Here is a 144,179-nt window from a genome sequence, read left to right as displayed (position 1 = left end):
CCCCTCCCCCACTCACACACTATCTCTTTCTCTCTCTCTCAAAAATGAATAAATGAAAAATTAGCAATCATAGCTATAAAAATACATCATATGAAATCAATGTGGATAACACTTTTTCTCCCCTACACAAATATTGTTCTTTAGAGAACACATGGTGGTATCAAAACAGGTTTCTCGTCAGAGGTGTCATTCTGGTCACATGAGATCATGGACTGACTATCATAAAGCTGTATTTGGATCACAAATATAGTAGTTCTGTGTGTCCTGGAGATCAATATCATTAAATTGAATTTTAAATGCTTTTATTCACATTTTATGTATATAGAGGTAATATCACTCTCTCATACCAAACAGTATCATTTTTGTGGTATCTTTCAGATGGGAGATGCTGACGGACATCATGGGAGCCTCCTAAACCACACTTGTTCCTGACACTCTTCATCACATAGGCACCAAATAGGTAAATTCAAGTTCCTTTATTATCCTTCCAAGAACTATATACATACACACACACACAATTTGGCATACTCTGTCTTTCAGAAGATAGTATCTATTTGTTTCTCAATGATAAGCTTGAGTACAAAATATTTTAGCAACTTGCCAAGTAAAGACAACATCCTATCGTTCTCCCTAGCTATTATATAAAAAAAAACAAATACTCAAAAAACATTAAAATTTATCTTCTCTCCATTTTTATAAGCAATACAGATAATATTCTCATTTAGTCTAAAGTTGACCACTTTTCTTTAAACCTTTGTCCCATACTTAACATTTTGTGTGTGTGTGTGTGTGTGTGTGTGTATTCTACTTTAAATCTTATAATGAATTAAGTTGTGTTTGAAGGTACATATTAGGATCTGAGAACATCACTTTTCTTATTCTGAATGATTGTTATTCAGTGTGTGAAATTAGTTTTAAATAATTTAGTTTTTATATGGTTGAAGCTGACACAAGAGGTACTAGAGAAAGAAGAGTTTAAGTTTGAAACGATAACCACTGAATAGTAGCAAAATTAAATAAAAATCTAAATAACTCATGTGTGATTTACTACTGGTTGTTAATATAACACTGAAAATTCATTTCAGAATCAGGACTAGGCGACATATTACCATACAGATATACTTTTGTATCTTTGGTGACTGCCATAAAGTTGTATCACACACATTTGCTAGTAGTGTTTTTATAAATCATTGTTCACCTTAAAAATTAGGGAAAAATCATGCAATTGGAAAATACATCCTATATTTTGCTTGCTCAAAAAAGGATTCAAACGTAAAGTTGGAAAATTCATTTTACATATGATAATATCCTAAAAATGTTATTAGAATATATAGTCTATTGCTATTGCAGATGTCAGCATAAGTGGGAGCACCTACAGGTTTATACCAATGTATAGTTTACCTGAGGATTTTACACGTTTACTGATTATATGTAAGGAAATATTTCAAAAATATATTTATATATTTAAGTGAGGAATATATATATTCATATATACTATATCTGTATGTAATTCATATATACACATACACATTTAAATAACTAAGAAAAGAAAATAAAGTTAATACTTCATTATTATATAATATATAAATAAGTAAAATATATGTTTTTATTACACATTTTATGTTATGCTATATATCATAATTCATATGGCATATATCATACATTCTCCTCATATATATATTTATTATTACATGGATATCTATATAGATATAGTTAAAGATAATAATATAAATATATACACCAAGCTATTGATATTGATTGATGGGATGGGATTAGGCTTGGGGGAAGAGAATATTGATATTTTTTGTTAGGCAAAAAGAATTCCTGTCCCTTCGAAGGTCTTTGTCGCTGAATTGAGAATCAAATGAACATGAGGCAGAATAAGAGGAGAAAATTAAATCTAGTAGCATATATATCCACATAGACATGGAAATTCCGGAGACTCAGGCAAAATATGCTATATATCTCATTCTGAACAAAGGAGAAGGGGATAGGGGTCAGGAACTTCAAAGGGAAGGAATACAATTCACAGGAGAAAGGAAAAGAGTAACGCTTGGTGAATAGATGGTCGCCTTGCCGCATTAGATGGGTTACTCATATAAAATTGATCTCTGGTAATAACCTTTATTCTGTAAAGACCTTCCAAGTAGAGTTTTCATTTTTTTTTTAATTTTTTAAATGTTTATTCATTTTTGAAAGACAGAGAGAGACACAGCACAAGCAGGGGTGGGGCGGAGAGAAAGGGGGACACAGAATCTGAAGCAGGCTCCAGGCTCTGAGCTGTCAGCACAGAGCCTGACGGGGGGCTCGAACTCATGAACTGCGAGATCATGACCTGAGCCGAAGTCCAATGCTCAACCGACTGAGTCACCCAGGCGCCCCCCAAATACAGTTTTCTTTATAGTTAAGGGAGGGGCAAAAGTTTCTCTTGAGCCCACAGGGTCTTGATTACCTTAAGCTCACAAAAATCTACCTGCCAAAATGGCTCATTTTAGGGCAGCCTGCCTTTGTTCTCTACATCTTCTTTATATACCTTTGTATTGTTTACATTTAATGTAACAATTAGGGTTTTATTTTTTAATTTAAAACTAAAGTATTGATTTAAAAATCATTTTTCCTTTACTGCACTTTTGAAGTGCCATAGTGCTTTTGAAGAATAGAATGTCTTCCTTCCCACCCGTTGCAAACGCTCATTCAATGTCTGTTTCTCCTTTCTGTCTGCTCATAATTCATTCAGCACATTGAGTTTTTTTCTATCTCGGTTTGCCAAATCACTTACATATCAGAGTGTGGGGTCATTTATGAAGTAGCAGCTCCATATTAATTATATTATTTAATAAAACATGAAGTAATAAAAATTTCTGTAATGGCATTTGTGTACTAATAACCCAATGCAACATATGTCAAACACATGCATGTTTGCTCTCAAATTACCACTATGTATGTAGAAGAAAACACATATATAATGTGATATTTTAAATATGTGCATTTAATATAACTATATGCATCATTTGCTACTCTTCTTGTTTTCTGCATTACTTTATTAGAAATTCCTTTCCCCTTAAGAAATTAAAAATAATGTTGATACAGGAAAGGCACAGAGTAAAGGCAGGTTTTGAACTTCCAGGCTTGCCTATGCCTCGAGAGAGAGCAATGGAACACATTTTGATGTTAGCAAGCATCTCAATCTCAGTGAACGGTGCATAAATAAAACCTGACGAGTTTGAATTAACCAAAGAAAGACTAGATAAATAGAAGAGAGGTTGGCTAGACATTAATGTAGATAGACAAATGTAAAAATTGACCACCTAAGCACTGGCCAGGTTAAGGCAGGGTGCGCATCTCAGACAATAGCTGGGTAGTGTCGTCCCTTGGCATCCTTAATTCTATTACCTAGATGAATATAGCATCGTTTAGTTTGATGGAATTCAAGATTCAAATGTTGTAATGGCCCTATGCTCATCAAGCCATATTCTGCTTATTATTCAACTTCGTACAGTTTCTGGCTTTAAAAGAATATGCTAATCATGCTGCTTAGTGTTCCGGTCTGTTGAACAATTATATTTCTCAAGACAAAGAAATAACTTGATGTGAGAATTTTATACCTCAGTATTCCAGCTTGCATAAAGTGAGAACCCTTGTGAGACACAGGGGCTCTCCTGTCCTAAATTATATTGAGCATTAAGGAGGGTATAATAATAGAATCACAGAGATAATTCCCCCGCAAAAAAACTCTTTAGATATGATCAGTTGAACTTTTCACAGTATCAGCTCTCTGCATTACTAACCTTGCCGTGCGCTGTACTTAGGCCTTCAGCATAATATTACTGAAATTAAAAAAAAAAATATCTGTAACTGCCTTTTTAAATTAAAATTATACTACACCAGAATTTTTCAGTGATTCATTCAACAATATTTACTAAATGTCTACTATGTATGAGATGTCTGTGTAAGAGCAGTGAACAAGTTAGACACGGTCTTTGCCTGCAAACAACTCCCAGTCTACTATCTAGAGAAGGACATGATAGTGTAATGTACTGATAGGAGGTATGTGAAAGACACAGAAAGACCATGAGGAAGGACTGCCTAGGTTTGCCTGGAGGAGCCAGAGAGCTGTTTCCTGGCAAAGAGATTAACAAGTGGATAAGCAGGGAAGTACATAAAGAGACATTGAAAGTCAAGGACATTTTAAAGCCAAAACATGTTCCAGGAATTAAAAATGCTTTAGTACACCTTTTAAAAAGTGAAAATAGGAATTAAAAAATCACTCAAGGGGACAGTTAAAGAAAGTCAAATGTATGATAGGCTTTGTATGCCATGCTAAATAGTTTACAGATTATTTTAGACAGTGGCCAGCTTTGTCTTTAGCAGTAAGAAAACAAGAGGGCAGATTGTGAAAGAAAGAATTGGAGTCTCGATTATTAAAAAGATGTGAATAAAAATGGGTTTAATACTAATTCTTGCTAATATTTTCATATGTTTGCTTTTTTCTTCATAGCTAGATTATAATATTGAGAACAGTATTCATATTTTCTAGTTTTATATTTATTTTTCTTCCAAGTGTCTTATATTTTTAGCAGCAGAAGCTCAATATATACTTTTCTTTGATTATGGCTAATTAAGTAACTCACTATATTAAAACCAATGATTTAAGATTTCTAGTTTTATGGAAGTATGGATTGATCACAAAATTAAACCATTTTTCTTCTTACTAAAAAATCACAGACATTTTTATTTTTTTTTTAATTTTTTTTTTCAACATTTTTTATTCATTTTTGGGACAGAGAGAGACAGAGCATGAACGGGGGAGGGGCAGAGAGAGAGGGAGACACAGAATCGGAAACAGGCTCCAGGCTCCGAGCCATCAGCCCAGAGCCTGACGCGGGGCTCGAACTCACGGACCGCGAGATCGTGACCTGGCTGAAGTCGGACGGACGCTTAACCGACTGCGCCACCCAGGCGCCCCAAAAATCACAGACATTTTTAAAGAACTATTTTATCACACCAAGCATATGCTCCAATTAATAACATTCAAATTTCACAAACACATTAAAGAATATAATTCTGCATAGAGTAAAGTATGTTTGTCTCATCATTAAATATATATTATTATTACTGAGAAATAAGGGTTAGGAGTACCGTAAGTGTAAACCAAAATAGTACTGTAGATGTTTTTAATTGAAATATTTGTTGGCAAAATCCCTTACAAATTAAGACATAGAAGAAAGGACATACATTTTAGATGGACAATAGATGATAAACAGGTAAGTAGATAAAAGGATATATAGACAGAACATTGTAATACTTGTAGGGGGTATGTATTAATTACATTCCTTTCCACAAATTCTTGTCTCTTCTCCCATTCTTTTTGGAGAGAGTGGTAGAGCGAGAGAAAGAGAGAATGTGACCTAGAGATCAAGAGGTCTAAATACTGTAGGTCCCTTATGTCAGTTTCAATCTTATTTGCTGCTTAGATGCTTAGGTAACAATTTTGAATGACACTGTCAAATTCAATTCGCCATGACAGTGATGGAGCACTTAATTAGTAAGTATCTTAGGTCATTATTACTATTTAATGATTATGCTAGGACTTTCAACCCGTTATTTTTGAAACATAGGTGAATGCCTTGCACATATCATACAGTTTTCTTTGGAGATTCTAACTTCCTTGCATAATATCTTCCAAAAGGACAAAATGTTTTAGGAAAATATTCAATATTACAATGTCATTTTTCCTATAGATATCAAGAAGACCTTAGAAATATTGACAGTTTCCAAAGATTATAAAGAATACCCAAGTGCTATAGGATACCACCCATTAATTCAAGAAAAGTTATTTGAGGAAATTTAGAACTGCGCCACCGAAAACTGTAGTGTAGAAGATACTCTGCTTCTCAAATTGGTGATAAAATCAAATTGCCATTTCTCAAGACATTTCTAGGCAGCAGCATCTACTTTAATGTGAACCTCTTCCTGGAAACATGTTGCTGGTATGACACAGTTTGCACTCAATACTAATTTGAAAATCCATTTGCTTTTAAGATATAATTTGCTTGTTTAATAGCTTAGTTTTGGGTTTAAAGTATAGATTTAATTCTGATCCTCTAAACAATGCAGAGTCCCCTCTCATAAGTATTCTGCATGAATAAGTGAGCTACTAGGGAAACTATTTCAATCAGGTTGACTTTTTGTTGAAGTAACATTTTCCATTCTGCTAAAGTTCAACCGACATTGACTTCACTGAATGGCTGTTGGGAAATTGCCCTCGGAGCTTTATTTGGAACCGCTACCGTCTTCATAATGAAATGTTGTATTGTGAAAGTCACGCTCAGAGTGTTGATTCTGTTCCTAAGTGACATTGTTGGAGCATAACATACATTTAGTTACCTACCTGACAAGTTGTCTATTTAACAGAGAAAAAATGATCTGACTATGATTGATGGCACAGCTGCCCCTTCTCAGTGATGGGGAAAATAAGCTGAGTCAAAACAGATCTGGCTACACCAGAGCACGTCTGTCTGCAGTGCTGTTCTCTCATTTCTCTTCATTTGGATAAGAAGACTTTCCTTTGAGCGTCTATTCCCACAGTCTCCAATCTACCAACCACTGTGCTTATTGCTTTCTTCTTTTCACTTTGAAATTACTTTAGAGGCATTATTCTGCTCTGGTCGGCATCAGAGCAAAGCTTTTCATACATTCTCAGCTACGTGCTCTGTAGGTCAAGGACAACAGTGTTGAAAATTAAAATCCTTGGTAAGAGTATTTAGTAAATTATTTACTTTTTGACTATAAGCTTCTTCTGCTCTCTGACACTCTGACTTGTTTTTTTCCCCTGTGTCTCTAAAGCATTCCCTTGGATACCTGCCTTATAATTGTCCTGATATACAGTAAACATGGACTCAAGCTGCAAAGTCTGTATTGCTCCCTGTGCTTCTGCATATTTTTTTTTCAAGCGAGGTCGATAGGTCAGTATGTCCTTTAGTGGCAGAGACTAGAAGGAAACAGTAAAATAAAAACCAAAGACAGTCTATGTAGTTTACACTTATTCTTCATGAAGACAATGTTCAGAGAATAAGTGTCACTATGGCAATGGAAACAACTGATTTGTGGGGATTAGAAAAAGTATAATCCAAACAGCCAAACAGGATATAAATACCAAATATTAAAATAGGCACTTGTTAGTAAAAGAGGAAAATTTATACTGAAAAGTTATATACATCTCAGTCATGTTTCTTTTTTACTTCAATTCATTTAAATTCAGGTACAACAATCAAAAGACCTGGGATTTATACCAGACTTCAGGGAAATATACATTGTATTCAAGCACACACACATAAAACTAAACTGTGAGGAGTCTGGAAAAGTAAGTGATAGCAACATGCACAGAATTTAAAAATAATTTTGGAAATAATATCTAGCCATACTTAAGAAAAAAAATCAAAAAAATTAAAAAATGAGTAATGACAAACTAAGACAATGTAATATTCTGTTGCTCATTTGGAATCCATAAGTGAACTGTACCAAAGGAACATCCATCAAGGAATATTAGCAAAAACATCTATATTTACAGAAATCACACACAAAATCGACATGCATGTATTTTTGTGGATCTTATGAAATCAGAATCTGTAAACATATTTCTAAATTATGGATTAACTAAGTTAGTTATTTATAAACGAGAGACAAGTAGAATAAAACTCCTTTTGTTTTTGTTTTGTTTTGTTTGTTTTTCTTTAGCTGATACAGAAAACCTGGCCAGAAGCAGCAGTCTTGGTAAACAAACAAACAAAAAACAAAAGGAAATGGAATACACTCTTGGCTTGTGAATATACCCCAAACAATGTTGTCATAGAGGTAGTGTTAATTTTCATCCAAAATGGAAACCTTCTTTCTGTATACCTTAGAATAAATAAACATGTACTGTCAGGTGATGATGAAAAATATGATATGAATGAAATATGAAAATATGAGTGAAAATATGATAATAGGGAAAAGAGTCTTAAGGCATTTAATCATTGTGCATAAGTATGATACAGCTTATGCAGACTAACTGACAACATATTTTCTGATAAGTTCCACTCTTTTTTTAAGTATTTATTTTGAGAGAGAGAGAGAGCAGGGGAGGGGCAGGGAGAGAGGGAGATAGAGGATGGGAACTGGCTCTGTGCTGACATCATCAAGCCCAATGTGGGGCTCAAACTCACGAACTGAGAGATTATGATCTGAGTCAAAGTTGGACGTTTCACTGACTGTGCCACTCAGACGCCCTTTTCATAAGTCACTTTTAAATAGAAAGTGAAGGAGTGAACCATACTTCTATCTAGGGAATATCATACAAAGCAGGAGAAACAGCAAATTCCAAGGACTTGATGTTGAAGAATCCTTGTCATATTTGAAAAATAGTGACGATGAATGGTGAAGGAATTGCAGAATCTAATTATGACTCGGGAATTAATCTTCCTTCCTAACTGCAAAGGATTGTTTGAAGGACACAGGATATTAGCTGAGCACACCAAGCTACAGTTTTGCCTTTTCTCCAAACTCCAACACAAAGAGAGCATTTCTCATAGATGAATTAAGTGTCTAAATACATGAAGGACATATGGGGCACCTGGGTGGCTTAGTGGGTTAGGTGTCTGACTCTTGATTTTGGCTCCAGTCATGATTTCACGGTTCATGGGATCGAGCCCCACGGCAGGCTCTGCACTGATAGCATAGAGACTGCTTGGGATTCTCTCTCAATCTCTCTCTCTCTCTCTCTCTCTGTGTCTCAAAATAAATAAATGAAATGAAATGAAATGAAATGAAATCACTCCTCTTGTCTTCCTTGTAGGGGCTTCAAATGATGGGCTGTCACACTGCTTAGGAAGTCTTCCCTGATTTGAGAAATCCTAAAAGCCCAGGAACTAGTTGGAACAGAATTAATAGACAGAGTGTGGGCAGCTTTAGTAAATTTTAAATGAAGGCATTTGTTAAAAAGTCATTCTTTAAATTATTCATTCTACATTTAAAAAAATAAAAAAAATAAATTAAAAGAAGCACCTGGGTGGCTCAGTTGGTTATGCATCCAGCTTAGGCTCAGGTCATGATATCACTGTTTGTGGTTTTGAGCCCTGCGTGGGCTCGGTGCTGACAGCTCAGAGCCTGGAGCCTGCTTCGGATTCTGTATCCTTCTCTCTCTGCCCCTCTCCTGCTTGTGCTCTCTCTCTCTCTCTCTCTCTCTCTCTCATTCTCTCAAAAATAAATAAACATTAAAAAAATTTTTTTAATTATACATTTCTGCCATATTTCCTCCTACAAGCTGGGTTAATAAAAAGCAATGTACTGAGTTCGTGATATAGATAGAGGCCTTATTTGAGTTTCGACTTTAAGCAGATGATATTCAACACTGTATGGATTAATACTTTCTAGGCATTGTTTTTTACTGTAAAATAATTTTTATTTGAAATTTGTCATTTAATCATTTATTCACTCAATCAAAATTTTGAGCAACACTTTTGAATAATCATTAGCAGAGATGAGAAGAGAATCATTGAGCTTGAAAATAGGAACTTTCCAAAATGAAATGTAGAGGACAAAAAAACCCACAGAATATCCAAAAACTGTGGGGTGATTACAAAAGATGTAACTAACATATGTGTAATTGGAATGGCAGAAGAAGGAGAGAGGACAAATCATAACCAACATTTGAAGCAAAAATAGCTACACATTTTTCAGAATTAACAAGGGACACACGAAGCCTAGAAAACAAGCAGAATGAATAGAAAACAAAACAAAACTAAACTAAACAAATATTTAGGTTAAGCATACGTATGAGTTTGTTAAAGCTGCTCTAACATTAGTTTGTTAAAGCTGCCATAAAAAGTGCCAAAAACTGGGTGACTTAAACAACAGAAATTTATTTCTCACAGTTCTGAAGGAACTGTGGCAGAGGTTGGCAGGGGCTATTTTGTTCTGAGGGCCGTGAGGGAGGGATGTATTTCAGAGCTCTCTTTGGCTTTTGGATGGCTGTCTTCTCTTTGTGTCTTTAAGTTATCTTCCCTTTCTTGATGTCTGAAACCAAATTCCCTCTTCTTATTAACACGCTTGTCATATTGGATTAAGGGTTATCCTAATGACATCATTTGAACTTGATTAGCTCTAGAAAGAATTTTTTTTCCAAATAAGGTCACATCCTGAGCTACTATAGGTTAAGACTTCAAAATATGAATTGGGGGAGGGGCACAATTTAACCCAATACCACATACTACATTTAAACTGTAGGGAAACAAAGGCAAAGAGAAAATCTTAAAACATCCAGGTGGGGAGGAGGAATACCTTACTATAGAAGAACAAGGATAAGAATTACAGCTGACTTCTTGTCAGAAACCATGAAAATATGAATAGAATAAAGGAAAATATATAATATTTTGGAAAAACATCCTTAGAATTTTATATCCCACATAATTATTCTGCATAAATTAAGTGGAAATAAAGACTTTCTCAGACAAACAAAAACTAAGGGAATTTATCAGCTACAGACCTGCTACATAGAAATGATTTTTTTTTGAGGTGGGGAGGGGCAGAGAGATGGGGAGAGAGAGAATCTTAAGCAGACTCCACACCCAGCGGTGGAAGCCTGATACAGGGCTTGATCTCATGACTGTGAGGTCATGATCATGAGATCAGGACCTGAGCTGAAATCAAGAGTGGGATGCTTAACTGACTGAGTCACCCAGGCACCTCTACACAAGAAATGTTTTAAAAAGTTCTTTAGCCAAAGAAAAATAAATAGGCCAGACACTAGAATCTACATACAGAAATGAATAGAAAAATAAAAGGAAAAAATGAAGGTAAATTTGTTGTTGTCGTTGTTTTAAATCATTGTATGGTAACTGCTTGTTAAAGGCAATACTTGGGCCAAATCACAATATTTGGGTGACTCTAGAAAATGGATATATGCAATGAATGACAATAATTTTTAAGGGATAAGAAGGAGGAATTGGGAAAGACTTTGTTATAGATTTGCCTGTACTACGTGTGAAGTGGCATGGTATTATTTGAAGGTACACTTAGATAACTTTAAATATATATATGTATGTATGTATATATAGACCCTAGTTCAAACACCACTAAATTTTACAAAGAAGTTTATTGGTAATCGAAGAGAAGAGGAAAAACTGGAATTATGTAAAATGCTTAATTAAAATCCATAGAAGTCAGAAGCAGAGAGAGAACATAAAAAACAAAAACCAAAAGCAACTAATAGTAAAAAGTGATAAATGTGGAGGGGAAAAGGTAATAAAAATGGTAATTATAAGTCTAATTAAAAAAACAATCACTTTTTATGTGTATAGTCTAAGTATATCAATTAAAAGATAGGCTGACATTGTGGATTGAAGAAAAAGGGCCCAACTATATGTTGTTCAAAATAAATCAACTCTATGTATAAACATTCAGATAGGTTAAAGTATAGATCAGAAAATAACAATTGTAAAAACATATGTGTCTAATAACAAAACACCAAAATACATAAGGCAAAAACTACTAGAATTGAAAGGAGAGACATACCCACTCTTATAATTAGAGACATTAATCTTTCTCTGTCAGGAATTGATACATCAAATAGGCAGAAATTTAGTAATGATGCTCTACATAAATGAAGTTTGTGAAATAAAATATCTTTGAACCAAGTAATATTCAAGTATCCTAAACTATGACTGTTTCTCATTAAAATTAAAACAAAGATATTAAAACTATATAGCAGGGGCGCCTGGGTGGCGCAGTCGGTTAAGCGTCCGACTTCAGCCAGGTCACGATCTCACGGTCCGTGAGTTCGAGCCCCGCGTCAGGCTCTGGGCTGATGGCTCGGAGCCTGGAGCCTGTTTCCGATTCTGTGTCTCCCTCTCTCTCTGCCCCTCCCCCATTCATGCTCTGTCTCTCTCTGTCCCAAAAATAAATAAAAAAACGTTGGAAAAAAAAAAAAACTATATAGCAAATTATAGATTTGTGTTATGCATCTTTTGGTCATCTATTTAAAAATTACTCTTTTAACATTTACTAAGTATTAGAATGTAAGAACAAAATAAGAATGTAATTCTGTATTATTGGGAAGCTTTAACAAATTAAAAACTAAAAAAAAAAAGAAAGAAAAAGAAAAATAAATAATGCATAATAATGGAGAAATCTTTTATGATATAAATTTATACCTATAAAACCAAGAGACTTTATTAGGAAAAAAATACTACATGTTTAAAGATAATTTGATAGAAAAATAGACAAAAATAAATACTTTTTTCCCTAAGTATCTCAAAACAAAAATGGAAAGCATAGCACGTTAACATTGAATATGAAAATTATCACATATCCAACAATAAATTTAACAAGGAATTTTTAGGGCTTACATAAAAAAATTTGGAGATAAAATAACACATTTTATTTTATTTTATTTTTTTAATTTTTTTAACGTTTATTTATTTTTGAGACAGAGAGAGACAGAGCATGAACGGGGGAGGGTCAGAGAGAGAGGGAGACACAGAATCTGAAACAGGCTCCAGGCTCTGAGCAGTCAGCACAGAGCCCGACGCAGGGCTCGAACTCACGGACCGCAAGATCATGACCTGAGCCGAAGTTGGACGCTCAACCGACTGAGCCACCCAGGCGCCCCAAAATAACACATTTTAAATGAGAAGATATACTATGTTGTGTTTTGTTTTTAAAGATTTTTTTTTAATATTTTAAATTTATTTTTGAGATAGAGAGAGAGCATGAGCAGGGGAGGGGCAGAGAGAGAGGGAGACACAGAATCTGAAGCAGGCTCCAGGCTCTGAGCTGTCAGCACAGAGCCCGACGCAGGGCTCGAACTCACAGACCACCAGATCATGACCTGAGCTGAAGTTGGACGCTTAACCAACTGAGCTACCCAGGCGCCCCTATGTTGTGTTTTTTTAAAGGAAAACTTACTACAGTAAAATTACTATTTCTCTAAAATTAATTTTTAATTTTAATTATTATAATTAGAAACTATTTTTTGATTAAAAGAAATGGCTTAGAACCAACAAAAGGGAACCAATTAGAGTAGAAATAAAACAAAACAAAACTTATTCTCCTATACATAGTAAAATACTCTATAAAATCATTTTATCTGTCATTCAAATATACACATTAATTAAACTAGGAAAAAAGCACCAAAAACAATATTAGTATACATCAGAATTTTTTATATAGCAAAATAGTTATTTAAATTTAGTCCAACCATGTATACATAATGGAACTAGCAAAAGCTAATATAAATCTGCCAGAATGTAAAATTGGATTCTTACTCTATATAAATGCACATAGATAAAAATACTTTTATAATTAAAAGAAGAGAATATGAGTTTGGAGTAGATCTTTTCTTTTCTTTTCTTCTCCTTTTTTTCTTTTCTTTTCTTTTCATTATATATATAGAGAGAGCATGAGTGGAGTGGAGTAGATATTTTCATGATGATGTTACTCCCCACTATAGAGGGAAAATGCATATATTTCATACATAAACATTAAAAATGCTTATAAAAAGTATAACATATGTATAATTTAAATAAAAGAACAATTCTAGGATAGGGAAATATTTGACCCATTTATAAAAATCATAGCACTAATACATATAACAATCTAAACTTTCATTAGCAAGATAGATTATAAGGAAAATAAAAAAGCCAAAGAATATAGATGGTTTAGTGGGGAAAAAAAAGTGTTGCAGCAACTGGATGGCTCAGTCAGTTAAATGTCCAACCTCGGCTCAGATCATGATCTCCAGGTTCTCGGGTTCCAGCCCCTCATGGGGCTCTGTGTGGATAGCTCAGAGCCTGGATCCTTCTTCAGATTCTGTTGTCTTCCTCTCTTTCTTCCCCTCCCCCACTCACACTATGTCTCTCTCTTTCTCTCTGTCTCTCAAAAATAAATAAACATTAAAAAATTTTTTTTAAATGTTAATGGAACCCTGGTTTTAATATGAAGAAACAACCAACATTCTCAAAATTCACAGAAATGCAAATTAAGGTGTCAATGATACACCGATGTATACCTATAAAATTAACAAAAATATTTGTAAAAGATGTATATCTATTGCTGGAAATGTTGTGGAGAAAAGGAGATTCTCATAAAACATTGAAAGAAATATAAAGTTTCAAGTCCTCTTTAGAAAGTAATACTTAAGCAAACCCACAGTTACAATTTTATCTATAAATTTCATTTTTCAAAATCTAACCCACAAAGCAGAAGCAATACTTAATGCAACTGAATAAAGATAATTATTGATGCAATGCCTATAGAGGCAAAAGGGTGGATTCAAAAATAAGTGCCATTTATAGGTGAATGATTGACTAAACTTCATTCTTGTGTATGATTTATACAGGTAGCAGAAGGGTAAGAGCTTTGAGATGTATTGTCATTTAAAAAATGTTTTTAAATGTTTTTAAAAAATATGAAACAGAGAAGTGTACATTAAAAAAATAAGGCAGGAAAATTACATATATCAAACTATGATTTATTTCTAAATGATATAATTTGATTAAAAGTTAAGATGTCCAGATTTTGCAACTTTATATATCTTAACTGAGCATTGATATCAGAAATTTTATTCAATTTAATATCACATTTCAATGATTTTAACAACTTATCAAAATTATATTTCATTTGCTAGACCATTTTTGCATTTATGTGTTAATGACTAAATCAGAAGTGGTTTAGTAATTAATTTTATGAAGAGTGCTAGGTTAATTAATAAACTGTGATATATGATGAAAGAGCATTGAAAGTGAAAGCTGAGAAAATATTACACTCAGGTACCTGTATTCTGTGTCAAAGAACTTATTTTTCTTTGATACTGCTTCAAAAGTCTTTCATCCTCATGCTTCACTGACACTTAAAACAGCGTCATAGTGGGAGTGGAAATATAAGTGACAGGTCTAATAAATTAGCAATATCCTTCTCACTACACTCCCCCTCATTTTTGGCTGTGAAATTTCACTTCTTATAAAAATTTGTATTCTTCAAAGTTGAATGGGAGTGGAAGATTTTTTCTGAGTTTTATCTGCTCTAGAGATGAGCTGTGCCAAAAATTCTAAGGCTGAAAAATGTCACTGGCCTTTCACTTGGAGTAGCAGAGAGCTTTTCAACATTTCAGGAAGGCTGGGCCAAGTTTCTAATGGTTAAATAAATTGCCTTCCAAATGGCACAGTCACAGTGGTCTGGACCACTGTATGGATGACAGTCTCCTTCATATATGGCCATCTTTTTGTACATCTTTCTCTTCTTAAAATGTGAACTACATAGATTAGAAAATAAACTAAAATCTAAAAAAAAATTTAAAAATCACAGTAGAAAAGGTGATGTTGCCATCTCTACACGTCTAGATCAATGGTTCTGGAGATGCATTTTTTTTTTTTTTTCTAAACTGGGTCTTGTAGAATCTATTTAGTGGACTGCAACCAGTATTAGAAAATGAAAAAAAAAAAAAGGATAGATAATATGCAATAGAATAAAATTACAGTGAGAGTTCATCACATGTCTCATACATCTTTTCTTAGTTTATATATGCATACATATCTATAAGGGTATGTACTCTGGATCATAATCTGAAATATATTTCTGACTATGATTTGTAGACAAAAATATTTGAAAGCCATTGCTGTATATCATGTGCTGTGGTTCCAGCGTTTGCCCATTAGACCTAAAAATAAATCAGAAGGGGCATTCTGCATACGACAAGATACATTAAAACAATATATGCAAACCCTACTTCTTAATCAATTTATTTTCTGGAAAATCTTTTGTTAAATATAGCAGGAAAAGTAAGGATGGACTTAAAGAATGATAATACTTACAGTTTTACTATAGTCTAATAAGCATTTTTATGAATAGCATGAGGTAGTACAGATGAAGTTTTCATTCATGTAATGTTCCATGAAAATAAATTTATCTGTTAGAATTTGAATATGTAAAACAGCCTCAGGAATTATTTCTTCTCTTGCTTGCTGCATAAGAAATTCATTAGATATTTAAAATAACAATTATGAATCACACTATATAAAACTTCAAAATACATATCTTTATTGTGTGTATGTATATACATGTACACATATAATTTATTAAGATTAAGCATCATTCTCATCAAGTGATACATCTTTTTGATATACATTTTTGAATAGTTAATTATGCTATCCAGAGAGGCAGCTGATTCCTTTACAAAACCCATACATCTTTCTGTCAAAATAAGCCAAACTCCAAACTATTGATGAGATAAAGTTTGCTGAGAGAAGTGTTAAAACCACTGGGACCAAACTGAGATAATTGTGTGCAATTCTTGAATTAAAATAAATCATTCTAACAGATGAAATATGACGAGGATCTGAGTTTGATTCAAATATTGGAGAAAAAAACCTGCTTGGAATCATTAAAAATCAAAGTTCAAGATACGTGGTTTGAAAACTATGTGCCTAATTTAAAATTTTATACTTTTTGTTAATACATAATGCTATTTTTGCTGAGCTTTAAAACAAGAAGAATTTTAGGAAGAATTTTGAATATTATCATCAATATTAAATATCAATTTTATTATTATTCAGAAATTTGCAATGTTGCCCATTCATTTTGAATTAAATCACATTAAAAAAACAAACAAACAAAAAAACGAAACTCAAACTAAAACAGTAAGTCTTTTCTTGACAGGGCCAATAATAATTTATACCATTGTATATGGAATTTAAAATCTGGTCCCTAGTCAGTTTTACTAGATATATTCTAGTTTGAGAAAGGGGATACATATTCTTAATATTCATAATATTAATAAATTTAGAATAAGAGTTTATCAGATAAAGTAATTAAATTCAAATATGTAAGTATTTGATACATTTTAATTCTTTCAATTTTTCATCGTGTGAAATAGATTAGTGGAGAGGAAGGCAGGCTATTGGATTTGATACATGACTCTCCCAGTGAAATTGTATGACCTTTGTTATTTATATTATCCAAGCCTGAGATTTCTTCTGTGTACAATGGTGGTTTTAATAGTTCTTACATCATAGGATCAGATAAATAAGGAGGGAATATTTGGCACAATGTTAGAAACTAATAAGTATTACACACTGTTGTTATTAATGCTATAGATTTTTTGTAGTTATTCATATTTTTTTAATATTGTATGCTTCTGGTTTGATCAAGTATAATTTGAGATTCATAATTTTGTCTGATTACAGAAAAGACAAAGTGTTCAAGGCATCTTAAAGTAATTTGATATCCTTATCATATATATATCATGTTAATTTTACATGTATTTTTTTATATTACTTTTATTGCTAGTTTAGCATACTGGATTGTCTACTAAGTACTGAGCACCTGGGGGTGCTCCCTTCCATATGGATGGCGATGTGGCCATGGGGGAAAGTTAAGGCCAGACATGTTTCTACCATATGACAACCTTTCCTAAGCATAGTTATTTGCCCTATAGGAGTAAATTTGACTAAATTTGTTTGAACCAGTCATGCTCCCAGGAATTTTGAAATAGGATAAAAAAAAGAATCAATCTATATTTGGTGGCTTGACCAGTAATTAAAAAAAAAAAAAAAAAAAAAGCTTTTGAGAGCTTGTACCTAAGAAGTGCATATATGTGTGAGGTATGGAATAGGTGTGTCCATATGTGTAAAAAATATCTATGCTGACTGAAGTAGTAGAAGAATCTTTTTTTAATGTTTATTTATTTATTTTGAGAGAGAGAGAGAGAGAGAGAAAGAGAGCATGCGGGGGAGGGGCAGAGAGAGAGAGAAAGAGTGCATGCGGGGGAGGGGCAAAGAGAGAGGGAGAGAGAGAATCCCAAGCAGGGTCAGCACTGTTATCGCAGAGCCCAACACAGGGCTGGATGTCACCAACCGTGAGATCATGACCTGAGCCAAAACCAAGAGTTGGACGCTTAACCAACTGAGCCACCAGGTGCCCTAAAGAATCTTTTTTAAATACAGAAAAGGAAATGGAGTAGATGAACAGGGAGTTGAATAAGGTATTAAAATGGCTATTTAAACTGAGATTCCGGTATGTTTTTGAAGTATAGCCTTAATATTTTCCTTCTGCTTAATGAATCATCCGGGTATCTTAAAATAAATACTCTGTTGGGAGTGCCTGGGTGTCTCAGTCAGTTAAGCATCTGACTCTCCATTTTGGCCCAGGTCATGATCTCATGGTTCATGAGTTCCATCCCAGCATGGGGCTCCACGCTGATGGTGCGGAGCCTGCTTGGGATTCTCTCTCTCTCACCCTCTCTCCCTGCCCCATTAGTGCAGGGCACTCTCTCTCTCTCTCTCTCTCTCTCTCTCTCTCTCTTAAAAAAATAATCTTTTTAGCATGGTCAAGTTTGATTCTGTTTTTTACAAACCAAAGGGAACGTACCAGAGGGAAGAGTCCTTCTTATACTTTGATCTAGGTGTTTACAAACTTTTTAATGTAAATGTAGAAGTAGTAAACAATTTAGCCTTTGCAGGATATACATTCTCTATCATAACTACTCAACTTTGCCGTTGTAGGGCAAGCACAGCCATAATCCCTCAAGAATGAGTGTGGCTGTGCTCCAATAAAGGAACACAGTCTTCCAATTTATGAATATTGAAATATGAATTTAGTACAATTTTTACATCACAAAATTTTATTTTTTGATTTTTTAATTATTAAAAATTAAAAAAAATGTGATATGTGAATTAAACAAAAATAGGTGGCAAGCTAAGTAGTGGATCTGGTAAGTAGGGGAACCACCCTGCAATTTATACCAAAAAGGTCTTAAAAGCTTCCCAATCACTTCCGCAAATACTTCTTCTTTCTTTACTCTTCTGATACTCGACTAATAATCACCATTCCTTTTCTACTATAAATACATATTTCTGGTTATGGAAAGGTAACTTATGCATTTTGATTTAAATAACTCTTCTTATTAACTGAATTTTAGTTTATAAATGAGGCCATAAATTGTATTTCTTTCTAACACTTAGAGAAGTATATGATTTGTACTTTAAGAATGTTATTGGAAATGATGACCATAATAAAAACATAAAGCAAATAAATGATCACATTAAAAGAATTTTAAAACAAAAGGTAACTCCTAAAACCAGCAGTTATATGTTGGTAAATAGCTATTAAATATACAAAGATGGAAAATAGCGACTTAATGTGGATTTCTTCCATTGTCAATGTATTCAAAAATCATCCTAGAATGAGAACATAAAAGCCACTGGAGTATTGGTATAAGAAAGAAATAGAAATGATAACAGATATATCAATATATTATTATTTCTAATTAGATCGGTATAAAAATCCTTTCCAACATAGTTATATGGTGTCATAAACATAAAACTGTCAAATATATTTGATGAAATAAATAGCTTATCGGAAACATTATGTCAGGCACTAATGGTGTCAATACAAACCTGTTAGGAATCACAGCAGCATTTGAAGTCAATGTATTTTAAATTTAGTTTAGTCCAGCAGGGCATTTAGGAGGTCTAGAAAGAGATTAGGGCAATTATGTATGCCAAGTACATAAATGTCAACAGCAATTTAGAACAAGAGTAGATTGTAAGAATGTTTCCAGTTCAATATTTTACTCTGAAGGCAAATAATCAGTATGAGATTTCTGCAACAGGGAGCTAACGGAAAATACACTGAGGAGAGGAGCAAATAATGGTACTTAACAGAGAGGTTTCAGCATAATGAGATTCCACTGGTTACTTGATTCACAGACAATTCCCATAGGGCTTTTTATAAATTTTATGTTTTTCTAGAAGGTCACACACTTGATGAGACTTGTATCTGTGCTCTTAACAACAACATTTAGTAATGCAATTCTTTTTAGGTGTTCTGTCACTCTCATAACTATATATGGTGTTTATTTTGAAACTTAAGCAGGATCTTTATTGAACTATAATTGAACACTATTTTCTCAGTGTGGAATCTCCAATCCAAGTGCCACACACGAAAGTTAGAATGTACTATTACTTATAGAAGGTACTGTCATCAACTGTGGTCTCAAAACATATCAGAATGCTTGATAAACTCATAGAGTATCCAGTTAATAACTGCTGAATAAATACAGCTGTACGTGACAACAATACCTACTTGAGTTGTGAAGGTATTTGATAATCAGCCTCTGTCGTTTTCTCTCAATGGTTTTGAGGAAGTGTTTTTCTTATGTGATCACCTGTCCACTGCGCTTGCTGTCTCTCTCTCTCTCCCCCGTCTCTCCATGATCAGGGTTCCTTCCCCTCCACAGCACTCCGGCTTCTTTTCTTCCCCAAATCCGGTCTCCACACCTCCTACCTTCCATGATGTGGCCTCTTTTCTTCCTCTAGTCATGCAATTAGTTCTTTCAGTCCTCAGATCAATTTCTGGGTGTTCAGAATGATTTCATATTTATCTAGCTGTGTTTGAGGGATGAGGCAAGCATAGGGTCCCCCTACAACTCCACCATCTTAACTCCCTGCAAGTTTCAAAGGTCTTTGAAAAGGCAGTTCAAAGACTATGGTAAAAAAAATAATAATTGCTTCTCTGTGAAACTATCATATCAGAATGTATAATCCAAGCAGCTATGAGTGTTTTATGATTAAAACTTACTTTCCCACTTACCAGTTACTCTTTTTCTTTTTCTTTCTTTCTTTCTTTCTTTCTTTCTTTCTTTCTTTCTTTCTTTCATCTATCTTTTATCATCTATCATCTATCTAGTTATCTATCATCTATCAATCAATTATATATCTATTATCCATAATCTATTCTTTAAGTCCCAGTATGCTATATTAGAATTAAAGGAAAATTAAGATTACCATCTGGCATTTGTGTAGGCACATTGCCAAAGTTGGCAATATTTAAATTAAGCAATAATTAAAGACAACTCAATAGCAAATAACAACAAAAAAGACATGCTGGTTATAAAATGGGCAGAGGATCTCACATTTCTTTTTCCCCAAGAAGACATACAGATGGACAACAGTGGTACAATAAAAGATGCTCAACATCACTAATCATCAGGGAAATACAAATTAAAACCACAATGAGATATGGCTACACACCTGTTAGGAAGGCTATTATCAAAAACACAAGGAAGACATAAGTATTGGTGAGGATATGGAGAAAAGAAAACTTTGTGTACTTTTGGGATGTAAATTGGCAGAGCCACTATGGAAAACAGTATAGAGATTCCTCAAAAAAATTAAAAATATAACTACCATATGACCCAGCAATTCTACTTCTGGGTATTCTGCTTTGCTACCTCCAAAGCAAACATAACACAAACTTGAAGATCTTTCTGCACCCCATATTCATTGTAGCATTATTTACAATAGCCAAGGCATAGAAACAGGCTACATGCTCATTGATGGATGAATGGATAAAGACAATGTAGTATATATACATATAATGGGATTGCTTTCAGCCTGAGGAAGAAGGAAATTCTGCTATTTGCAACATGAATGGATCTTGAGGGCATTATGCTAAGTGAAATAAGTCAGACAGAGAAAGACAATTACCATATGATTTTACTTACATATAGAATCATTTTTAAAAAGTTTTCCTTTTTTTGTTAAAAGCAGTAAGTCCCATCAAGGATTCTAGATGATTGTGAGGATCTCAGCAACAACTGACTCATGCAGGCCAAATCTAGGCTCTGGTTTCTGTATGTGTTAAATCTCAACTATTTGTCTTCCATTTCTTTTTTCATTATTATACCTATAAATTTTAATCACTTTATATGATGAGTTCAGCTGTCAAATAAAAACTAATGTTTGCTAGTGCAGTTGAAGATTCCACAAATTAAGGTAAGATGTGAATAACATTCAAAACATGCAAAAAAACCTATTAAAAGGTTAATAAAATATATATTTTAATTAACAATTAAGACGTATTAAATGCTAATAAAATTTATTTTTCTGGCCCAAGGTATATCAAATGTATTTACAGAAACCTTTTAAAGAAACATTTTATCTTCTGTTCCTATAAACCTTGTAACTTTCTTTATTGCTCCCTTAAGGTTATAGCTAAAAATGTTTAGTTTGCATTGTTTTGCAGTGGAATTCAGAGAAAATGGTTTTACATGAGAGTGCCCAGATTGAAACCTGAGCATTCTGGAGAGGATGATTCTTTCCAAATGCTTTGAAGCTTGCCCCTTGCACTTCAGAGATGGTGCCCAGAGTTGAGTTAAGGAGAGTCTGCGTGAGAGTAAGTACCTGGAAGGTAGCTGGATTTTTCACTGCACAGGCATGATTAAATACCAGTTCACTTCTTCATCAATATCTCTCACTTACAGTGATTCTCAATATTTAGCTTAACATTTTAGGTATAGATACTTGGTGAGTATTCAGTTTAATGAAGCTTTATATTTTTATGACAGTGAAAATAACCTTGTAAATCAATGTTGGACTTCTACACTAAAATAAAGCACATACAAACACATACAAAAAAGTAAAATCTTACCATTCATCTTAGAGGTTATTAAATGCACAGTCTAAATCTATTCCCACCGTGGGAAATATTACCTTTTCCAAGTTATTTGTTGCAATAATGCAGAAAAAGCAACACAATTTTCAAGTATTTTATTTATCTGACATGCAAGAATTTCTATATGAATGTAGCCTACACTGTTCATTTAATGTGAATAGACACAGTGTAAACATGTGGTATAAAATGTAAGAAAATTCAAATAGACTTACAGATATTTCTCAGTATCTTAAATTTAAATAAGTAAATTCCTATTTATTTTCTGGTTAACTCTGGCCGACTTATTCTTTCAGTTATTACAAATGAATCAGTCTTCAGTAAATTAAGAGTCTCAAAATAGCTCATTCATACAATATATAGAACACTTTTCCTCAGATAGAACATATATAAATGATTGAAAAACATATCAGGTTTTGGTAAAATAAATCTCATGGATATAACTATACTGGATTATGTGGGAGTATATTCATGTGGCTCTGAGAATCACTAAAAAATCATTTGCAAAAATCTCCAATAATGAAGCGCACCTGGACGTGGCAGATTTTGGAATTGTGTTCTGGTCTACGTATCACTGAGTCATTGGAAGTCTTGATAAGGAGAATTGAATACTAGCTTTATTCAGCTGTTGACATCTTATTGAAGAAAGGACAGCAGCAATATTTTAAGTCAACATAATTCTGTCACAAAGGATAGGAATGTTGACTCTGTTTCATGGTTTCTACACATATAAAACAGAAATAGTGCAATAACTACGCACTCCATTGAAAGAGGTCTTGAATTTGAAACTGGGATTATGTAGATAGTTGTCCTATCCTAGATGAAAAGAAGATGCGGAGAGGCACAAATCTAAGATTACTGTTCTTCCGTAGGTCTGTGTTAAGTCAAAAAGGCATCCTTCAAACTCTTATAGAAAAAAATTCACCTTGTAAAATGTACTCATTCACTTGCTGCATTATTCTTGTCACTAACAAATGTTGTTTTTGAGAAATACATTTTTAGAATATACACTTTAATATAGATATTAAAATGTGAATGAATGTAGATATAATTACTCTCTCTACCAGATGTTCTCTCTAGTTTTAATTTATAAGCTTGGACACATTTTCTATTATTCTTTATAAAATATATATTTATAATACCACACTAAGCACTATACTTTATATGCAAATCAATAGGATTTTCTAATACAATACATGCTGAATCCTTTGCCTAATCCTTAAAAGAACTTTGATTTTTCATCCTTACTCATTAAAATCCATGAATGGAAAATCTTTTCCAGCTTCCACTATTAAAGCATTTGACTCTGGACATAATCTAGACATAAGTTAAGGTATGCAAAAATGAATGTGTGAATACTCCAAGTGTGTACTGTGTCAAAATAATCATCTGATTATCTAAATATGGAAGGTATTACACATTAAAAAGTAAAAGAAAAGTGTAAACTTGGTCATAAAAAAGACACCCGTTTTAATATAAATTTCATTTTTATTGAAATACTCAAGGATGTCTAAGCCTAGTCATGTGAAAGTACTAGGTGCACACAGTGTAAAGAATTATCATAGTTTGCAATTATCAATATAAGAAGATTAAATGGCTCAGTTCTTTTCTTTCTTTTTCATAAGCTGAGTTTATCTTCCTTCACAGAATTACTACAGAACAGTGTGGACAAACTTTAAAGACATATGTAAATGGGTTTTGAATTTTCTCTTTTGAGCATTATTTTATAAAATTATGATGATGTTTGTCCCTGCCAAATATGGTAGGAACATTTAGGAACTAGCGGAATTAGGAGACTTGAATAAAATATGTATGAAAATGCCATTCATTGCTTTGATATTAAAGGTAGATTTTAAGGAAATTACAAAGCTACTCACAATTTGGCAAAATAAATAATTTCATTTGATGTAAGGCACTAAATATTACTGATAATAATGGTCTCTGTCACCTCATGTGTAGGAACAACTGTCTTTGCTTCCTACCTGGTCTCACGAGGGTCTATCTTCCCATCCCAATATACCCATACATATTCAGAGTGATCTTAAATAACTGCACATATGATACAAAATCATATCTCTGGTCAAAGTGATCTCTTCAAATAACTGCAGAGTGACCTACTTAATTAACTGCATTGATTATTTCATATCTCTTATCAAATACTTGAGTGGATTCCCAAGAACCTATAAGAAAATTCATAAATCCATTTTAATGATATTAAATGCTTTCTCCAATGTGGTCTCAACCTCCTCACCTTACCATTCACTTTGTGTCTAAATTGGTCATTTTCTCCAGAGAAGCTGACATATTCACTTTCCCTAAACTCTGTCCCTACTCCTTTAATAACATCCAGTTCCATTCACTAGGACTGCCATTCCTTTTGCTTTCATTTTAAAATTTCCATTAATCAAACAGGAGTAATTTATATCCATTCAGCTAGGAAAATAATGCAAATTTATATTTTATAAAGATTGATGACCCAACTTGCTCTTCTTAAATCACTTGTAATCAAATTAAGAGTTCTGTCTGAATCCTTTACTACATTGGCCCTCTCATATTTCTTTAAAGTTAAATGCATTCACAAAAATAATTGCTTCCCGTAACCCCCATTCAGTACTGGTTACTTGCTTTTATTTTGTTACACAAATTAGGTATTATCTTTACTCCTTTATAATTATTTTTTATGTTTTGTAGTTAGAAGGATTTCCTAAGTTTGATAGTAAACCTAATTCGTATTTAATAGTTTCTTAATATTTTATATTCTTAAAATTTCACAATTTCAATCAGCTCCCTAATAATATATATACCGCTTATTTCAGATTTAGCTATACAAACAATATTGCATTTATCATTCCATTAACTATGTGTGTCCATTTCTTCATATCCTTACAAGTGCCACATGTTATCACATTCTTTGTTTTTCTATGCCATTTTGGTCCTTTGACTATATTTCTTTACTAATAATAGGATTAAGTATTTCTTCATAGATTATTATGTGAATGTTTATAGGTTTCCTTTATATATCTTTTGCACATTTGGTTTTTAAAATCATTATCTTCTCAAATTCAAAAGATATTAGGGAGACTTAATACTAAAATGGACAACCAGTAGACTGTGGTTTGCTCAAGTATGTTCTGGAGTTCAATTCATAGCTCTACCTCTTACTAATTATGATCTTGGGCTTGGTTTCTCAATTATAAATCATGGCAAAAATAGCACCTACCCCATATGTTTCTAATGAAGATGAGATAGGGAATAAATTTTAAAATGTTTAGAATTGTGCTAGACACACAGTAATATTTATACTTGCTACTTACTATTGTTACTGGATCTTCTGTCATATCTTGTAAATATGTTTTCCCAATCTCTCTTATTAAATATATCTGTTTATGTGTATGTATGCCTACAAACACACATTATTTGTTTATAATTACTTTTATCACAGTTTTCATTTTAATTTTCTCTCTATAAATTATTATCCTTTTTCTAGTAAGATCTTTTCAATCCCCAAATATATATATTTATTCTCATTAATATACTTATTACTGCATTTTGAATGTAAAACTTATTAATCTAGAATGTTTATGTGTGTGTGTGTAATATTGCAACTAAAAATACTGATGACTTATTTAATTGTCCCCCTGCTATTTCTTGCTGGTGCCTTTATAAAACTTTGGACAGTTTTTTTTTTGTTTTTTTTTTTTTTGTTTTTGTTTTTTTTTTTTTTCTGTCTCTAATGCTCAGAACAACTCTCTCCAAGACTTAATGTTTTATGAATCCTTCCATAATCTAGCCAGTCTTTTACAGAAAATACTGAGACCATCACTTTGGAAAAATCTGTTGACCTTATTTGACTGCCAACTTTTCCTGTACCGTTGATACATCTTTCCACTGTCTCAGAGAAAGCTCTTTTCCAAAGAAGGTTAATACCTCCACTATACTCCACGTACTATACCATACTATATCTTAAGACTTGTACATCAATGATCCACCTTTCAACTTTATCTTTAACCTCCTTGCCTTATCTCGTATATTTATGTTCAAGTTTCTCCAGTATTAAAAGTAATAGAAAAGATTCCACTTAAAATTTTGATCACCTTCTAACTCTTATTTTATTTTATTCAATCTCCTGATTGAACAATCACCATGAATGAGGAATGTACATTTACTGTCTTTACTAAGTGATTTTATTTTTCACCCATTTATAGATCACTTTATCTCTTTCACTCAAGTGATATATTTTTTGTTGAAATTAAAAATGTCCTTTCTTGGGATGCATGAGTGGTTCAGTCGGTTAAGCGACTGACTCTTGGTTTCGACTCAGGTCACAGTCTCACAGTTGGGAGTTGGGAGTTGGAGCCCCAATCGGGTACTGCACTTACAGCTTGGAGCCTGCTTGGGATTCTGTCTCTCTCCCTCTTTGCCTCTCTCTGCTTGGTCTCCATCTCCCCCCCTTTCTGTCTGTCTCTCTCTTTCTCTCAAAATAAATAAGCAAAAAGGAAAAAAAAAAAAAAAGAAAAATGGCTTTTTCTATTAGTTCATAAATTCCTTTGGATCAAGAGTTATATTTTAGTACCTCCTTACTCCACACATCTGGAACACTGACTTCTACAGACACTTATACACAGTGGTCAATAAATGTATATTGAATGAAAAAAAAATTGTCACATTCAATTGCCACTTTTGTAATCTTTATTTTTCCTTTTATCCCCATACCATTACATACCTGTTTCTTGAGACCTTTCTTTTATTTTTAATTGAAGTATAGTTGACACACAATGTTACATTAGTTTCAGGTGTACATCATAATGGTTCAACAAGTCTATACATTATGTTATATTTATATAGTCACCATCTGTCAACATACAATGCTATTATAATACCATTGACTATACTCTCCAGGCTGTACCTTTTATCGCCATGACTTTTTCATTCTATAACTGGAAGCATGTATCTCCCACTCCCCTCACCTATTTTTCCCATATCCCCACACTCTCCCCTCTACATTTATGGATCTATTTCAGCTTTTTGTTTGTTTATTAATTTGTTTCTTTTCAGATTCCATAAATCATATGGTATTTGTATTTCTCCATCTTACTTATTTCACTTAGCATAATACCCTCTTGGTCTATGTTTTCCCAAATGGCATGCTTTATTATGTTAATATTTTGTTTCATATATATACCACATCTTCTTTATCTATTTATTAATGGATGGACAATTGTCCTGCTTCCATTTCGTGGCTATTGTATACAATGCTGTAATAAACATAGGAGTCCATATGTCTTTCTGAATTAATATTTTTGTTTTTTTGTGTCTAAATAGCCAGGAGTGGAATTACTGGATCATATGGTATTTCTATTTTTAACTTTTTGAGAAACCTCTATACTATTTTTCACAGTGGCCGCACCAATATACATCCCCACCAAGAGTGCATGAGGTTTCCTTTTCTCCATATCCTTGACAACACTTGTTATTTCTTGCCTTTTTGATTTTAGGCATTCTGACAAGGTGATAACTCAATTGTGGTTTTGATTTGCATTTCCCTAATGATTAGTGATGTTGAGGATCTTTTCATGTAACTGTTTGCCATTGTATGCCCGCTCTGGAAAAATGTCTATTCAGGTCCTCTGTCCATTTTTAATAGAATTATTTGGTTTTTGATGTTGAGTTGTTTAAGTTGCTTATAAAATTTGGGTATTAAGTACTTATCAGACATATCATTTGTGAATATCTTTTCCCTTTCAGTAGATTGCTTTTTCATTTTGTTGATGGTTTCCTTTGCTGTGTGAAAACTTTTTATTTTGGTGTAGTCCCAATGGTTTCTTTTTGAAAACTTTGCTTCTTGATTTCTGGTCTTAACTCTGGGTCTTTATTTTCTGGATCTTCTTCCAGCCATTTTGTAGTTTTGGCTTTCCCTACAGTTCTGGACTTGATTCTCCTCTTTAATGTTTTCATTTTTCTTCTTTTTCTTTTTTCTCTTTTTTGGAAGAAAAAAATTACATCATTTTCCTCACATTTTGCAATCAGGTCCAGGTTTAAAGGGAAGGAAAATGACTCCTCTTCTTGATAGAAGTAGTATGCTGAAACAGGCATGTAAGGAAAAATTGGCCATTTTCATATAAATATACCATAATCTTCAATCTTTTTGAATTTGCCATCCTCTGTGCAAAATAAACCATCCCTTTCCCTAAATCCAAGTCTTATCCGATTACAACACTGATTGTATCATTTGAATGGAAACTATATTTAGATGAAGATCCCTGAATTTAATTCCCCAGAGACGCTAGATCCATAATTTTAGTTTTCTAATCCTTCCACTTATTCTGTACTCTAGGTGCTATTATTTTTCTTTATTTAACTCTTAAGCTGTACCTCATTACAGACTCAATATTCTCAATGGAACTTCATTGTGGGCCATTTCACAGTCTTAATTTGGATTTTTTTCTTTCTTTTTTTATTTGGTTAATCTAAGAAAATGGTAGATTCAGATGCCATATTGGTCCATATTGAGTTTGCAGCTGAATTAAATTGCTAGGCTCTTTTACATGAATTCTTCATTAACTTCTTGGGAAGTTATTTACTTTAAAAGAATAGAAAATTGAATAACTTTACTTGCTTTGATGTACGTAGGTAGTAAGTTTAGAAGAATGAACATAAAGGGTATAAGCATAAATGTAGTATGTATCCTGTGGGTGGAAAGTCTGATACTTGGAGAAAGGCATTTAGAATTGGAAGGCACCTAGATTTATTTACTACAATAATCATTAAGGACATCTTGTTTGTTTCCACTAAAACACAATAGTGAAATCTTTTTTTTTTCTTTTTTAATTTTCACCACATTGAATCTTAACTTTAATTCTATGTCTCTTCTTCACAATGTTTACATTATTAAATGTAATAAGTGAAGTTTGTATGGCTTGATAAACATATTGAATAATTTTTGACAAAATCTTAATAAAATATTAACAGAATTTAACACTGAAATAAAGCCCACTGCCACTTGCTTCCTAAATGAATAACGATTACTTATGTATTTATCATAATAAATACCCACTCATTTTCTTGACAATCATGCATCAGGTGAAGCTTTCATTAGAAAAAATGATCAAGTTATTTTGCAAAATTAATTATAGCAATGGTCTGTGCTATCTTCAGGAGGATGGAAGAGAGAATATGAATGGCATGTAGGATAGTGAAAAATGCAGCTAGGTTCCTACATGGACAAAGCATTATTGTTGTAAGGTTCTAAAGAGAATAAGCTGCAAAGTGAGAAGGTAATGACCAGAGTTCCAGATTCATAAATAATGCATATGCTCAAAATAATGCATATAACAGTAAGGAAAAGACGTAGAGTCAGAAGGTTGAAGTGGAATGGTCTGAAAGGCCATTGCAACTGAAAGAGTCAAGGCCTTGTTAGGGATTGTTCTACTTATCTATGCAGATACAAAACTATCCAGAATAGGAATGGCCATGTAAGTAAGAGAGATTGCTGATGTATAAAAATGAAAAAAAATGTATTTTAAGGAATTGATATCCCTGACATAAAAGGAGCAAAAATGAAATGCGTTTTGAGAATGAAGCAGGTAATTTTGAGAAAAGATCAAGTAGAATAAAACTCATGGGATAAAGGGTCAATAAACTAGATGTGAGAGAGATCACCTAACAAATACTGCAAAAGTTATATTCACTTTGGACATAGAAATCAATAAAAAATGTTAAGAAGATAAGGCATATTTCTTCTTCTCTAAGTGTTTATAACCTATGAATTAAAGGATTAACGGAAGGGGAAAAGAGTACAGTTTTAAGGCAGAAGAGTAGAAGAGACATTAATGCCATCATTCATATTTCATTTTTCATTAATAATTCATATAGAAAAAAACATTGTGCTTATATTCTTAAGATAAAGCAATGCATTTCCCTCTGTTATGACTTTGTAATTTTCTTTCTGTTTTGATATATTATAATACGCAGATATGCAGGTGATCTCATTGTGCTGCCTGAATGTATCTTACATATTCTAGGGTTAAGGAAATTGAAAATCTCAACAGCAGAAAAATTCAGGATAACATGCTAGGTGTTATGATGAATGGAGAGGGCAGAGACAAGGCAGGGATACCTGAATCAAATAGCAGAAATGAGAAAAACACAACACAACAAAACACCCAATAAACAGAAGGTTCCACTTTCTGGGACAGATTTTTTAGTGCCTGCAAAATACATAAGATCATGAAAAAATCATCCCTTTTGGTAGCATATGGTATAATTTTCACTTTACCGGAGTAGAAATTTAGGACCAAAGAATTTGAAAGTAAACTAGTTTTATACACCCGGCACAAGGTTCAGTGAGGAACTGAAGCAAAGCTCAAAATCATCAAAAATATCGAGTTATAAATAGTGAGTTTCCATATCCAGAAGAAATTAGTCAAATGAATGCTATTGAGTTATATAAATTGAGAATGGACTAATGTTGAGGCCTTTACATAGATAGTATTCAAAAGATAATATGAAAGTGAGTACAAGAAAAAAGAAATTCAATATATACTAAATAATAGTAATGCAATAATTTCTGATTTAATTTAAATACTATAAGAATTTGGAATAAGGGGACTATTTGATGTTATATCTTTTTCTGTTGTTTGTTTTTGTTTTAAGGAAATGAAGTAGGAAATCAGGGGACAGGTAAAATACCAGTAACAGAAACATAGTATTCGGAGACAGTCTTTTGCAGCTCCTACCATGCCACCTCTCACATTTCCACCATGGCCACCCTTTGAACTGTGGCCTGCACTTGAAAATCTGCTCACTTGTCTCCGCAGTTTCCCCCTTGATTTATCCTGCTTATGCACTACATGTATCATTATATAGTTCGAATGGAAAATAATTTACAATATAATAGCTTTTGATCGATCACTTTTGACTGGCTAGAAAATTCAGTTGAGAAAAATTCTGAGAATAAAGCACAAAAAGTGGATGGAGATGGCAAGATATGTGTCCTTACATAGAGTCCCTGCTGAAGTTTGACCCAACTCGTCAATGTGCCCACCGCTTACCAGTTAACTACATAATGTGCCCACTGCTTACCAGTTACCTACATAGACATTTTATAAACAATCACCAACCTCACTCACCAGTTATTTGTCTTAGAATTTTAAAATATGGATGAGTTAGTATCTGTCAGTCCCTGCCTTCAGGTTTCTATCTCAGACAGTCTCCAGGACAGGCCCAAAGGTAGAAGGGTTAGAGAAAGTGAGTAAACTCATCACAGGGGGTTTCATCACAGAGGAAATATTGGTCTATCTTTCATAAACTTGCTCATGTAAAAAAACAAAAAAATGAAAAACAAACAAAAAAGTAGTTCTATTATTTCCTCTCAAATTAAAAAAAAAAAAAAAAAAATCTAGTAGCCAGCCTGAAAATTTGTCCTTTGAAATGGGCTGATTTGTAAAATATAGTTGGATGAATTTGAATAAGCAAAATATAAATGAAAAATAAAATGATTTATCTCCCAAATCTCCATAGTGCCATAATAAATGATAGATGTGCAAAATAAAATCTAATTAGAAAGTATATTTGAAATAATCAAGTTGAGAGATAGTAGCAGATAGAATGGAGTCGTTTCTGGCTTATCATAAAAAAAAAAAAATAGAGCTTGAAACACAATTTTTCTTTACTATTAAAACAATTAAATCCTTAGACCAGAATGTCTGGATTGAAAATGAGTAACTGGGGTTCTCTCCTGGGAAATTTGGCGATGCATACATTTCCCCCCTCTGAGGAAGAGGGTCTGTAGTTTTAATCAGATTAATCATTTTAATCCAAAAGTGATAAAAATCCCCTCCACTATTTTAGACATCTTGCTTAATATTGGTATTTTATTACATTAATCTCTAAAACTCTAAAGAAAAAAAGAAAAGCTTGCCAATGGTCTCATAGTAATTCTATGATTAATTTTACTAAATTTTACTGAAGCTCCCATCAGTGTTCAAATATTCCTTTTCTACAGACTCTTTTTGTACAAGACTAATTTTAAAATACACTCTATTTTTGTCGCAGGCAATCATTTAATTTTTTTTTCAATTTAATCACACTTATGTAGAACAGGTTTCATTAGATCTATTTTTTTTTTCCGAAATAGAATTTGAATGAGTGCTTTAGTAAGGAAAGTTTTTAAGACTTTTCACTTGGAATAAAATCACACACAAAAAATGAACTCTTCCTGTATTTGGAATAGTGGTCAGGGCTTTAAGGTAGCAAAGGTCATCTTTTTCTGTCTTGAATGAGACCACCTATGCTTAAGGTTAATTACTTACTGACAACAGATAATCTAGCCTTTGCAAAATAGAAGCCATAAAATAGACAAGTGAGAAAGTCTCTCAGTTCTTCAGTTTGAAAAGGCCTCAGTTTTTTGTGTATGTCATCTATTATTGACTTGGCTAATACCTTTGATTTAAGCCTTCCAGAAGTAATAATCACATCTTTGAAAGGATTAATCTGTAAGCCTCTTTGCTTTATATATACCGTGTTAAAAATCACAAATCTCTGACGTTTCTCTCACTTGACCCATCTTCCTAATAGAGTATACATTGTATATTATATTTCTAGTCAATTAAATACAGTAAAAATCTGCCACAAGAATTAGGCATTTTACTGTTATTGGGAAAACAGGAATATGTATGTACACAAAGCCATTGTTAGTATTTTTTACTGTGTTTTGTTATCCAGAGTTTATATATGTACATTAAAATAAATTGGTATGTATGAAGACTGACTATATTTTCTTATAAAATGGACTGACAAGGTATTTGGTTGTCACACCTACAAATGACTCACTTTTTCCCTTAATCTGCTGTATGTAGTTAGCTAAGAAAAAGCAAAGATTCAAACACGGTTTAAATGTACAAACACAAATTACATTGACTCAGTCTCACTGAATTTTTTCAGTAAACAAGATAAAAAAATCTGTCATGTAAGTTTCTCAGTTCAGTTAAAAAGAAAGCTATAGACCATGTAGAGAAAATATGCATTCACTGTTAATTGGAATTTTCTTCTTTAAATAAGTAATAAGTTCATCAAACAATTCTTTTTACTCTGCATAACTTATCTCTATGACATACAACAAAATTTTCTACTCAACTGTCAATACAGAAAGGAAAAAATCAGATGTAACACAGCGTAATACATTTCCCTTGAACACCAGCAAATAATGTTTTATCATGTAGTAGGTTAATTGGTGACATTTATAAATATATACATTTGCTCTAAAATGATTTCTTTATTTCTCTAAAATCATTTCTACTGAAATGTAATTAAAAATTAGCATAGCACTTTCACTCTTTTTACATTCAGATTCTAAACTATGAATATAGATTTCCATATGTAGATGCTTTTATTTAAATAAAATTTTATATTATTAAGAATATAAAATCAACTTAGTCTATCTGAGTCTTTTTACAGAAAAGTTCTCTTTGAGTCTTTTTATAGCAAAGTTCATTATAAAATATTTTATTGGACATCCATGGTTTATATTACGTTTCAGTAGAAAGTTTCTATCAACATGTTGGAAGATGGGTAAAGACTTTTCAAAGGCAATTGTGTCAAGAGAGAAGCTTGTGTTGTTTTACTATAAATACTGTTCTTTTATATTTACACTTTAAAATAAAAAGTGGAGAAGATATGTATTATTTTAATCTATAAATCTGGCTTACATAGGGTTCTTATACTTTTAAATTACAGAAAAACAACTAAAATTAAACTAAAGAAAATAAAAAAAATTGATTGGTTCATGAAACTGCAAAAGCCATGGCTTGCACTCTTTTCTGAAAAGACTATATCATAGTAATGAATCTCATTCTGGATTGGATCCAGTAACCAATACTGAGTCAGTCATTGTGGCCAGGGGCATGCAATGTTCTGATTGGCCAGGACTAAGTAAGAAACAAGTGACTAGGGGTAGCATAGGTTGAAAGTTGGAGAGGAGTAATTTCCAAAAGAAAAGTTGCCAATCATTCTAGAAAAATTGGATGGAGTTAAAAGCAACAGATGCTCTCTATTTTGACTATAATTTAGGAACTCTGGGGTGGGGGGAAGAAAAAGATTAATCCTAATCCTGCCCTTAATGGTTTCACACTGGAGACAAAGCAATGTAAATGCTAACTAAAATATAATAGGTAATTTCATGTCTTCCATGACATAATTCATAGATTCAGTTGAAAACAACAGAGTTGAGGAATTTGGGTGATAGAACAGTAAAATATAACTGAAATAGCATGGCAATATGAAGGAATCCTTTTTAAGTGATTAATTCATCCTCCAAGAGGGAATTATAATTTGTTTCCATATACACAATAAGCAGTAAACAATGATTAGGATCTTAAAGAGCACAAGTAGGAAAGAAAGAGAACTCTAGAGCTAAACATAAAAATAAAAGCTATTTTATTTACATAAAAGCCATCTTATTATTATGTTAAATAGGCTAAACATGTTATTAAATTTGTAGAACAGGATGAAATTTTCCAATAAGGTCACACTTGATGTGAAGTTTGAGCAATTTCAAATACAAAATACTAACTACAATACACTACTTCAACACGTATGCCCCAAAATATGGCAGATGGAGAGAAAAACACAGCAGAGTAACGAGAGGATCAATAAAAACACACAAGAAAGGGCAGAGACTATCTGAACCAGATCAGAAACCATTCCTTCGACAGTCCAAGCAGAGAGAATTACCCCACCCAGTTTAATGGGCACAACACAACTAAAGATTATTTAATTGTATGTACAAGAATGGATAAATTACTATGTATACATCTTATTCCAAAATTCTTCCTTTCTACTTAAATAAATATTTAATATATTCAAGAAGTCAGGAGTCAAGGAACCCTCCAACTTCTGTTGAATATGAGTAAGTTGATATACATTATTTGACTATGTTAGAAATTCTGTGCCAACATTATGCACAATCAGTGCATTAGATAAATTACACCCTTTATAAAAGTGTTTTTAAATTTTGTTTATTTTTTGCTCAAGTGTACTGACAGAAACTTAAAGTCAGGCAGATGGAAATGAGTCATTTAGAAAATGTGAGATCTTGAGTCTCTAGCCAGGAGAGAGTAAAAATGGTGCCTTTCGTAAACTGCTATTTTTCCTTCAAGCACATTCAATTTAATTTTTCTTGTCTTGTGAAATACTAGTACCACCACCCCCACTATGGTTACTCAATAATCTACTTTTGTGTCAATGTTATTGTTGTTGCTGAAAAAGAAAAACTGGAAAAATGAAACAGGATTTTTTTTTGTTGTTGTTAAAATGGATTGGAATAGTGTGAAAATGATAAGGAAGGAAATTATGCTTGTCTGAGTATACATCTCTGTGTCTTTTTAAAAATGAGCTCACCTTTATATAATTTCTATGCAGTAAAATGCATAGCTATTAAGTGACAGGTCAATGATTTTGGCAATTGTATGTAATTATGAAACAATCTTTACATTAAAAAAGATATAAGGGCACCTGGGTGGTTCAGTTGGTTAAGCATCTGACTTTAGCTCAGGTCATGATCTCATGGTTTGTGAGTTCAAGCCCTGCAGCAGGCTCTGTGCTGATTTTGCAAAGCCTGCTGGGATTCGCTCTCTCCCTCTCTCTCTGCCCCTCCCCAACTCGAGTGCACACTTAAGCTCTCTCTCTTTCTCTCTCAATATAAATAAGTAAACTAATTTTTTTAATAAAAAAAGATATAAAACATTGACATGATGCAAAAAACTTCCCTCTCTTTCTACTCCAAGCACTCATTTGACCTGATTCCTATCACCAGAGTTTAATTTTCCTATTCTGAAACTTCACATAGATGAAATAACACATTTTCTCTTGTTTCTGGACTCTCTTGCTCAACATAATGCAATCTGAAATACATCCATGTTGTAGTGTCTATATGTAGTTATACCTTTCTGTAAGTAGTATTCAATTATACGAATATGTGAAAAACTTTTTATCCATGATTCTATTGATTATTGTTTCCTGTTTAATACTATCATGATTAGAGCTACCACAAACATCCTTATAAAAGTTTTTGTTGTTGCTGACACGTGTTTTAATTTCTCTTGATTAAAAACTTGGAATTAGAATTGCTGGTCTAGATTACTGATCTAGTACAAAGAATCAAATGATCAGATAGTCATATCAGACTCAAATAAATCAGAAATCAAGGGATGCCCAGGTGGCTCAGTTGGTTGAGCATCTGACTCTTGATTTGGCTCAGGTAATGATCCCTGGGTCATGGGATTGAGCCCAGCATCAGACTCCACACTGAGTGTGGAGCCTGCTTAGGATTCTCTCTCTCTCTCTCTCTCTCTCTCTCTCTCTCTCTCTCTCTGCCTCTCTCCCTTGCTCTCTCTTTCTCTCTAAAGCTAAAATAAATCTTAAAAAAATCATACCTAGTATCAAGCATTTCTAATAATTTCAAGGATATAAACAAATCTATAGGAAGGTGTCTCTTACATTAGTGACAACTGCCCCAAGCCCTTCTTCTCTGCATGAACATATCTCTCTCTCCTCCTCAAAAATAGTTGAGGATGCTAAGTGAGTTTTTGCAGGTTTGCAGGAGAGATTTTAATCCTAAAAAAAATCTCCATTATGTACCTTAGTTTACATGACCTTTTCAGGAAGCCATGTTTTGAAAGTCCATAGACTCTGGGTATATTTGCATTAGTTATCTTTAAACAGGAATATTCTGTTAAAAATAGTCCTTGGATAAAAATCATCCACTTAGCAAGAAAGACTTCACTTAGAATCCTGTGGGCCAGTCATCATGTTGAAAGGAATTTAGACTGGGTTACTTTCCTTTTCTTCCCCTGGAGGCATCCTCCCAACCCCCAAATGCTTTATCTTCTTCCTCCTTAGGTAGCTGTGTGTTTAAATATATGAGAAACTGCCAAAATATTTACCAAAGTGGTTGAATAATTCTACTTACCCAACTTCAGTGAGTGACGGTTCCATTGTTCCATATCCTCATAAACACCGTGTTGTCAGTCTTTTTAAACTTTAGCTCTTCCAGTGGATGTGAAGAACATCTCACTGTGGTTTTAATTTGCATTTCCCTGCTGACTAATGATATTGAACACATCTCTACATGATTATTCTTAATCTTTTGCTGAAAAATATCTGTCAAGTCTCTTCCCCATTTTATTGGCACTTTTCATTTGTTTTTAGTTGATTTCTAGAAGTTCTTTATATACTCTGGATGCTTGCATTTGCTATATATTTATGCTTTTAATTTTGATTAAGTCCAGTATATCTGCTAGGTAGAAGCTAGATATGAGCAACGGAAAGAATGCTGGAAGCAGAGTCTCAAGTCCTTGAGAGGGAATGATAGAAACATGAGCTGGAGAAAGGACTGTGATAAACAAGGTACACACTAAAAGACCAGAAACAACATCCTGATCTTGTGGCTTACGAGACTTTGAAACTGGCACAGATCAAAAGCCACAGCCACAGGTGGAGAATATATGCTCTACTCTTGCAACATTGGCCCAGGGTAACTCCTAGACTCATTATCATGCATTTACATTGCAGGTACAGAGCCCCTCATGAAGAAAGGCTGCCATGATGGTTCCAGTACAACCTTGTAGGGCCAAAAACTCCCCTTCCAATCTGTGGAAAGAGTTTCCCAAATGACTGAAGGCAGTCTCCATTACAGACCACCCCACTGTACCTCACAGCTCCTTCTAGCCCAGAGAGACCCAGTAATATCCAATCCCAAAACAACCTAGGGCCTGTTCTACCTTCAGAACCTGCCCGTTCTCCCATACTGAAAGTGTACTCACGCTTTAATAAACTTCTTTGTGTTTGCTACTTCCCTTCTGTTTTTACTCAAGCCGGGATCCCCACATAAATCTTCTTGTGAGGAATCCATGGACAGAGACCTGCATTCAAATAACGCAAACTCTCTCACTGCTGACATATATCTAAAATTTTATGATTAGTGGTTTGTGCACTAAGAACATTTTTTTCATCCTCAAGTTCACAAAGACATTATTTGTCACTTTCTAGTAGTTTTATTTCTTAGCTTATTTACATATGCCTCTGTTCCATCTCAATTGCAGTTGTCAGACAGTATGGAGTTAGTATTATGATTGGTGTCCTATCATACATATATCCAGTCTGTCTTATGTCATTGGATGAGTCCCTCCTTTACTCTGCAAAATGCCTTAGCACCTTTGCCAAATTTATTTTGAAAATGCTTATGTGGTTGTATTTCTGGATCTCCTAATTTATTTCACTGATCTGCTCGTCTATCCTGTTTTGTGATATATTTGACTTTTGGAAATACATTAGTGTTCTACATATTTAAAACAATAAAATTAAATCAGCAAAGAGTGGAGGGGGAATCCATAAAGACTGTTTAAATACAAAGAAAAAGTAAATTACTATGCCACATACAATTTACATTGTATTTCCAATTTTTTTAGTCTTCAGAAAAAACACAAAACCACCCCATTGGCTATAAATGAGTTATGGGATCCTAACTCTGACATTTTAAATATTAGAAGGCATTCAATTCACTATTTGCTTTGTTATTGCTCTTGGTTTTCCTTTATCTTGAGGGAATATATGTGAAGAAAAATGTTTGTATATGGAAACAATTATGTGTTTTCCTCAGGCTTTTGCATTGTGGCTTGATCCATGAGAATTACTTTATGCCTGAGAGGCAACTTGGGGTCCTTAACATCATGACTGACACTGGAATAAGTATTACAAGATTCTATGTTTGGAGCAAACATTTAATTCCTACTTGTAGTGTTTCAAATGTAAGTTTTTAAGATCATAATTCCACATACAGTCTTAGTTCTCATTTTCCTATTAAGAATATTGTTTAATGAAGTGAAAATTAACATTTACCTTAATGAAACATTTAAATTATATGATTTTTGTTGAAAAAATATTTTAAAATGTAATGCCACAAAAATATGTTTCCAGATGGGGCGCCTGGGTGGCTCAGTCACTTGAGAGTCCAACTTTGGTTCAGATCATGACCTCGAGGCCTATGGGTCCGAGCTCCGTGTCGGGCTCTGTGGTGACAACTCGGAGACTGGAGCTGCATCAGATTCTGTGTCTCCCTCTCTCTCTGTCCCTCCTTCACTCATGGTCTGTCTGTCTGTCTGTCTCTCAAAAATAAACATAAAAAAAATGTTTCTAAAAAAAAGAAATGTCAGATACATTGGCCCAACAATCCAATGATCCATAAATTGAAGTTTACAATAAATGCTATCATGCACAACAGTCTCTGCACCCAAGAGACAAGAGCTGCTATTGGATGTGTGTGAGATCCAACACGTCCTGGTCACAGAATCAGGCCAAATGTCCATCACCACAGTGTTTAGTGCCATATTGCTGAGGCAGCAATATTTTGCGCAGAAACAAAGGAAGTTCTTTCTCTTCAGGAAATCGTACCCATCTTAAATATCTTTCCGTCCTTTCCTAAAATTGACTATCAAATAACATCTGCCAAAGTCATAGTTTGTATATTATTTCCATTGAAAAATATGTAATGATGTGTGAAAGCCAAAAAATAGTTTTAATTAATTATAGAAATAACTTTAGGGGTGACTGAGTAGCTCAGTCAGTTAAGCGTTTGACTCTTGATTTTGGCTCATGTCATGATCTCGTGGTTTGCAGGATCAAGCCCCACGTTGGACTCTGAGCTGATGGAGCTCGCTTGGGATTCTTTCTCTCCCTTTCTCTCTGTCCTTCCTCCCCTCTTCCCAAAATAAATAAATAAACTTTAAAATATTTTTAAAAATAAATGATTTTAAAGAGCCATTTTTTAATGAGTTTTAAAAATTTTCAGTGATAATATTGTCTCCCCTCCCCCAATGTTTTCGCTTCCTTTTTTAGTCATTTTGAGGTAGTCACAAAGTCTAATTTAGAATTAGTTTTGTTAAAATTCAGGTTTCTTGTTTGCTTTCAAATTATACTGGAAATCAAAACAGAAGTTTTCAAAGAACAGAGTAAGATATCTATGGCTTGAAAAAAATCAGGAGGACAATGGGGGGAAAAAAAGAAGATGATGGTCTTCTGAAAAGACGAGAGGATTTACTGGATTAAAAGGGCAGATAAAAAGAGTTTAAGGTTCTGAGTTTGAAGAATGTCAGATGCTAGAAAATGTTTCCTGATTTGGGGAGATTACCATAAGAAAAGGGAATCAGAGTTTGTATTAGTCTGCTTGGTCTACCTTAACAAAGTACCACAGGTTGAGTGGCTTAAACAACAGAAATTTATTTTCTCACAATTCTGGGGGTTAGATGTCTGAGAACAAGGTGTCAGTAGGGTTGGTTTCTATTAAAATCTGCCTCCTTGACCTATAGATGGCTCTTTCTCCAGTGTCTTCACATGATCTTCCCTCTGTGTGTGTCTGTGGTCTAATTTCTTGGTGTAAAGACTCCAATCATATTGTATTAAGGTCCACTCATATGACCTTAACTCTTAACAGACTCTGCAACTATAGTCACATCCGGAGGCACTGGGAGTTAGAACTTCAAAATATAAAAATTGGAAGGACATGATGCAGCCATACCAGAGTTGAGAGTATAATGTATTTTCTCCCAATAGATCCAAGAAACCAAATGAAAGCAGAGACTCCAACTCAGTAGGCTACCATGCCACCTCACGGCAGCCATGTTGTTGTTGTTGTTATTATTATTATTATTAATGTATCACATTTTGCTGTCCTCTATTCAACCTGTCCTCTCCTTGTTAATAGCCCAAGACTCTAGTATGTAAACTCTTCCAAATATTGGTATGTGTTTTCCCATAATGAGCAGTGGCATTGTGGAAAGGCGGGCTCCATTTCTGGTAATGAGTGTGACAGAACAGTGTAGAAAATGGTCCTTATTAAATTATGGGTAAATAATCCCCACAGTTTGCCTATTGAAGCGGTAGGATTTCTTTAAACTTCACATCTCTGGGTCTTAAACTGTAGCTTAAAAGGTTAAGAACCACTACTTTCAAACAGTATGTCAGAATTTAAAGAGGGTAACACCAGTTGGTGATAATGGACATATGCTTTTGATTTTGATTACACATTGCATCACTTTATTGAAAGAGCTCTCAACACAATTTAATGCATTCTTTTAGGTTCTAAAACTGATGATATAAGAGATTAAATGTCTCCTATCTTGAGGTTGGATGATTGTTATAGTGTCCATCAAAACATTTTCTCTCCATAAGATTTAATGAAGCAGGCCCTATACCTTGGTGCTGTGGCCATTAAACAATTACTAAACGCCACTCCTCTGGGCTCACCCATTTACTTTAACACCAGTCATTTTAGTATCATTGATTGCCCACCTTGCAACTGGTGTCTGAGATATGTTCAATTTTCAATAAATTGTTCTTTACGACTTGTCCTAAGGTACTGAAAGGAGGATTGTTGAATATCAAATCCCTTTCAAATGTCTTTTATATTTAAATTTACCAGACACCAAAAAGACTTACAAAAACATGCCACTTAAATATCAGTTGTATAATTTTAGCTTGTAAAACTACTCTTACTCATGATATTTTCTACTATATTAGAGTTGAGTCTATTCCTCTGACATGCACATGAAGAAAAAGAGAAGAATATGCTACATTTTAGCAACACAGAATTGCAAACTATGTAGCAGTGATTCCTGTCCTAAGGATAATGCTGACATTGATTTCACCTGACACAGAGGGAGAACCCATTTACTTCATAGAATTTTTTTCATAATGAAATACTGTATAAAGACAAACGTTGTTTGACATACCTGATTCTGAGGTATATTAAGGTGGTCACTGGAATCATCACGCTTCCTATTTTTGTGTCGTTTTCCCAACCATCGATATTCTTAATTAAAACCAATGTGAAAATTTGTACACATTTAAAAGAAGCTATGAAGGTGACACCATTTCATCAAAAGTCTATTCATTTTGTCATGTACAGATTCCTTTTTATTTGGTCATTTTCAATTTAAGCCACAGGCAATTTATAGTGTATGTAATAAGTATTAATTATCCCTCATTATTTCTTAGTATCAATATCAACATTAATAATTTGTTTTACATTTATTATTTGAAAGTGTTATTACACTAAGTGCTTTAGATTTGTTACATTAGCTAATCTCAACTCTATGGGATAAGATTCATTATTACTGTTTGAATGCTAGGGAAACTGATTCTGGTTCACACAGCAAGAAAATGGTGAAGTTAATGATCATTTCAAATCTCCTCAGACATCAGAGGCCTAATCATGTCTCTCTGTAACACGGTTCTGTTAATTCTTCCTTCTATTTTTTTTTTGTTTCCAAATTTTATAATCTGGAATATACTAATTATTTTTATAATTCATTAGCAGTTTAAAAGATTATTTGTATAGAGATATATTTGATTATTGGTAAGTTTCAAAAAATGAGTTATAATTATTATAGTTTTATTAGTCAATTTAACCAAATACTTGGCAATAGATGTTTATTTACATAATTCAGTGTTTAAAAACTTTCTGTGGAAAATTAGAACACTACAGATGAAGTGATAGTCCTCCTTGAACTTTGCAATTCCAGTCTTCTCAGACATAGCTATTGTTACATTAATTTAGTTGGGTATATATTTTTGTTTTGTATGTATTCCTGGGCCACTTGCATTGCAATGATACAGGTGGGCTTTTATACATTCATTTTGCCTCAGAGATTTTTGAATAAGCCAACAGCAAAAGTTACTATGATTGTCATCTCTAAAAAGTCATTCTTATTAAAAGAAGCCAGAGTTTATAGAAATAACTTCATATATCAGGTCTAGGGCAGGAAATCTACATAATAAGATACTCCTAGAAAATATTACCATACAAAGAAACTATCAAAGACTCTTGTGTCATGTGAACAGACTCAGGAGCCGAACTGACAAGGCTCTTACCAGCCAAAGATAGAAAAGCACACAATGAAGACAGTAACTGTATTTCATTAAAAGCATCACATTTTAAATCCTTGGTTCAATAATCATGTAGAAAATATTTCATCAGTCACCTTGAGGAATACTAAAAAAAAACAACAAACTAAACCATTATTTTGAAAATGATAAGTAAAGGGAAATAATAAAACATACCTTCTTCTCCCATTATCTGTACTTCATAGCAAACAATATTTAAACATAAACAGAAGTTTGTCCTTATAGGACAATCTATATAATAATAGAAGGGATGTTAATATATTTCCATTTTCCAAACCCTAATAACTTCATTGCCCTAGGCAATGGTCACCAATGGCTAATAACATCACAAAAAAAGTAAACATAAATAGTATATACCACCTTCCTGGTTGTAAGTTTGCAACACAACTTAGGGAGTATTTTTTTTTTAAATAAAGGAAATCAATATGAAGCATATCAAGCCTCTAGATTAGTGTGTCCAATAAAACTTTTTAAATAATGGATATATTCTATAGCTATACTGTCCACTACGGAAGCCACTAACCACATGAGGCTTTTGAGTACTTGAACATAGCTAGAGTAACTAAGAAACTGAAGTTTCTATTGTATTTAATGTTAAATAACCTAAATTTAGAGTATACCTCTGCCTTTAAAGATAGAAGAAACTAAAAAAAGAAGAAACTAAACACAAGAGAACCTCTTCAAATATCTTTAACCTCACAGTAATCTGCTAGAATCTACACTTTCTCCTTTATTGTTTACTTCTATACTTCCTCTAATAATTGTAATAACTATAATAATAATAACTATTATATTTTTATAGTCCTATTCTTAGATCTAAATGATCACATGTAGCCACTGGCAAGCATATTGGACAGGAGACCTCTAGATCAAAGTACCAATTTACAGTAAATACAAATAACAAAGAATGTCTTAAACTATAGGCATGTAATCTGCAATATCCAGACTATGAGAAACTTTATTCCTAGTTTATTCAACAAATAGCTTGCAAGAAAATATTGAAGAAATGAAAATAAAAAGTGTATCTGTAAGGGCTTCCTAAGGAAAGCAGGTGATGACATAATACTTCAGAATGTATTGAAGACCACTGGTCTCTAGAAAAGCTGTGACCTGCAGCCCCATTTGTTTCTAAGGGGAGAAGTAATAGCTTAGAGGAAATGACTTCATGGATTTTCCAGTGAGACTGAAATTTAAGAAGTGGGTTCTCACACTTCTCAAAGATCCTGGAGCTCATGAAACATGCAATGGAAATAAAAGAACTACTGAATTTCAAAAGAGCATGCAATCTTTGACCGTGGGCATCTAAACTGTAACCATATTGGTTAGGTTCCTTTCCACACTGAAGGAAGACCTGAGTGGTCATTCTCTTGTTTGGGTTGAATGAAAGCCAATGTTAAATGGAGTTAGTTCATTTGCTAACCTAACTAATCTGCTTATGAGATTGTCAAAGAGGTCTTTCTATCTTAACAACATTAATAATTATCCAGTGTTATTGAATGGTGCTTAAAAAGTATGTGTTTTACATTCTTTGGGCTTGTAGACTTGTTTCCTAGTAAACTTACTAAATATCTTTCATGTATAATTAAACATAATAATAGTTCTTACTTATAAAGTACTCTACAAAATTTTGGATCACTCTTAACCTTGTAAAGCCTCTCCTAGTTACTGATTTCAATGACTTCTGATCAAATAATTTTAATGAATAAAGTAAAAAACATAATTATCAAATACAGGACATGATTTATAGACTAAACTTAGAATAGAAAAGCTAAATTAAGTGTAATGAAACAAAACCAGATACAATCATATATAGAAACTTAGAATAGAAAACTTTGAAGCAATTATCAGCACTATTCAAAGGTGTTAATATTCATTTGGAGATCTAATTAAATGAATATACTTAAAAACAGGCACCAAACTCCAAAATATTTTTTTCTAACTCAATGATTATAAAAGAACATTCATGATGCAATAAATATAGAGGTGCATATATCTTTTTTTAATTACTGCTATTTGCAAAAACATGGATGGATCTAGAGTCTATTATGCTCTAGTCACACTATAAGTCTGCTCTAGTCAGAAGTAAGTCAGACTGACAAAGACAAACACCATGTGATTTCACTCATATGTAGAATCTAAAAAAACAAATCAAGTGAATAAATAAACAAAAAGCAGAATCAGATCTGTAAACAAAAAGAAGAAACTTACAATGGACAGAGGGTAGAAGGGTGGGGAGGATGGGCAACAAGGATGAAGGGGAGTGGGAGATACAGGCTTCCAGTTATGGAATGAATAAGTCATGAGAATAAAAGGCACAGCATAGAGAATATAGTCAAAAATATTATAATAGTGTTTATGGTGATAGGTGGTAGCTACACTTGGGGTGAACATAGCATAACATATAGAGATTGAATCACTATGATGTACACCTAAAATTAATGTAACATCGTATGTCAACTATACTCAAACACTTAAAACATAAATCAAAGAGCATTTATGAATTAAAACTAAAACAAATATTGGGGGGCCTGGGTGGCTCAGTCATTTGGGCTCAGACTTTGGCTCAGGTCACGATCTCGTGGTCCATGAGTTCGGGCTCTGGGTCGGGCTCTGTGCTGACACTCAGAGCCTGGAGCCTGCTTCAGGTTCTGTGTCTCCCTCTCTCTCTGCCCCTCCCCATCTTGCCCTCGGTCTGTCTGTCTGTCTGTCTCTCTCTCAAAAATGAATAAACTTAAAAAAAATAAACTAAAACAAGTATTATCATCAAGCAATTTTAAAATTGTTTCCCTAACATATACCTAACTTAGACACTTGCGTCTGTATTACCATATTGAATATTATGGAATTTTCTGAAGTAAAACCAATTTAAGTTTATTTAACTTGTCTTTACCCAAAATTAGAACCACGGATGTCCTTTTTAAAGGAAACTAATAGTATTATTACATGAATTAATAGTTTATAAAATGCTGATCTAATCACATTATTTTGTGTGCATCATTAGCTTATTCTTTATGAAAGATTTATGCTTCAACATAATCTATTAAAGGATAGGAACAAATTTTTTTGCAAAGATTTACTATCTTTATATTTTACAATATTTTTTCCCGATTCAACATATAACTGTAATTCCTATGTTTCAAGTAATATTAAAGCATCAGCAATTTTCTAATCCATTTTTTAAAGAAGGAAACAATGTGAGAAAGTGTTTGGCTAATGATCAGGGCAGAAATTAAGGGCAGAAAAAATTCTCTAAAGATTTGCCTTAAAACAAGCATGTATCATAGGACAGGAAGGACCAAGTGGAAATCCCTTAAGTATCCCCAAATCCTTGATCAAGATAGTAAATCGAAAGCAATACTATACGATGGGAGGATTTGTAGAGTTTAGTGCCACATCAAAGGTTCAAAGGATGCAGAAAAAGCCTGATTCTCTTTCAAATGCCTTTTCAGTTTACATCCATGGTTCCTACAAAAATCAGATGGAACAGTCACAGCCAAGAGGAGCCTAAGGAAATATGCCATCTTTTATTTATTTTATTTTATTTTATTTTATATATATTTTATTTTATTTATTTATTTTATTTCATTTATTTTATTTTATTATTTTATTTTATTTTATATTATGTAATTTTATTTTATCTTATTTAATTTATTTAATTTATTTAATTTTATATTTTATTTTATTTATTTTATTTCATTTATTTTAGTTATTTTATTTTAGTTATTTTATTTTATATTTTATTGTATTTATTTATCTTATTTCATTTATTTATTTTATTTTATTTTATTTTATTTTATTTTAAGAAATATGACATATAAATATAATATGGTATCATGGAACCTGGAACAGAAAAAGGACAGTAGGTAAAAACAATGTTTTGTGAAGCAATCCATTCATTCTAGACATTAGGGTTAGGGTAATCTAGTAGAGATAACACCACCCTCTTTTGGAGAAAAATTGTTGGGCTCTCTATGACATCCCAAGGAGATGATATAATTTTAGAAAAGTAAACCTCAGGTATGAAAATCAACTACTGAGCTTTGTTTTGAGTTATCCGATATTTCTTCTGACAATAAACAAACATGATCAATAAGCTTAGATTCAATATTTTAAAGCTTCTAAATTTCAAAAATGGACATACATTTCCCTTTTTAAAAACTAATTTAAATTTAAATAGCCACATGCAGCTAGTAGCTACTACATTGGACACTATAGTTAAAAATATCCATAGAAGAGCCAGAGGGATCCCAGATTACCTGTGTCTAGTCAATATTTGAGATGATTTTAAGGTGGGTTTCTTGGGGTCCCACTCTAAAAACTGTTTTGTCTACCAAAGATTATTCTCCTTTCCAAACCCTGAACTCCAACTTTTGTCCTCCATAGACCGTGAGCCTGTAAAAATTCTGCTCATTTCTAGGGGAGTTAGTCAGTTAAGCATCTGACTTCAGCTCAGGCCATGATCCCATGGTTCATGAGTTCTAGCTCCACGTTGGGCTTTGCACTGATAACTCAGTCTGGAGCATAAGGGAGTTTTCTCTGGAGCATAAGGGAGGCTTTCTGCCTCTTCTAAATATTGGCCCTATAATTTCTCATTGTCTACACAGCACTCAGTATTCAAATACTTTAAAAAATAAATTAAGATTACTGATCTCTAGAAATCTGAAGGAAACATTATAATACTGAGTAAATATACAACAAAAAATAATTGTTTTGAGACTGACCTCTATGATAAGAAAACAATAAATTTATATTGAATATTTACTGCGTGCCAAACAAAATGCAAGATTATTTCAAATATAATATAACTTGTTTGGTATTAAATTAGTTGCCTTTCTTTTTCCTCACTATAACCATCTGTATATTTATCCCTTGGTCCCTTACTCATCAATCTTTGCGCCTTACTCATCAACAAAATGGAAATTCAAATATTTTGAAATAATTTGAAAATTTGAAATTTTTTATTAAATTGTATTATGGCTATCCTAATTTTTTCATGTGATTTTCTAGTCAATTTTAAATCAATATGAGAAACTACAAATTTGGTTTCATAGAAAGTAAATATATTTCTACGCACAGACATAGCACTTGCACTTCAGGAGCTGTCGTATGTTAAAGTTGCAGAATATTTAAACATATTTCAGGGCTGCCTGCCTGGCTCCATCACTGAAGTGTACAAAACTGTTTTTCTAATTTTTAAATTTTTTTAAAAATTATTTTTGAGAGAGAGAGAGAGAGAGACAGAGCAGGAGCAGGGGAGGGGCAGAGAGAGAGGGAGACACAGAATCTGAAGCAGGTTCCAGGCTCTGAACTGTCAATGCAGCGCCTGATGTGGGGCTCGAACCCATGAACTGTGAGATCATGACCTGAGCTGAAGTCGGGCACTTAAGTGACTGAGCCACCCAGGCACCCCAGAAGTGTGGGACTCTTGATGTTGGGATTGTAAATTCGAGCCCCATACCTGGAGTAGAAATTACTTAAAAATAAAATCTTAAGAAAAAAAAAAAGTATATGTTTAATTTAGAATGAATCTAACTTTTTGTATGATGATTTATAATTTTTGGCATTATTTAAAGTAGAAAGTTGTCTCAAACAACAAGTTAAAATTACTAGTTTGGAAAAATATGCAAAAATCCCATATTACACTTAAATATGATGGAATGTATATGGTTTCTTTGTGAAGTTGGAGTACAGTGATGAACTCCGCAGCAATAGATAATTCTGCATTTTATCATTTTTTCTTCCACATAATGAGATAGTATCTTTTCTGCAGAACAAAACATAAAAAATTTACCACATATTTAATGGCTTAAAAGAACATTTATTATTTCAGAGTTTCTTTGTATCAGAAGTCCAACATGGAATGACTGAGTTCTCTGTTCTATATCTGTATCTGTGTCTTCATCCAGAGGTTCAAACTGGCATAAAGATCAGCTTCCAAGCTCCCTGAGATTGTTTAGAGAATTATTTCATTGCACCTGTATGACTGAGGTTCCCTTTTGTTTGGTTGGTTGGTTGTTGCTGGACGGAGACCATTTTCAGTTCCTAGAAGTCACTCTCGAGAGATTTGCAATGTGTTTTCCTCCATATACAGTTTACAGTATGGCTCTTTTCAAGACTAGCAGCAATGTCTCTTGCTATGAATTACTCTCTTTAAGGATCAAGTCACAGGGGCGCCAGGGTGGCTCAGTCCGTTGTTCGAGCCCTGCGTCGGGCCCTGTGCTGACAGCTCAGAGCCTGGAGCCTGCTTCAGATTCTGCGTCTCCCTCTCTCTCTGCCCCGTCCCCACTCATGCCCTGTCTCTTTCTGTCTTAAAAATAAAATATTAAAAAAAAAAAAAAAAAAAAAAAAGAACGATCAAGTCCCTGTTATGGGCTCATTTGATTGGTTCGGACCTCCCTAGAGTAACCTTCCTTTTAAATAATTCAAAGTCAACTGATTTGGGACTTTGGTCCCATCTGAAATATTCCTTTATCTTTCTCATATAAGTACCTTAATCACAGAAGGGATATCTTCCCTCTAAAGGGTTGGGAATCAAACAAGGTATTACTCTACAGAGTGGGGCTTGTGAGGACCACCCTAGAATTCTGCCTTCTATATGTAGGAAAATACCTTAAATGATATTAGAATGTTTTTGGCAATGCTATTTTTTATCTAATATTAATATCTACAACTGAAAAACACTATTTTTTTTTTGCTTTTGACTAAATGTCACGGTTTTTATTTTGTGATAGAAGCAAATAATAATTTCATGTTTTACATGTTATAGTTTTTCTATGGTTGCAAAATATTTCTCAAAACTAAAATGCTAGTAAATTTTAGACACATTTCTTTGATTAACCTTTGTAATATATTTTACCATAAATTAAAATAATTTTAAGAGAATAAGATAAGCAATATCTTATCTATTCCTTCTATTTATAAAATAAAAATAACATCTATAAAATAATTTTACTATAGTATTTACCTTATTTTCACTCTTAGATATACCCTACATTTATAAATGACAAAGTATAAATTTTTATTTTAATTCTAGAAATATCAAATCACCTTAATTATTTGAAAATGAGATTTTTAATAAAATATTTTAAATATTAAAATACTTCAAATATAAGATTTAATTTCTGGGGCACCTGGGTGGCTCAGTCGGTTAAGCGTCCGACTTCAGCTCAGGTCACAATCTCCCGGTCCGTGAGTTCAAGCCCCGCGTCGGGCTCTGGGCTGATGGCTCAGAACCTGGAGCCTGCTTCAGATTCTGTGTCTCCCTCTCTCTCTGACCCTCCCCCGTTCATGCTCTGTTTCTCTCTGTCTCAAAAATAAATAAACGTTAAAAAAAATTAAAAAAAAAAAAAGATTTAATTTCTGAAATTATTTTAATATCTTACTCCATATGTAGGCTTAAGAGAGGCAAAGAAAAACAGCAGCAAACAATAGGAAATAATATCAGGGGAAAAAGAAAGAAAAATATTCAATGATTATTTTTTAATGTTAAAGTGTATAAATGATGCATTAAGTGATAAAAATATTCTAAAATCTAAATTTTAATATTTATACTATAAGCATTCTTCCTAAAGATAACCTAATATTTTGAAGCAGTAATAAATAAATTAACATAATTCTAAATATATATATATATATATATATATATATATATATATAAATTCTAAATATAATTCTAAATGGTAATTAATTACCATGTTGTTGCTAAATACACCTAGATATAAATATAATGGGTGCTTTAACTTAAATAGAATTTGAATAAGTTGTTTTAATTAAACATTAATTAATAATTCTAATTAAAAATTAATTTCTTTGTTAATTCATTAAACACCATTGACTTAGAACATACACAACACTGTTCACTGAACATTAAAGTCAGTGCAAAGGACTTAGTTTTGATAGATGCTGTAGTGATCAAGTAAAGATGAATATGAGAGCATAGAGCAAGGAGATACTCAACTAAGCCTATGGAGCCCTGGCAGATTTTGTTGTGCAAGTGGCAGTCGACATGTACAATGAAATGTGAATAGAAATAAAGTAGGAGATTGATAAAAAGAAACATTGCAAGCACATAGAGCAACATAATTAAACTCAGCAGATGTTGCAGATACTGGGCCAAGATTCAGGAATGCTTCAGGTGAGTGTGTGTTCAAGTGCAAGGTGAGGCAGAACATTTTAGGACATATTATAAACATTGCCCCTTCTCCTAAGAACCAGAGCCAACCGCTGAAGAAATTCAGGCGGGAGGAAAAAAAAATAGTTCATTAAATTTATTCATTTAAATAAGTAGATTATACTCAGGGCACATAAAATTGTATGTCTAATGCAAGGTTGCCATTTTTTTTCCTTTTATACCAGCTAATACTATTTTATGTTCAACATTGTGATGAAAAACTACACAGTGTGAAATTTAGAACTTAATGATAACTTTTATTACCTAGAAATAAGTGTTCGTAGATAATAATAATACAAATAACAGATAATTATAGTATTTACTTGATGTATTTAGGTCTTTTCAATAGTCCATTTACAAATATAGGCCAGGTAAATGTTAAAAATCATCCATTGTTTTGTTAAAACTTTTAAGTTCTCCTTTTATCTTTGTCCTTTTAAAAATTTCCTTAGTCATTTATCATCCAGGCTGTGACTGTTCAGCTATGACAAATTCAGAGTGTTCAATTTATATGGAACATTTACTATATTTAGCTTTGTTTTAAAACCTTAGCAATAGCAAATTTACTCCTGTTAAATGGAAATCAGAACAATCTAGTGTGCCTTTTTAAAAAAAAATCATGTTTCTCTCACTATGCTGCAAGCCACATAACATTATATATATATATATATATATATATATATATATATACACACATTAGAAGAAAAAAATATTTTCAATTGACCTTAAATGCTAAGAAACATAAAAAATTAAAATAAAATCTAACACATGCATGGGCATAGGGCATGGACTGTCGGTTAAGATAAGCACAATTACATATTTTTAAACACGTTTAATTTTGTTATTTGACAATAACAATGAGGCTATGCCACTTTAAATTCTACCAGCAATATGGAAGATCGCCTGTTTTGTTACAGACTAAACACAAAGTGAGTTATCAAGCTTCTGTATATTGGCCAAACTGATAGATGAAAAATGGCATTTTAGTGTAATTTGAAACCGCAGTTTTCTTATTATGAGTGAAGTTAGCATCTTTGAGAACCTTTGACATCCTTTTATGATGTGTCTGTTCATGTCTTCTGCCTCATTTTGATTACATTTTGGCCCTTTTCTTGGTGTTTTTAAAGTTCTGTAGGGGCTGTAGAACTTTTCTATGGTATATATTGCAAATATTTCCTTCTGGTTTGTATTTTGTCTTTTGACTTTGCTTATTTTTTTATTCTTTATACAAAATTTTTGTCTTTTAATATTCTCAAATTTATCAATTCTCTATTACATGTGAATTTCAAGTCATAGTTAGAAAGTTTTCCTCAGACCCTTGTTACTAAGAAATTCAACTCTGATTATTGGGTCTATGGAAAGCTCTTTTTAAATGTTTTCCTCAAAGGAAGTGCCACATTAAGCTGACTCTGTGTCTTAACACTTCCTTTTGCATTGAATATGCTTATAATACTTGAGACTTTAGCAACTACTTCCTATCATGAAAGGAAAGTGAGAGAATCCTAGAAGAGTTGGTTCTCATTTTTATAAAATTAATTAATTAATTTTAAATTTCAAGTATAATTAACATACATTGTTATATTAGTGAAATCCACATATAAGTGAAATCATAGAGTACTTGTCTTTGACTGAGTTATTTCACTTAGCATTATACTCTTTAAATCCATCCTTGTTGTCGCAAATAGCAAGAATTCGTTGTTTTTTTATGACTGAGGAATATATATATATATATATATATATATATATATATATATATATACATGCATATATACCATTTCCTCTCTATCCATTCATCTGTTGATGGATACTTGGGTTGCTTCCATATCTTGGCTATTGTATATAATGTTGCAATAAACATAGGGGTGCATATATGTTTTTGAATTTGTATTTTTTGTTTTCTTTGAGTAAATACCCAGCAGTGGAATTAGTGGATTATATGGTAATTCTATTTTTAATTTTTTGAGGAACGTCCATACTGTTTTCCACAGTGGCTACATCAGCTTGCATTCATTCATATCAATAATGCACAAGTGTTCCTTTTTCTCCACATTTTTGCCTTGTTATTTTGTGTGAAGTTGTAATAAGTTCTTTACATATTTTGGATATGAACCCCTTATCAAATATATCATTCAATATATCTTTTCCCATTCAGTAGGTTGTCTTTTTGTTTTGTTGATGGTTTCCTTCACTGTTCAAAAGCTTTTTATTTTGGTGTAGTCCCAGTAGTTTAATTTTGCTTTTACTTCCCTTGCCAAAGGAGACATATCTAAACAGTATGGTGTTGGCTCCAAATAGACACATAGATCAATAGAACTGAATAGAAGGCCCAATAATAAACCTGTGATTATATGGTCAATAAATCTCCGACAAAGGAGGCAAGAATATAAAATGGGAAAAAGTCTCCTGGGCTAACTGGATAGCTACATGCAAAAGAATGAAACTAGACCACTTTCTCACACCATACACAAAATAAAGGTCAAAATAGATTAAAGAACTAAATGTAAGACCTGAAACCATAAAATTCCTAGAAGAAAACATAGGTAGTGATTTTTTTTATATCAGCTGTAAAAACATTTTCTAGATATGGTTCTTAGAATTTTAAGTCATTGGTAAGATCAGTATATCCCCAGCTTTCTCTTACTCAAAAATAAACAGCACTCCTGTGTATTTCACTGACTATTAAATACTTAGATATGTTACTGATTTTTGCAGATTACAGAATCTCAGGGTGATATACTAAGCAGTATTTATAAGCTTATATGTGTCATTTATTCATTTTCTTGTGTGTTATTAACCATCAATTTCTCACTTCTTATACGAGATTGGCTACTTCTAGTCATCAGAAACTATTTTACTCCCTGTCTCCTTTAGTTATTTATTTTGAATCTTAAAACACGTATTTCATTTGAGTACGTATGTTAGCATATTTACAAATTTATGGTCTATTCCTATACAGAATGAACAAAAATGCATTTGAATTCTAATACTCTAAAAACATAGAAGTATGGCTGTGAAATAGAGCATATCTCCTAGACTAATAAAGACTGGAAAACAAAAGTTATTTTTAGAAAATTTCATAAGCCAAGTAGACAAGGAATTAGTTGTACATACTGTTTTCCATAATGCTATATCATCAGGCTCTCTTAGATATATTTATTTTTTAATTAACCAATTAATTAGTTAATTTTCAATAAAAGCAAAACACAAGGTCTGGGATATATGGGTAATTTAAACATTTATGAAGCAGAAGTTCTAAATGTTGCAGATTTATGGATGTTCGGGATAACTCTCAAACAATAAAGATGTTCTAATTAGCAAAGAAAATAATTTATGTCAGTACAGAAAAAATGGACCTTGAATAAGATGAGCATTATGTAATGTAGCAAAATTTTGCCATCAAATGTCATTTATAGTCTACACTCTCTGGAAATCTACTTATGACAGCTCCCAAAAGAATCTTTAAGTCAAAATAAAAATTATTACACTTATCGTTAATTTGATGGTTTATCATCAATCTATTTTTCTAACCATCTATATATACTATAAAAGTCTTCTGAATGGTAACTAAATCGTTCATCATTAGGAGTCAGTAAAGCTCTTATCTATGTCAAATTAAGAGAAATATGTATATATTTCTGTTGAATTTCTTTGGGCCCTGTCTTTTACTCTTTCTTTCTTGCCCTCTCTCTCTCTCTCTCTCTGTCTCTCTCTTCTCACTTTCATATAGAGGTTATATGTTCTGAATCATTTATGTCTCTTAATTCTTACTTTTTATATCAGATTTGCTGTTCCCTTGGACTTTTTTTATTTTCTTTCAGTCACTCTGCCTCTGTACTGCATGTACTAGTCAGACCCATGTAATGGAGGCATTCGTGAAGTTGAATTTTCCTTCAATGTATTCTGCTAAAGTATTCATTTATTCAACTTATATTTTTGAGAACCTAGCATATGCTCAGGGTTGATGATACAGATACAAATACATAGGTTCTTATTTTAAGAAGCTTACAATAGAGTGGTAAAGACAAAGAAGCGATGGTGTCAATTATTATTGGAAATATTAAGCATATGAAGTAAGCACAGACAGACAATGAAAGCTGCATTTGCTTGTTATCCAAGAAAAGCTGCTATACCCTGTGCTGCAGCATTTTACTTAGAAAGCTGCCTGTCATTTTGCTCAGTGCTGGATCTTGACATGACAGCTCTGAGTCTCTCTAAGCAGCTCTGCTGAATTTTATGAAAGATTTGTTTCCTGATTTTTTATTTTTAAGATAAAAAAGTGACTCTTAAAATTAATCCAACTGGGGGAAAAAAGTTTAATCTCTCAAATTCATGAATTTATAATACCTCTCATTTGATTGCATCAGGTGGGTTTGATCAGAAAAAGAGAATTACTATATGTGATATGCATTAAGGAATTCGTTGTAGGAATTAAACCTTGCACAATTTTATAATCTGATTAAGTGGTGCGTGTTGCTTCTGCATGTAGTATTGTGCGTGAACGGGGGGAGAACGAGAACAAACTGGAAATAACAAGAATAGAATGAAACCCCCAAAGAAAAACTGAACCCTACATCCAACTTCCATGAACAATTTTGATGATAAAGGTAACCTGTGGAATAAAGTAGAACTCTTTAGTACAGAGTTATATTTACATCTGATCCAACATTTGGAAAAGCTGAAAGATGAGATCAGATGAGAGCGGAAAGAATAAGGGATTGATTGTAACCTGACACCAACCAGTTGAACCAGTTATTCAATAACATCATACATGACATTCAAAAGTGTATGTTGCCTACAAACACCTTCACAGTGTAGAAGTGACTGCTAACAGTCACTGCTAACAGCACCTGGGTGGCTCAGTCAGTTAAGCATCTGACTTTTGCTCAGGTCATGATATTGCAGTTCGTGAGTTTGAGCCCCATGTTGGGCTCTGTGTTGACAGCTCAGAGCCTGGAACCTGCCTCAGATTCTGTGTGTGTGTGTGTGTCTCTCTCTGCCCTCCCCCTGCACATTCTCTGTCTCTGTCTCTCTCTCGAAAAATAAATAAATAAATAAATAAATAAATAAATAAAGAACTGACTGCTAACACATTTCCATTTAACAAATATCATGCAAATGTCTCTTGTGACCAATACTAACTTGGTACCATACAGAATTCTAAAAAATAAAGTTCCAGATTATTAAGATGACATATTAAGAAAATACCATGATAATCAATTTTCAACCTACAAAACTCCCATAGTTCAAGCATTTGTAATATATAATCTAAAGCTCATCATTGAATAAGGTAGATGATCTATTTTATCTCATTCCAAAACTCAAAACCAAGAAATCTCTGTCTGGTCACATAATTTAAATAACTTTCAGCCTTAAAAATAAAACTGCTAGTTATTTTACCATCAAATGTAGAGTTATTTGAGAATAACGGATAATGGCAATTCAGGACAAGCATGCTATGGCAAAACCAAGTGAGTCCTGAGAACAAAGGGACACTTTTATAGAGGAAAGGGGGTTATTGGAAGGGCTATTACAAATAAAAAGTCCATTGAAGCAAACTGGGAGTTTGAACTATGGTAGCTTCTCGCTGGCTGAGTTGACAGTCTCTCATTGGCTGTGCTGTTGCCAGGGGAGGGAAAAAAATCTTTCTTCTTCTTGCGGAGGTATTAAAGTAGTATCTAAAGTACTATCAAGTTGCAAGGTACAGCTTTTCCTGTGGAGTCAGCAATTGACAGACAGGTCATAGGGCATGGGAGCTCCACCTGCTGGCATCTCCACTCCAATTTTTTTTTTTTTTTAAGAGAGGGAGAGAAAGAGGATGTGGAAGAGAGGGGTGGCAGAGGGAAAAAGAGAGTGAATCTCAAGCAGGCTTCACATTCTGTGTGGAACCCAACACGTGGCTTGATCCCACAATCTTGGGATCAGGACCTGAGCCAACATCAAGAGTTGGACTTCTACATACTGAACAACCCAGGTGCCCCTCCATTCTAAAATGAGGTTTCCTTTTATTAATGTTCACAACATGAACAAGAAACCAATTGAATGTGTAACTAGTTAGTAATTAAGAATAAAATGGAAAGAGTAATATTGAAAGTCTCCAATTGAAAACAACGACTGAACCTGAAAAAAATAGAACATAGACCATTTATTCACTCATCCATCCTCTACTTCATCATCCTTCTATTCATCTAGCCGTTTGGTAAATATTGTCTATAAATTGTGTAATAATCAAGGCTACAAGAATACAAAGATATATACAAAGGCATGGCTGCCATTGAAAAATTGATATCTTAGTGAAGAATCAATACATAGGACTATATCACAAAGCAGTATGAAGACTATCCTACAAGTGCACATCAAGTACAGTATCATTATGTGAGAAGGAATAAACATAATTCATTCAGTACAGATAAATACCATTATGTACTATTGTTTGTTTCAACTCAGATATGAAGAAGGAATCAAACATTGAAAAGAAATCTATTCAATATTACACTTGTTTCACTGGCTGCTTAGTTGTTTGGTTTTTTTTTTTTAATTTAGTTGTTTTTGTTTGTTTGTTGTTTGCTAACTTGTTCTTTTGCTAGCTTGAATATGCAAACAAAGTAAACCTAAAGATGGAGTGATAAGACGGGTGGAGTCTTACACTGTGGTAGCAGGGTAGATTTGTATCTAACAGACATTCCTATTCTATACTTTAGGAGATCCCAATTTTCTTTTGATAGCAACATGCATTAGGGATGAGTAATGATTGCCCTAAATTAGTTTTAAAAGCTTAAATCTGTTGTCCTTGGCAAATGATTATTCTAGAGTTGGGCATTTGATCCAGCTCTGGCCATTACATGTATGGAAAATTTTGCTAAAGAGTTATGGAAACACTTTACTCTCTTTTGGAAGAATCAACAGAGATATCCTCTCTTTCCTTCTCTCTGAACCTTTTTGCTTTGGGCACTACACGAGAGTGTGGAGCATCTTGCCTCTTTACAGTTGTATTGTGGCCACAAAGACAAACAGAATGCCAAGGAATCATACAGTAGCCCAATGAAGCTAGGATATCATTAAGCTGTTTTCATTCAACCATCGAATCCTTGAGAGCAGATTTTTTCTTAAGTGAAGTATCACCTATTTGAATTTTTAAAAGAAGTTTTAGTGTGGTGTTATGTTATTCAAAGCTGAAACATCCTTAAGAGGACCTGATGAGCCTTGTACGAACTAAGAAATATTTGACTTAATTTAGATATGCTCAAATTTATTTAATTCAGCAGAGATACTCTTGTATAATTAAAAGGTACTTGAAAAGAAATTAAGGATTATATGCCATATGACTAATTATATAAGTGTTTATATTGCTATACTTTCATTCAATAAACATTTATGAAGAAATTTTACATAAAATGTATAGAAGGTATATAAACATGAAATAAAATGCTCACAGTATACATGGTATTTATCTAATGGGAAAGATTATTTGGGGCACATCTACTGGAAAACTAGGGAGAATGTGGCCTATGTCATAAGAGACAGATGGAATAAATTTTCAAGGAGTTCAGGACAAGAGTAAGTCTTGTTTTCTTTTAGCATCAATGAAAACATTATGGAGAGAGAGGCATATTTAGGATATTTTCCTCTGAAAGATGGGAAATATTATTGGAAGACATGATGCAGAAGGCTACTCATTTCAAAGAAAAATAATTAATGAAATATTTTGTATAGGCAGAAGATTTTGATTGGGGTTTGATTCTGGGTGGGGTGGCAATATCAAGAAAATTTTATACCTTGTTTTCTACGGGGATTTGAAATTTAAACAAGCATTTTTAGTGATGTCATACTACAACCAGAGCCCGCACCTATGGAGATAAATGTGTTCTTAATGGGTACGACTGATGGGAAAGAAGAAAAATGGCAGCCATAAAGATTTAATACTAGATAACTTTAGAATAAACACAATGAATGCTGTATGAGAGTAGTATCAGTTATCAGTGTATTAGTGTTTAGTAGCATTAGTTCTGTTAGAAAATTGTAAGTTAGTGGAAAACTTAATATTCTCTTGCCTTTAGCCTTATCAGTAGGAAGCCCTATTGTTGAGTATATAGCTTATGCATCACTACATTTTTAAGATCATATTACCAAATGTCATCATATAACACATGAATAACAAGAACATTAGTTTCTAAAACACTTCAAGCAAGAGTAACTACCACAAGTACTTTCTAAAACATTTTTTTTGGAAATTTGAGTATATCTATTCTTATTTACACATAGAATATTATACAAAATGAATTTAATAAGCTTTTTGAAATAAGCATTCTGTTGGGGAAATTTAATTTTTCAAATGTATGGTTTCAGAAGTGAGTACTCTCATATTATCTCTATACATGATATTGGCTCAAGAATTCTTCTCTTGAAAAAATTACTTCTTATCAGGAAAGCTTGTAAGTTTTTAAGTATATAAGTTCGTAAGTATAAACTATTTGGAAAAACTAAATTCTAATGATTCATTAGAATATTATTGAACTATTACTCCTACACTTTTATAGTGGTGTTGAGCAAAGGACTTGAAGAACAATGATGAGATCCAAGTTTGCTCTGAGTAATAGAGTTGGGCCTTTATCTACATATCTACATAGCAAGTAACACAGTCTATAGACAAAGACACCGTCTATATTTCCCAAAATCTTCAACAGGTGATAAAATCATGCCAGAAAAATTGGACTTTATAATAAGGCCTCAAATAAGAAAAGGTATATAAAATAAGTGGGTTCTGAGACATAATATACAGCATGGTGACTATAGTTAATAATATTGTATTATATATTTGAAAATTGTCAGGAGAATAGAACTCAAAAGTTCTAATCAAAAGGGAAAAAAGGTAACTATGTGTTGTGATAGATGTTAACTACACATATTGTGGTAATAATTTTTCAATAAATATAAATATAGAATCCCTATGTTGTACACCTGAAACTGATATAATGCTATATGTTAATTAAATCTTAACTTTTTTTAAAGGAAAAGAATAAGTAAGCAAATTGACCAGGGCAAGAAACATTTTCACTAAATTCTTTGAATATAGGATTTTGGGGCGAGATGTTTGAAAAATACAATGAAGAAGTTTTGCTCTGGTTCTTTTGTGTCAAGGCCTTCAATTACTATAAAATATTTTGGATGTGGAATTTTTTTTCTTTCATCATAAGAATAAGAAACACATTTTATAAGGTAGTTGAAGATGTAATATGTATTTACACAGGTAAAAAAATATAATGAACAAATGATTAATAAATAACTTTTATCTGTAGTAATAAATAATTTTATAAAATAAGTTGTATTCAGATTGACATGAAAGAAAAGATCAGATTTCTGAAGATAGAGTTGGAAGAAAACAATCTCTAACATAGAAAATACTCAGAGGAAATGTATAAAGCCTAGAAGCTTAGTTTAGAGAGTGGAACTCAGTATAAGCTTTAGTTGAGTTTGAAGTTTTCTTAAAACTAGATATCATAGAAGATATGATATTTATTAGTGCATAGTGAAAAAGTGATTTTTATATTATTTTTGTTGTTTTTGATTTTAATTAAAATAATAGTATGAAGGTTAATGAAAAAATCATTAGAGAAGGAGATATTGAAACTCCACAAAAAGAAACAGAGAGAGCGACAGATAGAAAATAATTGATTCACTTAAGAGAAAAGTAGGGCGCCTGCGTGGCTCAGGTTGGTTAAGCATCTGACTCTAGATCTTTGCTCAGGTCATGATCTCACATGAGTTCGAGTTCTGCTTGGGTCTCTGTTTCTCCTCCTTTCTCTGCTGCTCCACCCAAAATAAATAAATACACTTAAAAAAAATAAATAGATAAAGAAGAGAAAGGTATCTGGGAATCCTAGTAAAAAGGTACAACAGAAATAGGGATCATATAAGTTGTCATTAATTTCTTTATTCATACTTTCAGTCATTCAACAAGAATATTTGCCAAAGGCTGCATTATTTCGTGGGACACAACAGTGAGCACAATTGACAAAATTTACTTTCATGAATCATTGGTAGAAAAAGATGTTAAACCACAAAAATGTAATAGGTGCTATAGAAGTAGACAGGACTAGAAAAGAATAATGGGGCAGGCAAAATTCGAGGGCATTCCTCACTGAAGGAGAACAAAAGTCAACGTGATAAAGGAAGTTCCAGGTGTTGAATTGCTTGAGCACAGACTCAAGAGTTGAGTGGATCTTCAGTATTTAAGGAATTGTAAGAAGGACTGTGCTACTGGGAATACACCAATCCATGAGATCAGGGAGGAAGGAAGAAGAATGATTCATGACTTCCGGAATTACAGATGTGATTTTAAGAGCAATTGGAAGGCATTACAATGCTCAAATAAGATTATCGATTTAAAATGTAAAACAATGATTCAGACTTCTGGGTGCAGATGTATTAGAAAAGGAGCAGGAGGGATATTATTTCATCCGGGAAGAAATAATAACAAAAGCTAAAGTAGTGGCAGTGGAATTCAAAAGAAATTAAGAGATTTGAGATATAATTTAGAGTAGAAACAAGAAGACATTTAATCTTATATGTATATTTGAGTCTGTGTTACTTTAAAAGTTCAAATTTTATTTTTAAGATGTGCATTGCGTAATGGTGAAAATAAAATTAGCAAATAATAGACATAAATAATATTAAATTTATACAGCATACAGTTTCTGCACTAGATTCTAGATGTGTATATAAAGTGAAAATTATGATTTAGATAAATAAAAATCAAAAAACTTTAGCTGATTTGTCATTAAAAAATTAACTTATTTACAATTGTCTTCCTAAACTAAAAGGTAGAAAGTGTTTCACATTATATATTACTCAAGCTGTAAAGAGACACTGTGGGCTTTAAAGTTATTAATTTTTCACCTTTGAAATAGTGTTATAGCCTAAAGAGAATGGGCTGGGATGCTTTTCTCACATTAATTCTATACAACAATAAACTTCTTTGAATATAAATTACCTGGAACTCCTGGGAACCCAGTGGGCATACACTCTATGTTTAAAATAATTAAAAAGAAGAGAGAGAAGAAAATAAAGTGGTTATTGTAGAAAATGGAAAAGGAGAACTAAGAGTTGTTAAAATGACCTCTAATACTAACAAGCCATGTACAACAGCTACCTATAGAGATGACTGTTTCGCCTAATCATGTTAGGTCTTTTAACATGGTAAATTATAAAGCAGAGTTCAAGAATGGCCACTTACTGCATTTTATTGTACTGCATGCTATTATGTATTGATTTCTTCATACTACAATATTTGCTGCAGAAAATGTAATTCTCTAAGCAGTGACCTCTCAAAGTAAACAGAATCTCAGAAAAGGAAATTATTGTTTGCCAGTTAAATGTTATAAAGTAAAATTGAACATGTTTTTAGTTGAATTTCATAAGACATTAAGAATATTCATTTTACTTATCAAGAAAAGGCCCTAAATTTATGTAAGAATTGAACAAATACACATGTATTTTGATGAGAGCTCTCAAGAGAGGAACTAAATTTGTAATCTTGCAGAGAACATTTTTAACAATCATCGCCTATGAAATAGCAGCATACATTTGGACTAGAAACAAAATAATCATTACAATTTACCTGAAATATGGGCATATCATCAACATTGATGGTTAATTTAATATTCATGAAAAATGAAATGTGATGTGTATTAGTTTTGCGTTATCAATATATTTAGTAAAAATAAATTTTATTACTGATTATTATATTTTGATGTAAGTATGAGATGTCTTGTGTTCCTCAGTTTCTACCCATAAATCAGTTAGAAATAGAGCTGAACAAATACCACTGAAGTTCAAATATATGTTTTAATTTGAATATTCCTCTTTTCAAAAATTTTTTTAATGTTTATTTAGTTTTGAGAAAAAGAGAGACAGGCAGACAGACAGACAGACAAACTGCAAAAGGTGGCAGGCCAAAGAGAGGGAGACACAGAATCCAAAACAAGCTCAAGGCTCTGAGCGGTCAGTACAGAGCTCGATGTGAGGCTCAAGCCGAAAAACTGAGATCATGACCTGAGCCAAAGTTGGACACTTAACCGACTGAGCCAGCCAGGCGCCCCCTAATATTCTTCTTTACTGGATATTTTTACAAAACATTATATTCCATTTTCTGGGTAATAATATTGCTTAATAACACTATGGGGAATTAAGTATTTCGTGCATTGTTAAAGCAATTTTCTACTATAAACTGTAGAAAAACATATTGCACTCAATTCTCATCAACATGAAATTCCTGTCAAACTGTACCTTCTATATTCAAAACATTGTTTGACAAATGTTAAATATTGCTAAGTATTAAATATTAAACTATGGTTTAATTAAAGATCTTATTCACTTACTAATTTATTCACAAAACTTCATGAACCATTATTATATGACACTTTTCTAGCAAATAGGATATAACACTGGGTTAAAAGCTAACTGTCCTCAATAACTTTATAATTGAATTCTCTGTATGGCAAGTAAAGAAAACTTTTTTATGAATTCATATTGTGGACATGCTATGGATGAAACAAACAGGTTTATAGACAGTGGACTGGAGAGACATTTTGAGACTATAAAATAATTGTAAGGTTGGCAGACTATACAAAGACAATGGGGTGAAAATTTTATATAGCTAAATAATCAAGTATAAATAGATACAATATTTCTGTAACTTATTTATCTTATTCTGTAACTTATTTATTTATCGATAAAGTAAACTAAAAGCAGGGGGAAGTAAATACTCTTGCTCTATCCACACCCAATATATATACACTCACTATAGCCTTGGATTTTATTACATTATTTTGCACATCCCTTCTAAAGCCTGGAATATATTTGTTTGGTACTTTACCTTTTAAAAAATCATGCCATGGGAATGCAAGCTGGTGCAGCCACTCTGAAAAACAGTATGGAGTTTCCTCAAAAAACTAAAACTAGAACTACTCTATGACACAACAATTGCACTACTAGGCATTTATCCAACGGATACAGGTGTGCTGTTTCGAAGGGACACATGGACCCCCATGTTTACAGAAGCACTATCAACAATAGCCAAAGTATGGAAAGAGCCCAAATGTCCATCGATGGATGGATGGATAAAGAAGATGTGGTATATTAATACAATGGAGTATTACTTGGCAATCAAAAAGAATGAAACCTTTCCATTTGCAACTATGTAGATGGAACTGGAGGGTATTATGCTAAGTGAAATTAGTCAGAGAAAGACAAAAATCATATGACTTCACTCATATGAGGACTTTAAGAGACAAAACAGATGAACATAAGGGAAGGGAAACAAAAATAATATAAAAACAGAGAGGGGCCAAAACAGAAGAGACTCATAAATATGGAGAATAAACTGAGGGTTACTGGAGGGGCTGTGGGAGGGGGGATGAACTAAATGGGTAAGAGGCACTAAGGATTCTATTCCTGAAATCATTGTTGCACTATGTGTTAACTAATTTGGATGTAAATTTAAAAAAAAATAAAAAAAACCAAGGTATTAAATGCAAAAAAAAAAAAGAAGATATACAGATGTTGTATAAGCATGTACTCAGCAGTCAAAAAGGGACATAGTGTTGATATACACATCAACCTGGGTAAATCTTCAGAGATTATGCTGAGTGACAAAAGCCAATCCCAAAAGGTTACATACTGTATGACTCTAGTGATATAATATTCTTAAATTGACAAAATAATAGAAATGGAGAATAGATTAGCAGTCAATTAGTTAGCAGGTCAAGTGGTATGGATAGGAGATGGGGTGGCGGGAAGAAAGTAGGTATGATTATAACCTCACAAGGCCAACATTAGAGGTCTTAGTGGTAATGGAATCATTCTGTATCTTGATTGGGGTGGTCATACAATTGCATACAAACACACACACATGAATGAGTATAGGTAAAACTAGGGAAATCTGAACAATATTGGTAGATTATATCAATGCTGATATTCTGGTTGTGATACTGTACTATAATTTTCTAAGAAATTACCTTGGGGGAAACTGTGTCTGATAAACAGGATCTCTCTGTATTCTTTCTTATGACTGCATGTGAGTCTGCAATTATCTTAAATTAAAAGTTTGATTTAAAAATTGTAGAAAAATCACGCCAATTTTATTTCAATGGAATAAAAGCAAAAATTAACTACTGGGACTAAATCAAAATAAAAAGCTTCTGCACAGCTAAGTTAACAATCAACAAAGCTAAAGGGAAATTTACTTAATGGGGAAAGATATCTGCAAATGACATATCTGATAAAGGGTTATTATCCAAAATCTATAAAGAATTTATACAACTCACCACCCAAAAAACAAATAATCCAATTAAAAATGGGCAGAAGACATGGACATTTCTTCAGAGACATACAGACAGCCAACAGATACATGAAAAGATGTTCAACATCACTGATCATTAGCGAAAGGCAAACCAAATCTACAATAAGATATCACTTCACATGTGTCAGAATGGCTAAAATCAAAATCACAGGAAACAACAAGTGTTGGTGAGGATGTGGAGAAAAGGGGAATCTTGCCATTGTTAGTGGGAATGCAAACTTGTGCAGCCACTGCAGAAAACAGTATGGAGGTGGCTCAAGAAATTAAAAATAGAACTACCCTATGCTGCAGTAATTTCAGTACTGTACTGAATATTTACTCAAAGAATAAACAAACAAGCAAACAAACAAAAACTCTAGGGCCACGTGGATGGCTCAATCGGTTAAGCGTCTGATTTCAGCTCAGGTCATGATCTCACGGTTTGTGAGTTCAAACCCCATATTGAGCTCTGTGCTGACAGCTCAAAGCCTGGAGCTTACTTCGGATTCTGTATCTCCTTCCCTGTCTGCCCCTCCCCCACTAATGCTCTGTTTCTCTGTATCTGTCTCTCTCTCAAAAACAAATAAACATTTAAAAAGTTTTAAAAAGAATACAAAAGACTATGCATCCTATGTTTATTGCAGCATTATTTACAAAAGTCAAATTATGGAAGAATCCACAGTGTACATATGGATAAAAAGTAGGAGGTATATAATGGAATATTATTCAACCATAAAAGAATGAAATATTGCCATTGCAGCAACATGGATGGAGCTAGATAGTATAATGCTAAATGAAATAAATCAGAGAAAGACAAATACCATATGATTTCTTTCATATGTAGAATTTAAGAATCAGACACATGAACAAAGGAAAAAAGAGAGAGAAACAAACCAAGAAACAGACTCTTAACTATAGAGAACAAATAGATGATTACCAGAAGGGAGGTGGAAGGGGAATGGGTGAAAACAGGTGAAGGAGATTAAGAGTACACTTATGATGAATGCTGATAGAATTGTTGATTCATTACATTGTATACCTGAAAGCAATATAACTATACTGGAATTAAAATAAAAAACAAAAAAATCATGCCAATATATATACTTCTCTCACAAAAAAGTAATGTTTTAAATGATCTAGTATCAAATATAGCCAATGTCATATTTTTATCCTATACTTTTGTTTCACTCCTGGAAATCTAGTAAACCACTAGGGGTATATATGCCTAAGTTTGAAGAAAAGAATGTAATATATGAGGTATGTTTTATCTATCTATCTATCTATCTATCTATCATCATCATCATCATCGATCTATGTATCTATTCACAATACAACATAAGGGGCAGAATTTCTGGGATGACGACGTAAAAACCTCTCTGAATTTGTTCTTCAATAAAAGCAACAAAAATACTGATGAATTGTCAATATCACTTCAGAACTATGGAAATTAAACAAATTTGCAATCTGTTTATTGAAGAGAAACTGCAGAACTGCTGAGCAGTGGGATTTTATGGCATTGCACATATACTACTCTCATTTCCTCTCTCCCCAGTTCTATGATATACTTAAATACAAGTAACCTTGCAATCACAGTAACTGTGAAAAACAGCAACATTGATGTCACATTTATAGTTTCACCAAAAGCCTTATTCCCAGAACAACATCACTCAGATTTGTTTTGCACCTCTCTGGAAAAGCAACATTATCTGCAGGAAGTTTTCATCAATTTGACCTTACAAGGAGTTCACTCCATGGGAAAAATCCAATTCCCAGAGAATTAGCTAGAACATATATCAGCTACAATTATTGCACATCACATCTGGCTGGAATAACAACTGGGGAATACAAGGGCTCAGTGAAAAATTTTAAAGGAAGATCTGAGGAACAGGATGTCCACAGGGGAGTTTGAAAACTCTGACATAGTTCTAGGAATCTGAAGGCTAAACACATGTATATACTAGATTCCTATTCCTACTGTAGCAAATTATTATACACAATGATTTACAACACATAAATTTATTATCTTTAAATTCTATAGGTCATAAATCTGATGTATTGTCATTAAGACTGAGTTTATTTCTAGACGATCTACGGAGGAATTCATTTCTTCGCCTCTTCCTGCCTCGTCCTCCGTCCTCTTCCATCTTCAAAGCCCTCAGTGGTTGGTGGAGTCTTTTGTACATTGTATGACTTTCACTTAATCTAGTTCTTCCTACCTCTTATACTTTTAAGGATCCTTGTAATTGCATTGAGCCAACCTGGATACTCCAGAGTGATCTCCTTACTTTAAGGTCAGATGATTAGCAATCTTAATTCTCCATTGACATATAACATAACATATTCATAGGTTTTCGGGATTAGGATGTGGAATTTTATGGGGGCTTACCACAATCGGTGTATAGATATCTTATTTTATTTTATTTTATTTTATTTTATTTTATTTTTATTTTTATTTTATTTTATTTTTTACATTTTATTTATTTTTGATAGAGAGAGACAGAGCAGAAGTGGGGGAGGGGCAGAGAGAGACAGAGACAAAGAATCTGAAGCAGGATCCAGGCTCCTAGCTATCAGCACAGAGCCCAAAGTGGAGCTCGAACTCACAAACCCTGAGATCATGACCTGAGCCGAAGTCGGACGCTTAACCGACTGACCCACCCAGGCGCCTCCGTGTATAGATATTTTTTAAAATAAAGTGTAAACAAAGTCAATTATACTTTCCACAAACTATTTCAAAGAAAACTGTACTCTTGTACAGCTTCTAACAGAGGAAAAAAAAATATTACAAGATACATTCAGCGATGCCCATTGGGAGAGCATACTTTGGATATAATCTTCTGTATTGCTTAATGTAAATATTCAGTACGTCCTTTGAGTTTAACATCATTCATTCACATTACTAATACACTTTTCTTGATTTAACTTCATGCCCCTCACCATTTTGGTGCCCACTGCTTCCCTCAGAAAATTTATCATGACAAAATAATAAATTGGATTTCTGCTATGCTTCACTGTGTTGAGAATTTGGTAATTGTAATTCAGTCATTAAATATAAACTTGACAAATTCTAGATTTATTAATGTAACTGAGTACTTTTTTTTTTTTTTACTGAAGAAATAAGAATATGCAATATCAATGTAAAACCACCACGTGTTTTTCTACTTTAGTAGACATGTGATTCAGCTTTCTCATATGCCTTTTTGTTTTCTCTTTAATTCTAAAGTTATTTTTATTTATTTTTTGTTATTCTTATTGCTTGTCTTATTGTTTCTCAAAATGTTTCCATCATTAGAATGGGTCTTGGTAAAATAATCCTCAGGTACTTAATTTCCCATTTTCAAAATATTTCATTCTTTTGGCTTAAGAGAAATCTCCCCAAAGTAGTAAAACTCTATTTAAACAAAGTCCTCCATTTCCAGCACTTAAGCATAAAGGAAGGAAAAGGTATACAGGGAACATATTTTGTGATTTTAATGACTGTGAGTTCATAGTTGACATCTTTTTCTAAAGCAAAAATTTAAAATGCACAACGTAATTGGCTCACCATTGGTTAGGAAACTAAGATCTATATTTTGTTTCTTTTTTTATAAGAATTTATTATTATTTTATTTTTTTAAATATTTTAACATTTATTTATGTTTGAGAGAGGGAGAGAGAAAGAGAGAATGAGTGGGGGAGGGGCACAGAGCAATGGAGACACAGAATCAGAAGCAGGCTTCATGCTCTGAGCTGTCAGCACAAAGCCCGACGCCAGGCCTGAACTCACGAACCATGAGATCATGAACTGAACCAAAGTTGGAAGCTTAACTGACTGAGCCACCCTGGCACCCCTGGACTTTATTATTATTTTAGATCAGTTTTAAGTTCACAGCAAAATTGAGGGATTTCCCTTTCTTCCACACACATAAAGGCTACATCATTTTCAACATTCGCCACCAAATCAGTACATTTGTTACAATTGATGAACCAACACTGACACATCATAATCACCCAGAGTCCATAGTTTACATTATGGTTCCTTCTTGTACGACATATTATATGGGTTTAGACAAATGTATAATGACATGTATCCATCATTATGGTATCATACAGGGTATTTTCACTACCCTGAAAATACTCTGTGTTCTGTCTATTCATTCCAATCTCCTACGTCTCCAACAAGCATTGATTTTTTTTACTGTCTCCATATTTTACCTTTATCAGAATGTCATATAGTTGGAATCACACAGTATGTAGCTTTTTGTATTGGCTTCTTTCAGTGAAAAATATGCTTTTAAGTTTCCTCCATGTATTCCCATGTTGGTGGCTCATTTCCTTTTAATGCTAAATAACATTCCACTCTGTATGGATCACAGTTTATGAATCCATTTACCTCCTGGAGGACATATGGTTCCTTCCAAGTCCTGGCAGTTATGAATGCTACAAGTATCCATGTACGGGTTTTTCTATGCACATAACTTTTCAACTACTTTTGGTAAATTACAAGGAATGTGGTTATTGGACCATATGTTAAGAGTATGCTTTAGTTTTGTAAAACACTGCCAAACTGTCTTCCAATGTGACTGTACCATTTTGCATTCTTACCAGCAATAAGAGCTTCTGTTCTTCCACATGCATGCCAGAATTTTGTGTTGTCATAATTCCAGATTTTGTTCATTCTAATAAGTATGTAGTGATATCTCATTGTTTTAATTAGCATTATCCTAATGACATATGATGTGGAGCATGTTTTCATATTCCGATTTTCCCTCTTTATATTTTCTTTGGTAAATGTACGTTAAGGTCTTTGGCTCATTTTTTTAATCAGACTGAATTCCTATTGTTGAGTTTTTTAAAGAGTTCTTTGTATATTTTGGATAACAGCCCTTTACCAGATGTGTCTTTTTCAATATTTCTCCCAGTCTGTGAATTGTCTTCTCATTGTCTTTACATTGTCTTTTACAGAGAATATATATATATATATATATATATATATATATATATATATTTTAACAAAGGCCAGCTTATCAATTATTTCTTTCATGAATCATATCTTTAGTATTATGTCTAAAATGTCATTACCACACCCAAGTTCATTTAGGTTTTCTTCTACATATTTGTATTGCATGATATCTGTTTAAATGAAAATAATACGTATTTTATTACATATACTACTGGACAGATAGTGATATTAATAATAGCTAACATTATTAAGTACTTACTATGTGTTAGGAGTTTTGTTAAATTCTTATCATTGGTTATCTCATTAGGTGAACTAATGAACCATATGAAGTAGGTTCTTTTATTATCAAGATTTTATAGAGAAGGAATCTGGAATAGGAGAGGTTAGGGTAATTTAACCAAGGTCACACAGTTATTAAGTGATATAGCTAATGGTTTAACATGGGCAATGTAATTCCAAACTTTGGACTTGCAGTAAGAGTATTATTCTACCTCTATACTATGCTCTATCCTGTTCACATCTATTTGGGGGAGGACTATAATTACTCCAAGTAAAAAACACATTAGTAAGTAAATTCATATTCACATTTCCATCTTTTTAGAAGCTTTCTCCATGAGCAGTAAAGATATAATTAATTAATTTGCATTGGTTTTCTGATATATATGATACTTCATTTTCTCATTCTCTGATGTTGTATCATACATTGGTAAGCTATAAAAACATAACAAATGAAAAAAATCACAAAGTTCTTTTGTGTTCCTATCAAGAGGATAACTTCCTACTTTATTTCTGTGTACATTCTAGCACAATAAAAACTGAATTACTTCCACATTTTCAATGTTCAATATACAAAGAATTGACAAAATACTGGTTGTTTTACTTTTTATGTTGCTTTTGAGATACTTTATCTTTAGTGAAGTGAATACAAGACACAATCGATTGTTACCAACTTCTCAAGTTTGGAACTTCCCCCTCTACATTATATCCCTCAGTAGAATACTGATGAATGTTCATGTCTTTATGTTCATGTATATATATGTTACATATAATAATTTACTGGATTATTTTATTTATTTTGAAATTTCTGTTTCATTAACAGTTAAGCTAAAATATATGACACATTCATGGAATGGTGAATCTAAAGTGTTGATGATTTTTGTACTTCTTGAGTCAATCAACATGAATGGGTACCTAGTACACATCATATGGAGAGTTGTATGGTCAACTACATACAATGCCCATATCACCTGTGCCTTGGGGAAAAATACAGACCTAAATGAACTTATCACTAAAAGTATTAGATTACAATAGAAGTAATTTCTTTCAAGGGAAAATCTGTCATACTACTAGAGCATAAAGAGAGGTGATATTACATAGGGAGTCATAGAAAGCTTCTCTGAGGAACAACATTTAAGTTGTGACCTGTGGATATATTGCAGTTAGGCAATGAAATCAGAGGAAAGCACTCAGGTCACAAGGAAGAAGAACTTGTCATGTTACGGGTAATAAAAGTATTTCTGAAATGAGGAGGGATGAAGAGGGATGATGTGAATATAATAAAATAGCTATGACAAATAATGTGGTCATTGAACTTCCTGTTATGTTTTTAGAAAGCAATAGACATCATTGAAGGATGCTAAATTAAGGAGTGTTATGATCAAAATTTCACTCTTGAAAAGGAGCAGTCTCAATATTGTGTGAATATTGAGTTGAAGAGTGTTCAGAATGGATGCGGGAAAATCAGTCAGTGTCCCTACCCAATTAAACCACCTGTAAACAAAAGAAAGTCATCACTTACAACTGAAGTCTACCATTACCACCTTTTAAAAACCATTCTTTTTTTTTTTTTTTTTTTTTTTTTGGGACAGAGAGAGACAGAGCATGAACGGGGGAGGGGCAGAGAGAGAGGGAGACACAGAATCGGAAACAGGCTCCAGGCTCCGAGCCATCAGCCCAGAGCCCGACGCGGGGCTCGAACTCACGGACCGCGAGATCGTGACCTGGCTGAAGTCGGACGCTTAACCGACTGCGCCACCCAGGCGCCCCTAAAAACCATTCTTGATTGTTCTTCCTCTTGGAAGAATTCATCAACTCTACTATTGTGCATTTATTATACCTTATACAGGTCTCTATCATCAAAACTATTTATTTTGTTATTTTAAAATAACTTACTTTTCTATATAAACTATAAGCTTGCTGGAAACAGGAAGTATACCTTAACTCATCTTTCTATGACTTCTGCCTAACACACTGCTTCATACATACCAGGCACTGAATATATGATGGCTGAAAAAGTTAATACACTAATCAAAGAATACACAAGAGAGCCCTTGGATTAATTTTCACACTGTGGTAGATAAAGTTATAGGAATGCAAGAAAAAAAATTATAAAGGAGATGGTCTGAGAACAGTAGAGAAAGAGCAGCCAGAGGAAGAGAATCCTATGCAAATGAATGAAAGTGAGTAGTTAACAGGATAACTAGAAAAACAAGAAAAAATATAACCAACAAGGTTAAATGAATGGGTAACATAAACATAACGTTGAGAAAGATTGCCATAAAGCCAAGTACTATAGAAAGAGCAACTCATAAAAGCTAAGGAGTGAATACATCCATTGACCTTAACCACCCCAAGGATGCAGCTGCATGCATTTCGTTCTGTCATTCCCAGTGAAGGGCTGAGGGGGTGGTATCTGATTGCATTGAATTGAGGAGTAAGTTGGAAAAGGAATAAGTAAGTAGATAGAGGGATGAAAGAGAAAATGAGTGATATTTTTTTTAAAAAGTCTATATTTTTGTTTGTTTGGATATTAATAAGGAACAATTGTGCATATTTATATTTTGAGAGAAACAGAAGGGTGGTTGTAGAAGAAATTTGTATTTATTTACTTTATTTTTGTGATTGTTAACTTCCTCCAGATCTCATGGGTCTTCATCTATGCCCAGAGGGTGACTGCTAAATAAAAAAACAAACAAACAAACAAAAAAGGATGCCCAGCAGGGTCACATAGATGGTTGTATTTAGGTACAAGATAGCAACAAGCTGGAATTATAGGGATAGCTTATGCATAGCTGAGCTGTGGTACAGTTAAGTGTGCTACCTGGGCTCTCTGTGGATTGGATGATTTGAATAATTTCGCAGGCTCTGGGACAAACAGCTGTCCCTATGTGTCTGCTCCCTAGTCCCCTGGCAATGAGGGCAGTTGCATAGTGGCCCAGAGTATGAGAACCCAATTAAGGATGTGGTTGGAGTGTGAACTTAATCAGCTTCCCAAAGGGGAACTGGCTGGTCTCTTGTATCAGGGCCTCTGACTTGGGTCAAGACAGCATTAAACACACACACACACACACACACACACACACACACACACACCCCATACTACACAGAGTACTTTCTTTGATATAATCCTTAAAATTCAGGCCTGCAAGATATAGAGTAAGGTGAAAAAAAAAAGTGGAAAGGAAAACAAGAAGTGACAGGGTACCAATACATGAAGCTAGAGAAAGAAAGATTTGCTGACAATTTAGAGGATGTGAAATAAAGCAAGAGGTCAATGATGAGCTCAATATTTTTTGCCCCAGAAATTAGAAAAACGAAGCTGCCATTAAAATGAAGGGATATTGTTTGTGTGTAGGAGTGGGGTAAGATATGTTTGATGTGTAAGATCAAAAGTTACCCTGGAAATATGGATTTTGAGATATCTATTAAACTTATAATGTCAATTGTCAACTAGGCAATTCAATACATAGGTCTGGGGTTTGGGTGTAAAATCTGTGCTTAAATTTTAAATTATTGGCACATAAATGATATTTAATCTCATAAACTAGATGGGATTATTTAGGGTAAAGTATAGATTAAAGAGAAAAGACAAAGACTAAGCCCTGAAATTGCCCCCTGGGGTGGGAAAGTATAGAACAGCTCACACTAATAGATCAGGAAAAAGAGGGGAAAAAAGTGTTAGAGTTCAGGAGTGTTAGAAGAAGGAGCACAAAATGCAATATCTTGAAAAAAAAGAGAGAAAATATCAAGGAAGAAGGATTATAAATTCAAATAAAAATTGATAACTGATCATTGGAATTAGCAAAGTGTAAATAATTGTTAAACTTTATAAGAACAATTGTATTAAATGGGGGAGTGTATGAAATTTTGGTTTGGAGAGAGATCAAGTTAGAGGAAGGATATAGGTCATTTCTTTGTGTCATTGTTTGCTTTTGAAAGCAGAATTTAAAAAATGAGGCACTGTCTAGTTGCTTATTAGTTTGTTGGTTGGTTTTAACATAGAAGCAATACTAGCATGTAATTACACTGATTATTACCCATCAAAGACAAACAGGTTAAAGTTTGAAGTTAAAATCTGGGATGGAAGGCTACTATAAGTTTTTGGAGTTTATGTTTTAGTTTTTATATAAGCGTTACCAATAGCTTTTAGAATACACGCATATGTTTTCACCACTATATTTCCTTTGTCACAGAAATAGATACTCTGGCCAGAGCACCTGTGTGGCTCAGTTGGTTAAGTGTCCAAGTTTGGCTCAAATCATGATCTCAGCATTAGTGAGTTCAAGCCCACATCAGGCTCTCTGCTATCAGTTTATTAGCAAAGAGCCCACTTCAGATCCTCTGTCTCCCTCTCTGTGCCCCTCCCCACTTGCACTGTTCCCTAAAATAAATAAATATTAAAATAAAGAAACATACCCTAGCCAAAGTCAATTTTCACTAATCTTTATTAAATATAGGCAGAATGAATTAAATATCTATATATAATGTTTACAGAATCAGCTAAGAAACTCCAATCTTAGTAAAACAGAAACTCCAAGCCCTCTGGTCTCTGCAATGATCTCAATAGGACTATGTATATTGCATAATTTTCATATATTTCCCTACGTAAGACAGTGTGGAATAACTGAAAATGCATACAAAAGGAGCCAATATTTAGTTTTACTCCATTTCCTATTAGTGAACTATGAGTTTGAGCAAATGATTTAATTATTCCAGTCTTAATTTCCTTTCTTGCAGAAAAACTTGAGTAGGTCTATTTTAAACCCAAAATTCTCACAATGCTAAAATTTAGACTACATGCTGTTACATTATTTTAGAGAGACGGAGCCTAAGAGAAAATTACTTTTTTTCTATATGCAATTACTACTAATTGAAACATTGAACAAAACTCAACAAAATATATTGGTTTGTATAATATGTTTTGTAAAGGTCATTCATATTTGCCAAAACACAGCCTTCCTTCCAGGCAATTCCAAAACTTCTTTGTCCTCCAAATTTAATAACATACTGAATTTTTAAAAGTAATTCATTCATTCTATCAGTAAGAAAATGGTATTCACAGAAAAATTTTCACTATTAAGAATCAAAGGAATAATATAAAGCCCAATCACTGATGCACTGTTTTATCTGAGACAAAAGACACAGAAACCACAGTAACAACAATTATAATTTCCATAGAGTTCTAAGTTGTGTGGCATAGACAGCTGCTAGATATTTAATAATGTATATTGATTTATAAATGTGTACACACAGAGAAAGCTGATACATTTAAATGTATCAAGGAATAAAAACCAAAAATAAGTTTGAATCCCTAGATCGGAAATTTACTTGATGAATGCTCTCCTAAGGGCTTCAAAAATTCCTTATTTTTTTTACATATAACACTGTCTTTATTGCCTCTTGCTTCAAGTCCAAAGAATTTCTATAAGAATCCTATTATAAAGTGAAATAGCTATTCATGATTGAGCATATTTTCTTGGTTCACTTTAGATGGCTTATATCACCAAGAGATGTGCAATTTATTTTATTTAAAGAGGGTTTCAAACTTTTATCTGAAGAGTTGAATCATTATTTTTGCTCCTTTGAGTCACTCATCTCTAAAATGGTAAACTAGTAAATACTGTGTATCTGAGGCATCAAGCTGAAAAGCTTGTCAACAGAAACAAGACTTCCAACTCTTAAACCGTTCCAGTTCACTGACTGAATCCATGGACAAAGAACAATTTGAGCATGGGTCAGAGTACTGCTGTCATTTTTATAGCAAGTTCCACCACTGTGCTTACTCAATATCTAGAAGAGATGGCCAGAGCTGACTGGATATAAAGTGCATGTTGAAGAAAATGAGAGGTTTCATGTAGCTGCAAGTAGATTAGGTATGTGTCAATCTATCTGTTGGCACAAATAAAATAATTTCTATGTAGTGGATGATCTGCTAACTATCTCAGAAATGTGAGTTTTCAGAATAGCAGCGGGGTTGTAAGGGCAATATGACCACAGGTACCAAAAAAAGAAATTGAAAAGTAATCTTTTATAGTACATCATAATGCCTTTATAAATAACTCTATAGGAGAGTGGAAAATCTGAAATCATATAAATGCACATATGACTATTAGGAAGGAGACATTTTGCTTTATGTTTTCCTTAGGCTTATTTGACATAATCATATCTTCTCCAAAGTAATAAGTATAAGCACTTTACTGCATACGTTTCAAAAGGGTTTATTGGCTTAAGAGCTTTTTCTTTCTCTACTGTAATTGTCACAGTTTTGAAAGACTTAAATTAGTGGTGATCACATTCGATTTCATATCTTGTAAAGTGACTTAGTCCATACATCCTCAGATCTCAATTCATAAAACCTGAGTTTTTTATTACTCCACTATTTGCAAGCACTGTGAACTTGGGCAAGTCGATTACATTCTCAGGTTTTTTTTTTTTTTTTTTTTTTTTTTTTATCTATAAAATGTGGATACGCATGTCCATTGTGATAGCTTTGTTGTTTTGGATGAAAAATATGAAACAGGGGCGCCTGGGTGGCGCAGTCGGTTAAGCATCCGACTTCAGCCAGGTCACGATCTCGCGGTCCGTGAGTTCGAGCCCCACGTCAGGCTCTGGGCTGATGGCTCAGAGCCTGGAGCCTGTTTCCGCTTCTGTGTCTCCCTCTCTCTCTGCCCCTCCCCCGTTCATGCTCTGTCTGTCTCTCTCTGTCTCAAAAATAAATAAAAAACGTTGAAAAAAATTAAAAAAAAAAATAAAAATAAAATAAAAAAATAAAAAAGAAAAATATGAAACAAAGGAATATTTCTAAATAGTCAAATGCAGCACATAAGAATGTATAGAAATGTAGGCTTTGAGGTTCTAATATCTGCTACCTAATTTAATTCTGGTTGACTGAAGTAATTTAACTGGCCAGATGTCTTTCACTATTCCCTAACCATCCTCCCAGTTCTGACCAGTCAATAGAAACAACCTTAAGATATAGAAAAACTATTCTTCAGTTAAAAATAGGTAAATATTCCTTGCCAGCACCTGTAAATAAACTCTCAGATAAACTGCAGAGAATAAGCATTTGTATTAGCAGCAGCAGTGTCTTCATTGTCAATTTCAATACAAACAACAACAAAAAGTTTGCAATTTGAGATACCTCTGAAATATAATTTTTATTTTGGTCAGCAAGATGTGTATTTATTTTTACAAGATACTCTTCCTTTTTACATTTAAACTGGCTGAATGGGAGACTAAAGAAAGGTTACTATGTTCTACTTTATTTATAAGACAATTTATTATGAGAAAATCATATAGAGAGAATTTTCTGCTCTAAATTATTTTGCAGATATTTGTCATTTTCATTCTTTAAAGGAAAAGTGGGTAAAATATTGGTATAAATAGAATAATTCCTTCTTTAAAATATACTGGTATGTCATATAGACTATAAGGTCCCTAAGGGTATAGGCTATAAACTTTTACTTATTTATGACGTTCCAGAGATGAGAATTTCCTGCCTTGCAGTAGAATTAATGAAAGAAAAAATACTAAATACAATTAAGCACACATGAAAAGCAAAGTGAGCCACTTAATGTATTTACAAAATTTTCTTATGATCTTGCATTATTAAGACATATATTCTTTGATGACTTGGTAGGAACCATGAACTTATTCTCTTATCATGAGTTCTTATCGATCACAATGCCTGCCTCTTATGTTAAAATATTGACTTATTTGCATTTAAAAAACTGAATATAACCATAGGTCTGATACTGCACCCAAATTTCCTACTAATGCTTCTAAAGGCAGCATAAAGTTTTCTGATGAAGTCCCCATGACATCATCATTGGGGTCAATTCCATCAAGTATGTGCTCTCAAGCATTTTATAGTACTTTGATTTCAGTGACTACTTGATCAATACCTATCTCTCCACTAAACTCTATGCTGCATGAGGGTAACACGACTTTTTGCACAATTTTATTCTCAATATCTCTAGAGAACCTGGCAGTATGAGAACATCAATGGATATTTGATCAATGAGTCAATGACTGACTTAAAGAATGAACGAATAAGGTTAGATAATTACAAAGTGCCAAGAGAAATTTCCAATAAAAAGAAAAATCTCTGTGAATATAGCATATTATGACACATTTATGCATCTGGGGCCTCATATAAAAACACAATCGTAAAGATAAAGGAGATAAAAGTGTTCTTTATTATTTTCAATAGGAACAAAACAGTAGATACTTTTCTTTTGGAATAAAGAATGAATGTTGTCTAGCGAACAACAGTGTGGGGGATATTCATTGTTGTACTTGTGTAGTAATCAACACGGTTTGTTGAAGAGACTATTCACTTAATAGTGGCTCAAAGGCAGTTTCGTGATGCTACATTTGCCTTGACAGAAAATATTGAAATGTCTACTTCAGTCTCTGTGATTTTAAGCACTCTTTCCTTGGCCTCCTAAAGGAAGAGTGCTTCCAGAAGGGGGAGAGGACTATCTTATAGTAGCTGTAAGTTAAATTTAACTGTGGAATGTGCCTGCCACTATCATTACCAGTCCTAGCAATAGTGATTACCTTTTTCTTGGCAAATAATATTATTTTTTTTCTTCTTTAGGTTAAAACATGATAGTATTTTTGTGGTTGCAACTGAATGCTTACATAGAGTTGTTGTTGAGTTGTTGTTTTTAAACCGAAATAATGGTGAAATTTTCTGTAATGCATCAATATATGCCATTTTGCCACTATCCATATAAATAAGAAAAGTCACAGCGAGTTATGAATGATGACCACGTGCAAAGAAGTGATAAGACTGCACATTTTCACTCTTTTCTTGGCAGTATCCCCCTTCCTGTTTTCTGACTTATGCCAAATAACTGGAGTCAGTCAAATAGACAACAAGCTAACTTCCCTTTTCTCACTCCTCTCAACTTAATATGCTTGCATTCTTCACAAGGAAATGTAACAACGTATCTGTCTTTTAAAACGAATCACCTCATGGTTTTAAAAAAATAGTATAAGAGAAATGTGGAATACATTTCAAGATGATACAGGTTACTATATCCATCTCAACTTTGTACTTTCCTAAGATAACTTTTGGCTTTCGGTAATTAGGTATAATGGAGAGATGGTAAACAGAATAGTCAACTTTGTTGCCATCATGAAGATTCATTTGAGTGGATAGAGATGAACAAAAAACAAGTGATCAAAGAGTGAACAAGATAATTTCCAACTGGATCACAGCCTATAAAAGAAATACAAATTGTAAGGTGGTAATATTTAACTAAGGCATGGGGAGTTGCTACCTAAAAGGAAGGTTAAAAGGTAGTCAAAGTTTGGCCTGATAGAACAGACGGGAGACTATCACAGCTGAGGCAAATATGAAAAAGGGAGAATTATACCACATGGTGATGAAGAGGTAGGAACTAGGCAAACGGAATCTTGTAGTGTAGCATAAGCAAAACTTTAAAAGCCTGTATGGAGGGAAAAGCTATAATCTGGCTTATGATTTATGATTACTCCGTAGAGAAATAATTTTAGATGACTGATATTGACAGGGGGAGACAAGAGACTATTGCAGATATCAGAAAAGAGATGACAGGCGCAGGAGCTTGGGAAGTAGTCAAAAGGGAATCGGTAGTCAAAAGTTGAGATGTGTTTAGGGGTCCTGGGTGGCTCCAATTGGTTAAGCAGCCGACTTCAACTCAGGTCATGATCTCACAGTTTGTGGGTTCAAGCTCCACATCAGGCTCTGTGCTGATAGCTCAGAGCCCGGAGCGCTTTGGATTGTGTGTCTCCTTCTCTCTCTGCCTTCTCCCCTGCTTGCACTCTTTCTCTGTCTCTTAAAATTAAATACATGTTTAAAAAAAAGTTGAGATATGTTCAAGATGGTATTGATAGGATAAACTGGAGGATGAGGTTTGCAGGAGCCAAGGTACTGGTTTGAGCTCTAGGGTATACAGTATTGCCATTCATTGAGAAGGAGATCACTGTGGAAGGAATGGTTTTTGATTGATTTTTAAGGATGGATAATAAATAGCAGCTTATTATGACTGCTTAGCATGCAAATAAAGCTATGTATTGTACATTTAAACACACTAGGCGGGATGAGGGCAATGCCAAAAATACACATTTTCAAAAATTATAAATATGAATTCTACCATAAAACTCGTTGAAATTACCCTGGGAGAAAGCTTGCATTACGAAGAGGGAAACAAGAATTAAAAACTTGAGATTTTAAAATTTCATTTCAAAATAGCCTCAAACTTACAAAAAGTTGCAAATAAAGTATATCAATAGTCACAAATCCTTCATCCTGTCTCTGAAATTGTTCACATCTTACAGCCACAATACCATTAGCAAAGCCAGGGAATTAACATTGTACAATACTGTTCATTTATTTTTTATTGACTCAATCATTTATTTATATCAGTATAGACTCATGAATATTTGACTCAATAAAAAATGGAGAAAAGACTCTTGTTTTCGGCTCAGGTCATGACCTCACCATTTGTGAGCGTGAGCCCCTGCGTAGTGCTCTGTGCTAACAGTGCAGAGCCTGCTTGGGATTTTCTCTCCCTCTCTCTCTCTCTCTCTGCCCCTTCTCCTCCAAAATAAATAAATAAACTTTTTTTTTTTTTTAAAGAGCAGTATAAACAAACTGGATGTAGTAGATAAGAAGATTAAATTTAAGATTTGGTAAAAAGCCTCTTGAAAGTCTAGCATGGCTAGGATGTAATATGCAAAAAGAAAACAAGAACTGAAGAGGTAAATATGCATCTGATCATTAAGAGCCTTTTTAGTAAACATACAACTAATAACTTATTTTTAAAGTGTGCACTTGGGAAAATACATGAAATTAGCAATGAAATGTCATGTGGGCATACACCATGAAGACAAATATATAACATTGGAGTAGTTTTGATTTATTAGATTTTTCTTTTCTTCTAAGGCATGCTCAAGGGCAAAAGGAGTTTTATTTTAGAAAAGGTGTTCTGACTTCTTTGCATTTCATTACTATGAAAAACTAACATTCTCCAAGAAGAATGTAATTTAAAAACTTCCATTTCATATTCGAGAAAATTTGACTAATTATTTTTATGGAAGTGACATGGAGAATGAAATAAAAGGTGAATTCCAAAAGTAGTGGAAAAAATAAATTGAAGATGATTCAATATAAATATCTGCTCTGCTTTGACCAGTAACAGTAATTGGGGTTCAAATCACAATGAAACTAAGGAGATACAAGTACCTTCACCTAACACCAGTTAGAATACATATAGCAAGACATACATATAGCAATAACCTGGTCAAGTTCTCATGACTATGGGGAATACCACCCAATAATCCCACTTGAAACTTTGGAATTACCTGGATATGGGAGAGGATATTGAAAAACTTCAGCTACTTTATTTTTATATTCCCATGATTGAAGGTTAAAATAAAGAGATAGAGAAATAGATAATAGATAGATAGATAGATAGATGATAGATAGATAGATAGATAGATAGATACATAGATAGATAGATAGAGACAGACAGACAGACAAGTAAACAGATAATAATCAGGTGGTAAGCAGCCTCTAAAATGACTCTCAATTATCTTTGCTTCCTGGCATTTATGCTCTTTTATTATCTCCTTCCCTTGCATGTGGGCTCAACATACTAACTCATTTGCAATAAATAGGTTTTTGAGGAAAATGGTAGCAAAAAAGACTAATTTCTATTTCCTGATTTTGCTCTCTCATTTAATCTAGTGGAATCTACCTTTCATGTCTAGCTGTTGAGAGAGCAAAGGGCTATTTTTTTTTCCAAAAATATGTATTTATTTTGTATTTTGAAAGCAAATTCTCCTTAGTGTATCTTTGAGATACAGACATCAATGGTCAACTTGATTACATCATTGTTAGAGATCTTCAGCCTAAAGACTCAGCTAAGCCTTGCCTGAATTTCTGATCCACAGAAACTGAAATATAAATAAAACTTTCATGGTTTTAGGACATTAAGTTGGGGCATAATTTATTACTTGGCAATAGAAAAATAATTCACAACATAATTTTGATATAAACAGCCAGATCATTGTAACAAATACTGATGGGTGAGGAGTTTGAACATAAAAATATACTTAACTATGATCTTCCATTGATTATCCTTAGCATTGGTATTTATTCTTAGCTTTGGTAGAGTATTATTTTATTGTCTCTGGTATATTTAGCAGTTAAAGAGCATAAAAGTTATTCTGTTCACTTGATTGTATCATTTTATGAGAGATTGTAATTTTTATCTGTTAAAGAATTTATTTTTAATATTACTAGGATATATAAGTAAAATACACATACACATTTAGTTTAAGTCTTCAGGAAAATCCTCACCATTTAAAATTGTATTTATTTCAGTTACTTACTTTATTCACTATAATAATAATTATACGTATATTTTGGTTATTAAAATTATGCTTCATATATATTAACTTCTCTTTCATAAATCCCTTTTATTTTATTTCATTATAGTTTATCTTATTTTCTTCAGACATATGCTTTCATTCACTAATTTTATCTTTAACTTTGTATATCATGTTTTTAACAGCTTTATTGACTTATATTTCACATACCATAAAATTCACACATTTAAACTGTACAATTCAATTGTTTTTAGTAAGTTGTGCAACCATCACCACGACTTAATGCTAAAACACTTACATCAGCATAAAATTGACTTCATGTCCATTAGAGTTTACCATGTATCTCCACAACTAGCTGTAGGCAGCTAAGGTACTGATATTTCTAAATAGTTGCCAATTGTAAATATTTCCTATACATGATATCATATGATATGCAGCCTCTTTTATTTACATAATGTTTATAGGATTGGTCCATGTTGTGTATTCTCTCTCTCTCTCTCTCTCTTTATTTTTTTCCAAATAATATTCCTTTGTAGAGATATAAAATATTTATCTTACCTATTCACCAGTTGAGAAACATGTAGGGTATTGTGCATAATGTTGTTATAAACATTTATGTGCCATGTCTTTGCGTGGACATGTTTTCATTTCTCTTGAGTATTTACCTAGGAAAGGAATTGCTGGGTCGTGTGATTACTCTCTGCGGTTACATTTTGAGGAAGTATTTCCCTAAGTGACTGTACCATTTTACAGACCCATCAGAAATTAATTAGGATTCTAATTTTTCCACATTCACACCAACACTTGTTATTTCTACCTTTTTGATTACAGAAAAATCAAAAAGTGATATGGGTGTGAAATGGTATTTCGTGATTTTTTTTAATATTTATTTTCAGTTGGCGAGAGAGAGATTGAGCATGTGTGCTCATGAGAAGGGAAGGGGCAGAAAGAAAGGGAGAGAGAATCCCTAGCAGACTCCATGCTGTCAGTGCAGAGCCCAATACAGTGCTCAATGCCACGAGATAGTGACCTGAGCTAAAATCAAGAATTACACACTTAATCAACCACCCAAGCCCCCCATGTATTTAATGATGGTTTTGCTTTTCATTTAACTATTAACTAATAATGTTGAGCATACTTTCATGTTTATTGGATATTTATATATTCCCTTTGGATAAATGTCTATTCAAATATTTTGATTGAGTCATCTGTCTTTTTATTATTGATTTGCAAAAGTTCTTTATGGAACTGTGTCTTATGGAAATGTGTCTCTTCTTATGTATAGATTTTCGCATATTTTCTCTCATTCTCTGGGTTGGTATTGTGTGTAGCACAAAAGTTTTCGATCTAATGAAACCCATTTGTTTTCTATGTTCACTTATGCTTTTGGGGTTATATGTAAGAACAATTGCCTAACTTCTGAGCAAAGCTTTACTCCCATGTTTGTACAAGAGTGGTTAGTTTTATACCTCAAGTCTATAATTCATTGTGTGTGTGTGTGTGTGTGTGTGTGTGTGTGCGTGTGTAACTTATGTGTGTCTATCCTGCTGTCCCAGAATCATTTTTGGGGAAGAGTTTTCTCTTCCCATTGAATTGTCTTGGCATTTTTGCCAAAACTCAATGACTGAAAATCTAAGAGCTTATTTCTATACTCCCAATTGTATCCCATTGGTAAATATGTCTATTGTGGCACCTGTCCCACACTAGACCTATGACTATAGCTTTTGCTGCTTGAACTAATTAATGGTACAATAATGCCATTTTCTACATATATTAGATCATTATATATGTCTTGGCTCACCTCCCTGATTCAAGTTCCCTAATGCATGAAATTATGTGAAATTAATTTTGTATGCCTCTTGAGAACTAATGTGGTAATTTGCAAATAATAGTTATTTCATCCAATAGTTGATAATTGAGTGAATATTCTTCCTTTTAGAAATAAATGAATAGGTCTTATATTTAGAATCTAAAGTGGTAGTAGCTATTTTTGCTATAAGGATAAAGCATATTTTCATACCTACATTAAATCACTGATTTTTTTCCTGGCATATTTAATTTTATTTTCCAAGTTTTGATGTCACTATATAGAAATACAATTGATTTTTAAAAATTGTCCATGAATATCAGGCATACCCTGTTTTATTGTTCTTTGTTTAATCATGCATTATAGGTACTGAGTTTTTGTACAAATTTAAGGTTTGTGGCAACCTTTACATTGAGCAAGTCTATTGGCACCATTTTTCCAATAGCGTTTGCTCACTTCATGTCTCTGGGTAACATTCTGGCAATTCTTGCAATATTCCAAAAATTTTAAATTATTGCTATTTTTGTTATGGTGATCTGTGATTAGTGATTGTAACACCTAAGAGCTCAGAAGGTGGCTAGCATTTTTTAGCAATAAAGTATTTTTAATTAAGGTATGTACATTGCTCTTTTAAATAAAATGTTATTGTAGAGTTAATAGACTACAGTATAGTGGAAACATAAATTTTATATGCACTGGGAAACCCAAAAATTAATTTGACTCATTTTATTCTTTTCAAATTTTTTAATGTTTTTTATTTTATTTTTGAGAGAGACAGAGTGCAAGTGGGGGAGGGACAGAGAGAAGGACACACAGAATCTGAAGCAGGCTCCAGGCTCTGAGCTCTCAGCACAAAGCCTGACGTGGGGCAGGAACCCACAGACTGTGAGATCATTACCTGAGCCAAAGTCAGATGCTTAACCCACTGAGCCACCCAGGCACTTCTAACTCCTTTCATTGCTACTTGTCATATTGTGGCAATCCAGAGCCAAACCTTCAATATCTCCAAGGTATGCCTGTAAATAACCTTGCTAAAATTGTTAGTTTTAATAGGTATTTTGTTGACTTCTTAGGATTTCTACAAATGTGTTTGTGAAAAAGTTTACTTCATCTTCAACATGTATGTCTTTTATTTCTTTTTATTGGGTTACTGTATTACCTGGATCTTCTTGAAAAATATTGAATAAAATCAGTGAGAACAGACACCTTTGCCACTCTCCTGCACTTTTTCCCGTGAGGATGAGTTTGGTTGTAAGGCTTTCGCATGTAAACTTTTGTCAGGTTGAAGAATTTGCATTCTATTCCTTTCTTGCCAACAGTTTTTAATATGAAAACTTGTTAAATTTTTAAATGATTTTTCCCATCTTATTAATATGTTCATATGGTTATTTTAATATGTTATATGATGATTATCTTTATGGACTTTAATATGTGAAAATAAGATTTTTTTGGAATAAATTCACTTGGTCACAGGTATTAGTCTACTTATTGCTGAAATCAATATGACAAGATTGTATAAATGATTTTTGTTTCTATGTTAATGAGGCATACGGATTATGCCTCATTTAATTGTAATATCTTTGGTTTTGGAATGTGGGACATACTGGTCTCATAACACGGGTATGGAAACCCTCCTTTCTCTTCTATATCTAAAAAATTTATGTAGCATTGAAAATATATCCTCTTTAAATATTTGACAGAATTCAACAGTGAAGATATCTACACCTATCATTTTATTTTGGGAATGTTTTAAACTTTCAAATTTAATTTTTTAGTATATGCAGAATTCAAATTTCCTAGCAACTGAATTCAGCTGATGGCTTGACTGAGGTTGACTTCTCTATTGTAATCTCACTCACGAACTTGTGGCTATAGTTGGGATGTTTGAAATGGCTGGGTTCTCTCTTTTGTAATGTCTCATCTTGCAACGTCTTATCTTGGGCTTATTCACAGCATGATGTTCTTCTGGTTTCAATAGGATGATAGCAAAAGCTTTAGGTTTGTTTGATGTTTACAATCAAAAGTAACAGGATCTTACATGTGTGCATTCAATTAGGGAAAATCATGTCACAAGAAAATCATGTCCTAAACACATTTAAGGAGTAGAAAAATAGACTCCACCATTTGATGGGAGTTCTGCAAAGGGTGCGTCCATATTATTTACTTAAGTTTATTATTTATTTTTTAATTTTTTTAATGTTTATTTATTTTTTAGACAATGCGAGAGACAGAGTGCAAGCAGTAGAGGGGCAGACAGAGGGAGACACAGAATCTGAAGTGGGCTCGAGCTCTGAGCTGTCAGCCTAAAGCCCGACACGGGGCTTGAACTCACAAACCATGAGATCATGACCTGAGTCGAAATCAAGAGTTGGATGCTTAACTGACTGAGCCACCCAGGCACCCTGGATGTGACCATATTTATTTTTAACACTCTGCTCTCTGATTATAATTTTGATGTATATGTAAACTTAATTCAAATCCTATGAAGATGCCCAAAAGACTCAACTAATTATAGTATATGGTTTGAGGATCTAGTCTTTTGCATTGAGCCTGAATACTGATAATGCCCCCATTATGACTCATCTTGGTGCCTCATCTTGTAAATAAAGAGATAACTTATCTTCTTCTGATTTTACCATAGTCATTTCCATTATGTGAAGAACAGGAAGTACGTGACCCCCACTGAATGACAGCTATGCTGAAATCCAGTCAGTCACATATCACCAGTTATCCAATTCTGGGCCCAGTGACTATTCTTTGATTAGGCACAATTCTGCTCTGTGAGTGTGGTTTCATAACAATTTATTTTTCTCTGCTCTTGATTCTACCTTTGGAAATGCCTTTCCTGTGCAATGAGAAATGGCACTTGTTCACACTCCAGAACTTACTAAGACTCCTTCCTATCTATAGAAAATCAGGCCCTTTTAGATAACTCTGAAACAAATCTCTTAATAAATGTGTGCCTTTCTTAGAGATTTGATTGTAGTTCACTGCAGGACTGTTAAAGCCACCTCATAATTGTTCTAAGCATAGACCATGGCTGCTTTGTGTAGAGTGTCAAATTGCCATGAGACAAACCCCTTACGATTCTTAGAATCACTTGTATCTAGCTGAGTGGGTCCCAGGCATCCTTTTAAATCTTCCTGAAACATTAACGAAAGTCTTACAATCATATCCTTAATTTGATCTCCACCTTAAGGCCATTTTAGCCTTGAATATTTTTCTAGCTTGAAAGCCTGGGCATGAGAACAGTCTTATTTTACAACAGATCACAATGCTGTCCCTCAATATATTCTCCAAATTCTGTCTGTAAACTAAACGGTGTCTTCTTTTGTTCATATCTCTCTTTCCATATCTTATCCTATGCAAACCAATGACAAAGCCAGTAGACATTTCCAACATTCTGCCTGGAAATCGTCTTAATCAGATTCACAACTTCATTAGTATGTCCTCCATCTTTCAAGCTACCAGACAATTTTGTTCTGCCACTACAAAATATTCATTAGCACTTTCAGGCTCTAATTGCAATGTCCTGATTCCTTTTGCATCTTCTATTAAGAGTCTTCTCAACACTCTTTCAAGTTCCTGACACTAGCTGCCGGCAACAGCACATATTTTACGGTTTTGTTATTGCAGTATGCTGTATATTGAATCCCCCTTACCTTATGGCTCAAAACAGGAATGTTTTATTATTTCTTACAATTTTGTGGGTTGGGCCGGCATTTGTCTAGCGTTTCTTTTTGTTGTACTCTATAGGTGTTAATCTAGCTTGCTGAGTCTCTTCAATTTGGAAATGCTCAGACACCGTTATTTCAAATTTGCTTCTGATCTATCCTCTTGTGAGATTAAAATTCCTCGTATGTTAGACATTTTGACCAAGTGCTAAATGTCTCTTACAGTGTATTCTTTTTTGCCCATTCTTTTTCTCTTGCATTATGTCTTCCATCTTCGATGCCTCAAATCCATAGTATGTTATGTTCTGCATGTGATAACACCTATCTGCTGAAATTGTATTTCAGATATAGCGTGTTCATGTCATCTTTCTATAGGTTCAGATTAGGGTTAAAATTCTACCTATTTACCTCTCATTCATATCTTTTTTTCCTTATTTTAACACATTAATTATAATTACTTTAAGTCTTGTTTACTAAGTCCATGATGTCTGCGAATGACTTTATCATTCACTCTTTTCTCTTTAAGGCCATACATACTTACCTTTCACATCATATTTTATTGTATATTGGCTCTTGTAGATGGTTATTATAAGTTTTTTGATTATGTCGCATTGCTCTAAAACATGTTTTTTTTTCTAGCAAGTATTTAAATATTTGCAGATCACCCTGACACTGTCAGGACCCTGTGGTGTTAATCTTTTTTAGGGTAGATGTGTTTTAGTTTTGCCTTTACTCATAGCCTTTGTTTTTAAGATATAGTTCTTGTGGTGGTTAATATGTGTCAACTTGACCGGGCCACTGGGTGACCAGATATTTGGTTAAACATTATTTCTGGGTGTATCCATGAAGGTGATTCTGGATAAGATTAACATTTGATTCAGTACACTCAATAAATCTCTTGGAGCAATGAAATTGTGTGGTTTGTGGTTTCACAAAGGAAATGAGAGAAATAATTATGCAGGTATGGGGGGGATTTCTTTTTGTTGCTACCTTCTGTTTGAAAACTTGCTCTCAGATTCTAGCCATCTATGCAATTCAATGCCATTCAAAAATGATTGCGTTATTCTTCACCCAGTAAGAGAGCTAGCCTCTGCTTTTCCACTATTGCCCTGTGCCATTGTTAGATCATACATGTGAGAAAATGGTATTTCCATGTTGAAATCAATTATTAGTTAGCTATATTAATAGCTGGATACATGAATTATATCTATAATCTATATATTTGTCAATAATCAGATTTAAAAAAAAAAGTTATAATCTTTGTTTTGTAGTAAGGGATTTGGCCTCAACCAAACAAAGGTCTAGCCTTGGCTCCAGGCCCTGGGAAGTGAACTTTAGACCCTTGGATTTGCTCACTGTTAGGTGTGACTGTTATTCAGAGTGGGCCCCCTGGGTCACACCTGATAATTAATGCTCAGGAGGTAGGTAATTCATGGTGAGTTACTCAGCCATACAATGCCTTTTCAACCACCAGAAAGGGAGGGACCTGGAGATTGACTTCAATCACATGGCAAATGAATCAATCAGTCATAAAATTCAACAGAAATTCTGGATCTCAAAGCTTAGATGAGCTTCTGTAATTGACAATACTCTATGCATATCACCACACAGTATGTCTGGAGGAAGGTAATGCTATCCATGACTTCATGGGAGAGGATGACTAGAAGCTTCTGTTTGGTCCCCTCCTAGGCTCTTCCCCATGCTTTCTTTCCTTTGACTGGTTCTAATTTGTATCCTTTCCCTGTGATGAATTTATCCAAGAGAATAATAAGTTCAGTAAATACTTTGAATACCTGAATAGCAAATTATCAAATCTGAATGTTGTTCTGGGAACCCCCTGAATTTTCTTTTGCTTTGAAAAGTTTTGAACAGATTTAGCAGTGTGGCTAATTGCCAGGTAATGGGTCAGAATAATATAGTTGCTTAATATTACCAATTTGCAGGTTTTGAAATATAAATGTAGAGAAATCACCCTTCAAAAGTGAAGAAAAAGTAGAGTTTCTAAGACATACAAAAACTGAGAAATCACCAGTAGACCTACCCTTTAAGAAATGTTAAAAGAAGTTCTTCAGAGTAAAAAAAATAATAATACAGGTCAGGAACTTGGACTTATACAAAAAAAGAAAGAGTATTAAAGAAGGAACAAATAAAGGTAAAATAGAATATTTTATTACCCTTATTCTTAATTAACTGAAAACAAACTGTTTTAAGTGACAATAGTAAGAATACTGAGTAATGGCAACATATGGATAAGTTAAGTAAATGACAGCAATATCAGAAGGGATAGCAAGAAGGTATTGGCAATACTCTGCTACAAAGTATCTGTGCTACACATACGGTGGTATAATATTACTGGAAGGTAGACTTAGATTAGTTACAAATGTATATTTCAATCTCAAAGATAATCACTAGTATTTGTTAAAACAGATATATAATTGATATCCTAAGAGAGGAGAAAAAATAGAAACAAATCTAATACTCATTTAAATCTACAGAAGGAAAAAAAAGAAGAAAATAAAGAACAATTGTGATAAATATGAAATAGTTACAAACAGAGTAGATATTAATCCAAATATATTCATAATCTCTTCAGGTGTTAATGGTCTATATGTCAATTAAAATACAGCAAATGTTTGAAAAGATTTTTAAAAGACACAGAGATATATTGTCTATAATAAACTCATACGATATGAAAACACAGACATAATATAAATAAAAAAATAGAGAAAGATATATCACACTAAGACGAATCAAAATAAATCTGGAATAGCTATATTAAATTCACACAAAGCCAACTTAATAACAAAGAAAATTATCAAGGATAAAGAGGGTATTAAATGATAAAGGAGTCAATTCTCCATAAGACATAAAGTTCTCGCAATATATGCACAAGACAGTATCAAATACTTGAGGCAAATATCGGTAAGACTGAAAAGGGGAATAAACAAAACTAATATTTTAGTTGGAGATTCCTTTTTAGATTACTGATAGATCCTGGAGGCAATGAATCAGTAAGGATTTAGTTGATCTGAATAGCACTGTCAATCAAGTCGATCTAATAGAAATTAATAGACTACTCCATCCAACAAAAACAAAAAACACATTTGTCTCAAGTTTACATGGAATATTCTTCAAGACAGACTGCAATGTGGGCCATAAAATATGCTTGAAGAATTTAAAAGAATAGAAGTTGACGACTTTGAAATTACCCTGTGTCCTATGCTACTAGAATAGTGATGGCTAATAAATCCCCCAACAGCCCTACTCTTCTTTTGTTACAGGAAATGGCTTACTGTAAAACACCCTTCCTCATATGAGCTAGATAAGAGTCATTTATCTATGACAAGGCCAAAAAAAGACCCTCCCCATTTCTACCTTTGCCTCATAAATGATTAATTTTTCTCCACTGAGCAATCAGAACAAAATTTTTGTTCATCAAAATTTGGTTAAGTTTTTCTCTATTCACCAGGCTCCTGAACTTTGATCCACCATCAGCCTGAGCCAGCAAACAACCCATCCTGAATAGTTCCCAAATAGGGACTGACCTGAGGATAAAACATGCCTTGTCTACAGTCTGATCTTCCCACTCTTGCTCATACTATCATTTCCTCACACTAGACTCTTTCTAACCGTGTTTACAAGCTCCCTTTACAGCAAACTTTTATGCTTAACCTATGAAACTCTTGCAGGTCTCGGTCTGAATCTTTTCCCTATTGCCATAATCCCACACCCCTATTGCATTCATCCCATTTCTCTTCTCTTACAATAGTTCTTTCTTTCTTTTTTTTTTTTCCAGAATAATCCTTTCAAATAAAAGATCTTATCTAAATCCAGATTTGTTTTTTATTAATCAGAGAAACTGTGGTGTCAAACCATAATGAAATTAAGCTATAAATCTATAACAAAAAACAGCTGGATATTACACATCGTAATTCTAAATAATACATGTATCAATGAAATAATAGTAAGTTATGCTTTAAAAGTCTATTTTGAACTAAATGAAAACAAAATCACAACATACCAAAACTTGTGGGGTACAGAGAAAGTAATGCTTAGAGGAAAATGTATGGCATTAATAGAAATGAGGAAAGATCTTAGGTCCATAACCTAAGCTTCACTTTAGAAAACTAGAGAGAGGGGGTAGGAAGGAGGGGAAAGTGGGTGATGGGCATTGAGGAGGGCACCTGTTGGGATGAGCACTGGATGTTGTATGGAAACCAATTTGACAATAAATTTCATATTAAAAATAATAAATAAGTAAATGAAAAATAAATAAATAAATAAACAAACAGACAAAAAAGGAAACTAGAGAGGAAGAACAAACAATTAAGCCTAAAGAAAACAGACTAAAAGAAATAATAAAAAATTAGAGCACAAACCAATGGAAACAAAAACAGGGAAATAATAGAGAAGAAAATCAATGAAACTGAAAGATCAATAAAATTGATAAAGTCCTAGCAGACTACCCAAGAGAAAAGACAGAAGACTCAAATTATCAATATTGTGAGTTAAAGAGGGGTAATCACTACTGAACCCATGAATATTACAACAGAATAATAACAGAATACTAGGAACTATGAAAGCAGAGGAAATGGATCAATTATGTGAGACATAAATCTTGCAACACTCACACAGAGAAATGGATATCCAAAATATGCCTAAATCTATGCAAAAAAAATTGAATCAACCAAAAAAATTACCCTCCAAGAAAGTAAAGCTAGAGGCACAGACAGTTTCACTAGTGAGTTCTACCAAGCACCTAATTAAGGAAAAAGTGATAACAGTCTCCCACAATCTCTTCTAGGATATAAAGCAGAAGGTAAACTTACTAACCCATCCTATGAAACCACCATTAATGATTAATGATTAATACTAAAATCAGATAAAGGAAAACCATAGAACAATAGTTCTCATGAACACAGATGCAAAAGTCGACAAAATATTAACACATAGAATCCAAGAATATATATGAAAAATTATACATCCTGACCAAGTCAGATTTATTCCAGGTATTCAAGGCTGATGGAATATTTGAAAATCAAATAATACAATCTACTACATCAACAAGATAAAGAAGAAAAATTATATAATGGTGTCAATGACTCAAGATCTATTCACAATAAAAATATTAACATTTTCAGCTAGGATTAGAGAAATTCCTCAATTTAATAAAGAGCATCTACAACAAAAACTATAGCTAACATCATACTTAATTGTGAAGAACTGGATGCTCTCAGACTAAGATTGGAATTAAGGCAAGGATATTCTTTCACCACTTATTACTTTTTTAATGTTTATTTTTGAGAGAGAGAGAGTCCAAGCAGGGGAGGGGCAGAAAGAGAGGGAGACACAAAATCCAAAGCAGGCTCCAGGCTCCAAGCTGCCAGTACAGAGCCTGACACGGGGCTCAAACCCACAAATCATGAGATGATGACCTGAGACAAAGTTGGATGCTTAACCAACTGAGCCACCCAGGTGCCCATCACCACTTCTAATCAACATCTTACTGAAAATTCCTGCTGGTGCAATGGAACAAGGAAAAAAAATAGAATATGGACTGGAAAGGAAGAACTGTAACTTTTTATTCACAGTTGACATCATTGTCTATGTAAAAATCCCGAAAATCAACACACAAACTCCTTGAAATAATGAGAGAATATAACAAAGTCACAGGATCCAAGGCTAATAAACAAAAGGTGATTGCTTTTGTATATGCCAGCAATAAGCATTTTATATTTGAAAAAATTTTAAATGACATTTATTATAGCACCAAAAATTATATAAGATGGGCCTGGAGCATCTGGTCATCCCAGAAAGTAAAGGAGTGGTAAACAAAAAATGGTGGACATGTGAGGGAGACAGAGTAGCCAACTGAAAAAGCTTCAATACTGGTATAAATACATGCTGAGCAAATAAATATGCTGGGGTGGATGGCAGATAGACAAAATCTCATGCAGAATTTTTCAAATAATCACAATAGATACTCCACTCTTATATAATTTTTCTTCTTTATCTTGTTGATGTGCAAAGTGACTTCTTTCCAAAGCGTACAGTAAGCAAAGAAAGAAAAAAGGGTAAATTTATAATGGAGAAACACAACAAACACTACTTTAACCAAGTGATCAAAAATAACATCAACAGTGTAAGTCCTATTGATATTAATTACCTGTCATATGAAAAGAAATGTATTTGGTCTTCCTGGTTCCTGCTACAGAGTTCCTATAACTCTTAGAATTTTCTAAGTGATAGAGGTATCATTTGTTAATCATAAGGAGTCCATTTTGATAGCAACTGAGTTCATGCTACAGAAGTGACTTAGGGTGAACCCTCCTAGTTACTTCCAGGGTGGAGCCAGTCATCAGAAATACAAAATGGTTAAGAGGTGGGAAATTTCAGCCCCACCCACTGACTTCTGGGAAATGGAGAGGCAGAGTTAGAATTAAGCTCTATAAAGACCTCTGAACTAGGAGATTGCATGAGCTTTCAGGTTGATGAATGAATCTTTGAATGAGGGTAACACACTGCAACTCTAAGAAGATAGATGTCACCACTCTAGGACTGTACTACCCTGCACCCCCATGCACCTCTTTATCTGGCTACCCATTTCTTTGTAATTTCTTTATAATAAATATCCTTTATAATAAGATGGTCAACAAAAGTATTTCCCTGGGTTCTGTGAGATGACTTACCAAATTATCAAAATTTAGGAGTAAGTTGTAAACCTCAATGGGTTGCCCGGTTGGGCAGAAGAGTAAGTAATCTGGGGATCTAGCACTTTCAGTTGGTGTCTGAATGTGTGTGTGTGTGTGTGTGTGTGTGTGTGTGTGTGTGTGTGTAGGTCTTGAGGGACCCCTTAACCTGTGGGGTTTGCACTAACTCTGAGTAGTTAGTATCAGATTAAATTAAATTGTGGGACACCTAGTTGGTGACATTAGTGAATTAGAGAATTGTTCTGTGTGGAAACCCCCAATGCACTTAGTGTCAGATTGTGGGTGTGAGTACAAACAGCACTTCATAGTACCCTTTATATAATGTAATGAAAATGGAACTTTCCTTCTCTGGTCTTTCTACCAAAAAACCCAAACCCCATTCTAATTAGGGAAAAAAATCAGACAAATCCCCGTTGAGTGATATTGTACAAAATACCTGACCAATAACCCTCAAAACTATCAAAGATATAAAAAAATATTAAAGGGGGGTCTAAAGAGACATGATAACTAAATGTAATATGGTATACAAGATAGAATCTTGGAGCAGAAAAAATAAACTAGGTAAAAACTGAGAAAATATCAAAAATTGTGTATGCTAGTTGATAATAATGTATGAATACTGGTTGATTAATTATCACAAATGTGTTGTGCTAATGTAAGACATTAATGATAGGGAAAACTAAGCACAAGGTATATGGGAACTCTCTGTACTATCTTTGCAAATTTAATAAATTTAAAACTTCTAAAATCATTTTTTACACTGCAATTTTTCACCTTACAGCTCCATATCTTTCTTTCTCTTCTGTCTTCAGCCATTCTTATCTGTAAACATTTTAAGGTAATTTTTATATACAATGTGGAAAAGGAAGAAGAAGGATAATCACCAGACATAGTGACTGCCTTGAGTTACTACAGGATAATAAAATATATTCATGTGAAAATTATATCAAGTATTTGATCACTATATTACACTAGCTACAGCTAATCATTTTTGATTGTTAATATTCATTTCTAAATCTTTTATGGACAATTATATATATGTATATATATACATATATATACATACATATATGTGTATATATATGTATGTATGTACACATGCTAGATGATAGATGATGATGATGATAGTTAGATAGGCAGATAGATAGATGATAAATTTAAATGACAGACAGAGATAGAGATATCTTTCCCAGAACCTAGAACAGTGTCTTCCATATAAATAGTTGTGAACAAATAAATGCATCCTATATTCCATAGTAGTTTTTGTAAGATATTATTAATTATGATATTATTACTCTCATTACTTTTGAGATATATATATATATATGTATATATATATATACATATATATATATATATATACACACATATATATCCATTTCTAGAGATTTCATTTCTAGATATAAAGTCTTTTATCATCTTCTAATTTTCTTTTCTTCATATCACAGTGCTTTATTCAATTATCTCATAATAAAACAGATCTCAAGAGGAAACAATAAACTAGAAATACAATTCTTGTAGCAACAAGCTTGCAAATAGAATTATCTCTATGAAAAAAAAAATGCTCTTTAAATTTCTACAAGAATTTCTATGAGGAGTCCAAGGTTATTTTCTCAAGAGGAGGCAAATACTTTTATCCTTTTAGTGACGACTTGATATTTTCACAGAGGGTTATTATAATGATCACAGGTAATGCATCACCAGGCTCTCATATGCTGTAAAATTTATGAGAGAGATGTATTTGTCAAACTCTGTGAAGGTACTCTGTGGTTGCTCATGCAGGATTAGTTTTGCTGGAAGTCCAGCAGACAAAGGCCATTTAATAAACTCTTTGCTACTAGTCAAAATGATATCCTACTGATACCATCTGCATGTCTGTTAGAATCAAGTTTAGTTCTACTGGTAGGAGTCAGAGTTGAGTCAGTAAATAACTTCCTGTACAGATATGCTTAAACAAAGCTGTTTAATCAGTATGCTGGTTGACTTGTTATATTATAATCTTATGATTTGATAGGATAGGGACTTTAAAATACAGACAAAAGATTTTGATATTTTATTTTTTAAAAACTCTTGCAAAGTAAAATAAGTATTTAAACTTTTCAATTTTACCTAATAAATAGCCACTCTAACAATTACCTTTCTTGTTTCACATATATTACAGCCCTATATAATTTCATCAATTTAAATCCACAGGCATAGGGTCATTTGTACAATCATTCAGTCTTTGTTTCCTAGGAAACAGACTAGTCAAGAGATGAAAGATGGCCACCTACTTTCTTTACAACTATTATTTGATCCTGTGCTAATCCATGTAATTCATAAATTCTTTTTTCTTACTGCTCAGATTCTGCTGTGGTTTTAAGGCCATTTTAGAACCTCATTTTCATTTAATATTTCATAAAATCCTAAAATAGAGTTGTTAGTAACATTCAAAATGCTAAAATTCTTCATTGGTATAATTCATGTTGAAATTCTAAATTCCACTCCAACAGAAATGAACAATGCTATCACATAGTTTTTGAAAATTGAACTGTGATAAAAAATTATTATCTGGAGATACAGGTATAGAATATAACATCTTAAAAAAGATATTATGATATTAATTTTCATACAAAATAATATATTTTTAAAAATATGTAATTGAAATTACATTGTGTGCTAAAAAGGATCACAAAAGAATTTTTATACTTATACATATGCATACATACGGTTTACAATCATGATAGTCTGGGAAAATAGCAAAAAAAAATGCTTGACTTCACTATGTCATTTTTCATATTTTCTGGAATTGAGTCATTACAGATACTCTTGACTATCTTGACAGTACAATTTATGCATAAATAGCCTGTATGTTGATAAATATATATGCAATACTAAGTACCCTAAAAGGCTTTTTATCAAAACTTTAACTTATGACTCCACTATTTTCCTTATAGAATACACTGTAGGTCATGTACTTTTTTGAGATTGTTTACCGATTTCAAAATATGGTAGAGATAACTGGTTTCTTACAAAATAATACCTGAAGGCTATATATTGGTATTTTGAAAAGTTATCCTGATCTCTGGATCTGAGGCAAACAATGTTCTGCTCAAGAGGACAAGTTATGATTTTTAACTAAATGATAGATAAGAGAATTTGAGGACAAACTCCTTGCAATTCAGGTATTATCTATTTAATTTGCCTTAAAACTGGTAGGCTTTGAAAAATTGTTAAAATCTTCTTAAGTCTTTAATCAATAAAATACAGTTTATATTATTTAAAATTGTGGGCTATGTTATATGGAATTAACAACTTGCATTATTAGGTTACAGAACAGATGATTCTGTAATTCATCATTTGGAACATAGATTCTGATTGGATTTTTTTCCCTATAACTACACTGATAACTATAAGTACATACTTATAGTTTTTCCTATAACTAACTGATAATTATAAGATACACTATATATAACTAAATAAACTATATATATGCATATATATACAGTATATATATATATTATTATATATAATCATTTTATTTTGTTTCACATTCTCTGCTTTCTTAGCTCAGCCTATCCCTGGGATGTCTCCAACGGCTCTTGGCCTCATCACAAGAACGAATTCAAGGACAGATATAACACAGCAAACAAGTGACATAAGTGGGAGAGTTTATTTATTTATTTATTTATTTATTTATTTACATTTATTAATTTATTTGAGAGAGATATAGAGCATGTGCAAGCAGGGGAAGGGCAGAGAGATAGGTAGAGATTATGACCTGAGCTGAAATCAAGAGTTGGATGCTTAACTGACTGAGACACCCAGGTGTCCCTAAGTGGGAAAGTTTATTAAAGCAAAAGTATACTCTGAAGAAGAGCAGGCCAGGGCAGAGAGAGAATGCACATTGTGCCTTGGGATTTGGATTTCTGTCTTTTATTAACAGCTGCTCACAAGGAGGTGGAATATTCACTAATGGGAGTGGGAATTTCCTTCATGTCTTTCCTTCTTTATTTGGTCAGAGTTTCTTGCCTACTCTGTCAGCCATCTTGGGCCTGTCAGCCATCTTGGGCCTGTTACAGCTTCTTGAAGCTTTGTTTTGGAATGCTGCCAGGACAAGCCTCTGACTTTCCCAATACCTGGCCATGGCTACCTCTTTGCTGGCCTCCAGGCCTCTTGTTAGAACCTAACTAATGGCCTTTAACAGTCCTACCTCCTACCTTTCCCTCTCCCCTCTCCAAAGGCCAGGAAATGATACTGAAAATTCCAGCTGACTAATCACTTCAGTTGGCTTCACTGACAACCAGCTCCCATCCTTAGATACTTATTAAAAGTCATATCATTAACATAATAAAAGACACCTTTATCATTCTCTACACTTAGAAAATTCCAAGGATTTGAGAACCTTGACCAGGAAACAGAGATGAAGGCCAAAAACATATTTATTATAAATCACAGTATCATAGAAGTGTTGTGTATATAACCATGCTAGGACTTGGAACTAAAGTTTGTAATTTTTACATATAAATTAGTATGGAAATACCTATGAGAAATAAGTTTTGGACAGAATTTAAGACAGGCTTTTTTTTTTCTTTTCTGAAGAGGGCAAAAAGATTTTTTTGAATCATCCACATATAATGGCATTGAAAATCTAGTGAATATAATTAGAATTAGAATTAATGATGTGCAGTCTGTTTCTTTGGTTTGTAAGTCCTCTCTGACACTCTAGATTGTTGCTACTGCCTTTCTCAAGGTAATTTCTTTTGCCATCTGATCACTTAAATAAATATAAAGAAAAAAGCTAATGAATATGACTGAAGGAAAAATATTTTTTCTATAGTATTAGAATTTACTGCATACCGTCTCAGTGCATTTTTTTTAACTTGTGGGGAATAGTTTTAGTGATATATTCACTTCAACTAACTTTCTTTTTTTTTTTTTTTATGTTTACTTAGTTTTGAGAGAGAGACAGAGTGGTAGCAGGGGAAGGATAGAGAGAGGGAGACACAGATTCTGAAGTAGGCTCCAGGGTCTGAGCTGTTAGCACAGAGTTTGATGTCTGGCTCAAATCCATGCATCATGAGATCATGACCTGAGCTGAAGTAGATAGCTCAACCAACTGAATCACCCAGGCACCCCTCACTTCAACTAACTTTCAAAGTGACAGATGCTATCTGGTTAGAGTATCTACTCATGTTGTCATGAACTAACCCTTTACTGGAAAAAATAAGTGAAGAGACTGGGCATTAAGAGTATAGATTCTGAGGCCTAAGTGCACAATTTCCAGTTCTAATTTTGTTAAGAAGTAGTTGTGTGACCTCGAGTAAGTCGTTTAATCTGTGTTTCTGTTTATTCATCTCACATTAGGATTATGTATAACTAGCTTCTACCCAGAAGGATTATTACTAGAATTACAGGAATTAAAATATATCAGGTACTAAGCATAATGCTTCATATATTATAAATCTTTTTATCTTTATTATATACCTTGTGCCCTATTTATTCAACATAATATGAGAAAAGAATCAATCCTATGATTCTTTGGAATAAGAATAAATGAATATCATCCCCTATGAAGTATTAATAAGTAGTACATATATGTCAATGAGAAGGAAATGGCTAAAACTCTTAAAAATGAATTTAAAATTTAAATGTAACCATTATTTTTGCCGTAGGTATAAAAACCTAAAACTAGCAAATGAATTTTAACAGTATAGAGTGAGTATATTAAGACAGGGGATGGTTTATTTTTTAAACTAATTTGAATACAATCTTCTGGATCAAAACTAAGTGGAGGAATTATTGATTCTTGGCAATTCAAACCCACTTCATTGCTTTTATAAACTTTGAGATTGCATACACTTTATTTGGTCAAAACTCCCAAAGAAATACTATTTTCACACATAGACACTGCGAGACTGAATGAAGGAAACCTCATTTAAAATAGTCAAAAGGTCTGAAGGAAGAGCTCTCTTGCCCTATCACTCATCATCAATTCAAAACACTTACCTTCTCTTTTCAATAGGAAGAAGCCTGTACTTAATTATCTAGTAGGAGGGAAAGAAGATTTTCTCTTTACCTGGCAATAGCCCAGCCAATGGAGAGACTGTTAGAACTCAACCAATGGAAAAGCACTATACTTCAAGCTCTCAGTTTATTCCAGTGGAATTTTTGTTTAAAACCCTCCCCAACACCACCACCCCCTTCCTCTATAAAGTATTATTCTCTTCCTTTGTTTTCCAGACTTGCTTATTGTTTTGCTGTACCTGGCATATCCCAAATTGTAACGCTCTGCTGGTCCCGGGTAATCCAGTTTTGCTGGGAAAAAAACTGACAGTTTTATCTTTAAGGTTAACAACTCTAAAGACATCAAACATTCTGAAATCACCACAAATATTACTTGTTTTGACTGCCAAGAACAGAATTAAGAAAGAATGATGGCTCAAAAGAGGGAGGAGATTTTTTTTTCTTTAAACATAAAATTAATTTTGTGAAGGGCAGTCCAGGATCAGTTGCTAAACTCTTTTCTTTCTACTTCCCTTTCCTTAGCAAGCGGCTTTCACCCAAAAATCATATCTTCATGCCAGAGATCTGCTGGAGTTCTATCCAATGTTACGGTATTATAGACATATATGCAGCTGATGGAGAAAGAGACAGGGCAAAGAGCTTTTACAATGTTTGGCTCCTAATAAGGAGCTTTCTAGTAACTTCTAAACCAAAACTTCACATGCATATCATTGATTTTCTCTAGCTGTAAGGGAGGTTGGAAAGGCCATTGTTTAGATATCATTTTACATATTATTGTGTATGATTAACAAAATGCATTATATGTGAGTTTAAATATTTTAGGTAAAATAATAAGATAACTTTTTCCCACAAAAGAAAGTAAATATTAAGGCAGTAAGGCATTCAGTACATATTTATCAAAATTAAAGTGATCAATTTATACTAATGTTTTATAATAAAAATCTAAAAATTTTTCAAGAAAAAATTTTGAGCTTTTACAGGACAGAAATATACATTTATTTCTAAATTGATACTGAATGGGGGGACAGTGTTCCACCTAAACAAATTTCCAAGTATGTATTTAACAGTTAACCAATTCTGACCAATTCCTTTCTCTCCATGATTGAATTGTATCTTAGATCTTGTTTTGAGCTCCTTTTAAATGTGGTTGAGGTAAGGAGTTTGAAACTAAATAGAAAGCATTCTTCAAAACAAGGACACATTTATATGTCCTTTACAGTGATGAATATGTTTTAAAAAACATTTGTCATAAGTAGGCTAAATTATTATATTCCATTTTAGAGAAATGTCATGCTGAGGTGATGTTTTAAAAATGAAGTCATTCCTTAGCTATCTTGGCTAAACTTATTTTCAATGACTAAAACTTAAAGAGTACTCATTCCAGGAATGAACAAAATTCCTTCAAATAAAATTACTGAACTTTCACTAGCTGGGAACATGCAGTTATTTCAAAATCCATCACAAATGTGTGAGGCCATTTTCTATCTGACAGGAGATAAAAACGGAATAGTGAGCAGAGAACAGATCATGCAGGGTATTATAAGCAATATTAAGTACTTTTTTATTTTAGCCAAAAGAGAATGGGAAGTTTCTGAAGAGTCTGATAAGAAGAGATGACACAATCAGATATTCATTTTAAAACTATAACTCAAGGTGCAGTTTGAAGAATTGATTAGAAGTAAAGAAGAGTGGATTTGGGATAATCCAGTTAGGAACATGTTGTAATAGTCCAGAAAATAAGTGATTGTACTATGGACTAGGATAGTGGCAGAGGGGACAGCAAAGGGTTTACACAGAGGTAAAATAAATACGACTTATGATTTGTTGACAGGAAGAGAAAAAAAATGACTTACAGATCTCTAGCTTGAGAAAATTCATGTTGGTTATTGCCATTTAATGAGATGCACAGAACTAAAGAAGGTTGGAAGGTGTTATGATGTGTATATTTTAAGTATTCTGAATCTGAGATGTTTGCAAATATTCAAGTGAAAATATCCATTGCTTTGTGGATAAACATTTCTACAATTCAAGAAAGGAGGCTGGGAAAACATAGATCAAATGTTGCCTGCATACAGCTTAATTACTAAAATTCAAGTGTATGAGATCACTTTGTGGACCAAAAGAGGGCCTTTGATAAAAGTTTTAAAATTGACCACATTCTGGAGAAGAGGTCAGAGTAGAAGACCGAAAAAGAGCACCCATAAATATAAATGGCAGACACAGAGTGTTGCCCTAGAAGACATGAGGAAAGAGTCATTCTTAAAGGGCAGTCATTTCAAAGATTTCTGAGTATTTATTTGAGACTTAAAATTCGTCACCAAATTATCCAATGGTGAGCTTGACATGAGCGATTTCAGGAGAGCATTAGAAGGGGATAGATCAGAATGGAAATAAATTGTTGAAGTAGAAAATGAAAAATATGTAGACCACGGTTGTGGACAATTTACTTTAGAAATTTGGTTCTGGAAGGGAAGAGAAAATGAGGGCAGTGATTAAACAGTGACTTCAATATGAAACATTTTAGAGAGATTAAGACTTCAGCTTTTTAAATACTGATAAGTTGGAGTCAGTAGAGAGGGAATACAGTAGGAGGTGAAGTTGGGAGAAATTACAATGCACAGCAAAATATTCCTAGAATGTGGGTGTGAATAAGATCTAGAAGAGATTATAAGAGAAGAGATTGCATAAAGATTACTTGAAAAATAAATATATAAGAAAGATATGGAATAAAGTACACTGTTAGATTTTGTTAAATACAATTGAAGGAGTAACTAAATCTTCAGGAAGTTACATATAAAAGAAATGAAGAGAGTGGGACGCCTGGGTGGCTCAGTCGGTTAAGTGTCCGACTTCAGCTCAGGTCACGATCTCGCGGTCTGCGAGTTCGAGTCCCGCTTCGGGCTCTGGGCTGATGGCTCAGAGCCTGGAGCCTGCTTCCGATTCTGTGCCTCCCTCTCTCTCTGCCCCTCCCCTGTTCATGCTCTGTCTCTCTCTGTCTCAAAAATAAATAAATGTTAAAAAATAATAATAATAAAAAAAAAAGAAATGAAGAGAGGATATATATTGAAAATTGAAAATATCTAAAGAGAGACCAGGAAAATGTTTTGCTTATGTACATGAAATACAAAGTCATAGCAATTGAAAGAGTTCCATTAATGATGTTATTAACTTACAGTGGTCCAATATTCCTGGTTGTGAGATATTCTGCAGATGTCCTCATTAGCCAGGCTCTTTGGGGGCCAGTCTGGTGAGATTTACCAGATAAGAGTTGAAACATGGATATTGGCATTATAGCAGCAGCCATGAAGACAAGTTGATAGTGGATGCATATGAGAAAATACAAAGGAAACAGAAAGTTATTTTAAAGAATGGTTTTGAGAACAGTTAAAGAAGAATGGGGAAGGAAATAGCTGATTTTGGAAATAGGAATATCTCATATAATAAGTTTAAGGTGTGCCCAGGAAATGTGTTTTTAACAGCCTGGAGGAGAAGGTACTGGAGGTGAACTGGTTGGGGAACTGAGAAGATGGCTTACTGTATTGGCTACCTAGGTACACTTTGAAATCAGTAACCAAGAATTAAGAGTTCCATATTGTATAGAGCAGACCTATAAACCAGTTACCCAAGCTTTCAATTAGTTAAGAGGAATGATCAGGAATTTTGTAGAAAACAGATAATTTAAGGGAGAGGTAGGGGGTGTTCAAGAAAATTGCATTACTTGAAAACAAAAGCAAGGGCTTACTGCTTCATTCGATAGTTAAAAATGTTTATGAGGGGGGAAAAGAAAATAGTATGGAAGTAGGGGAAAGAAGACAATCCACCTAAGTCCTGAATATGAAGTCAGGAGGATTTGAAAAACCAGACTTCTATTTGGGGTCTTCAATAAAAGCAGCACTTTAGGAGATAGCCAGACTTCCCTATATTATGCTATATGGTTGATCTCTATCCACTGTGTTCTTGGTAACGCATCTAAAAAGCATTGACCATTGTTTTTTCTTCCTACTGTACACACTCCCTTTTGCCTCAACACATAATAAAAAATAATAAATGTAATGTGAGTTGAAACCTATGACTTAAGAAAGACTTCAGGAACACGACAGTGTTTAAATTCCAAGGGAAGGCTTTTCATGGCGAAAAAATGGTTTAAAAAATCTGATAATGCAACAATTCCTGAATTTTCTTTCCTCACACCATTTGTTACACCTAGAATATTTCACAGTAACTGTTTGTGACCATTCTTATGAGGTTTAACTATTGTCATATACTTGAAATCTTGTATGAATATGTATGACATGTATATATATGTATATAGATACACATATATATACATATGACACTTTGCACACACTACCTGGCATTCTCATTGATATTTTATATGTATCCATAGTTATCCAAACACAATATTCCACTGTATAAATATAAACGTGGAAAATATGCTTGTTTGTTTACATCTTGAACACTGAAAGCACCGAAGTTGTTTATTTAGCTTAACATAGGCATGCTATCCTGACTGTTCTGTTAATGTAGGATGACATCAAAATTCATGGTGTGCTTTGGGATGACACAATAGAAATGATTCTGTGAGAATACCATCACTGAGAAGTAGCAGCAGTGGATAAATTTTAGAGGTTTCTTTACGCAAATCACTGAAATTCCATGAGGTCGATAGAGTACGTATGTTTTTACATTGAAACCTTTGAAAAAGCACATGAACGTCAGCATAGACTGGTGTTCCATGCAACAGAGGTTGATAATGTGATATCCGAGGAATCTGGGAAATAAAATTGTGAGTAAAATCCAGTGATAACAGTTTAGAGATTATCTAGTTAATGTTCCCCAACATTTCCTCTGTGTTGCACTCCTCACACACACCACACATTCCCTTTGGTGATGTTTCATTCCTCATCAGGATTCACCAGTGTTTGTCTGAATGAGAACCCCTGATCTTTATCAACCTCATTTTACAGAGCCTCAAAGGTTAAGTAACTTTTTCAAGGTCACATGATAATTTTGTGACACAATTTAGAATGGAACACAGGCATCCTCAACTATAATTCAGAATTCTTAATATTATACCCATTTTCTTTCTGTCATTCATTATAATTACTATACAATTTGGTTCTTTTAAACTTATTTCATAATTTAATTGTCCCTTATCAGTGTAACTCTTATGACTGTCTCTGATGGGGACATGAGAATGATCTCTGCATGAGTCAACAGGAAAATCTTATATGTAGATATAATTAATTTAGAATAGGGAAAAAAAAAACAGTATTACTCTTCTCTGAGAATTTGAAAATTCATGGTTTTTGTTTGAGATCCCAAATGCAGCAACACTGCTTAGACAAAAAGTAAAATATATTCAGAGTAGTATTACAGACCAGGAAAGAGATTAAAAAACATGGAATAGTTGAAGGATTTGAGGATCTTTACCCTGAGAAAAAAATAATTTGAAAGGAATACGATAAATATTTTACAACTACCAGAATTTAAAAAAATTCAATCTATATTTATTTTTGAAAGAGGGAGACAGAGTGCAAACAGGGGAGAGGTAGAGAAAGAGGGAGACATAGATCCGAAGCCAGCTCCAGGCTCTGAGCTGTCAGCACAGAACCCAACTTGGGCTCCAACTCGTGAACCACAAGATCATGACCTGAGCTGAAGTCAGACACCCAGACGTCCCTCCAGAATTTTTTTTTCAACGTTTATTTTATTTTTGAGAGACAGAGAGAGACAGAGCAGGAGAGGGTTAGGGCCAGAGAGAGAGAGCGAGACACAGAATCCGAAGCTGGCTCCAGGCTCTGAGCTGTCAGCAAGGAGCCTCACATGGGGCTCCAACTTACAAGCCGTGAGATCATGACCTGGGCTGAAATAGGACACTTAACCTACTGAGCCACCCAAGTGCCTCTATAATTACCAGGATTTTTATAGGATTCCTGGAATTCATAAATCTTGATGAGGTTTGATAATGTGGATTTAGGTTTGAAATTGGTATTCATTTACTCAGTGGGTAGAATTAAGATTGGAATGTGGAAGTACAAATAAAAAAGATTTTTATTGATTGACCTTGGATTATGTGTTTATAGAACTGCCTCCAAAATACAAGTAAACTTTAGAAAGAAATATCACTGAAATATAAAACTAAGTCCAAGTAAGAGCTAAATTACATTTTTGAGTCTGATGATTCATACTGAGACAATAATGTCCATCAAGCTTCTGGGAATCTACTATTCTATCATCCTTAAAGAAAGATATTTCTTCATATCAATCTATTTAAGCAAGATCTCTATTTCTAAGCTGAGAAGTTAAACTACTCATTTTGAAGTCTATCTTGTCAGGTTTTTACCCAATAATTTCCCAATATGCCTCTTCCAGTATTACCTGAGCTCTCACTTTACTGGGAATTGTTCCCTATTTGGAGAACTTCAGACAAAGGAAATTCTCATCCATTGAAAAGAGTAATAATCTTATCTTGTACTATACTTTAATTTTAAACATTTTCTCTGCTAATTTCTGCCACCAAATTATCTAATTTTACTCTGAAATTACATAGGATATAATTATCATTCACTCTTGGTTATTTCCTTGTTAAATATTTTCCATATAAAATGGAATGGGTTAAGAAACCCATAAATTACCCCTTGACAAGAGGTGTTTGTGAGTAAACCATACCTTTAATCAGCATAACTATAAAACCCCAAATCTTGACTGAAACTAACAGATCTATCTATAATCACTTGATTGCAATGGAACATATTGGCAAAGGAACTAAATTTAGATTCAGGGGACATTCTTTGATTGTAACTAGCTTTGTTACTCTATGCCAACTCTAAGTTTAGTTTTGATATCTGCAAAATAAAGGCAATATATATTGTTTCATTATTTAAAACAAAATATATTCTAGAAAGTAATACCCAATAAAAGCTAGTTCTTTGCTAAACTTCTAGAAAGCAGAAACTGGTAGAAGCAAATGCAAGATTTAAGATTACTTGTTTACAAGACTTTGATTTTTTTTAATTTTACAACTTTGAGAACGTTTCTTATACAGTAATAAAGAGGGAGGGAAAATTTTGTATACAGAGTTGTGGTTTTACTACATTGATATTACTTAATAATAAATGTGTTTTCTTATGTATTAACTATAAAGAAAGAATGAGGAATAAAGGAGAAAATATAGCTCAAGAGAATCAGAAAGTGTTAACTGACATTTCAGTTAAGAAAACCCTTTTGATAAAGTATGGGAATAATAATTAATACAGATATTAAAATAAAATATAGTGAATCAGTAGAATATTTCCCATAATACTAAAAAAGTTTAGGAGAATGTAAGTGGCTATCCTGATAATGGTGTGCAGTGGTCATTTTAAAAAGCTGTACAATGATGCTATATCACCTTTATAGAAATAGATTAGAATAAACATGTAATTGCAAAAGTCAATTAGAATTTGAGAGGAAAGTATTATTGCTGTTGGGATATTTGTATCTTAGTAGAATTGTGTTATAGTGTTTATAGTTAATGAACTAAGAGAGATTCTTGCAAATTGTGTTTACGTCTAATTCCTTATTGTTGCAGCTATATAAGAGAGGGGGATGAGTGGAGAATAAAATAAGGCAATGAAAAGAGTAAATATGTCTGGTAGCTTTAATGTGCCTTGTGCCTTTTTTTTTTTTTTTTTTGAGAATTTTTGGTAGAGAGGTAGGGAAGGAGGGAGAAAGAAAGAGAAAGAGAGAAAGGAGAATATTATGAACTGATATTTTGGTCATTATTGATTGCACCTGTCCACCACACAACGTTAATGCCTTAATCCAAATCTCTTCTTTTTTTTTAAATTTTATTTTTAAGTAATCTCTCCACCAATGTTGGACTTGAACTCACAACCCTGAGACGAGGAGTCACACACTCTACCAACTGAGCCAACCAGACACCACCTCCTAATGTTGTTCTTTCTACCAACACAGTATCTTATATCCCAACTACCCTTCTAGTCCTCCACATGACCTAACAAAGCCCTTTACTTATCTTTGATAAAAACACCAGGAATGTTTCCAGAACACGAGTTTCATGATAAAATAATCTGATTAAAATCACCCAGTACGTACACATATTTGTAGAGAGCAACGAAAATACTTCAAGAAAATATCAAACACTGCAAATGAATAACTCACAGGAATAAAAGGTACAGCATAGGGAAGTTACTCAATGGTATTGTAATAGCACTGTATGGTGACAGAGGATAGCTACTCTTGTGGTGAGCATGTTATAACATATAAGCTTGTTGAATCATTATGTTGTATATCTGAAACCAACATAACGTGTGTGTCAACTATACTTCAATAAAAAAAAAATGCATATCAAACACTGCTAAAACTAGTCACTTCAGAGTAAGCACTCATGAATCTCATTACCCCCTCCTTTTCTTTCTCCCTGCTTACCACTCATTGTGACCTATTACAGATCATAAATGTTCCACCATGCATTCAAGATGCCTCTTATAACGTATGCCCCCTACCTGCAATATTGTTAATCAATTTGACTTTCCTACTAACCACCATTACACATATGGTGTATGTGTCTATCACACGGTATGGCATCCAGATATTTTACTGACTAGAAGTCTGTAAATCTACAGAAAACCAGTGATTACTTATACTGAGTCTTATTTGAAACTGAAAATCACTAAAACTCAGGTCTTTGATTCATTGTTTTGGTAGTATGGCTATAAGATTACAATGATTTGTGTAATCAACCAATTAGTGTAAAAAGACTTATGTATTAATAATTTCCTCCTCAAGTTAATAATATGCATTATGGGTACAAATTTAAAGATTTAAGTACCCATTCCCAATTTTTTCTGTATGAAATTTTCATCTAGTATCTTAAAGTTTACATTTTTTTAATTTTTTTAAGTTTTTAAAGCTTATTTATTTATTTTGAGAGAGAAAGAGAGAGAGAGTATGGGGGGGTCAGAGAGAGAGGGAGAAAGAGAGAGAATCCCTCTGATAGTGCAGAACCCGCTCAACATGGGGCTCAAACTCATGAACCCTGAGATCAGGACCTGAGCTAAAAATCAAGAGTTGGACGCTTAAACAACTGAGCCACCAGGTGCCCCTAAGTTTAACATTTTTAATCCTTAAAATAGAGTTTCAAAATGTAAAATTAATTTTACTAAATTATATAATATAGCATGTACCATATATATACCTTTGTATACCATGAACATTGACTTCTTGTTGATTTACTTCTTCATTTAGAACTTTTACTCAAGTTTATTTCTTTAGGAAAGTCAAGTAGGCATAAAATAAAAACTAAAAGAAAAATGTCATGACATCTTAAAAATGAAATCAGAAAATAAAAATGTGGGTGAAATGATCATTGAATTTAAAATTCTATACTTAATTTTAATCTATTATCCAAAGTGAAATTTTATTTCTGATAAATGAAAGCATTCCTAATTTGGGGGGGGGGTGGGATTCTGTGTTTTGATAACATACGCTTGTTACTAATAAATGCATTTATTAGTGTAATATGCACATAATATACATTGAATGTTTTAATAGTTAATAGTAGCCAATGCAGGCTATAGTAGTAAGATATGCAAAAGAACTGACTCAAGCTATTACAGATGAATGTTTGGCATCTGCATTATTTTGACGACTCAATAAAATACACCTAATAATCGTAGGATCTTCAAACATTTCCTAATAAAACAATTCAAATAATCTTTACATATAATTTTCTTGTTATCCTTGGGCTCTATAAGCATGAAAAGTGAAAATATACCACAAAATTTAGTTCATATTTCATAAATCAAAACATATAGTTATCATATAGTTAAATGTTTCCACTGAATACAGAACACATAGGCAGGGACACAATGGGATTTACTGAAACAACAACAGTAGAGAAGTAGCAGAGTAAAATAAAGAAAACGTTTTGTGATAAAGATGATACAGTATGTGATAACTTACAAAGTTACAAGTTATGAAGTATGATATTTAATCATCGCTAAAATATAAACATTATTATTATGCTTATGTATGTTTAAGTTGCTGATTCTTAGGTTTCTCACTTATAAAATGCAGGTAAGGAAGTACTTTGGTAATAGTTGGATAAATTAAAAAAATAAAATAAAAAATGAAACCATGGGGCACCTGGGTGGATCAGTCTGTTAAGTGTCCGACTTCGACTCAGGTCATGATCTCCTGGCTCGGGAGTTTGAGCCCCGCTTCAGGCTCTGTGCTGACAGCTCAGAGCCTGGAGCCTGCTTCAGATTCTGTTTCCATCTTTCTCAGCCCCTCCCTCAGTTGCGCTCTGTCTCTGTTTCTCTCGTGTGTCTCTCTCTGTCTGTCAAAAATAAACATTAAATTTTTTTTGAATGAAAAATAAAACCAAACAGAAGAAAATGGGTTGACAGAATTAATATTTCTCTTCTGTTTAGTTGACTCTCTGTATCCCCATGTTAGTCATAAAGGGCCAACTTTTATTATGAAGCACAATTATCACTGATTTCATGTTTTTTTAAATAATATTGGCAGTCTAATTTCTAATCTATGAAGCTGGAACTGGTTTCCACTGTTCTAACTCAATTTAGGAAGGAAACGAAATCCAGTCTCAGTTCCTCAACGGATTATTTTTTCGTATGAAGCTACATATAATTTTGTTTCCAAGTGGCAGGTAGTCTCATATACCACCAAGTACTTGTTTACCAAGTCTTACTTATGAGTTATGCTACCCTTTCCAAACTTAATGTTAAGAAGTTTCCAATCGTCTTTATTAAGTCATTCAAATCAGGAAAGTGTTAACCAAGAAAACACTTAAAGTTGAATAGAGTGCATTTTTGGCTGAGCTACAGCAACATTATTATGAATACTATGTGGTAGTTTGGATATTATCAAGAAGAAATTATTTTTTATTGTTACGATATTGAAAAAAGTTATCATTCCAAACAATATTTGAGATAACTTACAAAAACAGACATAAAGTTATATGAAATAAATAAATGGAGAAATCATGGTGAGAAGATAATTTAATTATTTATTTTTTAATATTTATTTATTTTTGAGAGAGACAGAGAACGAGTGGGGGGAGAGGCAGAGAGAGAGGGAAACACAGAATTTGAAGCAGACATCAGGCTCTGAACTGTCAGTACAGAGCCCGACATGAGGTTCGAAATCACGAACCATGAGATCATGACCTGAGCCGAAGTCAGACGCTAAACCTAACTGACTGAGCCACCCAGGCGCCCTGAGTGGGTAATTTAAAAGTGCTGCAGTAATAGCCTGTTGTGTCTATCAAACTACTAAAACTTTTCTTATTTTAGAGTTATGAATTCAAGTTTCAAAGTGTTAGTGGAAGTTGTTTTTATTTTTTATTTTATTATTTAATTTTTATTATATATATATGTGTATATATATATACATATATATATATATATATGTATATATATATATGAGAGAGAGAGAGCATGAGTGGGGGAGAGGGACAGAGAGACAGAGAATCTTAAGCAGGCTCCATGCTGAATGTGGAGCCCAATGTTGGGCTTGATCCCACGACCCTGGGATCATGACCTGAGCTGAAATCAAGAGTCAGATGCTTAACCAACTGAGCCACCAACAGATCCGCCCTGGAAGTTGTTTTATTTTATGAATTGGAAGAATAATGTTTTTGTCATTAAGGGTTCCAATCAAAACAAGATATTTTTTTCCTTTGCCCTTTTTTTACACATGTATGTATATATATAATTTTCTCCATAAATATTAAGATGCCATTCAAACTATAAGTTACCATTATAACATCTTTTTGTCATTTAACATCTCTTTAACCATATTATATGAGTATCTTTATTTCTATTATTTTATTACTTTGTTTCAAAACTTGAGATCATGTTATATAACTTGAAAATAATTTTCTGAATTGAGTTTTAAAGTTATTTTTTCATTACTGTTTAGTTCATTCTCCTTGCTATTAAAATACAGATTCAAACAAAGCAATAGCAGTTAAAAAAAGTTTTCAGAAAACTGTGAATACACTTCCTGATAATTTGCCTTTGATTGCTTAATAGACATCAAATTTAGTGTCTCCATTTCTCTGTTTCCTAGTCACTTCCCAATTTACACTGCTCTGACTTTACCCGGGACTCTAACAAAATGATGTTCATAAGTTTGCTAAGAAACCTTAATGTCACAAAAATCTAATAAGTGTTTTCCAGTTCTCAACATTTTTTTACTTCATAGCATTTAATGTTCTCGATCTCTCCTTGTTTCTTTACTGTGATACCATATTCCCCTGCAGCCTTTGTCCCAAATCAGACTATTTTGCTGATTTATCATTTACTGCTTTCTTAAACATATATTTTTCCAACAAGGAAATATAAACCAAATACAGTAGTAGTTTGAACAGGGAAAATTTAATATAATCTACACTATGAGATCTCTCTCTTACTGTTTTGAATTTTACCGTGCTTAAGTAAGTACGTCTGCAGTGATCATGGATACAGAGAAATACATCTGCACCAAAAGAAAAACAATGATGCAAGAATGATGTAAAATGATAGTTGGGGTTATCCTTAGGGTTGATGAGAATGTAGGTAGTAATGGACATGGTGGTAAATAGAGGAGCATTCACTTGCAGGTACCCCTTATCTATATAGCCCTATCCTATTCCAATATGGTGGAATGTGGTTTCAGTGTTATAATATCTTTCTCATTGTTTTAAAGAAAATCTGAAAGCCTGGATTGAAATCCCATACTTTAAGATGATGTTTGAAATAAGACAAAACAAAACATTCCATTAGACAAACAAATATATCCATAGGACATATTGAACCATTGGAAACCATTATTAAAGTATACAAAAAAGATCAGAAAATTTGAAGATTTTCCCAGGATCACCGAGGTAATAAGTGATTGTCTATAAGTGACCGTCTTAGAAATTTAACTGAAATATATCTAAATAAAATACATTTGTTATACTTAGCTTAGGTTTCTTTTTTCCCCAAATCGTACCAAATATCCTTTAATAAAGTTACAACTTCAAACAACATATTTTTCATCAGGTAAGCTTTTAATAAAGCTAGTTTTTGCGATAATCTAATTTTTATTTTTTTACAGTTATATATGAAAACATATATAATATGTAATGTGTATTTAATATATACAAAATATCTCATTGCAGAGTGATTATGACATTCAAAACACTGTCATTTTTCCTATTCATCTTTTTTTCCATCTGTCAGTTGTCAATGTGTCTGTGAGTAATCTTGAAGTCATATTATATATCGAAAATGGTGACTTGCATAACTTCCTTGAGGATAGGGACCATTTCACACTAAGTACACTAAGATGAGTTCCAAACGTCGTGCGCTGTTTTCATAAAGCATGGGATGCACCTAAATCACACACCAACTCCTGAATTTCATAAAGTAGAAATTCTTAGTACTAATAACACTTTATAGGTGACATATTTCAAGTAACATGTGCGATACTGGAATAATTATTAAACTGTAAAAATGTAAGACATTTTTAGCTAACTGAAATCCTAATTTTACAAGTAACATAATTTTAACATCTGTCAAAATACTCTAATCCTTTGCATAAAAATATTTTTATATTATGACCCACTTAATTTTTAATCTGCTTAATATATGGATCAATTTTTGCACATGAAAATACTTTTTTACTTTTACTTTTCCTCATTTCATTAAAAAATAGTTATTTGGATGGTAAAATCCAATTTAACCTTGTGTCCCTAGGGGATATGGAACAACTTTGCCTCATGTTAATTAATGTTTAAATGACGAGTATAAAAATACGGAATTGAACTTTTTAATTTTGAAAAAGTTTAGTTTTTTTAAAACTGTGATCAATCCATTTTATTTAGGCTTTCTGTTTGGTTGTATGAGGTACTGTAAGAAAACTTTTACTTTACTTCCAACTTTAAACTTTTTTGTCTTTTACTTTTGTCTTTAAACGTACAAGTATTAAAGATTCATGTAATTTATTTTCTGTAGTTCAAGTTTCACAAAACTGTTACATATAATGCTACACACACACAAACACATCCACAGCCGCCTATATCTACATATGTATAGACACCATACATATATACATACACATATATGTGTATAAACATACATACACACACACCTCTATATATTTTTTGTAAAAGACATTCTAGCTTCATCCCATTGACTTGCTCTGAAAGCCAGTATATTAAAATATATTTTATCTCATATAGTGTGACTGATGAATGTTAAACTACTTTTATTATTATGTTTCAATAAAATAGTTCCATCAATGTAGCACATTGGAAAGTAAATAGAAAAATTTTAGCCAATCTATTTAATCTATTTATATGTGAGAAAATGAATTAACATTTTGCTACTACCTCAGTTGAGTACTAAATGCCAAATATCCAGATTGCAATTTTCTTTCCTCTAGAACAATCTGTGTTTCTTTCTTCACTCATGTAGGTGATGTATTTGGTATACAACAACAAAGGTGGCATAGCACTTATGTTCTGATGTCAGAGCCAGCTTCTTAAGCTTTGACATAAAATATTTTTTTAATAAGAAGTCTAATGATAAGAGAAGTACTGAAGTATATAAGAATACAAAGCAAAGACATGAAGCAAAATTAGAGTAAGGCATTAGCACTACTAGGTGTTTACTCAAAGGATATAAAAATACTGATTCAAAGGGGCACATGCACCTCATAATTTATAGCGGCATTAGCAACAATAGCCAAACTATCGAAAGAGCCCAAATGTCCATCGATGGATGAATGGATGATGTGTTAATGTAGGTTCATCAACAATTCATCAGTTGTTCCTGGTTGGTGGGGAAAGCACATAGATAATGCGGAAGGTTATGCATGACTGGGGTCAGAGGTATATGGCAAATCTCTGTACCTTTTCAACTGTGATGGGAACCTAAAATTCCTTTCTAAAACTAAAGTCTTAATGAAAAAAAATTAAAAAGTCAGTTGAGACTTTAATTATATTCTAATAATATTTATTTTATAAATTCACATGGTTTCCTGAAAAGTACAGGCAAATGTTTTACTTTGTGTGTCTATTTAGGGTGCCCAACTTGGCTTTACCTAATAGATTGTTACCCAACATAACTACATAAAATGTTAGATAATATCTGTACTATTTTATATGTGATGAATCCAAAGCTCAGAGGAATTAAGTTCCTTACTTTAAATAATGTAACTTGTGAACAATTTAAATCATTTCTTCTTACTCTTTTCATATTACAACTACTTGTTTCCTTGATACCAATAGTATACATGTCTGATTAATGACGTCATTCTTGTTGACAAATACGTGTTATTGGGGGTCACTTTCATATTTGGCTTAATTTTTTTAAGTTTATTTACTTATTTTTGAGAGACAGCACTCTGGAGGTGCAGAGAGAGAGGGAGAGAGAGAGACTCCCAAGCAGGCTCTGCACTGTGTGTTCAGAGCCCAAGGCAGGGCTCAAACTCTTGAACCATGAGATCATGACCTGAGCCAAAATCAAGAGTTGGACCCTTAACCGACTGAGCCACCCAGATGTCTCATATTTAGCTTAATTTTTAATGGTTTCATTGAAAAGTTTATTTTTTATAAAAATAAATGAACATCATTAAGAGGAAAAACTAGTGATCCAATTATCATCTAAATAAGTTTAAATACAGAAGACCAAAAGAAAATGACAGATGGAAAATATTTTGAATGCTATTTGTAATGTTATTTTGCTGTTATGTTGTAAGAAATTCTCTTTCAAGCACATTGAATTTTGCCAAAACAAAGTGGAAACTAAATATTAGAAATATCAAGAAAAAGCTTGTTTTGGTAAAAGGATCATGACATCTTTCTACCCATGTTTTCCTAAAACTTTCATTCTTAGTAAAATATAAAATCTAGCAATTTTTATTTTATTCACTGTCTCTTAAGTCTTCCAAGCTATCTTTAAAAATGTGTGTTAAAGCATACAGGGTATAATTTTAAAATAGAGTTGTAATGCTCTAATAAGTTAGCTATTTTCCTACCACTTTGAGCCCATCATGTGAAAGCCCTTGATTTCTGTTAAGTATCATTAATTAGCATTTTAATGTCATTAAACTATTGTAAAATACTTTACATATTTTAGGGGAATATGAGTCATATAAAAATGTATCCTTTAGAGAGCATTTGCAAAATTTAAATGTATGCAAGGATTTATAAGTGCTTTACAGCATATTGTAGCACTTTTTGCATTAATTAATTAGGAAGATAATACTTTCTACTAATTATTCCCAATATAGTAACTGGTGAATATTACAGAAATAATGCTTATGTACAGTGTAAAAGACAATTTATCTTGTATGCTTTGAGGAAAACAAAACAAACAAACAACAAAGAACAAAACAATAAATGGTCTCATAGGATTTTTCTTTCAATATCTCCTAATTTATGCATTTATAAAGATGTGCTTTGTTTAATTTGCTTGATAAACTCCAGTTCCCTTAATAAATTCTGAGAATAAAACTAAATCCTTGGAGCTGTTTGCAGATTAATGTGGTCATCAGAAACACTCCTGGAAACAATTCATTGGTCTCCTGGGATGTCTTCATCTTCCTTTTGAAGTTTACTTGAAATGCAATGTGGAGCCTTGCATGAGATCAACTCAGTGCCGATAAATTTAAATGAATAAAAGAGAACTATAGAAAAGATTTTTGTATATGATTATGGCAGTATAATGCTCTTTCTCATGTACATATTTAGCCATAATTATAATTCTGGACCATTTTGTTTCATGGGTCTTCACATTTTTAAACCAAAATTTAATTCAGATAAAATCATTCTAAATATAAGGAAGTATTCAATATTATAATACATATTCTGGACAAAGCATGAATAACATGAATATTTAATATATAATTATACTTTCCCAAAGTATTCAGGATAGTTTCTATTTTGAAGACTGAAAACCTGTAAATACATAAGGCATATTTTGGGGCTGCTGAAAGTACATTGTAATAGATATTTTGGGTTTTTTTTAATATTTTTTGTTTTAATTGAGAAACTAATTGAGAAAAATATTATTGCTTTTTTTTCTTTTATGTTTCTTTATTTTTGAGAGAGAGAGAGCACAAGTGGCACAGAGGCGGAGAAGGAGACAGAGGATTGAAAGTCCCTGTGAGACGATAGCAGCAAGCCCAATGTGGGGCTCGAACTCGCAAACTACGAGATCATGAGCTGAGCCAAAGTTGGACACTCAACTGACTGAGCTACCCAGGTGCCCCATAGAAAAATATTATTGTTCTTAATGAAAGGCTTCACTTGAGATAATTGCCTCTTTATCTAAACTCTTAATTTATAAATATACTTTTTAAAATTGCTTTTATCAAATTTCTTCAACTACTAACTTCATGTGTCTGTACAAATGCAAATTAAACTAGTGAGGCTAAATGGGTGTTTATTAGCCCCGTATTCTAAGAAATTTCATGTCACTCATATCCCTAGAAAAAACAAAAATTACCAAAACACTGATAAATTTTAAAGGCATAATCATTAACCCGAAAGGTGGAAAAGACTACCAATTATACATTATTAAGATAACTGTATACAAAGTACAGAAAAAATGATTAGTCCAAACTCATTGATGCACTACAAAACACAGAATTAAACATATATGCACATAACATGTACACACATGACAGAGTTAGACTTTGCAAGGAAGAGAAATAAAGGAGCAATTAGATAACCAAGACTCTGGTCTAGATATGTCATTAGCTAATCTTTGACAAATGCCGTTTTACATATCATTGATAAACAATCTTGTAAGGACAAAATTCCTCAAGTATTATCTAGGTACCAGTACAAGTAAATAATTAACGGGTGCTTGGTTACAGCTTAAATGGTCCCTTTCCTTTGCATACATCTTTCTTCTTTGAAATTTTGTGATCTAGCATGCCCCTTGTTTAAAACTAAATGAATGAACATTTCAAAGGGACGGATGCAGTTACATCAAATATTAAATTTATATTTATTAACTTATGTAACTATTTCTTAAGTGTAAAGTATATGTCAAATTCAATTTCTAAGGCTTTTGTAATAGAGGTGAGTAAGAGAAGAAATTTGCTGTCATGTTGCTTATAATTTACTAGTGAAGGAAAAAATAACTAGTAAATGAAAAGTTTTACTTATGCTGCAGTTCAATTCAATAAATATTTTTTAAGGATATGCACATTTTGAATTGTTGTGAAGAGATTGGTTGATAAGAATTCAGACAAGAGCCAACTGCTGCCAAGGAACCCTAAATTTAGGCAGAGTGGCAGAATCTTGTCTCTGTAAACAAGAGCATTTCCAATGGCTTTGTTGTAAAAGATTAGTATGTAATATTTACTGAGAGCTCAAAAAAAAAAAAGGCTGCATACACGAACAATTGCTTTAAATAACCTTTAAAAAAATAAGTAGCTTACTATCATTAGAATGCAACACAAGTTAGGTAAAACTGTCCTTGTTAAGGAAAGTCCTTGATGATGATGATGTTAAAAAACTGACCCATAGAGGTCTAAAACCAAAAGAGGACAAAGTGCCTGAGTTGGGAAACTGAGAAAGTAATCTTCCCAATTCTCAAATTCAGAAAAGCACTCAAAAAAATATCTGGTATGTTACAGGTAGTGGCTTCTAGCCTGCAGACACAATATTCTGCAAAGACAAAAAGGATCAGGTAGGTATTACAAAAGAATTCAAAAAAAAAAAAAAAAAGGAGAATGGACAAGGGAGTTTTCTTAACACATGTGGCAAATCCTCATCCCAAGACTGTGAGCAATAGGTATGTGAACACTGATATGAAATTTTGATCTCCTAGTGAAGAAGAATCCACAGATCCTACTGATTATTACAGACAGCTGTTTGCAGTTAACCATTGTATTCTTGCCCACATTAAAGGAAATTATGACCTTACCTGTGGGTTTTGGAATTTTTATATAACAATAAGAGTACTTATGTGAATCATGAAATGGACTTTTGAATAATCATGATATGTACATTTTCTAATTTTTAGTTTTCACTCACTGTATTTGAAGAATTATTTTAGTTATCTCAAATAGCCCTAAATATAAATGGCCTCTAAAAGTTAATGGAAAGTGAAAATTAGTAAAATGAGTCAAGAATAAGGAAATAGAGAGATGGGAACTGCATTGAATTAGAGAATGTATCTTCTATATCAAAGTTTCAAATTATGTTTATGCAATTGTTTTAAATAACTCCCCCCTAAATCTTCGAACCACACTTTGCAACTCCTAAATACATTTCATAGTTTACTGTAAATATGTATGACAATATTACTCTTATACCTCACTAAACTGGCAGGGCTGGGAGTGGATCAGAAGACCCAAACGTTTGATCATATCTGTGAACATCAAGCACACTACTGGGGATAAAATCTTGGAGGGGAGGGAGGGAGGATATGGGATTAGCAAATGTTCAAAATTCTTCAAAATTATGAAAAACAGACTGAACTCTATCCTGAAGATATATGATGTCACTTATCGCTTTTGAACTTTAGAGAATAATAGCATGTCAATATATCTGAAAGATCATTGTAGCAAAAATATGCTGAGTGGGTTGCAAATCAAATATATTTGAGTGGAATGCATGTTCAAGTTTATGATGACCCAACTGATATTCATGCCAAAAAGAAAAAAAAAAATAGGTAGGTTACTAGCATGAATGAGGTTGTTTATGTTTATGTAAGAATAACAAGTTGCAGGACACCTGGGTGGCTCAGTCAGTTAAGCGTCTGACTTGGGCTCAGGTCATGATCTCAGAGTTCCTGAGTTCAAGCCCTCCATCCAGCTTTGCACTGACAGTGCAGAGCCTGCTTGGAATTCTCCCTCCCCCCGCCCCTCTCTCTCTCTCTCTCTGCCCCTTCCCTGCTTGTGATCTCTCTCTCTTTCTCTCTCTCTGCCCTTTCCCTGCTTGTGATCTCTTTCTCTCTCTCTCTGCCCCTTCCCTGCTTGTGATCTCTCTCTCCCTCAATGAATAAATAAAGTTAGATATTAAAAAAGAAAAGAATAACAAATTGCTTGTATTAATTCATTTGGTAAATCATCCATTCAAGCACTCTTTATTCACAACCTGCTTTATTTCAAGTTCTGTTCAGGACATGGGGGACAAGATGAATAAGACAGATTAATTAAATTCTTTATCAAACTTATATGGAAAAGGCAGATATAAAAATAAATATTATTTCATGTATTAATATGTGATTTGAAGGTAAAAAAAATAGAGAGCAGAAAATAGGAGTGAAACCTTTGAGAGGGTGAAATTTGTGAAGAGAACTAAATGAATAATTTAAGTGGTTATTAACAAATGTGAAATGAAATATTCCAAGCAGAATTGCAACAAATACAAAGGTATTGAGGCAGGAATGAACTGGTCATAATTAAGGAATAACTAGAAAGTTAATGTGCCTAGAGTGGAGAATTCAATACAGAGATTGACAAAAGAAGAGGTTGAAATAATAATGGGGTTTGGCAAAATCATAAGGAGTCTTTGCTATCATGGAAAAACATTTATGTTTTATACTGAGTGTGGCAGAAAGTCAACGAACTATAAACACAGTAGTGAGGAATGACCCGATCAGATTTGTCTCATATGGAGAACTGAATTTAGAGCTGGGGATAAAAATAGAATAAAGTAGACTCTTTGATAGTGTGATGGTTCAAGGTGACAGTAGTAGAGGTAGTAACAAGGGGCCAAATCTGAAGAACAAGTTGAAATTTCAGTTGCCAGGACTAGTTTATTGTAGGGAAGATTAATGCAAGACAGAAGAAAAACTGATTTTTAGATTTATATTATGTGGTTTTTTTAACTTCAGTTACTTCATGATTGATAGTTCCAATTCTATTGGAATTGTACAAAACCAGGCAAGGAAAAAAATTATTATGGCAAAAACACATGTTTTGTTTTAGATGGATTAGGTTTGAATCTTTTTGTATTAATTGTTGCTAAAATTAATTAACATTTATATTCATTATAATACTTTCATTACTTTAATTTAGAGCTTTGGAAGAGATGCTTTGATTGGGGATATAAGTTTGAGAATTATCTGAACATGGTGGCGTTTAAGTCATAGTTAACATAGCAACACTGCATAAAGACAAAAATGCCACAAACTGAACTCTAGACACTCCCAAATTTTGAGCTAAGGAAGAGGAAACAGAATGAATTTGAGGAGTTCACTGCTAAGATACGAGAAAGACCAAGAGAATGATGTACTGAAACAGACAAAGTAAATTTTTCAAAAACTATAAAGTGATTTGATAACTCAAACATTGAAAAAGTGATCAATTAACTCCAAGAATTAAAACGCACTAATTTTACATGATGCAGACAGTTGTCAATGTTTAATAAATATAAATTATATGGCATATTAGGAATAAATTGTGAAAGAATGGGAAAAGAGAAATAGAGGCAGTGAACACAAAACTACTTTTGAGTCTTTTCTATAATGGGGGAGCAAAGAAATGGCCCAGGAGCTAGAGTGATATAACTCTAGGGTCTAGATTATTAAAAAAAAAAAAAAAAGTTTGTTGCTTCATTCATACTATATATATAGTTTAATTTACCAGAGAGATACTGTGAAAAATCAAAACTGCTCTAAGATACACTCAATTTTAAAAATTCTTTTGTGAAAGATCTATAAATTAAATGTATTGTGATAATGAAGGCAATATCAAAGCAAGTGTGTATAGTAGATTTTTGAGAAATTGTTGGACCTTTATCTTCATGTTTTACTAGTATGAGTAAAGAGCTTTCATTATTATATATACATTGGAAGTTACTTCAAGTATTTTTTTTCAAATGCAAGAGGTAAATTAATATTTTGCTGAGGATGATTTTTAAATTTGTATGTGTCATTCAAAATTTATTTTATTTGAAAAAGATGAATACAATTAACTTATTTTGAATTAAATGTTAGGGTATTTGTCAAAAGTGAAACATACAGTTTTCCCCTGTTCTCAAAATTACAAAAAAAAGAAGCCACTATCATCTGACTGAAATGATGAATATTTTAAATTCATTTTAACTAACAAGTCAGTTAGTCCAAGAGTTAATATTGAAAGTTCTTAAATTTGGAAAACATCATCTTCAAAGGAGAATAAAACTACCCCCAAAGATGTTAGGGAAATGCACACATTTCAAGTTTCCTTACATAACCCAGAGGACAAGTTAAAATTGATATTTGTTAGATAGCATAATGCTATATTTTAATTTTTTATCTGAAATATCATGAAAAAATTAAATAAGCTGTAGACAAATATTTAAATGGTGTGAGCTATTAAAAGAAGCAACAGCTAAATGTATGAAAGAATGCCACAGATTCTGAGCAATTATGACACATACATTTAATCAGTTTTATAGCAACCAAGGAGACTCGTCCCCTACTTACATTATATTCAAATACTCCTGCTTGCTTTTTTTATTGAGCATGATCTTCGAAATGATGCTTCATGCATTCAAGAGTTATTAAATATTATGTGTGTGTTGTTTTAGTATAAAGAGAACAGAATGTATCTTTTCTATTCCTTTTACTATAAAGGGATAAAACAAGCTCTTCATTTACACCAAAGCTAAGAATTATGGAATGACAATGAAGTCTCTCCAGTAGGAATTTTTAGTGAGAGACAGCATATGAAGAGCCTATGAAGAGTTTCCCAGGTTAGTTAAAAGAGTAGAGAGATTTTTTTTTTTTTACTTTATTTACAATTTTTGTTTTTGTTGTTATTGATGAGTTTTGGGGTGATGGCACGGGGTCCAGAGCCAACAGCCAAGAAAAAATTCTTGAAGACATCTTTGGTGCAAAAAGGTGATTTTATTAAAACATGGGGACAGGACCTGTGGTGTGGGCAGGAAGAGCTGCACTGGGGTTGTGACAGGCAACTGATTATATACCCTCAGGTTGGGAGGGGGTTAGAGATAGAGTGAGCCTCCAAGGTATTTTGGAAACAAGGTCTCCAGGACCTTGAGGGGCTAGCTATTTTTGAGAGAGAAAGAGAGAGAGTGAGCAGGGGAGAAGCAGAAGGAGAGGGAGATACAGAGTCTGAAGCAGACTCCAGGCTCTGAGCTGTCAGCCCAGAGCCATACGTAGGGCTCAAACTCAGAACCCGCAAGATCATGACCTGAGCCAAAGTCGGAAGCTTAACTGACTGAGCACCCAGGCACCCCAATAGGAATATATTTTAAATATTTGTTATCTTTAACTTTAATACATGCTCTATTACTAGATCATTTTGGGTGAATCCGTTGCTTTAAAGACAGAAAGACAAATGATCTCTTATAGTCTTACACTGGGGGGAAAACATGATCCATTCACATTTTCTTCCACCTCTGGCATTATCAGTTACAAAATAGGTCATGTTGTTCTTCTGTAACTATCAATGGAATAACACATAACTTAAAATGCTTTACACCTGGGTAATCTTCATTATTTATCTCACTTGGCATTTTCTTTTCTTGTCTATTGTCTAGCAGAATTTCTTAAAGTTGGCGATTATCACGGTTTTAGAGATTAGTGAAGGATAGTACATGTTCATTCAACGTTGTGTTATTTGTGCCCAGCATACAATGATAAGATTTCATTTGTAAATTTAAACCCATCAGAAGTATTTAACAAGAAACCGGCTTAAGTTTTTTTGCTTGGTTTGCTAAATTGGGGGAGATAAAAAGTTGGGCCAAACAGAAATAAGCCCTATTTCAATATGAAATCTCTGGCAGTGATACAGCAACATTAAGAACGAATTAGGGGCGCCTGGGTGGCGCAGTCGGTTGAGCGCCCGACTTCAGCCAGGTCACGATCTCGCGGTCCGTGAGTTCGAGCCCCGCGTCAGGCTCTGGGCTGATGGCTCGGAGCCTGGAGCCTGTTTCCGATTCTGTGTCTCCCTCTCTCTCTGCCCCTCCCCAGTTCATGCTCTGTCTCTCTCTGTCCCAAAAATAAATGAAAAACGTTGAAAAAAAAAATTTAAAAAAAAAGAACGAATTATTCTCCTTTGGAGAAGCTGAACCTGGAACTCCACTTCTTATGAGGGGACTAAGGAGAAAGATACAGATGTTGTATGAGGTCAGTCCTAGCAAGAGGAATGAGCAGTGGTCACGTGGCAGGACTCTTAATGACATGTCTCTTGATTGTGTTCTGATCATTTTCTGACCAAAATCAATTACTTCCTCCCTCTTAAAATATATATAAAATTAGAAGTCCAAGCTGTACTGCTGAAATGATGTAGTTTCACAGTAATCGGCTTGTGTAAGACAAGAGACTTTCTATTTTACATACAACACTCCAAAAGTGGTCAGACAGATGAACACACTCCAGAGGTAGTTGCCTCTGCTATGCACAATGTTTCTTCTGTTTTACAGTTCTTGCCATTTTCCATCCTATGCAAGAAGTTTTATCTTTTATGAAATGACTCTGAAGCTGTATATATTACCTCTGCTCTTTATTCTAAGTTCAAGACACTGACATAAATACAGATAGCCATGTGCCTGATTTAACATAAGGATAAGGTTGCAAAGAAAATGAATGTGGGGAGATAGTTTATCAGTTTCAGCCATAGGTACTTAGAGGGAACTCAATAAATGTGGTATATACTTCTTATTGTCGTCATCATTATTAAATATTATGATTATTTCTGAAAAGCTAGGGGAATTGACATTTTCACAATAGAGAGGGTTTCCACATAACTTATAGTATATGTTTCAATTTACTTTATGTTTAATAACACTAAGTAGATGGATGTGTGGGTATATATCCTACAGATATGTTCAGCTTGATTTGCTCATATTGATCATTTGTTAATGTGTTTTCCCCCATATGTCTTTTTTGTTTTTCATTTTATTTTGAGATAGAGTGCACACACTCGTGTGTTAAGGGGGAAAGGCAGAAAGAGGGAGAGAGAGAGAGAATCACAAGTAGGCTCTGTGCTCTCAGTGTGGACCCAACGTGGGGTTCAATTTCACTAACCATGAGATCATGATCAGAGCTGAAATCAGGAGTCGGACACGGAAGTGACTGAGCTGCCCAGGTGCCCCCCTCCCATATCTCTTAAATAAGTACTTCTTTTGTATAAAGGAAAGGATATTGGTTATTATATATTACATTTTTTAAAATGTTTATTTTTGAGAGAGAGAGACAGAGCATGAGCAGGGGAAGGGCGGAGAAAGAGAGGGAGACACAGAATCCAAAGCAGGCTCAGGCTCTGAGCTGTCAGCACAGAGCCTGACATAGGGCTGGAAGTTGTGAACTGGGAGATCATGACCTGAGCTGAAGTGGACACTTAACCAACCAACTGAGCCACACAGGCATCCCTTATATTACATGTTTTTAATGAACTGTTGGTATAATTCATTATCATTTCCCCATGAATTATTTTGGGCTTTATAAATTGGCAACTATATCATATGAAATAATGGCAACTAAGTCTATGTCTTAGTCATCTTGGCCTGCCATAACAAGAAACACAGAGTGGGTGGCTTAAACAACAGATATTTTTCATAGTTTGGAAGGCTGACATGTCCACAATCAAGGTGCCAACAGATTCCAGTATCTGGTAGAACCCTCTTGCCACAGGACAAATATTTAAATGGTGTAAACTATTAAGTGAAGCAAACAGCTGTATATATGAAATAAGTTTTTATTAAATATTTTAAGTGTCTCCTGATCATACCTTTATTTTTCAAGTTAATTTTTATTTATTTTGAGAGAGAGAGAGAGCAAGCTGGGGAAGGGTAGAGAGAGTCGGAGACAGAATCCCAAGCAGGTTCCATGCTGTCAGTGCAGAGCCCAGTGCAGGACTTGAATTCATGCACTATGGGATCATGACCTGAGCCAAAGTCAAGAGTCGGACGCTTAACCAATTGAGCCACCCAGGCATCCCCTGATCATACCTTTTAAAAATTAGACTTTATTAGAAGGAATGTGAGACACGAATTATTATTAACAGGTTTCTTTAGCAAAACATACCTGTTTGATCTGAATGTAATTTGCAGGATAAATGTTTTCGGCTAATATTTATTGAAAGTTGTCTCACACACTTTTCTCATAGTGTCTTCATTATAACACAGATAATACTGAATTTAATATTAATGTAAAATATCCATACAGGTGAATAATCTACATGGGCAATTCACTTAAAATATATAAATTCTTCTTAATACTATGCAATGCAATAAAAGTACCCCCAAGAACTCCAGACATAAGAGCTTGCCCTCTTAGCCTACACACTGAGCATTGTTTAGTTTTTTCTCTTTGATACCCAGGTGTGCTCCAGGTTCTTTTTTTTTTTCCCTAACTGCTACTATTACACACACATACACACACACTGTATTTAACATTAATATATATATATGTGTATATATATATATATATATATATATATATATATATAAATGTTAACTGTCATATGTGGTGACATGCTAGATGTGGCTTGAACTGGCTATATTCAGGCATATCACACTGGCATCTTGGGATTGGTCATGGCAGCAATATTTACATTATGGAAAATGGCAGCTGTGATAAATTAAGGCTATTCTTCCCACCAGAGGGCTAGTTTTCGAAGATTTAGCAGCATGTCACCAACGCTACGTCTTCTAGTCCTTGTCTTCCCAAGTATTAATTAGTAAGTCTCTTTCTAAATATCTTTACATCTATTTAGAAATAAAACTATAGTAATTATCTCTCAAATCCATGCTTATTCAAATGCATTTCCATCAAATAAATAAATGGGTATACTGTTTTTGACCGATCCTATATTTAGCTCAAATTAGATATTTGCACAGGGCTTTCTGGTCTTGGGGTTCTTTTCTTGTGATGCCGTTTTCCAACCAAGTCACAACCTTACATGTAGTGGAAATACTGTATTTACACATTCTGCATATGTTCTTTTCTTACTAACAGACTAGCTCTGGCATGAAATATTTTATTTGTATTTTCTACATTATATTGTATTGCCTAAATATATATGTTTAAAGGAATAAAGTATTAACATATTTCTTGCAGTCACTTCAGATCAGTTTCTAGCCTTTTGTTTTCTTCATGACAATATTTCTATTTTATGAGCAGTATTTTTTTTCCCACTTACATCATGGAAAAATTATTGAAGCTTACACCAAAGTACTTTGTATGTCTATATGCCAATCTCTACTGCACTTTCACCAGAGAGAGGAAACAAAGCTATTATATAATACATTTGCAAAAATGTATGACTGTGTGGAAATAGAGTGCGATGCTTTAGAATGAACAGCACAAGATAATTCTTAAATACTTCAGTGGGAGTTATCAGTATTACCATTATCTCAAATTTGATCATTGTGTCCTCTTAGCTGTTGGCTTTATCACCAGAATCAATTGTGAAAGTACTTCCAGGAATGTAATTAGATAAAATCACATTAGCTGAAACATGGATATCATTAATATCTTCTAAGCAATATATTTCTTAAAATATTTGAGACCATTTATCCCATGTTAACTATTAATGTGTTGAAATGCAAAACTATATGCATATAAATAAAAATATTTTCTGTGTATTAATTAAAATAAATATTTAAAATAGATGATATAATTAATACATATATTGATTAAGTAATAAAATCACAATTAATATATATAAATAAATTATTCCAATGCTATAATTTTAAAATACTTGTATTCCTAAAATTATGGCAAGTTATGTATATGAAATACTACCTGATATAAATTATTTATAACTTCCATGTTGTCAGATTTCAAAAATATATTTAATTGTCATATGAACAAATAAGCCAGAAAAGCAAAATTAATAATGGAAAGTTTATCTGAAAATATACCTTAGAGTTTAATGTTAATGATGTTGTTTAGTATTTTACATGAAATATGTTGTAAATAATAAAACATAGAAAATGACCATTTTCAACAGAAAACTAAGGAATTACTTTAGTTGATTCAGAAGCACTAGGATCTTGTGCCGTTTGTTTCTAACAGCAACTCTCGGCACAGTTGACTGTTAAAGAAATCATCAAGAGGCATGAGTGAAAAAAATGTTAGTGTAATGATTTGGCAACAAAATATTCATCATATTTTCCAAGGAGAAAATTGAAATTATTTGGAAATCTCATTAAACTGTAAGAATAAAAAATAAAATTTCCATTGTTTATTAAAATGCACTTCATAAACCTAGATTTTTTATCATAAAAACAGATTTATTTAAAACTCTATATATTGTATGAAACACATTTTAGAAAAAAAGATGACTGTTATACAGTCTCATATTAATTTTTGCCTAAGCCAAATATCTCCAGTGATACACATTTTGAAAGCACATAGTCTGAATAATAGATAAGTATATTTCTTTCCTTTTTTTTTTTTAAATTTTTAAATTCTATTTTGGAGAGAGACAGACAGACAGAGAGAGAGAGACACAGAATCTGAAGCAGGCTCCAGGCTCTGAGCTGTCAGCACAGAGCCTGACGTGGAACTCGAACTCACAAACTGCAAGATCATAACCTGAGCTGAAGTGGGATGCTTAACCAACTTAGCCACCAGGCGCTCCAGCTTTTCCTTTTTTTTAAAAAAATGTGCTTGGTAAGTGTGCTTCCTGTGTCTGTAAAGTATTTACTTTAATCAGGGCACTTTTTTAAAGTTTATTCATTTATTCTAGAGAAAGAGAGGCAAGGAGGGAGGAAGAGAGAACCTCAAGCTGGCTCTGCAGCTGAGGTCAGTGCTGAGCCCAATGCAGGGTTTGGTCTTAGGAACTGTGGGACAATGACCTGAGCCTAAATCCAAGAGTCAGTAGCTTAGCTGACTGAGCCACCCAGGCACCCCTGAACAGGAAATTTTTTAACCACTACCTCTCCAGGATTCAAATTTCCGGAATTTCATTCTTTGTATTTTTTTTTTAATTGAACTCTACACATGTTTTAGAGGTTCTTGCTGTAGCTTATATATGTCGTCAGAGAAAAATTGCACAGGAAGGAGTTCAGTAAGCAAGGCAGACTTTATTCAAGACTATTATAATAGGGCTCAAAACTTGCAATACGGGGAGAGATTCAACTCAACACTGAAAGAAAAGGCAGGAAGATTTCTAAACACTGAGGTGAGCTAACAGAAGAAGTTTGGGGCGGGGAGGGGTGGGGGGAGATTGGTCATTGCGATGAGGCCATCAGTGTTTTCTAATTGATGCTTATTGACTTAGGCTCCTATCCACCCAGAGACCCAGAGACAGGGTTATGATTCCAAGAAAAGGATGGCTCCTAGGTCCTTAAGAAAGACATTTCTGGGTTGTAAAACTGACAAGGGTATGAGAGGTTTATATCTCAGAAGATCAGAGAAACAATTTGCAATTACAAGTTTTGTAAAGCAAATACTTAAAGAAAAGGTAAATCAAGGGCCTATAGTCAGGAAGAAAACTGTCTAAATTTTAGCACATCTAGGAGAATGCTAAGGCCATCTTGGTCAATCTTTTCTTGCTAATATTTTCTGTGACCTTTTCTATGTCATTCCATAACGAACTCTGTGTAATTTCTTTAGCTGTCCCATTATACTCAATCTCTTTTAATCTGAATGTAACCTCCTGGTTTAACTGTTTACTGAATGTGTGATATCAGCAATTGTAATTTTTTTTCTCATTTATAGAAGCTCCATTTGTATCAATTTATATATTCTTGTTTATTCCAGAGAGTTATCTTCTTGGTTGACATATTTTAATCTAAATACCTTAAGACTACCTCGTTTATGATCTATATCTGAAAGTTTTAATATCCACAGAATTTGGGATAGTATTAAGTCCTATAGAAAAATGAACAGCAAACTGAAGGGTTGGAGTATGCAGTATTGAGTTGTATGTGTGCGTGTGAAGGTGTATGCATGTGCACATATGTACATGCACTTGTATGAGCATTCTCTTTCAATACAGCGGAAGGCAATGCTTAATTGTCAAGTAATTTTTGAGGGTAAACCTGAAAGAAGGGGGAGGGGGTGGACTAACTGTGTGGCCATGTAGTGGAAGAGTGACTCCAGATTATAGAGTGGCTAGTGACAATGTCTGAGATTGAAGCATGCTTGATGGGTTTTAAGAGCATCAAGAATCTCCCCATAACTGATCTGGAATAAACCAGTAGCAAAGTAACAAAAGATGAGGTCAAAAGGAGGTCAGTGATGCATTAAGCAAGTCTTTAAAGCAATTGAAAGGAACATACTGAGGAAGGGAGAAATGTGACCTTACAAGAATTTCAAAGTTTACTGTCACTGCTTTGAGATGTGATTATATATTTTATCAGACAGTGAAAGGTGTTGGATGAGTACATTGTGGGTATCTGAGTTGGTAAAGATATATATGGGGACAAGTTAATTTTGAGATGCCTGTTACACATCCAAATGTTGATGTCAAATAGGCAATTGCAGATCCAGGCTAGAATTCAGGGGATTTTAGATTCAGAATGAAAATGTACTTTGGAAATTTTCAGTACGTCGATGATATTTAAAGCAATGCATCTGAAAAAAAAAAAATATATATATCACATGGGGATGGAGTATAGTTAAAGCAGAAGAAAATACCAAGAGCTGAGACCTGAGCCATCCCAACATTTGAAGTACAAAAAAATAAGGCTAAAACACAAATAAGAAAGGTAAGGTGCAGCCCATGAGTTAAAACGAAATGAGAAGAGTTTGTAGTGCCCCATAAATCTCTCTCTCTGCCTTTTTATATGAAGACACACACATACACACCCCACACACACACACATTTTGGCAAAGGGAATGAAAACTCTGTTAACTATGTTAATATCGGATCAAGTAAGCTAACCAAATATTGGCTTTATATTTAACAAAGATGTAAGTACTGACTTTAACAAGGGTGAAGTCCATAAAGCCTTATGATCAACTATATAATTAAAGAGTATTCAAGAGAAATGGGAGGACTTTTCTGTCAATTTAACCACCATGAGAGAGAATCTGTTTGCTATTCCTTTTTCTACAGCACTTAACATTACCTGACATGCTGTATGTGTAATTCTTAACTTTTCAGTGTGTGCTTCCAGTTCACAGACAGGATTCTTTTATTCTGTACTTTTTTCACTTTACATTTTCCTTCATAAAATATAAGGCCTAATACCTAATAGGTGCTCAACAAATAAGTTATTGAAAGAATTTGTAAATTACATGCCAGAAACTGCAGGAAAAATAAAAAGTATTAAAAAAAAAGCAGCAAAAGAGTATATGTGTGTGTATATATATATATATATATACATATATATATACACACACATATATATGTATGTATATTTATATAAAGTATGTATATGTTTATATATGTGTATATAAATATATATGTGTGTATATATATAATTTTTTGACAAAAATTTATGTATGAAAATGAATAGAAATATCAGGAAAATAATGCAAAACATAGAATAGGAATCACCTCTGGAGAGGCACCTGTGCTGGGGTAGATGATAAATTCTGCCAACTTTTAAACTGTTTCTTTAGTTGAAAATGCATTACTTTATGAAAAGTAAAAATACAATGGAAAATATTTAAATGATATATGCCCACTAAAATAAACTTATAAAAATGAAATAAAAAGTAAAGTTGAATTTAAAATCCCCTGTAATCATATTACTCACAGATAATTCTTGTTAACCCCTTTTCTGTCCATCCTTTCAGTATAACCAACTTTTCCCCTTCCCTGTGTATATGAGTGTATCTTCATAGTTATTATCATAGATAAGTAGGCTTTTTAGTGACTTTATATTATTAGAAAATATAAATGTACTAACATAAGTTTAATCTAAATACTCTCACAGATATTTCCATATGTATAAAAGCACTACTTATTAAAAAATAAAGTTTAACCTATTTCATATAAATCTTGGTTCAGGAGACTATTTTGTTTTTCTTTAGTGTAGATTCCTCAAAGTGGCATTTTAATCACCATAGAAATACCCATCGTTAATGTTTGTGATCATCGTTTAAATTGTTTTCCCACCTGGAGGCCCACTTTGTCACGACCTTCTGAATAGCCAATCATTTTACATTTTTTGATATTACTTATACAAATTATCTTTTTATTATAGTTTAATATGCCTGCAAATTAACATTGTTTTAAATCTCATTTGTTTTTTCACTGTTTATATTTGTTCTTTGGTGATATTCTTTATTTTTTCCATATTGTTTGAAAACAACAAAAAGCTCCTCATATAGATAAACGCTTTTTATTATATGTGTTCTAATGTTTCTAACTTGGGTAGTCATATATCCTGTTTACATTTTTTGTCAGTTTATTATTTTAAGTTTATTTGTTTATTTTGAGAGAGAGAGAGAGAGACAGCGTGAATGGGGGAGGGGCACAGAGGGAGAGAGAATGCCAAGCAGGCTCCCCGCTGTGAGTGCAGAGCCCAATGCTGGGCTCCAACCCTGAGATCATGACTAGAGCCCAAACCCAGAGCCCATCGCTTAACCGACTGAGCCACCCAGGAGCCCCTGTTACTTTATTTTTATTAGGCAGAACTTTTAGGTAATGGAGTCAGATATGTCCATTTTTTTTATTGATTCCAAATTTAAGATCATTTTTAATTAAAAAAATAGTTCACCTTTAAAAATAAACCATATTTTGTTCCTTATTTTTGTGATTAAGTGTTTATTTTTACATTTCTATCTGTCTCTATTTCCCCCCAAATATTAGTCTATCATCCCAGCATGATGTTAGGGAAAAAAAAAACAAGATATCTTTCTCACTGAATTTAAATGCTGAATCTGTTATATATTAAATAGCCTATGTGAACTGTTTATGAATATTTTCTCCATTGTTTTTTCCAAAGAGTAACTTCCAAATCAAAAATTCAGGATTATCCTGGTGCCTTCAGAATAATCCTTACACTGCCTCCTTGCCAATGGATTAGCATGAATGGCTTTCACAATGTCTCTTCATAAACACTTTTGCCTCACACGGTCTAAATGAAAAACAAGTTAATGTCATTTAATGTTCCTTCATCATTTCATATCTCATTTACATATTGATTATAAATAAGAACAAGCTATTATAGCTGAGTACCACCTCGAATGTTACTGAAACATAAAAATTCATTAAAGTTCTCACAGTTTTAGTTTCTTTAGAAACCTTCATGTCTAAAACATAAAATGATACTGTTTCCCTTGTTCCCTAGAAGGAAATCCAGCACCAACTGCTTGTTGTACTTTGGCATCCTTAGTAAACACCAGGTGCTGCTTACTGTACGAGGGTACCCAAAGCCAGGCAGAGAACACTTTATGTTGTGATTAAAGGTTCTTTAAATGCATTTCCTGTAATATCGATTCCTCAAAGCTACACCTATAACTTCAACCAGATGCTAATTCTTTGAACTGTAATTAACAGTGTGACATTTATGAAGTAATTTTTAGAATGATTATAGTCACTATACTTTCACTCTCCAGAAGTGCTAAGTACTGTAATCATCACCTGTTCACAGTGAGCCTTACTGCACCACAGGCTATTAACAACGGATGGCTCCATTTAACCAAAGCTTGGTTCCTAATGAATTATCAGTAACTGAATTTTTATGTTCAAGAAATGAACTGATAGGCACTGCTCCTCTTTTTATTAACACAGAATTTATTCTCATGTGCAAAATGTGCTTTAAAAATATAAGAATTTTTGATCAGTGTTATTCACTAAAACTATTCTAGACTTGTACAAATAATCTTTTAAAATTGCAGAAAAACACCTTAGAAATATTCTTAATTCTGCCTAAAAACTTATTCTGTAGACTTAAAAATATATTATTTCTATTAAATTAACATAAATTAACTTGTTTATGAGGTCTGAACTTTATATGCATTTATGTAACCAAATCAATAAACTGTGCTTCTGAAAAGGAACAAAATTGACACCAGGTGGCCTACGTTCTGTTACTCCCCTTTTCCCAAAAAAGTAAAATAAAATAGTAAAAACTTGGATATCTTGCCCAATGACATGTCTCATTATTAGCAGAACTAGAGAAAGAACTCAGATGATCTAAGTATAAATTACTGACAATTTTCAAAGAGGCTGTAGAATTCTTTTATGGAAAAGGTTTTCTCTGTTCATTAACTTAAATATGTGCTCAGCAGAATATGTTGACTTCATATTCCTTATTTCTCATAACAGAGAAATCAGGGTTGCCGCAGTATAGACAGTGCAGCCCAGTAGCTACCACCTAGGACCGGAAAAGACGACTGCCAGAGTTCAAAGTCTGCATTGCCACAGGTTACAACAAAAAGCTATACTAGAGAAGAGGCTATTTGGATTGTTCGACTCTATTTTCTAGATCAAGAACCATATGCTGCAAATAGTAGGTGCTCAGTAAATGTTCACCGACTGCATGAATGAAACTTGGGTAGTTTATTCTTTCTGTGCCTTATTTTCCATTTTTATGATGGTGATAATGATACTAAATGTTTCATAACATTGTTATAAAATGGTACCAGATATTTCAGGATGTTTAGCACATCATAATCAGCAATGATGCTCTAATTTGGAAAAATGTTGATTATTATCAGTAATTTACTAGGTCATTGGAGAGGTAAGGATTCAAATAGTTCATTGAATTTCAAGGGCATTTATAGTTGAGAAAGCGTTTTCTCTTTTAATGATGGATTTGTCAAAGAAAAACTTTGTTTATTGTTGAGAGACCATCTTCAGTGCTCTCATCACTCTCAAGAAAGAAAGGTGCACCTAGGGCTACAGAGACCCCAGGCAAAGGGTCCTGGGAGGAGATTTTGATACAGTGAGTTAGGTACACAGACAGAAAATATCCAATACTAGGGGCCACAGCAGTTACCCAGCAGTAGTATGACCTTCAGTACAAGGAGCCAAGCAAACCAGAGGTACATACGTATCACATATACTGAAAAGCAAAGATTTATTTCTTTGTTTTTCCTTTTTTGTCTGATGATTTTTTCTTTTTTTATTTTCAAAGTATTTGAATTACACATGAGGAACACTTGAGCCCAAGGCCAAAGATGCGCGTCTGAGTGGCAGAGGGAGAACATCACAGCCCCAGCTCTGAGAAACCAGAAAAGGAATGGCTAGTAGTGTTTAAAGTTGGCTACTCAAGTTACCCAAAGTGGTTGTCTAGCACAAGGTTCCTGAGATAAACAAGATCCCTCATTCTCCCCTTTGGGGATGGTGTAGTTAGGCCAGTACTTCGAAATGACTTGAAGTCTTTTGTCCAAAATGCAAAGCATTGGGAAGGGGGGAACAGCCCCCAGGCCTGCAGGGCCTTTTTCATTTTGGAGAATGGGGAGATTAAATTTAGGCAACAGAAGAAAAATCTCCTATATAAAGAATTAAGAGGAGTATTTCTATTTCTAATCACAGTAAATTCTTCAAAATATAACCACAGAAACAGATATGAACCCAAAAATCGCCCTAAAAAGTCATAGTAAAACTGCATGGACAAAAAATTGCTAACTAAATACATTTATTAAATATTTATGCTATAAACATTTGCATATAATAATCTAATTCAGGATATCTAGGTGGCTAGGTCTGTTAAGCTTCGACTCTGATTTTAGCTGAGATCAGGATCTCACAGTTTGTGAGTCTGAGCCCTGAATCAGTCTCTGCATTGACAGCACAGACCCTGATTGGGATTCTCTTTCTCTCTCTCTCTCTCCCTCTGATCCTCCCCTGCTATCTCTCTCCCTCTCTCTTGATCACTCACTGGCTCTCAAACACTCTCTCTCAAAATAAATGAACTTTTAAAAATAATAATTCTGGGGCGCCTGGGTGGCTCAGTCGGTTAAGCAGCCGACTTCGGCTCAGGTCATGATCTCGCAGTCCGTGAGTTTGAGCCCCGCATCGGGCTCTGTGCTGACAGCTCAGAGCCTGGAGCCTGTTTCGGATTCTGTGTCTCCCTCTCTCTGACCCTCCCCTGTTCATGCTCTGTCTCTCCCTGTCTCAAAAACAAATAAAAAAACGTTAAAAAATAATAATAATTCAATAAAATAAATGTAGAGAAGTTACTTGACTACAAGTCAGTGTTATACTTTAGCCTATATAATTCTGGTAATTTTCATTTGATTTGTGCAATGTGTACACATCTTTGACACCTAATTGATCATATGTTGTGTATTGTTTAAATTATTAGCTCTCCATTAGAGTTCCTATGTCCTTTAAAGACAAAGACCGTGCTTTATTTTTCCAGAGTGTGGAATTACTTTTGGTGCATTGCAGATACTTTGTAAGTCACTGAAACATGAATATGTTATTTGTGTAATATGATGTTCTTAATTAAAGTTTAAAATTTTATGGAACCACAAAGGAATAGCCAAAGGAATCTTGAGAACAAAGCTGGAAGAATCATGCTTCTGATCTCAAACTGTATTACAAACTATGGTAATCAAAACAAAATGGAATTAGCATAAAAACAGACACATAGATCAATGCATCAAAATAAAAAGCCTGGATGTAAACCCATAAATATATGGACAATAAATTTATGACAGAGGAGTTAAGAATAAACAATAGAGAAAGGACAGTCTCTTCGATAAATGGTACTGGGAAAAGTAGACAGTCACATGCAAAAGAATGGAACTGGACCACTATCCTATACCATACAGAAAAGTTAACTCAAAATGGATTAAAGACTTGAATATAATACCTGAAACCATAAACCCCTAGAAGAAAACATAGGCAGTTAGCTCCTTGACATCAGTCTTGTTGATACTTTTTTGGCTTTGACATCAAAAGGAAAGGCAAGAGGAGCAAAAATAAATAGGTGGGACTACATAAAACTAAAAAGCTTCTGCACAGAGAAGGGAACCACCAATAAAATGTAAAGGCAACCTACTGAATGAGAGAAAATATTTGCAAATCATAAATTTTAAAAGGAGTTACTATCCAAAATACATAAAGGGCTCATACAACCTAGTAACAACAACAACAACAACAACAAACAAGAAGAAAATGGGCAGAGAAACTGAATAGACATTTTTCCCCCAAAGAAAACATACAGATGGACAACATGTACATGAAAAGATGCTCAACATCACTAATCATCAGGGTAATGCAAATCAAAACCACAATGAGATATCACATTACACCTGCTAGAATAACTATTAAAAAAGATAAGAAATAACACAAATTAGCAAGAATATGAAGAAATGAGAATCCCTGTGCACTGCTGGTGGGAATGTAGGTTGGTGCAATCACTATGGAAAACAGCGTAAAGGTTCTTCAAACAATTAAAAATTAGGACTACTTTATGAGTCAGCAATTCTACCACTAGATATTTACCCAAAGGAAACGAAAACTCTAACTCAAAAAGTTATCTGTACTTCCATATTCTTTGCAGTATTATTTACAATATTTACAATAAATATTTACAATAAATTTTAAATATTTACAATATTTACAATTTACAATATCCAAGACACGGGAACAACCTTCCAACCATGGAAGGATGGATGAATAATGTTTATCATATATTATCTATATCAAATTTATCAGTATATATCATATTTACCAATGGAATATTTCAGTCAGAAAAGGAAATCCTTTCATTTACAATAATACGAATGAAAGAAAGAAAGAACAAAAGAAAGAAAAAAAAGAAAGAAGAAAAGAAAAGAGAAGAGAAGGAAAGAAGAAAAAGAAAAACAAGCAAAAGAAAAAAGAATAGAAAAAAAAGAAAAAGGAAGGTCGGAAGGAAGAAAGGAAGGAAGGAAGGAAGGAAGGATGGAAGGAAAGAAGGAAGGAAGGAAAAAAAGAAAGAGGGAGGGAGGGAGAAAGAAAGAATAAACTCGTAGATACAGAAAATAGATGGGGGTTATTTTCACTGGTGGGGGTGGGTGCAATGGTTAAAGCTGATCAAAAGAAACAAACTTCCTGTTATAAAATAGTCCTGGAAATGTAATTTACACCAGCAACAGACTATAGTTAATAATACTGCATTGTGTATTTGTAAGTTTCTTAGGGAGTAAATCTGAAAAGTTCTCATCATGGGAAAAAAATTGTATCTATGGTGACAAATGTTAGCTAGACTTACGTGGTAATCATTTTGCATTATGAACATATATCAAATCATTTTGTGACACACCAGAAACTAATATATGTTATATGTCAATTACATATCAATAAAAAAGGTAAAAAAAGAGAAGGAATTATTGACCTTTTCTACATTTGTCAAGATGTTTTCAGTAGTCTTAAGATACTTTTGCTCTCATTCTCCTATACCTTTTATATGTTTTAACTTAATTTCTAAGACATTTTCCACTATAACTTGAAATAATTGCAAATAGTGTAATTGGTAAAATATGTATTGTATTTTTAAATAAAGTTAGTACAATAACCAACTTAAATACATTGATAGAATCAAAATACCAAATACATTTGATACCAATACTCCTCCGTCTAAAATTTATGAATAGGCTCCTTCCTGACAGTCAGACATTTCACATGCCTTCTTTTACTGTTTGATTCTTTCTCCAGAGAACTTTAATCCTATAAATTTGGGCTTAAAAAAAATCTCTCTTTAAAGTTTTTATTTCAATTCCAGTTAGTTGACATATGTTGTAATATTAGTTTCAGGTGTACAATATAGTAATTAAACACTTCCATACATCACCCTGTGATTATCACAAGTGCACTCCTTAATCCCCATCACCTATTTTACCCATCCCCCCAATCCCTCCCCTCTGGTAACCATCAGTTTGTTCTCTGTAGTTAAGAGTCTGTATTGGGACACCTGAGTGGCTCAGTCAGTTAAGTGACCAACTTCGGCTCAGGTCATGATCTCGTGGTTCATCAGTTTGAGCCCTGCATCGGGCTCTGTGCTGACAGCTCAGAGCCTGGAGGCTGCTTTGGATTCTGTATCTCCCTCTCTCTGCCACTCCCCTGCTAACATTCTGTCTTTCTCTCTCTCAAAAATAAATTAACATTAAAAAAAAAAAAAAAGACTGCCTTGGTTTGCCTTTTTTTTCCCCCTTTGCTCATTTGTTTTGTTTCTTAAATTCCCCACATGAGTGAAATAATATGGCATTTTTCTGTTTTCTGAATGACTTATGAATTATCAAAATATCATACTTCGCTGAAAAAATTTGTTGATATTAAAAATAATTTTAATGTTTCATTACCATGATGCTCTATGTGTTATAACACTTTTTCCTTCAGAATTGAATAACCATCGGGGGCCTGGCTGGCTCAGCTGGAAGAGCAGGTGACTTGATCTCAGGGTCTTGAGTTTGAGCCCCACACTGGGGGTAGAAATTATTTAAAAAAACTTAAAAAAGTAAAGGATTGGAGAACCATTAAAATTATTAATGGTACAAAATTGATCAAAATAAATATATTAAAATTTTTAATTGGTATTTATTATAAAAAAGTGAACTGTTACTGAAAATTTGACCATTAATGAAATGGAATTGGAATGTTTATTAGTCCTTTATTTGTTCATGATTGTTACTTATTGTCAGAGTAAAAAAGTAGCAAAATAAATTTTATTTTCATTTTTCTATTTTTATGTAGGTATAGAAAAATGTCTTTGTATTAATAGGTGAATGGCAATAGGCTTTGAATAATGTCAATTTCTTGAACTTATTTTGAGTAACAAGCCAAGGTCATATAGAGATCTATCAGGTAAAAATGTCTTTTTATCATCCTTAAGTTTGCTGAAAACTAAGAAGTTTAAAGTGCTTGAATGATTAAAGGATTCCCTCTCTGTTCATTAAGGTCATTCACTTTCTCCTCACTACACTGATATTTCATATTATCTCATAATTTGGAGTTCTAGAAGTTTCCTCACCTCAGGAAAATGCACTGTATTAAGAATAATGATAGGTTAGGGTGTGTGTGTGTGTGCATGTGGTAACTGAATTGCTGACTATGTAATGGGAGATAAAGAAGCAGAATCTTCTTTGTTTTTGTGACAAAAACATTTAGAAAATAACATATAATAATTTAAAGAAATTAATTCTTCTAAGGGCATCTGAAGTTTCCAAGTATCTCAGTTGATGATCATCATTGATAAACAATTTAAATATAATAAAAATTAGTTCATGGGAAGGCCATTAATTGCATATTATATACCAACAAGTAATCAAGCCTGTCTCTTTTTTTTTCTGCTTAGGCTAAGTTATTTTTATTGGGAAACACTAGATCATCTGTATCTTTTGAGAAGCAGCATGAAATATATTTATCTGCAGAAATATCACTTTCAAATATTAGCTCCCTATTTTTAGGTACCCCCATGCCCCATCACTTTCATGCCACCCTTTGACTGTCCAAATGCTCCTAAAATGACTTCCCCATCAAAAATTTCCCCTATGTAAGTTAACATATTTCAAGCTTATTTTTTTCTAACTGTAAAACACCTAACTCACAGGTGCTTATTTCTATAGAGTTATGAAATGCCTAGTTTCCTCTACAAGCAATTTGGTTCTGGCTTCAGATTGAACATTCTGAATTATCAACATCCAGAGCAATACCAACAAAGAAGTCCCTGATTTTCCATTCCAGCCTCAGTTATTCTGCACTTGGGCCAAGTACAATGAAAAGTTATGAGTGTACAGATACCTCAGCCCAGGGAGTCATCAAATCTGGGGTTCCAACATGTTTATTACGTAGCTAACCATGTGCCCCATTTACATGCATGAGACCACAACCCATTCTCAAAGTCAGCTTCTTCTTATTGATACCTGTTATTAATTACTCTATAAACCCTTGAAAATTAGTTACAGGTACATGGCTCAGTGCATGTGCAGACTGTATTTTTACACATCTTGTTTCAGTTATGGGTAACCTCCTAACAATTCCTTGACTTAATTATAATATTTGTTTCCTAGGAGGCAAAAATCTGGAAATTAGGGATTGGCAAGTTTTTTGTTTTGTTTTGTTATTTGTTTTTTTGTTTTTGTTTTTTTCCTGAAGGCTATAAGGGAGAATCCATTCCATGATAATTTTAACTAAACAGGCTTTGGTCAGCAATAGTTGCCTATTTATTGAGAATACTTTTATACAAGTCTTCATTTTCTTGTAGCAAAAAACAATTTTCCTCACAATCCGTTTACTCTTCTTTTTTTCTTTTTAAAGAGTATGTTGACAAAATATCAATCTTCTCTAAAACTTAAAAGTGTATTCACCTAACTGAACCTTTCCATTTTTTTGTAGTGAATTTTTTCTTAATATTTCTTTTTAACTTCAAAGTCTGAACATTGAACTGTTATCCCTATGAAGAACAATTATTCCCTTGAAATACAGCACGATAGGATGCCAGATGCACTGTGGTAAAGTAGATCTAACTGCTATGGAATTATTACGGTGCCATGTGATTTATTTTGAATCTCAACCATCATTTCACTATCCTGCTGTCTTCTTTATTGTTAGAGTGAATGCTTTCGGTGACATCTTATAAATCTTTGCTTTGGCCAATATTTTTGCAGTGTCTTAACATAGAAGAGGTATGCCTGGCTTTCACTACCTCCAAGATTTAGAGGTATAATTTCAATTTAATGTGAAAAGTTTTAGCTGGGCAAGTTCCATTAGCCTCTTTTGTCAAGAAGGGAATATACCTATTCATTTTCATGTTCAGTTTATATACTGAGCTCCATCAACACATGAAAGGTATTATGTAGTGTTTGCAAAGATGGGAGTTTATTGTCTTTAACCGAGTTTCCCACATGCACAAAAGTCTTCTAATAACAATGATCTATATTTCTCTTACTAAGCAAATGTCAGATATATAAAAGTTTATGAAATAGGGAGCTTTTTCCCACTTAAAACTTCTGTTCTCCAGGTATTGGTGCTCCCTTCACTTGCTTCAGGCAGTTATGATCTTCTAGCCTCTTCCTCAGAACCTATCCAAAAATTACTTGGGGAAGTATCTGATAAAGCAACTTCTACTAAGATGAAATTGACTTCGAAAGTTCAGTGTAGTATATAAATGAAATGCAAGAATAGTTCATAAGTTAGATGTACAGTATCATATATTTCAGTTTTCCAGTTTGTATATATACATACATGTAGGCTGAAAGCGAAGTGTGCAAAAATGTTGGTAATGAAGATTTTTGAGTGATGTTTTGCTAAATGATTTTTCTCCTGCCCACACCCCCCCCCCAAGTTTTCTACATTGAACCTGTCCTTCACAAATGGAGCCAGGGTGAAGGAAAGCTGACTTTGCCTGAATAAAAACTGTGTTTATACTGATGATTTTTTGCATAGGGATTCAGTGAGTGTCATCTCACAGAACCTCACTAGATAAGGTTTTCAGAGTGTCCAGATGGCATGCAAGGGCCCATTTTTTAATAGCAGTGTGTTGCCATTCTTGTATTCCATCAGGACACATATTTTAGAAGTACTGGTCTATATCATTATTAAGTTACAATGTTAGGTTATCCAAAGAAACAATGACTTTTTTTTTTTTTTAGAAATGAAATACATTTGCAGCTTTGAGGA

Source organism: Panthera uncia, chromosome F1 (genome assembly GCF_023721935.1).
Source record: "Panthera uncia isolate 11264 chromosome F1, Puncia_PCG_1.0, whole genome shotgun sequence".
In the NCBI taxonomy this organism is placed as follows: domain Eukaryota; kingdom Metazoa; phylum Chordata; class Mammalia; order Carnivora; family Felidae; genus Panthera; species Panthera uncia.
Note: the sequence above shows the minus strand (reverse complement) of the source record.